The sequence below is a fragment of the Desmodus rotundus genome, chromosome 6, assembly GCF_022682495.2.
Source record: "Desmodus rotundus isolate HL8 chromosome 6, HLdesRot8A.1, whole genome shotgun sequence".
NCBI classification, from domain to species: Eukaryota; Metazoa; Chordata; class Mammalia; order Chiroptera; family Phyllostomidae; genus Desmodus; species Desmodus rotundus.
The window spans coordinates 93,408,715-93,548,134 of NC_071392.1; the positions used below are offsets into that span (position 1 = coordinate 93,408,715).

A 139,420-nucleotide genomic window follows, 5' to 3' on the forward strand; every position below is an offset into this window, starting at 1 on the left:
CCATTTTCTCCTTAATTCCAACCAGCATGTGGAGATTATAAAAATAGAGTCTATTTACAGGGCACAGTGTGCCCCAGTGACACACGAAACAAGGCGAGGACGAAGCACACACACACACACGGACCCGCCTCCCGGACACACAGCTGCACCCGCACCACGGTACCTGCGGCCCTACTGTGGGCCGTGACAGCTGCCGACACACTGGAGGGAGTCAAACACACAAAAGTGAACAATAACATCGGCCAAATATGCCTCAAATGTCCACGTTTTATAAAACGAGTAAGACGTGTCCAGCGAAGAACAAGAAGTATAAAAATAGCGTTGGTGAATGGGGCGAGAGCGCCTTCCAGCACGCGGGGCGGGCTGACACACCAGCGAGCGCCGCGGGCCCAGCGCAGCCTACGTCACCACGTGTGGTCTCATCCCGTCTTCCGTGAGGTCATACCTGAGAGAACGGGGAGAGGAGGGCAGACAGGCGGTCAGGGGGCAGTGTCAGCAAGCAGATGGGGGCTCCCTGCCCAGCGGGTTGTCGCCTGCAGTGGGACACTCACCACTGGGTCCAGCCTTTGGCGAGCTCTTCCGACGCCAGAGCAACCAACACCTGTGGGTCAGAGAGCATCTGTGAGCTCGGGCTGATGGCGCCCCGTTGGGCTCTGCCACTTCACCCGATCTCCCCAGCCCCCTCCTGTCTCCCTCCGGCTGCTCTGTGCAGCTCTCCTTTACTCTCAGCCCCTCATTTTCCAGAGTTCTGCCCTAGGGAGCACCTGTGAACGAGGTGGTCGATCCTGGCCAAGAGGTCCTTCCTGAGCCCGCCTGTCTTAATGTCCAGTCACTGTGAACTGTCAGTGGGGGTCAGGGCTACGGGCTCTCAGGCCACTGAGGGCAGCACAGCTGGTGAGGACTGCCCATAAATGGCACCTGCACCAAGCCTCTCCGCCCCTTCACCTCCACGCGCCTTACCAGAGCACGTACTCGAGTTACATGTGGGTGGGACAAAGACTGAAGGAGTCCAGAGAAAGAAGGCCAATGACGTGACAGGGTAAAGCACAGGTGGTTAGCTGGGGAGGGGCTCCCCTTCGGGTTTTCTTTCATTGCGATACGTGAAAAACTAACCTTTCTTCCACTACAAGTTCATGGTATTAGTATGACCAATATGCCAATACTGAACATGTGAAAACGATGAAGTAACATCTTCACAATGTACGGATGTCAGCTGACACAGTCTTTCACGGTCCGCTGTTTTATCAGTAAGCACTGATCACGGAGTAAGTTCACCCCAAATGCACTCTGGGGACTGTTGAATTTTCACAAAGTGGAGGAACCCACCAAGGATTTTCTCAAACTTACTTTGCCGAGCAGCCCTTTGTCTTTGGACAGGAAGCCGCCACTGTTCTTCACGGCGACGTCCAGTGTTCTCCTCTGCACGTCTGGTAAGGAAACGCTGAAATCAAAGCTGGGGGAGAAACAGGGCCTTCCTCAAATGTCTTCCTCACCTTGCTGCAGTTCATAACTAAACATGACCTTCATACTTATGAGACCACTCCAAATGTTACAATATGTCTGTCACCATAAAACAGGATTCTTGCACTACATTGCTGGGGCCGGGATTTCATGAAATCACAAAGTCAAAGTATTTTCCATTGTTTCAAACATGAGAGAAGATGCTGGACTGTGGCCCCCCCATGTGCGGGGCAGGACAGCTAGCACGTGGGCCGTGGATATTGTATGCAGCTCACCAGGAGTCAGGCTGGTTCCCCCCCGCCCGTCCCCAAGACTGAAGCAGAGCCGTTTCAAAGCCTGGGCAAACTGGTCCACAGCGCTCTGCGATCTGGCTTCACCACGGGAAACCGTCTGCACTGTGCTTTCCAGTGGCTGAGGGCAGATGCCACAGACTGCAGTGCCTTCGGGGAAGCAAGTCCTCGAAGCCTGCTGGTGTGTGGCCCCCGTGCCGCAGGGTCTCTGGCAAACTGGAGGACTGAGGGCCTGCGCCCTGGGGGACACGTGGCTGCGGTGTGGCCGGCCCTCCCAGGGAGCTGCCACAGCTACAGCCCCAAACCTGGGGGCTCAAAGTCTTCAGTGCTGCCACTAAGTAGGAACACTGACAAATACAAGGTGTCCACCCTGGGAATTGGCGCGTGCCTGTCAGTGAGAACACAACAGAGGACTGGCAGCACCTCTAAAGATGAAGTGTAGACGGAATTAGTAGAGATGGAAACCATTTGACTTCATTATTTCCCAAAATGCTGGTGGCTTTTAGGTACAGAGGACTGCAGAGTGAGACACCAGCTTTGCACAGATGGAGGGTCTTTTCGGGGCCTCAGGGGGCCACCACCCCAGACTGGCCCCAGGGGCGGAAAGGGGCCTCTTCGAGGCCGGACCATGAAAGAGGTGCGCAAAAACCTAAGACAATGAAGCCATGCTCTCCACTAATTTTTAAATTGTTTTGGAAAGCACCTATTTTTCATATGAATGTTGTATGTTAAGGTGTTGCAGATTTATTACTTTTAAAAATATATGTTTTAATATCCTCAGTTTTGATTGGTTAATTCCTTTGTTCTTCCCCTCCTACTAGTCTCCCCACCCACATTCACGGCTCCTCACTCCTGCCCACTCCTGCCCGAAACCTGCAGTGTTAACTCATCTCAGACCGCTCGCGCCCCGTCTCGGCTCTGCGCCCTCGGCTCTGCGCTTTAGTCCCTGAGAGGCTCCGACTGGGCCTCTCTAATTCAATCTGACAGTCTGTCAGCTGAGTCCAGTCCATACCTCTGATCGAACACGGGATTCAGTGTTTTCTTTGACACGTGCGTTTTTCTCCTTCCCGACCTCCTCTTGTCCGGCAACAAGTACATGCGGACGTAGGGGTCGGAGCCGTCTTCAGAGAAGGCGATGAGATTCCTTGTAACACAAAGCAGAGCACAGCGTACATCAGAGTCTACAACAGTGGCAATTAGTGTCACATTCGAATGTACTGCAGTCAGTCCTCAAGTAACATCGTTTTGTTATAATAATGTTCACAAGGAAAAAATTCCCAAGGTGGAGCTGTCTGCCTGGACCTCGCACGTCCTCCTGCGTGTGCCCCGGGGACTCTGGCGAGTCCAGACTGTCTGAGGGTACAGTGCAAGCGTGAGGGGCCCCCAGATGGAAGGGTGCCGGGTCCAGGGTGTTCCCACCGTGTGCCCTGAGCTGCCGGGAAAGGCTCTAGTCACTCGTGGACCAAAACTGGAAGAAGTGGGTTAGAAAATTACGATCTCATTTGTTTTTATTCATCTTCCTTAAATGTACGTAGAATTCACATTTATCTCAATGTTCAATACTAGATGTGTTTTGGGTCTTTGTTTTAGGAGTTTGGTGATGTTTTTAAGACCAGAAATATGCCACAGGACCTTAACTGCTGTTTGAATCGATCACATACTACCACTTCGAGTTACTCACTCACTGACCGATCTGGAAACCTAGTCGGGGGACAGTTCAGTTGCAGTTCTCAAAAACAGCCTTCGGTTCCCGTCCCGCAGTGACTCTCTCAGTAGCAAGAACATGTAAGGGGCTCAATCGTATGCGCTGAAATGAACTCTACGTTTATGCAGTCATGTCTCTAAACGTCACTAACTTTACTGTTCTATTTCCAACAGCTTTTTACAAGGTCCACATGCTTACATAAACACACTTACATCACAATCACTATGGAGACAGACAAGTCACATAAAGTAAACCGCTCCAGACCATCATCCTCAGTCAAACACACGAAGCACACTGTCCCCTCATGTCACATTCTCCGAGTCGGAACACAACACGAGAACACCGGCCCTTCCCCACTCGGGGGAGGTCCCAGGGGGCCGCAGGCAGTGGGACGCTCGCTTCCTCAAAAGGCAACAGCCTTGCCTGTTGTGATACATCAATTTCTGGGCCCTCTGAATTTATATAAATTTAGTCTTCAAAATTTAAGCCCCCAAAAACACTGCAATAAAAGAAAAGTATGTGCTCCGGCCAGTGTGGCTCAGCTGGGCATCGTCCCGCAAACCAAAAAGTTGCCTGTTCGACTTCCAGTCAAGGCACAGGCCTGGGGTGCGGGTTTGGTGCCTGGTTGAGGAGCACACAGAAGGCAACCAATCAATGTTTCTCTCTCACATCAATGTTTCTCTCATCTCTTTCTCCCTCCCTTCCCACTCTGGAAATAAAAAAATAAGAATAAAAAAAGCAAAGTGTTTATTATCCAGGTCCACGTAACACCTACAGGGAGTGCTGACAGCAGCTGAGTGGTCATGAAGGGCTATGAACTGACTCAGAGAGTGAAGAGGAGTAAACGCTGAACTCCAGGCTCAGTGTACGATGTAACCGAGAGGCCGCCCCGAGGGAGGCCGGGCTCCGCTCACCTGCAGGCGTGCACGACCACCACCAGCTTGTTTCTCTGCGAGCTGTGCCGGATGGTCAGCTGGATCTGCCCCAGCGGAGACTGTCCCAGTGTCGTCCCGCTGAGGAAAGAGAGCAGGGATCACAGCCGCCCCAGACCTCCCAGGGGCCCTGCGTCCCTGCGGCAGCACAGTACGGTCACGCTCACGTGTGCAGACTGGAGGGGATCAGGTGACCTGGACGCTGGGACACCTTCGAACTTCTGAGCATTAAGCAACCCATCACACTCCCGCTTCAGTGGAGGGTCAGTGCAACTTAATTATTCAAAACTGGCAGCTATCCCATTTAGGGCCGGAAGTGAAACGAGACACAGAGGACTCCTGACTACAAACCGGTTCCGTGGTCTTTGGGCCTGTGGCTGCCCAAACCTACGTATCCTTTCTCAAAACCCGCACCAGTCCCTGGCTCTGTGGTTCACCGACAGGACATCTGATGACAATGCAACATCCCCTTCAATTTCTCTCTCTCAAGGTCAAAGCACAGACTCTAAGACAAGCAGCAACTGCCTGGCTCAGTGTCCCCCAAGACTATCACAGCTGCTCCCCAAAGTCAGCTCTTCAGAAAAAGTGGTTTCTTATTAAAATTCTATTTTCTTCTAGCGCAAGAGAGGAGGAGGGACTGATTTCTTTTTCCCAAAATAGTGGCCGTGAGAAGGTGCGAAAGAGACAAGTATCCTGAGCGTGGTCACAGGAAGGACAGACGTGTGCCTGCACCCTGACACCAGCAGCACACGTTGTCACATCTGCCCCCCCGTTGCTCCTCACGCTCCTCTCAGAACCACAAAGAGAAAGAGCTGTCTCCAGGGCAACTTCCTTCTGCCGAGAGGAAAAGGCTAACATCTGAAGCTTCTGGTCCCTGCTGACTGTTTTGTCCTCTAGGAATCATGGGGTTTTAAGAAATCAACACAAACATCCAAAGATAGACAAGCAGCGGCCGGGGGCAGCAACAAGGCGCTGAGCAAACAGAAAGGGAGAAAAGAAGAGGCTCTGATCCTGCACAACAGACGCCGGTCACCATGGTCAGGGGCAGCAGGTCGGCTCTGGACTCTGCCTCTGGTCTGAGGACAGGCACACGGGAGCGCCAGAGCCTCTGTGTTCATGGGACCCAATTCCCCATCGCGTTCTAACCCTCAAGCAAGCCCAGGCCCTGGGAAATGGCAGGCTTCACTTTGCAAGGGCACCACCCCCAAGCTCCTTTAGCTACGGTAAGCCAGGGCCCCCACAATACGTGGGGCAGGCGGCAATTCGGTGAGAGCAAAGTGTGCGTCTAGTTACTTCTCAAGCTGCCGCAGCCTCTGCCGAAGCTCCTGCGTGGCGATGGGCAGCGATATGTCCGAGGCTATGCTGGGGGTGGGCTCCTTGACAAAGATGTGGCTGGGGGAGCAGGTGGCGCCGACCTGCAGGCTGGAGGAGCTTCGGCCCAGGTCTCGTGGTCCCTGAGGGCTGGCCTCCGCTGGCAGGGCTCTCTCCTCCAGGCCAGGCCTTGCAGTGACCCCGACGACTGGCGTGGATGGGGCTGGGCTGCTGTCACCAGCGCCTGGTGACGTGGACATCTGAGACCGGACAGATACTTTCCTCCCTTCTTTGGAAACTGAGGGTCTCTTTACTCGAGCTGAGTGTTGGTGGTCTGGAGACCTGTCTTGTTTTTCCAGGTGCAGTACCTAGAAGTAGAAAGAAACATAGTTACAATCAGTAACACTGGTAATAGCCTGATGTATTTATTCACAAATGTTTCCTTAAAACTTGGCACAAACCATTATAAAGAATCTGGTCTGTTCAGCTATTCTATTACTAAAGTAATACAATGTTACATAAAGCTTTTAAAAAGAAAAGTTTAAGTAATCAAAGTATCACTTCAGTGATGTGAAAGTCATTTCTGTGTACTCTCTTCAGCCTCTTCCACTGGCAGACACTACTGCACAGCCGTGGCTCATGGTATTGCTGGAAGAGAGCTGCACACCCTGCACAGGCCTAGCCCCTCACCATACACAGGTGGTCTCCTCCACCAGCGATCTTACGGAAGGATGAGAGTCAAGGACACCTCTACCCAGCAAGGTTACCCCAGACGCCCAGCATTGATGGGGGGTTGGGGTGGGCAGCACGTGTCCTCAGCTGTCAGAGTACCTGGATCAATCACTTTGCTAGTCTTTAGTATTTACTTTCAATGTGTACAATGTCCCACTGAGCAGAGTCTGTGCTCCGTAAGCCTATCCTGCACCGAAGTGATGGTGGTGGCCGGAAGTTCTTCCTGCTGTTACCAAATATAGCAGTGGCGAACAGCTTCTTGCTGAGGGCCTCCCCACTTTGTGCACTGTAGCAAAAAGACTTCTGAGTCAGAGAAAGGCCCCTGACCCCAGGGGCTCTCTGAAGTGCCACCTGGAGACACTGTGGGCCTTTTGTAAAGGCTGTGCACAGCCAGGGTCCCAGCCAGAAGCCAGGAGACCATTTCCACTGCCCCTGCCATGCACTAAGTCTGTCTTAATTCTTTAAAAAAGTTCATTCTTCATTTTAATGTGCATTTTTAAAATCAGTGAGTTTCAGCATTCTCTCACGTTTTCTAGTTTTACCGTCAACATTTCCTTAGGTGCTTATAAATGATTGTCTATTTTGGACAAAAACAGTCTTCCTATAATTTCCACCACCTTATAGAGTTTTATTCAATTCTCTCTGCCGAAGGACTGTTAAGGACTTAATCGCAGAAGACTTCATTGAACCAGACAGCAAGTTTCTGGGCCAAAGGATAAAAAAGGGCCAACGGCATTCACGGGAAGGCGTAATGAATTCCACAGGCTGCACAAGCAACCCAGAAACACTGCTCTGTGGGACGACGCTTTCCTGCCAGCCTGGCCCTGCGACAACACCCTGACCACCATCCATCCTGTCCTGAGCCCTGTGGAGCAGTGCCGGGGAGCCTCACCGCTGCAGCCCGTCCCTGCCCACCCTGTGCCTCCGGTGGGAGACTACGCACCCTGAGGGCAATCTTCATTTTCAGGGTGCTGTTGGGCCCTGAATTACTGAGCTGGAATCGCTGGTTAATGGTCATGTCATCACTGGCGAGCAGCCGGCTGAGCGGGATCTTCAGATTCCCCAGTGAACACTGATGCTGCTCATCTCTGACCTGCGGAACACCACAGCACACACTGAGCGCCAGGGGCAAGGCGGAAACCGCAGGAGGTCTGACCCCGTCTTTCACAAGCAAGCGCCAGCCATCTCCTTCCATGGTGAACACAGTGGGAAGCCTCCTCGGGAAGACAGAACACTGTAACCAGTGATGCTACAATGTATCCACATCATGTCTCTGTCACTTCCCCATCACACAGCAAGAAGCACAAAAAAGAACACAACTTTTACAAATCCTTTTTGAACCCAGATGCAAAAACCCATAACAAAACTTAAGCACATTAAACTGAATATGTAGGAATAGGACCTCATGACCGAGTGAGCTTCTCCCTCAATATAGGTGTGCTCGTGAGATTCTCTTATGTCAAACCTTGCAAATCAAATAAAGGCTCGCAAGGTTCAACACCTGAAAATCAACGTGTTTCACCATATTTACAAACTTAGGGAAACCAGTGATCATCTCCCTAGTTGCAGAAAAATCTTTGATAAAATTCCACATCCATTCATGTGCAAACCATCAGCATACTAGTAGCAGGAGAAGGAAATGTCCTCAAACTTCAGGCTTAATGGTGAAGCCCTAAGGCTTCCCCCCTAAGACTGGAAGAGGTCAAAGGTACTTCTGCGAAGCCCCAGGCAGGCAGGGCAGGAAGGCAAGACCCTGGAGTCAGCAGCACTGGCCGCGGGAAACACAGAAGCGGAAGTGTCCTTACTCTTCACAGACAGGCCTGAAGCAGCCACAAAGGAGCTAGCGGAACTAATGCAGTTCAGAGAGGTTGACAAAGGTTGCCAACATACACCCCGGGGAAGTGACAAAATCAACTGAAAGTTTAAAATTAAAAAAAAAAAAAATTTACAGAATCACAGAGCCTGAAATACCGAGGACTAAGTTTGACAGAGATGCACTGATATGGTGCTGGGTCCATAAAAGGTAAACTTCAAATATGAGCAGTTCCTTGTATGCTGATGACATTTCAAGCCGCCTATTAGGATGGCAAACAAAATACCTCGACTTCAAGGTCCTGGCGCTTGGGATTGTGGACGAAGAAAGTGAAGTTCTCTTCCCACACAGGTTCATTGGTTTTGTACCGAATCTGAAAGAAATACCCAAAAATCAGCTCTTTGATATATTCTGTGCTTACTCCTTTATTGTGTTTGAAACCCTGAGATGGCTTTAATTAAATTCCGAGACATACATTTTACTGAGCATGTACTACTATGCATTAACCATGGGACGTGTCCAAAACCCAGAGCCCCAAGCATTCTGAGCCCATGGGCAGGCGGCCGTGGAGTCCCAGTGACGGAGGTTTCGCTGGCGTGGCCTCCTCTGCACCGCCCCGTGCTGTGCAGCGCTGCGCTGCGCTCAGAACAGCTGGGAGAGAACAATGCCCTGGAACTTCAAACCATTCCAGAAATGCTCTCCCATGTGTCCGGGCCTCCCTCCACCCCGACAGAACAGCAGCTATTGAGTTCTATGCGTTTTCAGCGCAGTTGGTTGGTCATCTTTTAAACAAAACATTTATAGAACATTCAAAGAAAACTTTCATCTACCAATGGAGTCAAGCAAAAGCACATTCATGTTAGTTTTAATGTTATTTTTAAAATGAACAGTATCTTTGTTTCCAAATTAAGGAGCTGGTGCTCTGTGAAGCAACTGATTTGAGAAAACGAAAGAGCAACACGGGCACCAGTGGTCCCATGCCCGCCGTGCAAGTGACAGGGACGTCCCAGCACACGGGTCAGCCTCACCTTGCTCTCCTGGGCCTTGTGACCGACCGACATCTGCACCAGAGGGTTGGGGCTGCTGTTCACTTTCTTCCCTGACTGTCCAGAAACAGAAAACAGACCAAGTAAACGAACGAACGTCCTGAAACAGGCCTGTTAAAAATGAAATTATTGGTGCGTGTTAACAGTCACTCCCACTTACTTCCCGCCTTCAGGCACAGGGGCTGAGAGCAACTAACTGGGAAGGGTTGCTAAGCACTCCCCAAGCCGTAACTACATCTCCCATGACACACACTAGGAAAACGTCTATTTATGTGCCAGTTTGAAGGGTTAAGAGCTTTTATTTTTAGAGCAAGCTACTTTGGCAAAATGAAATCTTCTGAATATCTTTAATGTTAATTCCAGCTCTCAAAACTTATTTCAGCAGGACAACAAAATAAAAGTATAATGAATGAACAGAAAATCATGAGCAAGGACAAATGCAGAAGAGTTTATAATTCAGAACAGTCCTTTTGAATAATAAAAATACTATAAAATGTCAGAAATATGTTTTTGCATTTTTAACTTAGTATCTTCTGTTCAAACATGTAGCTACCAAATATCAAATCTCCCTGACCAGCAGCTAAGTAATTTTGACTGGAAGAATAAATGTCAATCTAGAATCACATTAAATTAAGCTGATGTAATAAATATTTTTAAAATGGTAAGAAGCATACTTTAGCACAGAGAGCTAATAAAAGAAAACACAGTAAAACACAACATATACGGGACATGAGGTTTATTTATAACTGAGCCCCACAGAAGATGCAGTTAAATGTTAGTGGAAATTAATTACAAGATCACCATTTTTTTAGTAACAATTTTGAAGTCAATCCTCAACATTGCAGCAATGACAAAAATAAGCACCAAATTCATATGATTATTTGAATAAAATATTACTAGCCCAAACCTACTGCAATAATCTATTTCTGGTTCATCTTTATGACATGAGTGAATTCTGCAAAATGAAATAAATGCTGTTAAAAATTCAGAGGCTGCAGACTATGGTGGCAGAGAATACCATGTTCTCTTTTAAACCCACTCTCTCCTCCTTCTGTGAACAGCGGAACCCTGGGTGTCAGCTGAGCACAAGTCCTCTGTAAATAATGATTCTACTTCCCACCCTCCCTGGCGGTCCCGGTGTGGCGACTGACAGTCTGGCCTTAAAGGGAGGGGCCTCCCCAGGGCCCCCAGGGTGGAGGTATAAGCAGGTCTGAGCCCCAAGCCACACTCTCTGATGCTGCGGGCTAACTCCTGTCTTGCTGACCTTACAACTACTGTCTGAATCTTATTCGGAAGCCGAGAGTGTTTCTTAACTGACACACTTACTTCATCTCTGCAAAAGCAACCACTCATTCCCAGAGACTTCCTATATCTGTCCCTTTTAAGACACACCTTTTCTTTAAACTTTCTGCCATCTTTGAAAACAAGGAAACAGCGGCCAGCTTTGGGACCTGCCTTCAGGAAGGTCGAGGGAGCCGCTCCCTTAACTTGCTGGCTCTGCTCCCAGACCCCTTCTGGCTGTGCGTGTGAGCAACACAACAGACATCTGTTCACCCTACGAGTCCCTGCAGTGTGCGTGAAATAAACACCATCAAGTCAAACCTTAACTGACACGCTTTCTTTCTTTCTTTCTTTCTTTGTGGTACATAAAATAGTGCAGCATCTTAAAACAGATGATGTTTGGGATCCTAAATCACTAAGTCTTCTACCACGATGCCATCTCCAAAAGGCACCGGCGCCACTCGGAGGCCCAGGGCATCAGGCGAGTCTGGACTGTCCCGTACCTACACCTCAGCTCTTCACCACTCGACTGTGGAGGCCCACATCTCATCGAGGCGAACCTCGGTTTTCAAGTCTATAAAACGGGCACAGTACCATTTCCAGAACCTAGTTGTCAGGCCTAAATGCGGAGATGTAGCAACAATTAAAACAGACACATTGGACTGGCTGCACGGGGCCCTTTCCACACATGACCTTATTTAACTCACTCACCAGTCCAGCAAAGAAGACAGCACCTGTCCCCTCTGTGAGTGACTGAGCGGGTTAGGTATCTTGCCACCTGGAGGAGTGACCCTGCCAGGACTCCGGCCCAGGCGGTCTCACAGCCACGCTCCGACCGTGAGGCAGACACGGGAGGGAGGGCTATTGGTGCAGTGCTGTCCAGTGCCTCACTGGACACTGTTACTTCAGCGCCTGCTGGCCCACACGGCATCTCCTCGGCACCGAGTGCAGGGAGGGCTTCGTAAACGCTGCGTCAGAGCAGGCTTGACCAGTCTCCCTCACTTTTGAAATTTAACTCATCCTCCTAGATGCAACTAATTTTAAAACATTCCTGATTCCTTTCTATGGAATTTTCTTAAGACAGTTACATTTAAACCCTCCTCCAAATATTTAACCCTAAAATGTTCAAACAAAGTAAAAAAAAAAATTTGTTAGTCATCAGAAACTTTAAAAGTTTAGCCAGACAAGGCTTGTCCATGGTGTTTGGGGAGTGGAGCTTAGTTTTCAATACACCTCACTGAATGAAGGCAGAGCTTCCGGGAAGGCCTGGCCCCGCCCAGCAGCACAGAGCTCGGAGGCCCCGACCAGAGACGGCCTGACTCAGCATATTGGAAGAGGTGATGCTGAAACAGTCACAGTGCACAGGGGTGCCTTCCAACCACAGTCGGAAGGTTGGTTACGATTTTCAATAGGACTTCCACTTTGCCATTTTCACAATTTCAAATCCAATTAAAATACAGATGATTTAAAACCACCTTACCTATTGCTGCCTCACTCAGGTCAACAGAACAGATGTCTAATTTATCACACTGGAACTTTATAAAATTTAGCTTTGAGGTTGACTTTTGAGGTCTTCTAACTACTAATTTTGGGTAACAAAAGCAGGCGCTCTCCAATGACAGTTCATTACTACTTAGTCATAAACCCACAAGGGTCGAGGCATCATCTCTTTCAATATGTCTTCACAAACTTTTCGAAGGGAAAACCATTGTTTACCTTGAAAGCTTTCTGAGCTGCAGCCTTCTTCAAGACATCGGGGTTAAATTCTAATGGGTTACTCTTTCAAGTCAGAAGAAAATGAATACACCAAGGGTTAATAAAACATGCAGCGAGGAGTTTATGTGTGGTTAATGACATGAACATTATGCAAACAAACGAACGAAATCTTTAAACAAAAACCACCAAGAATTACACAAAAAACAGAAAAAAATCATTTGTAATTTTTTCTTTATGCTCAAGATTTTATCTCAGAATGAATCTTTAATCTATAAATATCAAAAAACATGTCTTTCTCGCCTGCGGTCACTATGCCTCTTATCTTTTGGGTTTCAGCGTCCAGTAGTGATGCTTTAGGAAAGGCTTCTCTTTACGCTCCTTTGTTTGAATAACCCCTAAAATACCTACAATTGCACTGAAATTTTTATCTGAAGTCCCAACAAATGGGCCATACATGTCCAATGACTCTCAAGCCAAATTATACGCTACAGCGGCAGATGCAACTTTTCTTCCTTCTGCAATCTACTTCCTTCGTGCGAAATCTCGGCGGCAATGGGGCCTTCTCCACGGTGTCCGCCATTCTTTGCCAAGCAGGAAGTGATGGGGCTGCTCAGATCACCCAGAGCTTCTCCTGGCTTTAAAGTCCTACTATTATGGGTTGTGTCCTACTTCTGTTGACTGTAAATGCATTACTTTCTGGCCTCAAAAGGGAAAGACTGAGTTGTTCTGCAAGCTCCTTCAAAGGCAGACACGTAAGATGAAAAATTTTACCATTTTAGTTGTAATTGCCTTCAAATGACAAATTGAATTTCATTACTATTTTTTTTTATGAACAGCAGACTTTATAATGAGGAAAGGGACACTCTGCCTCCAGCCTCCCGTGACTGGCCAGCTGGGCAGCTGAGGAAACTGCACATCCAGCCAAGAGGACCGAGTGCCCGTGGGGGCAGCCTCAGCCCGCGCTGCCGCTGCGGCCACCCGCCCAGCTCGGGGGCACTGGGACCCCCAGGTGGGCCGTGTGCTAAATGCACGTGTCATTGCAGCATGCACCAGTGACCACAAAGCGTGCAGGGGGAGGCTGTGCGGGGTAGGATAAAGGGTGCAGGGAGCCGTGTAACATCGTGGAAGCTCCTAAGGCCTGGGGCTGACACGGACCAGATCATCCAGGTGCACTACGTAGGGGCCCTGCGTGAGGCCTCCCACTTGGGCCCCTCACCACTAATGGGGCGGCAATGCCACCTGTACTCCATGGTGAGAAAGCACTGGGTCTCCCTGTCACACGGCTTGCGTTTTCCCATGAAGTGGACCTGTGTGTGAAAACCACCCATCTCCCACAAACCCACCCACAGCATCGTCAACTTAACGTAGCACCTGGGCTGGAGCAGACAGGAGGCTCACGGGTGTGACTCTGGGTCACATGCTGAGTTCAGAGCCAGCTCGGCTACTCATGAGCCTTGACCCTGGATCTCTAATCTCAGCACCTCGAGTGCCACTGGCCCCTTATCTGAGAAGTGACCCTCACAGACTGAGACTAAACGAGCCGTCCACACAGAACCATGGACAGTGCTCCACAAACACAAGTTACCCCAGAAGCCGAAGGTCCAAAGCTGGCCCCCAGGAGGCAGAGAGCCCCCCGCAGCTTTCCTCCGAAATTCTAGCACAGGACTTGATCAGAGACAGCAAGTGCTGAGTTGGCATTGTGAAGAGGCCACTTCCGGTTTGGGGTAAAGTGCGGTGGGGCCACCTCACTGGGGGTAACGCCTGACGGAGTTGAAAATTAAGGGCGTTTTCTGCAGGTGGAGGGCAGGAGCCCATTGGGCTGGCAGCCATCCAGGACCTTTCCTAGAAGTAGAGGAGGGCTCAGGCTTGGGAGGAAATCACTGATCTAACTGATCACTGATCTTAGAAAGCACTGATCCAACTTCACAGTGAAAACCAATGGGGTTTTAAGAAGCAATGACTTTGTTCGAATTATGTTTCTAGAGCATTCTGTTGATGCCAACATTTGACTCACAAAGCAGAGCACATGACCTTGACAATGGAGGAGGACAGGCAGTTTTGACAACCAAGCAATGGCACCAGGATGCACACAGGGCCTCTGGCGAAGGAGGGCGCTGGCACTGCCGCTGGCAGAGCTGGCGTCCTCTAGAAACGCCACCACGGAAAGTCATTTTACAACGGTGGTGCACAACAGACGCCAACATGCGCCCCCGGGGCTCTCACAGGGGCAGATGGGGAGTGGGGAGCCTGCTTCCTGTCGGGGTGGTGGGGCCACGCACCCAACCCTGAGTCCTGGCTCTCCTCCTCTGTCAGCGGGGACGATGTACCTATTCTTTGTGTTCTGCCCACCTCCCTTTTTCCATGTGGAAACAGAATGAGAGCTCTTCCCAAGTGCAAAGCCGCCTCTGTCAGATTCAACTTGAAGAATCTCACTATCGCTGAATTGAATCAGCAATCAGTCGAGGACGGGCCACTCGGACTCACGACTAAGCTGTCGGGGACTCCCTCTCGCCCCAGAGCAAGTGAAGTAACCGTCTGCTACAGTCACCAAGGGCAGTGCAGGGTATCGGGTACAGCAGCCCGGCCCGGGAAACAGAACGTGGGCAAATCAGCTTCCCAGTCCAGATCAGCAATGCACCATTATCCACTCTAGGAAATTCCTTAAGTTCCTTAAAAGAAGCTGAGTGATTACAAACTCAATGATCTTTTTCTCTCTCAGGAGCTCTGGTTAAACAGTGAGGGAGAAGGCAGGTGGATTTCTGTCCTCACTGACCAGTCCCGGGGGCACAGCAGGGACTTTTAAGAGCTATGTTCTAACACTTCTTTTGGGTCAGGAGGAGAAAACAGATTGGAGGGAGTTTTTTGAAAGCTTGCAAAGAAATATTTACATCTCACACTGAGATGAACCACAAGAAAACCAAATGAATCATTATGGCTTCACTTTTTCCACGGGAGGATTTTATTTTTACTTTTTGTGGGCTTCCTCATGACTCACCCGGTGTGTTCATCTCATTATCAGACGTGGTAGCCAGTGTCAGTCACAGCACTTTAACATGTCACAAAACCAGCACACACGGCAACGGAAACCATGCAAGAAAAGCAAGGAGCATGCCATGTAGTTCCATCCGAGGGGATGGTGTTAGAGCTCCAGCACGCATTCTCGCGGCCTCCATGTAAACACAAGGAAGAAAACCCCGGGAACTCACAAACAGCGCTCTATAGACTGAGGCGGTGTTTTCACAAAACACTAGTCCGGACGCACGCCTCTCTTTTAAGTAGCCACACCCAAAGTTTCCCTCGTAGATACTCTTAGGAAGTGGAAATGGGAGGAGAAAGCAGAGAACGGGGGGCTGTGGTCAGTGCACACAAGAAGCACCATAAACAGGAGAGCAAAGGGCAGCCCGAGAACCCACAGAACCCGAGAGCGGCGGCCACACCCCGCAGTGAGCACCAGCAGGGCGGCGCCACGAAGGCCCTCTGCCTCTGGCAGCCAGAGCACACAGTGTGCGCAAGTGCCCTTTAACAGAAGGTCAATAAATTCACCTGGTTTTTATTTTTTCAACTTTTGCTACATGATGTCATTAAAATTTTAACTTATGTGATAAAACACACAGTTCTGAAGCGCAGTCTACTCCTTCTTGCCAGCTCCCCAGTACAGCCCTACTCTGTAGGTCCTTACATGTACCACACGCTCACTCCCACCAGGCACGGTGAGGGGCCTGCTAACAAATGTTACTGTGGTTAAAAACAAGAAGTTCTGCACATGAGAAATTCTGTAGGAATGTTACATAATAATAAATAAATTTTAACAGAAAAAGCCAGACTTCAGTTGGAGGATGGGCCCAAAGGTGAAGGTAGTAACTTCAAGAGAAGTTAAAACATTAAAGGTAGTAAAGAAACTGTCACTAAAAAGTACGGCTGTGGCTGACCCTCGAACTACACCCGTGTCGGTGGGCCTGCACGGCTCAGACCCGCGCTGCTCGTGGTTCCTGTATCTGATGGGGCTGGGAACCTGCATGAGCAGGGAGGGCTGACTGCAGTTACACATGGACTTCAACTGGGGGTTTGCAGCCCTAACGCCCACATTCTTTAAGGATCAACTACATAAATAATTTCATACAAAGAGTTCAAGCACATGTTCCTACTATGAAAAACAACAAATGCTTGATCAGATTTTAACTGTTAAGAACTTCAAATGAAGCGAGTGTACCAATACCAAGTACACTCACTGTGCTGCTGCAAAGCCCAAGGAATGCACAAGACTGAGACCTCGGAAGGAGCTGAGGCGAGGTGTGCGTTTCATGAAATCCAGGGTACACTGCCTCGCCACGGTCAGGTGAGAGCAGACTGGTGGCCCAGGTGACACACTGAGGTGAGCCAAGGGCCGAGTGGCACTCTGCTCCCTGTGTGTGTCCACAGGGACAAGGGACTCGGGGGGCCAGGCACAAATGACCTGGACAAGTGAGCATCTACCAGCGGGGGAGGAAGGCCCTGCAGCTGGGAACAGTCCTCTCTCCTTCCACCAAACGGGTCTTCGCTACATGAAGGAAAGCGAGAAGGACCACGTCCTGATCACGCGCAGGGCACAGGGAACTCATCGAAGCAGAACGCTGCTCACCGGCAGTGGGGATGAACTGTGGTGTGGGGATCCCAGTGGGCCTCATCGGCCTGAGACTGTATAATTTTTCTTCCCCACGGTGCAGTGGTTACTGTCCTTTACAGCTTTTTCTAAGAGTAAAGAAACTCTGACGCAAACGAGGTGCACTGGCTCTGGGCTGCAGAAGCCGTGCGTGGCAGGAGACACGAGGCAGCGTGTCTGCCATGCAGTGTGCCCGCAGCGCCAGAGGCTCCACCCACACGCCGCTCTTCCCCCTGCTGTCCCTCGCCACCCCATCCCCCCCACGGCAGCCAGGATGGGTCTATCCTCAGTGGTGCTTCCATCCATTACCGTGCCAAACAGAGAATACGCAACCAAGTTTTCCTATTTAGTCACTTCCTGCGGAGCATCTTCTTCCCTAACCACGAGGGAACTGCACAGACACCCTCCGAACTGGACATTTCTTCACACAATGTGCCGGAGCAAAGGCAGCTCTGAGCTTCCTGAGTAACAAGGAAGGTGCACTAATGTGAAGCTATACCATCCCTCTCCACGGCTGCTCGGGAGGTGGGGCGAAGGGAAGACGCAGCCACAGGAGCAGGTGGCGGTGTGGAAATCAGCACCCCAGCGAGTTCCCACAGTGCTACCTACCGGAAGGTTCCTCGCTGAATCCAAATACAAGATCAGCAAGGAGGAGGAAAGACCGTCGTTGGCTTGGCCTTTGTCGGCTCGGATGTCTGTGAGCACCTACGAGGAAGGAAAAACACCTCAGCGGGTGAGTTTCCAACGGGGTTAGACTCTTGCTACCTGGCCATGCTCACGAGGATGGGAAGGAGGGAAACCGAACCACCCGATGCGTGCAAGCAGAGACAGGACATGGGAAGGACTGTCCTCACCTCAAAGGAAGCATGCGACAACCTATGGCCCTCCAAATCCCTGCACGGTATCAAGCACAAGGTGTGAGGATCTTGTAAAACAGGTATAAATGACCTGCAAGTCTCTTTTTAAGATTCTGAGACTACTGAAGTGACTTAAGCACAAAAATCCGAAGTACTGCTTTGATTTTTGAACCGAGGTGCAGCACCACTGGAAGAAACTGATGTCAGGGGTCAGGAACACAGTCACGCACCTGGTCCAGGTGGGCAGCATTTGGCATCAGTGTGAGCCACTCCAGTTTCAGGTGCAGCTTCCCTCTGGGGACCTCGTCCAGGGCAAACCACTAGAGACAAAATGTGCAGGTTCAGCCGACATGCTCCTGAGCGCTTGGTCCACACCGATGGAACACGCACAACCCCGCCTGCTGCCCGAGGCTGTCTCAATGCTTCACAAACACTAACGGGTCGACCCCACCAAAGCCCTGTGGCGCAAGTAACTTTCACCCCTAATTTACATGCAAGGATCCAAACGTCTCCCAGCTCCATCAGCGCCAACGTACGGACTTTACTAGAATTTCTGGGACCAGAGATAATAAAATATCGAGCCCAAATGCTGAATCTCAATATCAAACAAGTTAGCACATTTGTTTTTATTCATCACTATATAGCAATAACAAAACAGTCAACAGTTGTTTCAGCTTAAAAAGTCAAAGCGATTCATCAAAGACAGCCCCCAAACTGCAGTGTTGGAAGAGCCAGCCGGGACCGGGGACCTGCAGGGGCTCACCCGCGAGTGCTGACGTGCGCTGCCCTGAAGGCGGCAGGCCGAGACGCTGACTCGGTTCATTAATCACGCTCTGCTTACCCCATGCATACCCACCTTCTCCGAGCCAGCACCCACTCCCCTTCCTCACACCAAAGGCTCTGACAGCAGTGTCCTGCCTGCAGCACTGCCTGCCTGCTGCTCTCACAGACCCCTCACATGGCGATCTCCCAGAGGCCGCACGGCACCCGCTCTGCTTTAAAATGCTCCTCGCCAATCAATTAGTCGGGCAATCAATTGACGGCTCCTCACCACACAGCTGCTCCCAGGCCGCCGCCTGACTCTGGGAAGAGCGCACACCTGCCCAAAAAAAGTCGGCCTGCTCTCAGGTCCTCACGGGCGTGTCTGGCGCTCGATCGGCACCCAGTACGTGCTCCGTGATTTGGCTCTTAAACTCCGTTCCCGCTCTCACTAAAAGGCCCAAGCTCTCCATGTCTGAGAGGCAAACGCCCGTTTCTGGGACACTGTGGGGGGGGGAGGTAGCACTCAGTCCACACACACTGCACGGCACCAGGCGCGCAGAGGACTTACTTCATCCAGAAGACGCTCCTTTTCCACTTCAGTCAGATCGAGCATGAGGCTAGGGACACAGCACACACATGTCAGAGCGCAGAAGCGCACTTCGGATGGCGCAGTAACTCCAGCACGCGTTCCCACCAGCCCCGGGAGCCAACGCGATCCTGCGTCCTGTGGCCGTGCCCACGCCCCTCCCCCACGATCTGTCTCAGGTGAGACCTCACATCTCTTCCCCGGCCCGCTCCCTCCAGTTTCAATCGGGAGAATCTGGCTTATATAGTGTTTTACTAAAATGCAAACAGTCTGTTCACTGAACTCTCTCATGTGCTCCTTGTTAAACCATCTCATGCATGAATTCCGAAGTCACAGCACACAGGCCAGTGCTGATGAGGCCAGACCAGTGCAGTGTCACCTACCCCTGCACCTTTGGTCAGCTGTACTGGCTGTTCGGCTGAAGTAAACAAGTCAGTCTTTATTTTTCTCAATGTAAATTACTACTCCCTTCCACCCCAAACCCCCCAACAAACCGACAATGTTTAAAACCTGTTTCTACATCTAGAGCCACGCTGCCTGCACTGTGGGGTGGCTGGAGGCCGGGCCTGTGGGGCCACAAGCCCCACGGCGCTGCCGAGCACCTCACACAGGCAAGCACAGCTACAGAAGCAAAGTCCAGGTTCCATTCGACCTGAACCCATCCAGTGGCTGCTGTGATGGGCCCAGATCTAGAAGCTTCCTTCTCCTACTTACATGTGCAACTCGCCAGGAATAAAACACGTGCTAGGAAGCCAGAGGTGGGACAAATGTTATATCTGGCAGCCATTTAAAAACGCATACAACACGTACACAGACCTACTTCTGAAGTCACATGGCAGTTTTAAGAGGTGGTTAAAGCAGAGCGTGAGCCTGCGCTGGGCTCAGGCGCAGAGGATTCACCTTCCTAGAAAGTCGTCCTTGTCCGGGTCTTCGTCGAAGAGCTCGATTTCTAACTCCTGTCCAGGGTGTTCATAGACCAAGGCCTGAAAAAGTGGCAACCTGGGGTCACTCACACTGTCACTAGCACCATCATCCACTGAGTGTGACGACTGCAGCAAACGTCACATGTACTTTCCTCCAGCCTGAAGCCCTCGTAAGGCACTTACAGTTTCTGTCAGACCACGCGCCCCCTCATTTAGAAACGTGTGTCTACACAGTAACAGGCTGCTGTGCTTGCTCCCAGTGGGGTTATGTCTCGGGGGCCGAGCTTGGTGGCTCCAGGACAGTACAGCCAACAGCCTGGTGCAGGCTCAGCGCAGACACTACCCTTGGACGACCAGCCACCCCAAGCCCCACTCAGAGACGGGGCAGGGATGGGGCAGAGATGGGGCTGCGAAGCTGGTGGAGCAGGACCTGCACTAGCTCTGGAGGGTGCTCTGCTTTCAAACCCACGTAACCGCTGCTGCAGCAACTCCACTCTGAGCAGCTCTAGGTGGGAAAAGGCGGCCCCGTAAAGAACACATTCACCTTACGCGTGCACCGGCCAGTTACAACGCTGAACCCAAGAGCCGAGATCTCTTTGGGTAAAGAAACGACGGAATCTATTTAGGCAATGGCTGTTATGGATCAGGCCCGTCCACATTTACTGACATGTATGGGTGCCCTGCTGTGTTAGATGATCATTTACAAAACAGTATGTAATCTCATTCCTGCATGCAGTTGTACATGTCGATAACATAAAGCATTCACATTATGAAAAAATGTTGCCAGTTATTTGTTGTGACAGCTTTATGCGCTTAAAGTCTAAAACATTATGCGTCGGCAGGACACATACACCTGTAGGCACAGAAGGTACAGTACTTTTCAGATGGGAAGGTAAAGCAAAGAAAACTTAAGCTGCCATCTGAATTAATGCCGCCCAGGGTAACAGCGGGGAGGTGTGACTTGGGGATGCAGCCTCACCTCATACACCTCGTTCCACCTCGGACTCAGGTTCTCTTTGATGACCTTGCTCTGAAAGATCTGGTTGCCAACTCGGATCACGCCATAGGGGTCTGACTTCCCCTTGACAAGCCCCTTAAGGTAGGTGTCCTTCCCTTGAAGGTCCTGAGCTTCAATAAAGTATATCCTGAGAACACCCTGAAAAGACAAGAGAGCTGGCTGCTCACCGCTTCATCCGCCAAGCAGGAGTGCCAGCTGGGGGCCAACCGTCCGTCCCCGCCCCCAGGAATGCAGTGCACAGGGAAGAGACGTGTGAGCCACTCAGGAAGCCAGGCAGGGGCTATTTGGATGGGAGGCCAGAGGTGGCAGGACGTGGGGTGTGAGTGGCTGGGTCCCCGGGAGACCAGGCAGATGCCCCACAGCGGCCCTGCAGCCGTCACACCAGACCAGCCTTGTGGGGCCCAGAACAACCCTGTTTGGACTCCGCAGTGAGCGACACCACACTGTGGGTGGGTCAGCCCGTTAGGGAGCCTGTGCGGTGCACTGGTCACTCTGCTCGAAGTCCATAGCGACCCTGTGAAATACTGGCATTTACCCTCTTTCACAGAGAGGAAACTGGAACTCTGAAGCACCTGCTACTCTTAGCCTCTAAACACAGTTCTCAGTTCCTAAATGTTGTTTAAGTGATAAATAAAAAACGCTCACTTTTCTTTCCTTCAAGGCAAACAGAGGCAGTAAGGCTACCTTTGGGTAGGGTAGCAGTCTCCCCCACAAACCCTTTTTAAAAAGTCCTGGGCTACGTTCCTGACACAACCAGCGCAGGGAGGTGTGCGTTCTCCCCGTGGCATCACTAGACTCTCAGTCCACGAGAAAGCCTGCGCCCCCTCCGCAGAGACCAGGCTGGGACAACCTGAACGTCCAGAGCTTGGCTTTCTGAGTTGGGCGTCAGGCTCCCCCGCTGCCCTCCGCCAGCTGAGGCCCCGGCTGCAGCCTAGAGGCACCAGCTGGCGCCTGCGGAGTACAGTGGGCAAACCACTAGCTGTGCCATCACGCACACGAGGCCCCAACACCCAGGACGGCTGCCAGCCCTCCACGTCCACCTGTCAGTGGTCACGGAGGCCGGGACGTGCTTACCTTTGGTATCGGAAACCGCAGCTGGGCTATCTGAACCTCGCTCACAAGTGGAACAGTGATTCGATTGGGAAGCACCAGGTAGTTTGATATTATATCCAAAATGATAGTATCTGATAAACCACTGTTGGGTGGGAGACACAAAGAACAAAGAGATCATCAGACTCACCCACCCTGGTCGCCACCGCTAGCAGCGAGCTCAGCACAAGCACGGCGCGTGACCTGCTGACGGGGTGGAGGTGGTCTCCTCTCCAACCCAGGCAGAGACCAGCAGGCAGACGCCCTGGCAGAGATGCTGCCTGTCCTGCAGGCCGTGTTCTCAGAAGAGTCCAGGGTGTCCCAAAGAACATTTCCTGCACAGCTGTATCACTGATTTACCACTGAACAGCTCATACGTGTGTCGCTCAGTTTCTTTTGTAACACGAGATATTTCAAACTTCCTCCTGCCTGTGACAGAGCCGGGAGGACGTCCCCACTCCCAGGAGGGACATGACACTGATGGACCCAGGTGCTCAGGTGGAAAATCTCACAGCTAAGATACTAGATTGCTACACGCAAGCGGAGGGACGACCAGGGATGATGGCGCAGGTACTCGCCCCGCCCCTCGGCTCCCGGGGCCAGTACCACCCTCCCCGGAGGAGTGGCTGCAGCCTGAACAGAACCCAAGAAGGGCTGGTCTTGGAACATATATTTGCTGTTTAAGTCTTCTTTATATTTCTGGGAAACTAATAAAAAACAAATTTTAAAATTAACTCATAGGACAGTGAATGGCTGCCCCTAACCATTCAGAAACATCTAAACTGCAGGGGGAGTTGCCCCGCTGCATCAGCGCCTTTGGGCCCAGCGCCCGGGCAGCACCGGCTGCTGCGAAGGCACAGGCCAGCGCCGAGGGGACAGGCCTACGACGCCACCATCAAGCTGACCACAGCACTCGACTGCATACTCACTTCAGTCCAGGGATATCAAGAAGATTTGTCAGTCCGGTCCAGTTAATTTCCAAAAGCTGTTCAAAAAAAGGGGACACAATGTTGTCCAAGTTATTTCCAATTCTCCAATCGAGTCACCCACGTTTGTTTCTTCACAAACAGAACCCTGTCCTGCAGCTTGTCTCCCACTCGGACAAACACCCAGGCCGTCGTCGGGCTGGTGTGCGCAGAGCCGCCTGCCGTTTCGTTTGGTGACAATGTCGTAGTTTCCCAGTAAAAACGCGTCGAAATTTATATGCCTATCCCCCTTTGATGGGCACTGAGAATACTTATATTTCTCTGTTACCGAGTCAAGATTCAGTGAGTATCTTCTTACACTCATGTTCTGGTATGTGCAGGCATCTGACTTACAGTAAGTAGAAGTTCAGGTCAAAGATACATGCTCACTTGTCATATTGACAGTGCTACCTAATTACCATAAAGAAATATTGTACCGATTTATATTCCCACCAAAAGTGTAAGAAAACGTCCCTTTTCTATATCCTCACCAAAAAGAAATTAAAACGCAGTCCAGTTTGCAGTTAAAAATGGCACTTCACCACTGTTTCAATGTGCACTTCCCTGATTTTAATGGAACGTGTTCCAGTCATTCAATCAACACCTGGGGGTTCTGCTCATTTCTCTAGCGGGCACAGGTCTTAGAATGGCTCCTACGCAGGTGGCTGTGTGGATGTGGGTGGGTGGAGACCATCGATCAGAAACACTGTCGTTCCTATCAAAACGGATACTGCACAAATCAACCGGCTCGTGCTTTCTGTCTGGGGAAGAAATGCTAAGTGACACTGCACGACCGCATCGCCCCCTGAGCTGGAGGAACAAACTCCTGCTCAAACCCCTCCGGGAAGTGGCTGGTTATAAACAAGCCCAAACCAGGAGTCCAGGGTCTCTTGGAAAGACCAGAACTAGAAAGCAACCCATTTTACAGCCCTGAAAGACTGAGATTTTTCAGCCAAAGAGAAATGTGATGTAAACACTGATGGCTACAGCAGTGCGAACGCATGCTCCCCCCAAACCCCCACGAGGACAGCAGGCCTGGAAGCAAGAGCAACCCAAGGTGACCGCCCCACCACCCTGGACATCGTCTCCACAGACATCTGCCACTGAGAGGAACCAGGGGCGTTGAAGGAACAGCAGACGCCAGGCCTGGGCATCTCATCCAATCAGGAAGCTAGAAGAAACACCCCAGGACTGATGAGGGGCCTGTCAAAGGGCAGGTGCCCTGGAAGGGACTTTGGCCAGGGATGACAAACCTGTCGAGTGATGGGGGGCCTGCGCACATGACCCTCATCAAAATGATGAGACACGTGTGTTTAAATGCTGCCCGAGTTCAGAGAAACCACACACCAGGAGGCAGGCGTGGGGTTCATGGAAGGACAGGACCCAGCTGGGTGTGGGAAGAAGACAAATCTGAATGCAAGACAGAGGCCCGGAAGGGGGAGCTGACCTGTCCCTGAGCACAGAGGAAGCTCGGGGACAGAAAGCACCCCGAGTGGATAAAGGAGGGAGCAGTGGACAAGAATGAGTGTGAGAATGTGTGTGACAGAGGTGTGAAAGCTGTCTGGAAAGTCGACAAAGGGACACAGGGAGGGGCCCACGGGGAAGGACGAGTCACTAAAATTAGTGCCCCTGTCCCCCGCATCTAGATGACTCAGATCTGTTTTGGGAAGCCAAAGGCCCAGGGAGTCATGTTTCCAAAGGCAGGAAACCACCTCAGGCTGCTGTGGCTCTTCTGTGAGAGGCAGAACAAGCAGCAAGAGGGTCACGTTTCACCTGGAACAAGACGACTGCACCCATGCATTTCACAGAAACACACGGCCACGCTGGCTCCTCTCCGCTCTCCCACGATGCCCTGACGGCGGACAGAGCAGAATCTGCAGTTCGACAACAGCCACTGTGTATTTCGGCACTTACCATACACCAGGCACCCTGAGTGCATTAATTATTTGGTACAGAACATGAATCACCTAGGAAGTCTGTTAAGACTACAGGCTGGTGGCTCCTACCCTTCTCCGGTGTTTCTGAATTAGTCACTCTGGGCTGGTAGTAAAGGTCAAGAATATTTTTCGCATGCTGTAAAGCTCCCGGGACTGCCAGCCTCCACTGGGGATGCAGAAAACCGGAAACAGCATCACTCCTGAGCGCTGGGGCTGAGGTGACGGGGCCCCCAGCCAGCAACCCTTCCTCAGAGGCAGTGGCCCCACAGGGCGGGAGAGATGACTCCAGCTAGAGTCTGAGTGCTCACGGCAAGTGGGGGTAAGCCAGCGAAACCCACTCAAGTCCACAGACCCAGGGTGCGTGCAGCCCATTCGGTGGGCCAGCAGCATGGGCTAGCTGCAAAGCCTGGGGACCGGGCGACCCCCAGCCGCAGGGGTGAGGCCAGGAGGCAGCAATGCTGCTGGAGGGACACAAGACCCACTTCCCACTGTGATGGACAGAGGCCCCAGGGGGAGGGACTCATGGGTAAGGCCCACTGCAGCTGGGGACAGGGCAAGAAGAGAAGATGCCTGTATGCCTTGGGGAGGGGAGGGCACCATCCCAGGCCCTGACCATCCGAGAGCCCATGTTACTGGATCAGTACGTGCAAACCCACCCGCACAAGACCCACCAAAGACACAGGCCTGAGGAGGGTAGAGTCACTGAAAGAACACCAGCCCTGAGACATGCTCTGGGCCAGTACAACGCGGGGTGCCCGCCCCCACCACTGGCATGCAGCAAGCCTGTCCCTCTGATGAAAGCTATCAGACCACAGATCCAAGAAACTAAGGAACTCTGAGAACACCTGGCAGGACAAATGCCTCCAAAGCTGCTGAAGCCAGAACGTGAGGTGAGGCGTGGGGTGAGACCCTGCTGGTCTGGTGGACCACTGCGGACCTGTCTGCCCAGCCTGCTCTCCCCTTCACTGCTCCTCCTCCGCAGGGCTGTAGGGACAGCTGCGGGGTCCCTCCCTCCAACACTGCACCCTCCCCACTGCTGCGGCCTAGGCCCATACCTGCCCCGCTGGGGCAGGGCAGGGCAGGGCAGGCGGCTCACTGCCTCTGGGGAGCACGGGCAGCTGTGACTCCAGCACGTGGACCATAGGAAGCAGCTTCAGCAAGAGACCCAGCAAGGGTCGAACACACCTGGGGAGACATTCTGTAGGCTGAGCTCACCTGCAGCCCGGCACAGGCTTCCTGAGACAGCAGTACAGGTGACCTTTATTTTCAAGTAAAGACCCTCCTGTGCTTAAGGCACCTCAGCTGCAGATAAGATTCAACCTCTCCTCACAATCCCTGTAAAAGGCCAACTTGCTCCCCCTCACAGAGGAGGAAACAAACCTGTGGGAGCTCCTGGTAGGGTGGACATACCCGCAGCGGCATCTCCCAGACAACCATGCAACAGGTCTCCTGGACTCCCTCTAGTCTCATCAGCACCCTGGGATAGGCCTGGAAAGGACCTGAGCGTTCTGGAACACCAAAGAGAGTGTGTGCCAGAGGGATTCCCACAGCTGTCCAGCCAGCAGGAGTGAGTGGCAGCCAATTCCATGGACACATCCAAGGGCAGAGGCTGGCTTGTTCTGGCTCCCACCAGAACCTTTGTCCAAGCTCCTGTGCTTACCAGCACTTGGGTTCCGGTGTCAGGACCCCACCAGAATGCTGAACCCACGTGGAGGAAAACATTTTGTTTCTTAAAAATCTTAGGCCTTGTACACGCCAGGCACCCGGTTAAGTGTTTTCCATCCACTGACATTTATCTGCTCTTTACATTTAATCCCGTGAGGTGGGTGTTACTGTCACCGCACCCCCTCCCCACCCCGGCTCCCACCCCGTCACAGGCAGGAAAACTGAGGCCGAAGGAAGTTAAATGAGTTGTTCAAGCTCACAGTAGGAAGAGAAAGAACCAGGAGTGGAAAACCAGGCTGTACGACCCTGAGCCTCATTTCCTGGCCACACAACCATGCACGTTACCAAAGCTGATCCAAACCCATCAACAAGCAGAGACACGTGGGAAGGATCCCTGTGGGTCTCTGACACGGAGCTTCTAAATCATCAGGATTAAAAAAAAACAAAAACCCAAGTCTCCCTCGCTGGATTTTTCACTGGGGTGAAAAGAATTACTTGGCAGCCAGCAGTGAATTTTGTTCTCATATTTTCCAGTTGCAAGTAACTGAAAAAACTCCCTCTGTCTGAAGCATGTGGTGGTGACTTTATTCTCCATATAAGGAAATGAAAGATCTGAACTTTTCAGAGCCTCCTCCGTCTTTTCTGAGCACTAGAACTGCGCGTGGAAGTTATGACGTTTTTTGTTTGTTTGTTTGTTTTTTTAAGATTTTACTTATTTTTAGAGAGAGGGGAAGGGAGGGAGAAAGAGAGGGAGAGAAACATCAATGTGTTGTTGCCTCTTGTGCGCCCACTACTGGTGGCCTGGCCTGCAACCCAGCATGTGCCCCGACTGGGAATCAAACTGGTAACCTTTAGGTTCGCAGCCTGGCACTCAATCCACTGAGCCACAGCAGCCAGGGCTGATGTTATTTTTTAAAGTAACTACAGCTAGAAGATCCACTAAGGAAGAGTATTTGGATTCTGAACTTAAATAAAAGGACACTTCATTAAATCATTAAAAATTCATGGTAATTAAAATGTGGCTGGGATAGAGACCCGGCTACGTCACAATACAAGTGAGAGGCCACCCCCAGTGAGCCCCTCTGTACCTCAGGAAGGTGCCGTAGTGGTAAGTGACAGCCACCAAAGACACAGCTGAGTCAGGACGCCAACCAGAGGCTGCGGGAGCCAAGGTGAGGGGGGCCTATATAGGAATGATACCTTTGTTGTCTTGTTATTTTTGTGGGTAATAATAAGTATTGGCCACTTATAAAAAAAGAACTGGAATAACATACATATCTCACCATGTAAAGGAGTAATATGGTTTATCCAAGCACATAGCCCAGTACGGAGAATCTTTACGACTTTTAAAAGCCTACTGTACTGACTACAGTCCACTCACTGTGACAGGCAGGCCATGCGCGGGGCACAGGGGGACGGCAGCCAAGGCCAGGTGGCGCGCGGGCCCCCAGACTGGCTCTGTGATGCGGACAGAGGAGGGGCTCTCTTCTCCGTCAGTGAAAGGAAACCATGTTGCTGTTTCCCTATAGGAATGAGGATTCAGTGAGCAAGTGTCTGTAAGCCCCACCCAGTGGGAGGTGCAGAAATGCTGACTACAAACCTACACTGGAAAAGTGTGTGTTTTCAAATTTTCTGTGACGAACATATTATTTCTATGATCAGGAAAAGTCTCCCTGTCTACCAAAAGAGACAAACTCTCATTAGGGACTAGAGAGGTGTGAACGAGCAGGCTCCCTGCATCAGAGCCAAGGGGAGGCCTGCTTCTCTCTCCACGTCACGTGTCCTTCAACATGTTCACCTTCTTGTCAGTGAGCAGGAAGGTGGGGACGAAAGAAACATCGACTTACTGGCTTCCTGAGGAAAAAGATGGACAAGGCTCCCACTAAGGGCATGTCTCCAATCAGCGGCTCCAGGATCACCCGCATCGTACCGTGGATCTAAGTGCAAACGCAAAGCAAAGCATGTAACAGTGAGCAGGGCACGGCCAGTTACAACGCAGGAAGGCGGCACGCGATAGTTCAGGTAGAACCCGCAGAGAAATTTACCTGCCAACAAATAAAATCTTCACCATTTTCTTTCTGAAGAGAGCACAGAGAATTTTAGAAGACTATAAAATTTGAAAAAACCTTACCTGTATACTTTGCACACCAGCTCTACAAAAATATCTCTTGATCTCCAAGTCAATCTCACAATTTCCTACAAAACTAGCAAAGAAAAGTTCTGTGTTACATTCTCTTCATCGCAACAGACCTGCAAGGTAAATAATCCGAATAAAGTAACAAATAGTGAAGCAGCCGACCCCAGGCTGCAGGCCCAGCTGTAGCCTGCGGCCCAAGTCTGCCTCACAGCTGGGGCTGCAGGCGTCACTGCTCCCGCCGCCCCCCAGACCCGGGGCCGGCTGCAGCCTGGGGTCCTGTGACAAACGTCCCTTCCCAAAGGGAACCCTGGAGCATTGTCGTGATAGAATGTAGTCTTCATTTGTTTTATAAACAACTATGTTTGTTGAAAACAACGAAGTTTAGATGGCATTTGTCCACAAGTAAAGAGGCGCCCAGGCTCCCAGTCCTCAGAAAACCCGAGAGCCCCGGACCCCGGTGCTGGGCTGTGTGAGGCCCCATCTTCCTCACTGAGGAAGACACTGCGATTGTACCTGAACACCCGGCACCTTGTGGGTGGGGTCTGTGTGACCCGACCACACCCTCGGCTCCAGAACGCTTCACCCCGCACGTCTGAAACCCTGTCCCCACGTAACACGCACTCCCAGCCACAGCACCGGCTGTCTTCTGGTCCGTCTGGATAGCTGGCCATCCGGATGGGAGTGAGGTGCTATCGCTTTGCAGTTGATGTGCATTTTCCCGATTTTTCGTAAGGCTGAGCATCTTTCCACACGCCTGCTGTCCATTTGTACGCCATCTTCGGAGAGAGGTCCACTCAAGCCCTTTGGCGTAGTTGAGTCAGGCTACTTGTCTGGTTGGTGGGCTGTGGGGGTGCTCTACAGATTCTGCCCGTTCTGGAAGTCGGTCCCTTACCAGATACGTGCTTGTGCGCACTGGTCCTGTCCACTGCTGTCAGCCTCCCAAACCACGAGCATGGGTGTCTTTCCTGGTGTCTTCTTCGGTTTCTCACGGCAACGTTTTGCAGTGGACACTACACAAGTCTTTCCCCTCCTTGGTTAGACTGACTTCTAAGCATTTTATTCCTTTTGATTCTACTGTAAAAGAATTTCTTTTCTTAATTTCCTTTTGGATTGTACACTGACAGTGTATAGACTGGAACTGATTTTTGTGCTGATTTTGTATCCTGCTACTTTGCTGAACTCATTTATTAGTGCTAAGAGATTTTTTGTGGGATCTTCAGTGTTTTCTACATAAAAGATCATATCACCTATGAACAGAGATACTTTCACTTCTGTCTTTCAAGTTGGATGCCTTTTATTTCTTCCTCTTCCTAACTGCATTTGGTGCTGGGTTACACCGCAGTGGTGAGAGTGGGTATCCTGGCCTTGACCCGACCTTGGAGGAGAAGCTCTCTGTCCTCCACCGAGGAGGGTGTTTGCTCTGTGTCACAGAGGCTTAAAGCAATCAGTTCTTTCCTAGTTGGTGAAACAGTGTTGAACTTTGCCATAGGCTTTTTCTGCATCCACAGAAATGATCACACGATTTTCTTCCTTCCAACCATTAACGGGGTGCACCCCACTGGTGGATTTTCACATCGAACAATCCCTGCATCTCAGGAACGCGCCCCACTTGGTCGTGGTGTGAGATCCGTTCAATACGTTGCTGAATTCAGCTGCCAGGATTTTGTTAAGGAGTTTGGCATCAATGGTTGTAAGGAATTCGATTCATAGTTTTCCTCTAGTGCCTTTAGTTTCTTTTACTTAACGTGCTTTATGAATGGCAATTATCTAGGCTACTAGAAACTCAGAAAGTAGGTAAACTTGGGTCTTCATCAAGCATTTCTACAAACCCCACCAAACACCAGGCAAGAGCTGCGCTCATCCACCCCCCACCACATGGGTGTAGCTCAGTGCCACTACGCGTCATGAGCCACGGCACACACAGGACCCAAACGAAAACTTACCTGACCTGCAGGTCCAGGATAATTTGCCTCTTGTCCACATTTTCAGTGTACACCTTGACTCCGTTGATCCTGAGGGGCTGAACGAGAAGCGACTTATCTTCAAACACAGGGTTGGTAAGAACAGCACCAAAGCCACTGAACCTCAGAGCACGGCACAGAGTGGAAGAGAATGCACCCCAGCATCCGGCGACATGAACAAGGGCCTGCTTTCCCACTGTGCTAGCCCAGCGAGGTGCTTGACCTCTGACCCTCCCACGTGGGGTGACCGTGAGGCCCAGGACACGAGGAACACAGGGTGCTCAGGGTGCTCACTGAGGGCACGCAGCAGCGCTTGTCTCTTCCCACGTACTTCCCGTCTACGCTATCATACCACATTGCGTGAAACCTAACTACCTTTCATCTTTTCATTTCTTATAATTCACTTCGTAAGATTTTCACAAAAACGGGACTTCTGAATGCATCAGAATTACCAGCTGTGGGTACTTTCGACCCCTGACACGTGACGCAGGGTCTCAGTCAAGTGGCCGTGAAAAGCAAACGCAGACCAGCACAGATGCTCCATCCAGAGGCCCACTCACAATGCGTTCAACACCTTTCCTGTCCATCCACCTGAGAGCCTCCTGCTCCATGGAAGAGTTCCAGGCGCTCCTGCTGGCAGAGTGGGGGTCCTTGCCCCTCAGCAAGCCCCAGTGTGAAGCTCTCAGTCTTCACTGAGAGCCCACGCTCCCCACACCCCAGGTCCTGGGCTTCTGCCTGACGACACCAGCTCAGACACGGACAGACGGGTGAATGGCCAGGAGCACAGCTGTCGCGTCGAGTGGACAAGTGAAAGTGAGCATGGGGCTCAGTGCCCACAGTTCGGATGTTTGCCTCAGATAATGTGCCCTCCCTCTGCTCTGACCACAGGTTGGGAGAAGGGGGCCAACCCCAACCCCAACGTCTGAGCATCAGCTAAGGAAGGACAGACACCCGAAGGCCCCGAGGGACTCAGCTCAGCCATGCAGTGCGGACACAGCACGTTGCTTGGGGCTCTGCCTCCATCAGACAGCTGGGTTCTCTGCACTTGTGAGATGCCAGTGTGGCAATGCTGCCGCCTTCACCTATGGGTCAGCCCCACTCTTCCCATTCCTGGTGTTCCCCAGCAACACTCTCACGCAGCTAGAGCAGGCACCTCACAGTGTGAACGTAACTCTTCCTCAAGCCGACCCGGGGGTTGGGGGTGGGGGTTAGAATCCTAAATCTCCACCCACAGGAGCACAGAGCTAGCAGGCGAAGGTTGGCTTCGGCTAAGACTGGTTTTTACATTTTTAAAGGGTTGTAGAAGAAGGGGGACGGAGAAGAACATGCCTCAGAGACTATGTGCCTGTCAAACACTGAAATAGTGTTCTGACTGCTGCTTCACAGTCACACAGCATTCTCACTGGTAACAGCCTGTTGTCACCTTCTAAGGTTGCAGAAGTCAAGTTGGTAGTGAAGGCAAGTGTCCCACGGGCCCCCATGTGGGCGCCTGTGTGCGCCAGCAACAGATGACCACAGCCCGGCTGTACTTGGAGGTCGTGGCACCGCGCACGCGCCTGCACACAAGCCCAGGTCCCACAGAGCTCCAGTGAGCTAGGCCGTCTCCGCACAGAGCAGATCGCCCCTGATGGGGGCAGACGGACTGGGCAGTGTGGGTGGGAACAAGTCTGGGGGCTGGCCAGACACCAGCTGCGTTTATTAAAGCCCCAACGGGCGAAGCAAAGAACCTCATGTCCGGCTCTGCTGCTGGTGCACTGAGTGTGTGCGAACTGTGTGGTGGGCCTCCTGAGATGTGCTACTGAGTTCTCTGGGTTTATTAGGTTACACGAAACAATGTTACCTTAAAACCAAAATAACGTTAAATGCCAATCGCAGCTCAATAAGAAAAGTGACCTTAAACTGTTGCTAATTACTGGACTTAAAAAATAAAAAAAGGAAGCTTATCATGACTAATTGAGTAGTCCTGAGAGTTTCACTAGAAGTGCCACCGGGAATTAGCAGGCTTCCTTTGCACATACAGATACACCTCAGAGATCCTGCGGGCTTGGTTCCAGACCAGCGCCATAAGACGACTGTCAGTGAAGCGAACCCGTAAAAGTTGTGGTACCCCATGCATGTAAGATTTCTGTTTAGCCCTGGCTGGTGTGGCTTAGTGGATTGAGCACCAACCTGAGAACCAGAGGGTCACCGGTTCAATTCCCAGTCAGGGCACATGCCTGGGTTGTGGGCTGGGTCCCCAGCAGGGGGCGTGCAAGAGGAAACCACACACTGATGTTTCTCTCCCTCTCTCTCTCCCTTCCCCTAAGAAATAAATAAAATCTTAAAAAATATGTTCTTTTTATACTATATTGGAGTCTAGGAAGTGTACAATAGCATATATCTGAAAAAAACATGTGCATATGTTCGTTAAAAGACATGCTAACCATCACCTGAGCCTGTTAGAAAAATGGTACCCATGGACTCAAGTCAGGGCTGCCACAAGCCTTCCATCTGAACAAAACCCACAGCACCTGCGAGGCACAGCACAGCAGAGATCCTGGCAGGGAGGTGCGCCGGGAATGCGGTTCCAGCAACAACAGGCACCCGTGCCTTCCCCTGGGCGATTCAGGTGAGGCCCACAGGACCGGCCCTGGAGTCCAGACTTGTTTTAAACAACTTGAGGGTGAACGTCTTAGGCTTGCTGTCAATTACTGGGCCTTCAGATCAAGTTCCCATACAGAACCCCCTTCCACCCGAACAGACTGCCAAAAACTCTACAAAGTTAACTCTGGCAGAACAGTGAGGGTAGAAAGGCCCCCCGCCCACAGTGAGCCTGATCTGACCGGAAGCCCACAGTGGGCTCTGAGCAGCGCTCTCTGGGAAGTGACCTGGAGCACTTAACCGACGGTTTCAGTTTTCACTGCAACCTTAGGTGCGCACACACGAGGACACTTGAGGAGAAGCTGACCGACCTGCTGACCCATGTCGACTCTGGTGAAACTGAAGGTGCTGAGGTGGGTGTTTGCCCCCCGCACAGCCGGCTCTATGGTCTCTCGGAACAACTTCTCTATAAATTGGCAAATAAAAGGCCACATGTGTTTTACAGTCTGCAAAGGAGAGAGAACTCGGGTAAAACAAAATGTTGTGTACACAGTGCACTTACCTCATGATGGAAGTTCACGCCCTTACAGTTCACCAGAACTTTTGAAAATTAAAGGGGGGAGCTTCTTGTTATTCAAAAATCAACATGATTTTAAATTTTAAAGTGTATTACAACAATAAACTACTGATTAACCAATATGTTATTAGTCATTCTGGTAAAGCATTCTATTTAACCATGTCAGCACATTTAACGATTGCTAAAAATCAGTAAATCAGAAAATGCTGTGGTCTCAACTCATCGTTAAAAACCTCCTAAAACCGTGTAGATCTTAATAAACAAACAATGAGTTTTCTTTAATGATGGACTAACTTCTGGAGCCGTGAGGTCTACATTAGTTTTTACTCCACAGCTCTAAGGATATATAAAATATGGAGATAACAGATTTACTTCAAAGTACAGTGACCTAAAAATAGAACCTTTTTTAAAAAAATTAGATAATAGAAATGATCTATTTCTAGGATGATTTCCCTCTTCGTAATGTTTCCAGAATTTTTCCTTATGATTATTATCGAGACCCAAGCAGTAGACAGAAGGTCAAGAAACAGCTGTGAACATCTCACCCATTTTCTCGTATCAAAGGCAGTTCTCACTGTTCAGAGAAGGAAAGCAGCGTGTCGTTTGTGACTGAGCTCTCTGGGAGCAGAAGCCAAGTCCAAGCGAGTTCACATGGTGTCAACATCCCAGCTCCCAAATACGGAAGGATGGCATCCCATCCCCTAACTCCCACTGGCTCCGCGTTCTGCTCTCTTACCTTATTTAGCCATTCTGCTCTTTCTGTGTCTGGGAAGTGAACCTACGAGGAAAACACACACACGTGACTGAGGGACCCCTCCGGGAGGCCAGGTGTTCCCGTTGCAAGCCTGCTGTTTATGAAGCGCTTCTTTAAGCGCCCTGAAGCCCAGAAACGGCTGCCGAGGGGGGAATGAACTGCGAGGCACTCGGCCTTACACTCTCGGAGCACTCTGCGGAAGGAGGCAGGAGAGCCCCGTGTCATCTAAGGCTCCAGGCCCTCCTCCACACCCTGCCGCCCGGATGAGCGTGCACTGCTCTCTGGACCACCCGACAAGGATTCCTCAGGGGTCCCTTTCTAGAGAACCGCTTTTCCCTATGTCAGTGCCAACATGTTCCAGAGACCCAGACGCACAGCCTTCGGAAGCCCACCATCCCTTGGGCAGTCCTCTTTGGCCCAACCCAGCTGCAGACGCACATCCGTCTCCCATGCTCTCCCAACGAGAACTGCACTCGAGCTCTCTGAGAGTCCCACCTGTACACCAGAGAAGACGAGTGTTTGCAGAGGTGGACAGGAACCCGTCTGGAAAAGAGGTGAACAAGTGCTTTCCTTGCTGTTAAACGTAACCATTTGGGAAGGAGGGTGAAGCTGCTCTCCTCGGGAAATGCTGTCCTCCCTCACCCCTCAGAAAAGGGCAGACAGCCACACCCACGTGATCCCGAAAAGCACATTTCTACCCACTTCCAATCGAAGGACGGGCCCAAGGCTGGAGTCCACATGCAGAAATCAGTGTGTCTGCCAACCTGCTTGGAGACCAGACCGTTTCATTCTCACCAAAGGTGAAGATCACAGCACAAGGCGATGGACAAGGCTGAGCTCTCTTCAAGCCTTTCATGTAAAAGGTACAGGAGACAAGGGAAGGCGGAGGCGGACACAGGGCCGAGGAACAGATGATAAACCTCCCCCGAGCCAAGCTTCTGGGAGACTAGCGTGGACAGTGAGTCATCAACCCAACTGTACTTGTGCGGAAGAACAAAAGCGAGACTGTTCACTGAGTGTGCGCTGCACACATGTGCGGGCTCTGTGCTGACCCTTCCCACACACTACTTGAGTGAGCTCCACGACAACCTCCAACTAGGAACTAGTAATATCCTAGGTTTACAGGGTACCTCGGCGGCAGGATGGGGACAAAAGCCCATGGTCACCTGCCCGTGCTGTGGGGACAGACAGTCCGCCGAGCCCACCAGGTCCTCGCGAGGCACATGGCAGTGGGAGAGTGAAGCCTGAAACCCAGAGGCTGCCTTACATTGCACAAAGGGCTGGTAACAGCCAGAAGTAGAAAACTCCACGCTCCGCAGTCACCTCTTCACCTAGACTCTGGAGGTCAGATACAGCGTGAGTCCTGGAACAGCGGACCAAGTCCAGCAAACGGGACAGCCGTTCACAATGAAACGCCACTATCAGACCTAGCATTTCACCCACAACTAAAAAGAGAAGGACTTAAAGACTGGTTTTTACTTAGTATTCGCACTCCTTCCCACGAAAGGGCTAGGGTAACTAAGTAAGAATGTCAGACTCCATGTGCATTCACCCTGGGACCCAGCGATCCCATTTCTGAGACACTATCCTAAAAACAGATACAAAAATACGGAATGACGAGGGTGCAGCGCCACTTGTAACTGCGAAGACTGGAGACAACGAAGGGCCATCAGCAGCAGACTAGCAGAGCCCTCCCATGATGAAGCGTGACACAGCAAGAGAAGGAACGGGGAGCAGCCCCCTGACACTAATTCCCAGGATTATTAGTACCAAAGGATTATTAGTCCTATATAGTACCAAATCCATATGTGCAAATACCATCAAATGAGCTTCTATTTTCTATTAAATTCTTCATAAATTACAAGGAATTACTGTCTATTCATGTAAGACATTGCCAGATTTTCAAATCCACAAAGATTTATTAATAGAGGCCACATATTATTAAAACACAGCATGCATGCTTGTGTATAAACGTATTTTTATGTCACCCGTGTTTACGAACGCAGCAAAGTCGCTAAGAACACACGGAACTTCTGCAACAAGGGGGCGACCAGGCTCCGACGTTTTCCTCTGTCATCCTGTTTGTTTGCATTTTTTTACGAAGCATAAACTACTTCCCTGGTTACTGTTGTAATTTAAGATAGAATTAAGAGTTTTCTGACACAGTACTATTTTTACACAATAAACAACTCCAAAATTACGTGAAAATTGAATGTTCATAAATTAACTCTATTGTAACCACATTGGAAACAAGATTCTCTTACAACCTAAGTGATCTTCTCCAAATCTGACCTGGAAGAAAAACTTCCTGATGCGTTGGTTTCAAAGGCAACGTGTAACTCCGCTGACTGGACCTGGTCCAAGGACATCTGCAGGAAGCGTTCCAAGACGACCACGGCTGCGTCACTAACACAGCGGATCTCTCAGTCGGTGGCGCTGATCCCCACGGCCCCGCCTCCCTGAAAGCCAGAGGGACGCCACACAAGGGCTGTTTCTCTCTCTCACAAAGCACGCCCCAGCCCCGTGACTCACCTGGGGAGTGTAACTGTAGGTGACAGAAAGCCTCTCTGCTCAGCATCACGTAGCATAACAGAAACACAGCTAGGTTGGCGGGACGTCTGACCCTGTCACTGCACTTGGTCGCCGGGCTACTCCTCGGCCTACTGCATGTGTGTGGATTGTTCTTTCTGAGCAACAGGCTGGAGAGCATCTTTCAAGCGGTTATGTGGGTCTGACTCTGTGCCCAGAGCTAGGGATGCAATGCAGACTGGCCGTGCTCCTGTCCTCGGGCAGCTCCTGGCTGGTGGACCGCAGTGGACTGGCCTGGAGAGGTGTGACAGCCAGCCGGATGAGAGAAGTGAGGGGGTGGGGGGAGGGTCTGGCGCTGCCTGGAAAGGACCCCTAAGACTCGGGGAGGAGGCAGTGAGACTGGTGTGAAAGAATCAGCTGGGGTTTGCCATGCAGAGAAAAGAGAACATCCTAAGCAAAAATAATGGGGTTTGCAAATGACTCCGGCTGGATCAGGTGATGGGAGGAATGGGAAGAGGTAAAGCTGAAAGGGCAGGTCAAGACCAGCATGCAAAGGAGTATGATTTCATGCCACAGGCAACGGGTCCCTCCCGGAGCTCCCAGCAGAGAAAGTATGCAGGGTCGGCAGTGGAGGAGGTACTTTGCAGGACCCCCGATCCATTCTGGAACCACCAGAGGAAAGGGGACAGAGGAGCCACCTGCACAAATAAAGCTCCAACATAAGTACACTGGCTCCCACTGTTAAACTGTCACGGAGACAGAGCTGGGAGGTCAAGCCATCTCCTAGTGGTGGAATGGCGAGGCACTCAATAGTTCTGAGGTTTTTAATTTTTAAGAGATTATTAAAAGGTGCCAAAGAAAGACTGTATCAAAATTGAAGAAAGCAAATCTGTTACCAAATTTTAATTCTGTTCACTGAGCTGAAAATCTGCTTCTAATACATATTCATAAACATTTGCTTAGGTTCCACAAAACAGAATTTAAAGTAGGAAAAACATCAGAGAAAGACTGGGAAAGCAGGAAACACGTTTCTAAATCACGCAAGGAACGCATGAACACACATCGTTTGGTTTCAAATCTTAACCTTTCAACCAAAAATAAAAAACAAGCAAAAAACCCCCACTAAATCTCCTTTATAAGTCCAATTATAAAACAAGTTTTCTTATGCATTTATATTGTCTCCACAAACTAGAAATAATCATTGTTTGATTGCCCAAGTTTTGATTATTTTTAAGAGTTGACACTACCCAAGGAATCTCTTTTAACCTTATCTTTAAAAAGAACAAAGGCCTATCTGGGGTTCTAGGATGTTGACATTACTGCAGTTGCTTTGTTTAGAAGAACAGCTAAACCAAATGTACAAAGACAGAGCATTCGCTGTAGGCCAGGCGCTCTGCACACCCCTTTGTGTCTCACCCTCCCAGCAACCCTCGGGACAGTGAACGGCTCCACGTGACTGGGAACGAACACACTTGTTCAAAGTCATGGGAAGTAAGGGGACCGGACCCGGAGGCCCCTAAAGTCGTCCCCCCCCACCCCCCCCCGTCACACCTCGCCGAGTATAAAGGAGGGAACAAATTTATATGGAGCTGAAATTTCTAATTAAGTCGTGTTTCCCATTTCTAAACATTAAAAAAACAATAACATAAAACTTAACATTAAAGACAGGAGCTGTCTTCACCCAGCACCCCCTTGAAGACAGGGTCCGAGGCACCGAGCCCCACAGCTGCCAGGGGACGAGGACGGCGGGCCTGCTACAGGCTGTGTGGGAGCTGCAGTGAAACACACCAGGTAACTGCCCACACATTCCCCTCCCAGCTAATCTAGAATGAGGGAATCAATGTCTGGGAAATACCAAGAAAGATACATATCTTTACATCTGAGCATTAACAACTTAGTACCTTTAAGTAAAATTCAAAAGACAAGTAGGTAAAGTGATCACTGTAGAAACCAAATAGCATTAAACCTCAAATAGTAAACTGGTCTATCAAGTTCATTTGTTCACATGCTTCCTCATTCCAAGAAGGATTTGAGCTTTGCTCATTTCTGCATAGTTCTCTAGGCATTTATCTCAAGGAAGAAAGAAAGAAAGGAGGGAGGGAAGGAAGACCAAACTCTTACTTGAAGCAATGACTGGCTCCCTGGACGAGTTCTTCCACTGTCTTAGAAGGAGGGAAGAAAGAATTCAATTCACTCAGTACAGCAATTCTGAGTGCACCCTCTGAACAAGAGCGGGCGGGGGAGCGTCTCCAACCAGCACAGCCCTGCCTGTCAGCAGCCCCGAGGCGCCCCTGGGCCCCCCTGAGGCCCAGCCTCAGCAAGCTCACCAGCCACCTGAGGGAAGGTTACCCCCCATCAATCCCAAACACCAGCCTTCCCGCACCACACAAGGAGTCCACGTGAGGGCACAACTGAGAAGATCCAGGCAGGAGTGATGGGGCCTTGTCAAAAACTAACAAAGACCAGATGAGGCAAGACCAGGACAACGGCAGCACGGGCTCTAAGGACACTGGAGCCGCCCGCACTGTGTTACAGAGAAACTTTGTTTCAGGAAAGCTTGAACAATGAACACACACCTGTGCGTGGAAGTGGGCTGCAGGTTCACTGCAAAGACCTGACCCAATCTTCAAATGCGGGCAGCAGGGGGCTGTCAGCAGCAGGAGATGCCGAAGGAGCACCAGCCATGGGGGGCATCACTCCCGCTCCCACTCCCCCATCCCAGGCCCGGCTCCAGCGTCAGCTTGTCCCTGGGTCTCTCCCCATTCCTGCCTCAGAAGCTCACCACTGGCAGGCTCGTTTCAGTGCCCACCTAGTGAGAAGGAAACGAAGGTTCTAAGAGGTGTGGCCGACCCTGGGGAAGACACGGAGTCAGGGAGGGGGTCTCAGGCAGGAGCCTGCACAGACCAGACACCCAGCCTGCTTCTCCAGTGTGCGCCTGCGAAGCAATGCCCTCCCGTGGGAGGCTGCCGCCAGGAGGAGCCCACTCGAGTGCCAGGTGCTGACCCTGGCCACACAGCCAGGGACCTGCACATCAGTGACAGTCCTGGGAGCCTTCTCGGCAATCGGCAAAGTAGCCGCCACGACACTGCGCTACTTCAGTGTACAATATTCCTCCTGCCGATAAACTCTGACATCCCAACTCAGCAGCCCAGCACAGAGGAGGAAAAGCCATTTTAAGCTGTGAGTCCATGTGGGAGGAACGCTTTCCTTCTGAAGTTAATTCACATGCGAGGAGATCTGGATAAAGGCACCCTGAATTTCAACCCCACACCATTCAAGACAAACAGTGCTCTCCAGAGCTAGACCTTTGCTTAAAATGATCACGCTACTCATGAGTCCAAAAATAGTTCATATATCCTGCACAGATCTGATAAACAGCTCAAGCAAATAACCTTTCATAAGTTGAAAAGAGCAGAAAGCTAAATATCGCAACTGTAGTTCTTCCTTTTCACAGCACGTACTCCCTTGCAATCTCGTGCTTGGAATTTGCCCCTCAGACATCGCTGCAATAAGGCACGGCCTCCCGTAAGGTGGCCAACGTTGCAGTAGCCAAAGTCATATTTCTGAAGAGGAATGACAATGTCCACCACGTAATGCTTAATGAAGGTGGGCATAACACACGCACACTGAACGTTCAGGAAACCACCAACGTGCTCACAACAGTCACCACTGGTCAGCAGGGTTGCAGGGACTCGGCCCCTCTGTACCGTTCCCCAAAGCGTGAAATGTTCTGCAACGAGTGCAGTCTCCTCGTACCAGAAAAGGCATGTTTTTAGAAGCTGTGTAGGTGTAACACAAGAAATAAAGAAAGACCCACTTGCACGTTCACTGCAAGCAGAAAGGGGAACCTCACTGAGTGAACAAACAGAAGAACTTAAGGTCAGCTCCTATGACAGTTTCACACACACACACACAAAAAAAGCGCAAAGGACCCTGTGCTTCAGCGTCTGCCCCCGGTGTGGTTGTCACCCACTCGGGACTGGCCCCCAGGCACGAAAGCAGAGCTCTCTTCCAGAGCAGCGTGCCGCAGCTGGCACACAGGCGCCCGCCCTCAGGATGTGCCGGTGCTGTGGCCCGTTACAAACGCACCAGGTAAGAGCGGGCCTCAGAGGGTCCACCGGGAGCGTCCTACACGTGCCCATCAGGACGCAGGCAGAGAGGGCAAAGCGTGCACTCGCTCGTTTAGCCACAGCTAGATCTGCAAGCCCTACAAGAGTGTTAATCCTCATCAGTAAAAATCTTTGCTTTAAAATAGATTGGTTTGAAGAGTTGAGCTATTGTAAGTATACAAAATGCTCCCGATCACACCACTGCATCGCCGGGAAGGCCTAAGGAAGGCCTTCCGTTCCCATATGTAGTTACGAGTCTAGAAAAGAGCTGCCTTTCCTGTTCCCATATGTAGTTACAAGTCTTGAAAAGTTTTCATCCTAAACCATATGTTCCTGAGCAAATGGTTGGCCTGGATTAAAAAGAATAAGCATTTTTAAACACTTCATGGTATATGATGACTAAAATGAGTACTATAAATAGGTTTGTGTCATTACCAGCTAGCAAATTCTTGAGTTGAAGACCTTGTTTTGCTCACGTTGGCGTCTCTGGCACCTGTCACACCTGGAACATGGCGAGCGGCTAAGACATGCTGGCTGAGCGAAGAGGTGAATCAACAGAGGCTGGCTTTTAATCCCTACACATCATAAGTGGCGCTACTTCCTTAAAATGCTCCACTCTAGGAAAAATTCACCAAAGTAAATGGTTTTCTTTAAAAAAACTTACAAGATTTTTGTGACAACAAAGAAAAATAAATGAAGGAAGAAAAATCAATGCCGGAGAGAAAGACGAGAAAACTTACAGATAAAACATGTTAGGCAGAAAAACATTTCCATGACAGAGACAACTATGAACACTGTTTATGTAAGAACTGTGCCCCACCCGACTCCAGAACAGGAGGTGACTCAGTGCTTAAGGCACAGCATGGATCTTACGAGCAGAAAAGAACAGAGTGTTGGCCGAAGGTGGACGGTACTCCAGCTACCTCAATGGTACACAGCACCGCAATCCAGCAGCAGCCTTGGCTGCAAAGTTTTTGGCAACTGAAGGGAGGTGACAGCTCTCCTGCGCAGCACAGGAGGTTCCATCACCTCATTTCACATGTTTAAGGCTGAACACGTCACAACCGCTCCCTCCTCCGCTGCCCAAGCACCCCACACCTCAAGAGTAGTTTCTGTGCTCAGGCCGAGTGAGTGGGGGGTGGGGAGGCCGCCCTAAGAATACAGGCCCCAGTCTGAGCACGGCCACTCACCCCTGGTCCAAAGTGTGTCTGGGCCTTGTGCAACCTTCCATCCCTCTCCTATAGCTCCCTCTCCGGGGCAGGGAGACGGGCACTCCTGCCCTACTGGGCTCTAAGCTTCCGCCTGGGACCTGCCCCCAATTTCTCAATCCTGGGCTTTTGTCCACTGTTCCCACTGAATAGTGTCATGTCCTTCTCTTCTTACTGTCCCCAAATGAGTCTCTGCGCACCCTGTCAGACTAACCGCCTCCCATCCTCTCTCTGATCCACCAGGGCCCTGGGGGCAGGGGGCAGCACACCCTGCCCCTACCCACCTGCAAGAGAGCACACAAGTGAGGGTAGGGTGACCCCTCGCACCCCCTAGATCTGCAGACGCAGGAAGAAAATTCATCTGAGGCAGCATACCACATTTTGCCGCATATAGTGCGCATTTCTTGCCCAAATTTTTGAGGGAGAAATAAGGGTGCACATTATACGCGGGTATAATGATTACACATCATGGGCATAATAATGGGTACAATAAGCCTGTGTATAACGTGCACAAAAACACAGGTGCACATTATACATGGCAAAATACGGTAGTTGTGGGAACTAAAAAAGATAACGTGGAAACAAAACATAATACAATGCAAAACCACAAACAGCACGTTCTAAAGTCATGCTTTATTAGAATGTATCTAATATAAAACAAACCAATCTGCAAGCTAAATTTCTCAAACAGACATACGTATGTACTGATAACCTAGAATCAAAGGTAAGAGTTTAGAGTAACTCACAGAACACACACATTTCGGCTGTTTATATCTACATCGCATGATTTCTATTGCTTTTTGATTAGAATTTGTTTTGTTAGCCTATATAATAATAGTGTTTAAAGCAACAGCAGTGAGGTAAAAATATTTACTTAGTTATTTACTTTTGGCATTCATAAGCCCACCCCTTTCATTAAATATTCTTTAAAATGTACATGTCTCCAAATTTAAGTTGGAACAATAATTTTTAAAAGATGTAACAGTTTTAGCTGGAATTCTATTAGCAAAGAGGTACATATGACTGACCTTGTACTTTAACTGGTCACCCTTCCTACTTTATTTTTTATTTTTTTTAATTTTAGACTGAGGAGAAGGGAGGGAGAAAGTGAGAAAAACATCAATGTGTGGTTGCCTCTCGTGTGCACCCTACTGGGGACCTGGACGGCAGCCCAGACCTGTGCCCTGACTGGGAATCGAACCTGGGACCCTTTGGTTCACAGGCCGGCGCTCAGTCCACTGAGCGGCACCAGCCAGGGCTCCACTTCTTTATTTTCAAAAGAAATCCAATGTCTATAATATTTTTAATGGTGCTATTGAGATATAATTAAAATATTATACAATTCACTCATTTAAAGTATACAGTTCAACGGTGTTAGTATATTCACAACATCTGTAATATTATTCAAAGTTAAATGTTGCAAACAATGTAGAAACCATAAAAACTTACAAAAAAATAGGAGGTTCACGAGGCCTAGCAAGAACACTAACTTACTAGTTGGTTTTTCATAGTAGGGCCTTCACAGGATTGGTATCTAGATTTTACACATTTCCTGTAACATGTTAATTTAAATGTTACACATATTTTCAATCCATATATTCACTTAAATTATTTGTATCTCAGTCCGAGCTTTATATTCTCCCATGTTGAAATGTAGAGGGAGGCTAACAGTCAGAGGAAACCCGTGCACACAGCATACCCCCTACTAGAAGAGATTCAGATCTCTTTCTAGTTTAAACTAAAAACCAGGGACGCACTGCTGTATGTCTAGCGACTTCGGGCTGCTCTCTTCTGACTGAATGCTGAACCCCAGCAGCAGCGAGCGAGTGCATGAGCGAGAAATCCAAAGAGTACCCACCCTGCCCTGACCAGGGCAGCTCTGCTGCTTGGGCGCGGTCCCACCCGGCAAAGGCTGGCGGGTGGAGTTCTCATCAGGGCACCCGCCTGGGTTATGGGTTCAGCCCCCGGTGGGTGGGGGCACGTCTGAGAGGCAGCCTTCTGTCTCACATCCATGTGTCTCTCCCTCTCTCGCCATCCCTTCCCCACTCTCTAAAAATAAATAAAATCTTAAAAACAAAGAGCATCCATATCCCTTCCCAGTCATAGGACTCTAACCTTCCACAAAGCACATAATCTCGCTGGGATCTAAGTGCTAAAGTTGCAACCACGGTTTAAAATAGCTGAGCTGTGCTTCCTGATTTAGCTACACCAACTATGTTGTCACAAGTCCTCACAAAATTTCCATAAAGTGTAAGTCAATGATTAACACCGAGAACAAAAGCAAACATTTGCCGTTCGTTTACATGAGGCCGAAGTGTATTCATTTCCTTTGTTCATTTGGTTCTTAAGAGTATACATTAAATTTTGGCTACAGTTAAATTCTCCTTAACTTCCCAGAACCAGGATAAGAAGAAAGCTCTCCCCAAAGAAAAACTTGTACACAATAGTATCAACAGCATTAAATCTCAATCATTAAAGGATTAGAGTAACAAAAGACCAACTGTCAAAACAGCTGAGTAACATGAATATTGTATAGGACAGGTTTGGGTCTCTATTTATTTGCAGCCACAGAAGTAGCATTTACTGGCAGCCGAGAAACCAGAAAAGGGGAAAGACTTCATCCTACTGAGTTCTAATTTTTCAAATAAATGAAAATACCAATAGAAAATTGTTCTTATATATCTCTTCAAAAACTCAAGAATATTCTTCACCTGTAGTCTTAAGTTTGCAGGGCCCAGTTAAGTAGACACTGGTCCAACAAAAAAGGCCAGTCCTCAGTCCATCACCCCAAACCTGCCATGCCTTTTCCATTTGTGAAAAGAAAAAAAAAAAAAGAGCGAAGAATGAATAATAACGCAGTTTACATTAAAGCTGTAGGACCAAAGTCTTACAGAATTATCACGTTAAGTGAAAGGTATTTCTCATATGCCAGTAGCATTAACTCAAAACCATATATATTTCTCTCAAAGTACTAATATTCTTTAATATCTCATTTTTCATATCCACTGTAAACTTTTACTTGACTAAGTAAAAATTAAAAACACTGTAAGTGAACGTACCGAAAAGTGGGGTTGGAAGTGGGTCCCTGAGTTCAACTTTCCCTCTGCTCCCAGCCCTGCTCTCACTCACGGCTGTGAAACACACGATGCAAATGTGTGCAAACACGAGGTCTGCACGGAAGGGGCCCAGTCATTGTTACTGTAGCAAGAACGGTTTGCGCGGCATGGGTGTGACCTGGCAGCCAAAGAACGTGGACTGGAATGTGCATATGTCAACGATGACAACTTCACTGTACTAGTCAGTGGGGACAGTAGACGCTGTGGCCGTCATTCAAAATGAGCAAGTGGAGCAACGAGTCTGCATCAAATTTTCCATTAAGCTTGAACATTCCCCCATGGAAACTATTCAGATAATTCAGAAGGCCACAGCTAGGGCAACAGGAGACCGGCAGCTTCCTCACGACAACAAGCCTGCTCATGCATCACATCTCGTGCAGGGTGTTTTGGAGAAACATCAAATCACGGAGGTGACTCAGCCCCCTACATCCCAGATCGGGTGCCCTGTGACTTTTGGCTTTTCCCCAAACTAAAATCACCAGTGAAGGGGAAGAGATTTCAGACTATCGATGAGATTCAGGAAAATATGACGGGGCAGCTGATGGCAGTTGGCAGAATTGTGAGAGGTCCCAAGGTGCCCACTTTGAAAAGGCATCATTGTCCTATGTACAATGTTTCTTGTATCTTGTATCTTCTTTAACAAATGTCTATTTTTCATATTACATGGCTGGATACTTCCTGGACAGACCTCGTGTATCCCATTCAAAGACCACCACCAGCCCAAAGTTCAGAACCCTGTGAGCCGGGTATGTACTGTAAGAATCAAAAAGCTAGTAGAGAAGTCGTAACTTTTCTTACGGGTGGCTTCTTCTACTGTTGCTTTGCTCCCTGGCCGAAGCGAAACAGCAGACACTCTTCTGGACAGTGTAGTCCACTGGTTTTATCACGACAATAACACATGGGTATGATAACCTAACCAAGCATAAAAACTGTGTCAACCTCGATTAAAAATAAAATTTGTAAAAAGGGATAAAAGCATCCCCCCCAAACCCCAGACTGCTAGTGCTTTCCTCGGATGTGACCGCTGTCCCGCTGCACGTGAATCCGTCCGGAAGCTTTGTAAGCGATGCAGGCACCTGTAAGTACCTGTACGTTCGGCGTCAGTGCAGAGAGAAGTTACGAATAAACACGTGGGAAACTCGGGAGGAAATATAAATTCCTCGCTCCGTGGGACGAACACCATGGTTCATCGGTGTAAATCACACAGAAGAGAAGCCCCAGGAGGAGAATCTCCGGCTAATCTCCCTTTTCTTCTGTTAAAGAAAAACGTCCTGCCTTCGGGTCCGGCAGGAGCAACGGCGTCCGTCCCTTCTGCGCGCGCGCAGCGCGCCTTCCGCAAGGGCTGTTACTGGCCGGTTCACACCAGAGCCCGACACCGATGCAGGCGCCTGGGTTCCTGGGGACCTCGGCCCCAACCGCGCGGCAGGCTCCGCGACTTGCCCGCTCTCCGAATTTGGCCACGTCCTGGCAGCGCTGAACTTGGAGGGACGCCCCCGAAGGTCCTCCCGGCTCCTGGACATTCGATTCTCGACCCCGTGCCCCGCCCGCCCACCCCCGCGCAGCGTCGTCCCCGGGGAGCTGGCGAGGAGCGTCTCCGCCGAGGGCTGCGGTTTCCCACCTGCCCCGCCCAGGCCGTCTGCGCCCGGGCTCCTCCCGGGCAGGCGGCCCCTTCCACACCCAGCCTCCGGGAGGGCGCGGTGCTCACCTCGACAGCCTACTCCCCGTCACCCGGAGCCGGCCGCACAGAGCCCGCCGAGGCCGAGGACGCAGGAGGGAACGCGAGCAGGCGGCGCAGCAGCGGCCGAGCCCAGCCGTCCCCTCCAGCCGAGGGAGGGACGCAGAGAACCGGCAAGAACAGCGCGGTGGACACGGTCGGTCGACGCCCCCGTCTGCGCAGCTGCCCCCAAACTTCCTCCGCGTCCCGCTCACCCGCAACCCAGGTGCAGCCTGGCGGCGGCGCTCGCACGGCGCCGGATTTTCCACGGTCGTCCCAGCAGCAACTTCGGGGCGCTGGGCGGTGCGGGGACCCTCGCGGCTTTTCGGGGGCGTCCGGACAACCCAGTCTCCGGGCACGGAGAGGAGTCGGCCTCCCCTCCCCGGCCGGGGCAGCAGCCGAGGGGCGGCGACGCGGCGGGAGCCGGGGAAAGGAGAGGGAAGGCGCCCGGTGCGGGGGCTGCCGGCGCGACCCGGACCGGCGGGCAAGGGAGGGGCCGGGCGGGGCGGACTCCCGAGCCGCGCGGAGTCGGGTCTGTCGCGCAGCCAGCTGCACGCCAGGCCCGACAGGTAGGCGTGCGGGGCACAGGGCGGTGCGCACAGTGGCTCGGCAGGTACGCGGGGCACGGGGCTGGGGCCGGGGCGGGGCCCGCGCCCGCACTCACCCAGGCGGGCAGGTCGCAGGCGCGCACCCCCAGGCGCACCGCGCGCTCCTCGTCCTCCAGCAGCGCCAGGGCGCGGCACAGGCGGGTGGCCTTGAGGCCGCGGCTCCGCCGGCACCACACCAGCAGCGCGAGCGCCAGCAGCACCCAGCTGAAACTCAGGCCCAGGTAGCCGAGCGCGTACACCGGCAACAGCAGCGCGAAGCTGCGCGCAAGCTGCGCCAGCAGCCCCGCCACGTCCACGCTCAGCGCCGCGCCGGCCGGTTCGGCCCGCGCAGCGCCGGCTTCAGGTCCCGGGGCCCCGGCGTCGCTCATCGCCAGCCGCCCAGCCGCGCTGCAAGCGCGTCCCGTTCCGCCGAGACGCCTCAGCCCGCGCTCCAGCGCCCGTCTGTGGGGCCGGCGCCGCCGCTAGAGCCCGCCCGCGCTTCCGCCCGCGGGCGGCGTACGACGTCAGTGCGCAGGGCGGGCGGGGCGGGGCCGCGGGCCGGAGCTGTCTCCGCACTGCCAGGATTTTGGGTGGGCGGTGGCATCGGTGTGACGTCATCGAGCGGGTGGGCGGGGCGCAGGCTACGCCAGGAGTGGGCGTGGGTGGAGTGACGTCATTGCGCGGAGCTGGGTGGGTGCTCAGGCAGCAACCCCGCGCTGTCCTAGACTCGGGACTCGTCGCTCCTAGGGGTGGGCGGGGGGTTGTGTGATGTCATCGCCTCGGTGGGCGGGGTCGGCTTGGACCTCTTTAAGCTGGGCGGGGTGGACGCTCCGGGAGCTGCCGGGCGTGGTCCTCGGCTCTGGGCACCTACTTCCGCAGGGCGGGCGGGGCTGGCCTGCTCGGTCCTCCTGGGGTGGGTGGGCCAGCCTCCGCGCGCTGGGTCGTTGGGCGGCGGCCCGCCGGGCGTGAGGCCGGGTAGGGCTAGTGGTGTGGCAGCGGCCTGTTCGGTCTCAGCTGCGGAGCGGTGCCGGCCGTTGGGGCAGCTCTTTCGCTTGCCTGTGGGCATCGGAGCAACGGGTGGGTCCGGCCGGAGGCGCAGCTCCCGGAGGGCTGGTGTGGGACGATAAGTGCGCGCTCCTGCGTGCTGCAAACACTTGCCGAGTTTGGGAAGTTGCTGTTTAATATACTTTTAACATGTTAAAGCCCCAAAACCAAACCAAACACGTTTCTGAGTGGGTGATATTGCAGCGCCATAAAGTTCTCGTCGTGCCGATGATGCCACTGCGTGAAGATGTGTTTCGTTTTGGAAATCGCGGCTATCCACGAGATGAAATAAACACAACTGGATGAGTGCCCTTTACGTGTATGTAAAATGCAGGAATTTCGGCTCAGAAAACGTGTCCGCGGTGACTCAGGGCAGGATGTGCTCCTCTGAAAGGTGTTCACTGCCTGGCCAGTCCTGGCCCACTCGATGCTGGGAGGACTCGCTTAGATCTTGTTTGTGATTTCTGAGAAGCACAACAGCCGTGGTCACTTTATTTTCCAGGAAACTCAATCAGTAATTTCCAGTTAAGTTTTTTTCAGCATGTTCAATGACTTCCAAGGGAATTTTAATTAATATCCATAGGCCTAGTTTCCACCCCTCCCCTCCCCCCCTGCCCCACTCTTCAAATTTTGTTACCAGTAGCCTTGAATTACCACCTTTAGGAAGAAGGGTAGGGACTATAGAAGCGAAATAAAGCATGCTTATGTTTTTAAGGTCTTAGTTGACATATTGCAGTAGCTGCAGGGAGAAAGCCTGGCGTCTTTGGGATAAAACCAATGTTCACACACCATTTGCTGTGTGAGGTGAAGAGGACTGCCATCTAAAGACTAAGCTGCCATCAGCTGCTAGGCTGGAGGAATCAGACTTAACTCACCTGGACCTTGGGGAAATGTTTGGTAACTTTGCGAAACTCTCTAATAATTCCACTGGGCTTTTAAGTTCCTTGAGTGTAAGAATCGCATTATGTTTACCAGCACATCCTCAGGCTGGCACTGTGCCTGGCACAGCAGGTGCTGAATGAATACACTCTCTCCTCCCCTCATCTGTGAGCCTGTATGTGATTATGTATGCATATGTGTATGTTGCTATGGAGACATAAGTATGTATCTCAAAACCCTTGCTCTTAGGGTTTAGAACAGTCACCTTAGGTGGAGGACACTAAATCTCAAAAAGGAAGTGGTTTTGTGTTGTTCTTTACCAAATTATGTTATGTAAGCTCTAAATATGGGGCTTGGGCAAAAGTGGGTTTACACTTTTGAGTACATGTAACAGTTCGTTCTTCTATTAGTAGTTATTAATTATTATTTTCCATATGAACAACTGTAGACCTCCTTTTGCCCACCCCTGTGATATGGTGTCAACCCTCTTCCTGCAACAGCTTACTGCTCAGATGCCACCCTCCACTCATGGCTAAGTTATGATCTCACAACAAGTAACTGCTTGTTAACACAGGAAGGAGTATGAGTCTTGTCCTGAAGGGCTGTAGAATCACATCCTAGATAAAGACTGTGAACACAAGCCACATAAGAAATCCTGCATGTCTGCGATAAAGTATTTGACCTGCGGGCTTAGGGATGTCACATACATGGGAGAGAAGTGTCCATGCTGTACACCAATCAGCCTCCCGGCCCCAGCTGCCCTTGTGAGCCCACTTCCCTGTATTTAATCACACCAGCAAGGTAGAACATCTCTCTGCGCTGAGTCTAATAACAGGCCCAACTCAGTTCTTCGGTTCTCACTGGTGTTTTATTCCTTATCCTCCTCACTCTCCTGTGACCTCTTCTTGTTACCTCTTTTCTTCCCTTCTGTGCAGACAATTCTCCAATGAAAGGCTCTGCTTTGTCAGACGAAAGAAGAGCATCATTGTGGCTGTTCTAGAACAAAGCCAAACTTGCAGCCTCTGCTCTCATCCTTTCCGGCTTCAGAGAAAAGTGCTGCCTTCTGTTTAAGTTCAATCCCTTCCGCTTTGTTTCAGATCCCTTCCTGCCTAAGTCTGGACCTTATCAACCATCCCCGCCACCTCTTCCACCCCTCCCTGACCCAGCTGCATCCCCAATACCTCTACAGAGGATTCACTGTATAGGTGGGAGTCACTCTGCCTCTCATTCCAGTTATTTAATAGTTGTCTGCATATTTCTTTCTCTTAGCAAGTATAGACTGTGTTTTAGCTTTCTATCTCTAGCACTCTATAGTTCCTATGACCTCAAATTAACCACTGTCATTCTGTCAGCTGAGAAGACAGCTGACCCTGACAGTCATCAGCAGGCACACTGCACGAATGACCCTTCTCCAACACCTCAGTAAGTCATCTAAATGAGAAATAACATTTCAAGAGAAAATGTAATTCATTGGCAAAGGAGTTATTTACAAAATAATCATTTTAAGAAGTCTAAGGAGAGATTGTTTTTAGCTTCTTCTATAGTCATCTATTTGGTAAGTAAGGGTGGGGGGTGGATAGTGAGAAAGAGGAAACATTTGCCAAGCCTGTGACTATGGTGCATTTGGGCGACTCTAGATTACTGTTTGGCGATGAAAGAGATATAAGAAGAGAGTGACATTAGATTCACGTGCTAGATGACTGGCTGCCATGCAGGATGGATTGGTAGGGGCTGGAATGAAAAACTATAAACAAGACATAATTATCTCGACAGGAGTTAGTGATCACACTTGGGAGGCAAGGGAGAAGGGTCATTCATGCAGTGTGCCTGCCTAGGACCGTCGGGATCAGCTGTTTTCTCAGTTGACAGGATGACGCTGGTTAAGAGAATGACTTGGCATCAGATCATCCACAGCCCTGTGTGACCTCAGGCAAGCGAGTTAACCTTTCTGGCCCTCAGTCTTCTAATCTGAAAAACTGTAACATGCCTTCCTCCCGTGGGATGCTGCGAGAACTAAGTATTACCAAATGGAGTTTTAGTTCGGTGCTTCATTTGGAGCAGTCCCTAAATAAATCATAGCTATCAGTGATAATGCCTTCCCTACTTTCCTTTTATGTTCGTCCTAAGTGCTGATAAGTGGAAATGAAAAGGGTAGGAGTGATATGTTCAAAACCAGCGTATAATTAAATGTAAAAGGCTTACTGGATCTATTAATTTCTCTAAGACAAGGAGCTGAATAAATGGCCTTTGTATCTGGAACTGGTAGATGGATCCATAAAACTGTAAACTGGTTCATAATAGTTTGTAACTCAAAAATACGATGTCAGAAAAACAAACTTTGTGTCTGCAGAAAAACCTTATCAAAAGCGCAGACTATCAGTGACATGCTCGTTGATGCATTGTAACATGATTAAAGAGTTTACTCTTTCTTGTGGGTGTATGAAAACATTTAGTGTAATCTTTTCTAAGTATCATTTACATATTAATGAAATGCAAAACAGTCTTTGGAAACAGCTGAGTGAGTTACAAGGCGCCTCACTGGAATGGGACAGGCAAGGCTCCATCCTGCATGAGATAAAATATACTTGAGATGCAGAACATTTTGTCTTCACAATTCAACTCTTGTTTCTAGTGTTACGGAAAAAGTCATCCTTCCAACGACTACTTTTTCAAATGCATTGATTCCTACCATTCTTAGAGGTTGTGTTTTATCAAGTGACAACATACGGGAAATGATCTGTAAAGTGCAAAGTCTCATCCAGATGAATAGCCCTTTCCATCACCGACGGTGAATCTGCGAGGTCTGGACACGCCACCTTCCTAACGAGTCAGGTTCAGGTGCCACCAGGCTAAGTGGAGCCAGTTAAGCGGCAGATGTGCCTCACTTTCCTCTTTTAGCTCCTCTCTTGCCGGCCCCACAGCCAGGTCAGCCCAGCTTCTTTCCGCACGGAGGGCTGCACCACTGGGAACCCGACAGGGCGGGAGACTCCGGCGTCGCCCATTTCCGTCTGTGCCCGCTCCCTTTCCGACCCGGGAGTCCTAGGCCAGCAATCGCTCGGCCCTCCGCTGCGCTTGCCTGCCGGTTGCTAGGAGTCGGCACCGCGCAGACGCGCTGTGGGTGCCTGCGGTGTGCCAGGCCAGCGGTAGCTCGGCTCACTGACGCTCGTGCCTGCGGGTTGCTGGGAGCCGGGGATACGCAGGCGCTCTGGGGAAGGCCGAGGGGCATGCCGGGCCAGCCGTAGTTCCGCTCGCCGCTGCGCGAGCCTGCTGGTTGCTAAGAGTCAGCGACGCCTGCCGCGCGGTGGATTCAACGACGCGGGCCTGTCCTACCCGGGCCGCGCCTGTAGCGCGCAGTCGTCCTGGGCCTGAGAACGGCGATGGAGCCAGGGAAGGTGGGTGCACACGGGCTGCGCGTCCTCCCGGGTGGGGGGTGGAATCTCTGGGAAGTCTGCGTAACTTGGATAATTGGTCCAGACCCCCTGTGTCCAGTCACCTGGCGGGCCTGAGCCCCGAACGGACTCCCGTCCGGGACGCGCGCAGATCAGAGGTCGGAGGTCGAGGCCTCCCGTTACTCCTGAGCCCCCGGGACTTGGACGGGCAGGCGTCCTTTGTGCGGTGTCAAAGCCCGTGCACCGTTACCGCCTCCGTCTACCCTGCACTTACCGTCCACAAACGCCCTGACCTGTCTGTCGTCTTCGATCCCTTTCCGTCCGGGTTCGGTTCCTAAGTGATCGTGTAGCCTAAGTTTCCCGTGGTTTGCTGGCAGGTTGCGTTTTAAAACTGAAAACCAAGCACTGTACTATGATCTCATGAGCAGTGTTCGCCGCAGACCCAAGCAGTGAGACCGGGTGGGGATGTTATTATTGACATTTGATCCTCGCTTTCAAAAAGGAGCGCGGGTCTATCTTCACTTCGGGGACATTTTCTATTTGTGTGTGTGTGTGTTTACTTTCAACATTCTCTCTTTCTGGAACTCTGGTTCAGTCTCTGGTCAGCTGTTGGACTGGCGGCTTACATTTTCCATCTCTTTTTCTTTCTTTTAATGTGTATATATTCTGGGGGATTTCTCCAGCTTTATGGTTAGCTTCATCTACTTAAACGTTTTACTTTGCTAATTTTAATATTAAGAATTCTTATTTTCATACTGCTCATTTTTGTAGCATATGTTTGAACTTGTGCTTATAATATTTTTAAGATCTTTCCAATGATATAACTTTAATGATATTTTAAAAATAAGGATTTCTTTTTATTTTCTTGGGTAATTTTCCTATTTTGTTTATCTTGATTCTTTCTTGTGTTGGTTTTTCCCAAATGCTTGACTGACCTGTCATTTTTATGAAGAAAGCACCTGATTAATCAAAGCAAGTTTTCTGAGTGCCAGGTGACGGCACTGACAGGTAGCAGAGTGACGTGGGGAAGGTGTGGGCTGTGTGCTCTATGCTCAGCCTGAGCTCTGAAGCAACGTGGACATTTATGTTGTGAAGGAGCCAAAGGAACACATTCTGCAATCATTTACATGTAATTTTAGACTAGTGAATAATTTTTAAGAATCTGTATTTCTATTACCTTTTATTCTGGTAGACAGTAATTTCTCATGTAGGAAGGACTAATTGTCATTGGTTAAAATGGCCTCGTGAAAAGCAGCTTTTTAGGGCTTGCAAAATTGGTTATTTTAAACTTGGAAAATGCTAACTTTATACTTTTCTTTCTAGAGAAGAACCAAAGATGATACATGGAAAGCAGATGACCTCAGAAGACACCTTTGGGTAATGTATTTCAAAGATCTGAGCCTGGGTCCAATTGGGTTGGAAGGTTTTTCCTGGCTCGACTTTGCTTCCATGTGGTTCATTTCAGGGGCGTTTTTGACTCAGAGGTCAAGCCATGTAGTCAATAGCTCTGGGTCTGTGGTGGGAGAGGGTTTCCTAGCCCAGCCAGCATCTCACCAGCCCTCCAGTTCCAGTCGTGGTTCAGCACCCAGGCCGCATGTGTGTGTTAAACTCCTGCCCTTTCTGTTTGGGGGGTGGGGGGGATGTAGTGGCAGCCAGTGGCTTTTAAGGCCCTTTACTGAGCATTCAGAAACCCCTCCCTTTCTGTTGTTTTAGGCTGCACAGTCAGGGACACCCAGGGAGGAGAGGAAGCACAAGGAGAAGTTACATAAGGACTCGGACACGGACGCCCCGGAGTTCAAGGAGCAGAAGCCCAGGGACCCAGACCGGGAGGCCAAGCGCCAGGAGAGGGTGGCAGACAGAGATGGCCACAGCTCCAGAGGCCATCCCCATGGGGACAGAGACAGGGAGAAACCAAGGGAGAGGAGAAGGGATGCCCAGGACGGGGACAGAGAGAGGCTGAGGGACAAGGCCCGAGAGCAGGACGTGGAGAAGCACCAGAGCCGAGGCAAAGACCTGGAGAGGGAAAGGGACCGGGAGCGTGACCGAGAGCTCCACGCGCGGTGGGAGGAGCCCAGGCTGGCCACCACACACCACAACCTGCTGGGCCTGGACACGCGCAGGCTGCCCCCCGACCTACCCAAGCATAGGATGCGGTCAGGTGCGTGTCTGGGGCTGTGTGGTTCCTGTCCCACAGCCTGTCACATGGGGCATGCCCCTCTGAAGCGCTTACTCCCCGCCGTCCTCTCCCTGGGTTTTCAGGTGGCTCAGCTTTGCAGCGAGTTGTGCGCTGGCAGAACTGTGCGTGTTGCACAGTGGTTTCCTCTTCCGTATTTAAAACTCATCTAAGCAAGTGATAAGAGTAACAATTTTCTCATCATCTGCTGGAGTTTTACTATTGAAACATATTTCAGATTAATTATCCCCATAAATCTCAATCCACATCATAGATAAACAAAAATTATGCTTTTTGATAAAAGATTTCCTCTGAAGTATCCATTTTACTTTAAGCAATATTTAACTATTTATCTGGATTCCTAGGAATTCTAAAGTAAAGGTGCCTCCCTCCTCCCCACTCGGAGTATCCTTACTATTTTTTACGATACAAATAGAACATGCTTCTTGTAAAAATGCAACTGGCCGACATAAGCATAAAAGGAAGACATAGGAGGATGTGTAGTTGCTCTTAGAACCATCTGGAAGGCTGAGGGCCCGGCTGTGGATGTGGGCTATCCCCTATGCCGAGGGCCCTGCAGCTGCCTGTGCACCTGCCCCGTCAGGTGAAGCTCCGGGAATGTCTGCTGTGTCTCTACTGGGTGTGGTACAGTCAGGGGCAGCCTCGTGGGTCTGCCAGGGGACAGCATCTAGTCTCATGGTTGAAATACCATAGTGTGTTGGGGAACTGATTTCCCAGTTCCACTCCCCAGCTGGGCCTCATCCTGAACGGCAGGCCTGTGTATCCTCCTGTACCTGATGTCTGATACACGCGGCAGGCATCACATGCCCTGAACTGAACTTCCAACAGCCCCAGGCTCCCTGTCCCTGGCCCACGGGCGCCTGCACTCTTGGTGCTTAGGCCAGAGCACGTGGGACTCACCCCAACCCCAGTCTTTCTCCTGCTGTCTGTGGGAACCTGCCCACCTCACCCTCCTCTCCGGCTCCCCCACAGGGTGCCTCTGGGGAGCCCTCTCCCCTTGTTTTGATCTCTTGGACCTCAGGGTCCTAGGTAAGTGGTCAGTGCTCAGCGAATGCTGTTTGAAGGAATGACCTTTGTTTCGATGGTCTCTGGGTGCTTAACTCAGTCCTCATCTTGTAAAATGTCGGTTCTTTTCATTTTAAGACTAAGGACTTTTGCCCGTGCAGATTCAAACGTGAACATCTTGTCTTCGCTCTTGGATGGGGCTATGTGTACCCTCAGCGATTGTGAGGGGCCCTGCTGGTCCCTGTGGCCTCTCGCCCTGGTGGCCGGTGCAGGGGGTGGTGGCTGCGATGGCTGCTGGTGGCATCCTTGTCACTGGGCCTCCTGCCTCCGCAGTGCCTTCAAGCAGTAGGGTCCCCCGCTCACCCCAAGGTGGCATTGACTCCCTTGCTGCTGAGCACTTGGCAGAGACATCTGCCCGACGGGCCCGTGTTTCTGGACCCGCTGTGCTGCCGTGAGCGCCCGTCGGGGACACGGGGACCCTGAGGTGCGTGCGTTTGGCTGGTGCCTCCAAGCGTCCAGCCGTTAGTTTTACTTTTGCCTGGTTGCCTCAGTGGCAGTTGCCCCTGTCGTGTCCTTTATCCCACTTTCAGCTCAGATCTTCGGCCCTAGATCCTCTAGACCCATTCCTGAGGCTGCGGAGTGTGTTGCAACTGCAGAGCACGTGTCCCTGTGTTAATACGTGGTCTTGGAGTGTAGCGTGTGCTGTGCAGACTGCGGCAATGAGTCAGGAGGCTGTTTCGATGTCTGAAGTTTGGGAATGTGAAAAGTGTGTTTTCTTTTTGTAGTAAGTAAAGTAAGGGCTGACGAGAAGGAGAGGAGAGAGGAGGACTCGGAGAGAGACAAAGAGAGAGAAAGAAGATACCGGGAAAGGAAGGTAGGTGGACCAGGCCCAGGCGCCGCAGGGCAGATGCCTTGTTGTTACTGGAGGCGCTGTGGAAGTCTTGTAGTGGAGGCTCCGGGCCTGAGAAGACACCGGGGGTGAACCCTGCATTCACCTCCTTAGGGTCCCTTCCGGAAGGGAGCACGCTAGATCCGAATAAATGTAGCCGTCCCCCCTTTGCCTCACTTGAAGGCTGGAGTTATTTATGTCCTCGGGGTGCCACCCAGTGTCTCAGCAGCCGTACCCCAGCACAGTGTGACTCAGGGAGGACGGTGGGGTGGTGTCCGCAGGTATGTGGCGGGCTCACCTCCCTGTTCTTGGGGGCCTGACGCACACGGCGACGCCTTCCCTGCCGGCGTGCGCTTGCACCCTCTCTGACGGTCTTTCATTTAAGGGCGCTGCAGAGATGAGCTCTGCTCCTCATGTGTCACTGCGTTGCTTTAAGATTTTGTCTGTCTGTTTTTACAAAGAGGGGAAGGCAGGGAGAAACATCGATGTGAGACAGAAGCATCGATCAGTTGCCTCTTGTACATGCCCTGACTGGGAATCGAACCCGCAACCCAGGCATGTACCCTGACCGGTAATCGAACCAGCGACCTTGCGTTTTGTGGGACAGTGACCAACCTGCTGAGTCACACTGGTCAGGGCATCTCTGTGTGTTTTGAATTTTACTTGTGGGATCTCTACATTTTTCAGTTTAAAATTATGAAGCAGTTGAGGTATAGAGCCCCTTCACATCAGTGTTTAGTCACTTCTGTTTTGTTCTGGGTCCTTAACCGTCTTTTTTAGGACTTAATCTTTCATCCCCATTGAATTTATTCTGGGGCAGGCAAGCAGTAGACTGAACCGAGGAGTTTGGTCAGGGGCTCGTCGGCATGTTTTCTTGGGAAGAGTATCCTGCAGAGATGAGCAAGGTGGGGGCATGAGGACATCGGGGTCCATGGGAAGAGAGGAGTACGGGGGATGGAGTTGGGGGGGCTGGGCTGTACGGTCAGAACTCTCAGCTGGGGAACAAGTGACCCGAGAGCACTGCTGGCATGCGGGGAGGTTCGGTTTGGGGTTCTGTGGGAAGTGTTGATGATGCTCCCCAAGCCGGGAGTTTGAGCCCAAATGCCACACAGGGCAGCCTGACCTGCACCCCAGCAGCCACCACCTCGAGATGGTGATCACGTTGTCACTGAGCATCCATGGTGGTCTGGGTGCAGGGATGCCTAAACCAGGGCGCCTGGTCTTAAGAGTGTCCTTGTGTGTGGGGTGCAGACGTGTGAACTGCCATGGAGACTGCCCGAGGGGCACCTGTGGAGAGTGCCACGGGAGGGCCTGAGTGTAGGTGCAGCCCGGGACACCTAGGTGTTGGGGGGAGGGTGACCAGAGCGACAAGGACAGGCTGTGAGGGAGGGTGGACTGTGCAGGGCGAGGGCGGTGGGCTGCAGGGTTATGCTGTCCTGTGCGGGGGCGGGTGGCTGGCGGAGCGGCAGACTTTTCCTCTGGAGTGTGTGTGTAGGAAGGTCCCTACAGTGGGAGAGGGGCTGGGGGTGCGGGGTGGGGGAGCACAGCGGCAGTGGTGGCCGGCCCGCCCCACCTTTGTTGTAGTGTGCAAGGAAGACGAGTGCGCACTCTACACGCTCACGCACCCCCACTGTGCCCCTCGCAGTTGCAGTACGGTGACAGCAAGGACAACCCCCTCAAGTACTGGCTTTACAAAGAGGAGGAGGGCAGAAGACACAGGAAGCACAGAGAGCCCGATCGGGGAAAGAAGCACCAAGAAAAAAGCAGCACCAGGGAGAAAAGGGAGAGGCACTCAAAAGAAAAGGGCAGCTCGCTCTCCGAAAGGGAAGGGGATGCAGGGCACAAAGAGAAACACCACGAAGAAGGCCTTCACTTCCGTGACGAGAGGCACCGCAGCCGTGTGGACAGAGGAGAGAGGTTGTCGAAAGAAGAGCGCAGGAAAAGGGAGCCCAAGGTGGGTGTCTGTGCACCTCACCCCGAGGCTGCCCCAAGCCGCCCTAGCGCAGGAGGTGCATCTGAACGCAGCGGGGGCGAGCCTGGTGGGCTGAGGGTCCCACGTCCCCTCATAAGACGTGGTCACACCCGTGTTGTGTGGTCAGTAGAGATTCCTGACCTCGGACGTGGGGGCACATATTCTAACACATGTTCAGAAATCTATCGTAAAAGTTTGAAATGTAATATTGGAGAGGAAGCTGGTATTTTTTAAAGGGGAAATTAAGTGAATAATTTAGAAAGTGTTTCAGCCAGAGATGGTATCTCCGTCTGCCAGCAGATCAGAACAGAGTGTGCACAGACGCATCGATCACAGAGGGCGCGGGTCTCCCTCCCGTGTGGTAGAACGGCTGCTGTGCCTGCTTCCTGCGTCCTGCTTCCCTTTGTGTGTTCTGTTGCACGTCCGTGCTCCGGCTGCGTGGCTCGTCCAGACTCCAAGGCGGGTGCAATTCCGTGCTCCCTCCGAGACGACGCAGAGTGTCCCCAGGGTCGGGGCAAGGGCCTCAGGGTGCCCTGCTCGTCCACTGACCTTCCTCTGCAAACAGGCGCACCCGTTCGTCCTGGGAAAGTCTTCTGATGGCTCACAAACCCCCTCGTTTAGACCTTGTTCATAGTTACGAGCGGTCACTGTTGCAGACGCTGAAGACACAGCTGTGAGCCAAATAGAAGGTTTAATTTCCATGGTGCTTCTGGTTTTTTTGGCCACTCCCATCACATTAGAGGGATGAACCAAGGAGTAGGTAACGTCACATCAGGAGCGGTTAGCGAGAATCACATAGTGAACGTTTTTCTTCACGTTGACTTCCAGGTACTGAAATACACTTTGCAGCTTAGTTAGTGAGCTAGCCTGGTGGCTGACAGATTTGTCACTGAGGGGACTGTGGTGTCCAGGGTGCCTCCTACCGGGGCTGCAGGTGTGGAGCAGGGCTGCGCCTTGCTCCCCACAGGGCTTGGACTGTGTGTCCCCTGTCTGCCTCCTCCGGTCCCCGGTGAGAGAGCGAGGTGTCAGCAGAGTCTCTGATGGCGGCGACCTGAAGAGACGGCCTTGGCAGAGGCATCAGTGACCTCCTGCCTCTGCTGAGTGTGGGGTCCTGCTCCCCTCTGCTCCAGGGGTGGCAGTGGCCCTGTCACTTGTCTCTGTGAGCCTCTCATGTCCGGCCCTCATGTCCTGGAAGCAGGGCCCTGAGCACAGGCGCCAGCTCCCCACATACCTGGAGTTGGGTGTGGAGGGGCACTGTGTCATCGCCAGCCCTTGCCGCACACGTCCCTGTGCAGCGCCCCGGGGCCTAGGCGCCTCCAGTACACGGGCTGCACAGCCAGGGCCATCCCTTCTCCTGCCAGCGCTGCTGAGTCCATTCTCGGGCTACTCCCATCACTTTTATAGACCAAGGCCAGACTGTTCCTCCCGTTACTGTGACCCCGACTCCAAAACGACCCCTGGAGGCGCGTGTGCTCAGGCTCGCAGCCCCTCTGGTCCGTAGGTGGCCTCTCTGGAGGGCGGCCTCGGAGCCAGGCTGTTGTTTTCTTTGGATTCTGGGAACTGCTTTTTAACGCAGGCACGTTTCACAGGCAGCTGGTGGTCTGTCGTGTGGTCCTGACCTTGGTTCCTTCCTAAGTAACCAAGTGTTGAACGTGCAGTCACTGCCTTTTTGGGATGTTAGAAATTATTCTCTGATGACCACAGAAAATCTTAACGCAAGTCTTCGATTGTTTTCTAGAAGTAACTTCCTGGAAGTAAACTTCCAGGCCAGAGAAAGTGTCTGGGCACTGGTAGCTTGTGGCCGGGCTTTGGGGGCACGTTGTGCGTGGCCCCTAGACCGGCAGTTCAGTCCCCGTTCGCTCTTCACTGTTCCTGGTGAATCCCAGGCCTGTGCTCCTCCTGTGCCACGTGGGGGCGGTGCCCTCTCGGGTCTCTCTCCGCAGCTGGTCTTGCGTCCCCCACAGGGCACTCCCTGCCAGCATCTCCTCAGCCCATGTGTACGTGTCCACTGACACATTCTAATGCTTTCTATTTAAAAAAATTGATTAGTGTAAGCGAAGGTTAACTTTTTCCTGCAGGTGCATAGATCTGTGAAACAGCCACATTCCAAATGCTTGGAAGTTTGATTTTAAGCAGTGTAAGGAACTAGCCCCGCTTCCCTCAGAAGAACGGGAAGTTGATCAGTACCACTTCTCCTTACTGAGCTAATCCATGGTCACCTGCATTCACCCACTCTGTAATCACCTACTTCACTACAAACACCAATACCAACAGTTAAGCGACGCCTGTGGAGTAGTTTCTTGTTCAGTGTGGAGCCCATGCTTATTTTACAGAGTTTATTAATTACGGTTCAGTCATTATGATCCACTGACTAGTGGTTATGGGATTTTTTCTCTTGCAGAATGGTGAACACAGAAACCGAGGTGCAAGCTCAAAGAGAGACGGGACTGGTGGCCAGTAAGGGATACACGTTCTTCGGTTGATTATTACATGTCACACACAGAATACTTTAAGCCGGTTTTTTATTGGGCCTCATTATGGCCGGTAAATGGCAGGGAGTGGTAACTGGACTTCACTGACGCTCCACACAGCCCTGCAGGCCGGATCTCAAGTGCACCAGAGGGCCTTGGAGCTTGTAACAGAGTACCGGTCCGTTTTATATTTGCTCATACAAAATTAGAAAGTCAGAACTCACTTTGGGGGAATGCTCATTTGGAAGACGGCCCCTCCATAAGATGGACCAGCCTGGGAGCGTGGAGTGTCTGCAGGGGATATGGGTCCACGTGTGTGCTAAATGCGTGCTTGCCCGCAAGCCCCCCAGGCCTGTGGGAGCATTGAGGCCTCCGCCTGCAGAGAGGGCCTGTCTGCCTTTCTCTGGGAAGTTGGGGGGCCCTTCAGGGCCTGTTCTTCACCAAAAAATACCTCCTTTGTGTGGGGTGTGTGAAGGTTACAGAGTAGAGTTTGTGTATAAACCATCTTGTATATAAGCCCTGGATTTTAATTTGTTCTTTATGGCAGCCATATTTGGTCATTCTTTTTTACAGGTTAGGAAAACTCGGGCTAAATGCCTTGCCTGAATTCTTACAACTTTGAGCAAAGGTAGCACTTAACCCGGGGGTGGGGTGGGGACATCCCCCCAGCCTTTGCACACTGCCGATGTGTCAGAATGCGTGAGAAGCGTGCTCGGCTCTGTGTCTTAGACCATGGGCTGCACTGGATGGCCATGAGTGAGCTTCCAGCAATGGAGACTCAGCTGGAAATTTCGAAAGCCTTAGTTATAGGTCCCAACCAACACAGAGCATATGAGTAAAAAATATATAATATTTTAAGATAAATCTTTTTTTTGGACATGCAAATGTTATACTAAACATAAAATAACATTTGGGATTGATAATAAAGTTAAAGGAATTTTCTAGCTCTTACAAAGATGCAGATTCGTACACACGTTTGTGAAAACACAGGCTCTTCTCCCCACTGGAGGCCTTGGTCGCTGAGACCGTAAAGCGTGAGGAAGGCCTGCGTGCGTGTGCACAGTTTGCCGAGAGCACACTGGGAATCTGCCCCTCCCAGCAGCTCTCAATCTTGCCGAACATGATGAGTCTGCACTGATGTGGGAAGTGTTTTGTTTCTTAAGGCTTTATTTAACGTTAACTTTGGCTTTGACCTTATTTTCTTTCCAGGCATGCGGAGAGCATAGTGAGGAGTAGTGGGAGAGAGAGAGACACGAGAAGGAAGGTAAGAGCTTCACGTTGCTCTCCCTGGCTGGGCCCTCCATTCGCCTGGGACAGGCCTCGTTTGCAGACAGCTTGGCTGGGGGCTGGGGTTCCAGGAGGCACAGAGGAGACCCTCTGGACTCAGAGAGACTGAGAGTCGGAAGATGGACGAAAAGCCATCAGACAGCAACTGTCCCCGAGCTCGAGCGGCTGTGCTAGTGGGACGTTGCCTGATGTTGCGAGCGGTCATTCATGGGAAGGGGTGACAGCTGTAAATGAACGCGTCCCTGGAAAAGGAGCCCCGAGATGCAGGAAGCAGGACCGACAGCAGGAGCGGGAGGAAGGGGACGCAGTGTGAGTGGAGGCTTCAGCACCCTCTGCCCCTCAGGGAGCGCTTCGCTGTGCCCCAGGCAGCTCAGGTGAAAGGGGCAGTCCGGGAAGGTGTGAATTGCTGGAGCAGCCTCAGGCAGAAATGGAGAGTCTGAGCAGGCCTGTGGTGAGGGAGGAATGGCGTCAGAGTTGGAAACCTTCCTGGAGAGAAGCCCAGGCCCGGCGACCTCATGGCAGGGGCCGGGAGGTCGAGAAGTGGTCGTGTGACAGCTGGTGTCAGCACAGAGGCTCGCAGTGAGGAACAGGAGAGCCGCGCCGTCCCCAGGTCCCCAGGCCTCGAGTTGGTAGCAGCTCCCGCTTGTCACTGGAGTGGTCTTCGCCGTGACTACCTGGAACCATGCAGCGGCACGCTGGGGTCTTGTCACCGAACCTTTTCTGGTTTTGCTGTGTTATAAGTAATGTGGTGGATTTCGGCCTCTGTTCTATCTGAAGGAGAATTTTTCTCCTTGATAGTTCTCTGAATCCATGGCCCTGGAACATTTGTGCCGTCTTTTTACGTGTGTCATTTCGCACACCTACACACACACACGGTTTTACATAATTTAGTTCATACAGTGTGTGGCTTGGTGTGCACACGTCTTATGTGATCGCTTTGGGGTGGTCGGGCCACTCACTGTCCAGCTGTAGCCACACTGCCAGGGAGAATTGGCCGCGCCCGTTCCTTCCTGTGTACCCTTCTCCTCGCACACTGGCGTGTGTGTGGGCATTGGGACGCCTTTCTCTCTTTCTCCCCTGCACCCGTGCCACAGACGGTCCCCTCAGTCATCATGGGAACCCCCGTTTCTAACGACGCAGACACCTCCTCCCACTTTCTGGGGGTGGAGTTGCTGACGTGGGGTCATGGGGTAGAAACACATGGTTTTTAATGTTTTCCTCATGCCTCCGGATTTCCTGTAAGCCCTAGATTAGCGTTGTTCCCTGGGGGGTGAGCCGCACTTGTCATATGACATTTTTTGGCAGTCACGTTAAAAACTAAAAAGGAAACAAAGATAATTTTAACGACACATTAGACGACCCACCATTTCTTCAGTATCATCCTTTCAACATCGAGTCACCAGAAGACATTATCAGTGAGACATTTTACAAGAATTTTTTTAACCGAAGGAGCAAAATAAAGTGACCGGCGTGGCTTGGGGCCATCGGACCCCTCGCCCCGGCCCCCAGTTAGGCAGCAGGTTCCACAGCAGCAGCACTGAGCCCTCTTGGGTCAGTTATTCGTATGTGCAGAGCCCGCAGCAGGCCGGCAGGGCTTTCTGGCCGTGGAAAGCTCTGCGTCTCCCTCGTGGTGACACGCCGCGCTGTCCCCAGCCTTACACGGTGACATTGCAGAGTGTGTCTTCCTTGCACCAGCGGCCGCAGCAGGGGCCGGCCGCCAGCTGCTCCCGTGCGGGGGCCGTGTTGTGGTGTCCTCACTGGCCCTAGGCAGGGGTGCCATCGTGTCCCCGTTTCCAAGTGGACAGGCCCCTGCCCCTGCCTGCCAAGGGCAGCCCCTCCCAGGGAGGAGGGCAGTGTGGGGTGGGCTGTGGGTGCCCTGCAGACCCCTGCAGCTGCTGACCTGGCCATGCTCTGTCCCCAGCACAGCAGTGACGAGGGCCCCTTCGCGTGGATGCAGGCTGCGAGGCTGGGAAGTGAAGACACCAGGGTAAGGGTCCATCCTGTGCAGACACGCCCCATGCGTGTTTGCTTGCCATGGCTCCGTCCCAGCCTGGCAGACTGAAGGGGATGGGTCATACGTGACATCTGTGCTCACACTGGGCTGAGCCCTTAACCGCGTGGCTGGTGACCTCGGGCTCAGGGCTGGAAGGGAGACCAGCTGCCCGAGCCCGGGACCTTCCTCTGCGCCAACGAGGCGGGGCGGGGTGCTCCGCGTGGTTTTGCAGGCTGAGTGAGTAGCCAGGTTACTCCTCCTTGTTCTGCACTTAAATTAAAAAGTTTGGAGAGAGTGGGAGAAACAACACAGACGTTAGAAAAGACAGGACTCGAGCCACTGTCAGGGAGACACGTTCCAGGTCCCAGACCATTTGGGGAACGTGGATGACCCCAGGGATTGAGGCCATGGCCTGACTGTTCTTTCCAGAACTGAGGGGAAGCGCAAGGCGTCTGTTCGCGGCCACCCCGGCGGCTGGCCGAGCACCGGCGATGGCTCCGTTGTGTCGCATGCCAGCCTGCCCTCGCTCCAGTCTCCTCCGGTGGAGAGCCCGGCACGCTGTGGGGCACCGTGCGTGTTTGCTGAGGGGACTGGCCGGTGGGCGTGGAGCAGTCACTGGGGCCACAGTGAGCTCACATGCGGTTCAGCAGGGCTGTGCTGAGACCCTGCACAGCAGGGTGGCTCTGCTTTCTGCCAGCAGTCAGCAGGCGTCAGACGTGCGTCTGCAACCAACGCAGGGAGGACCTTCCTGTGGGGTGGTTTTCCCAAGAAAGGGTTCGCTCGCTCGGAATAACTCTCCCCAACCCCCAGGCGACCCCTTGTTCATCCTTGACACCCAGACCGGTGGCCTTAGGGTGACCTGTGCAGCCCCCCAGGCCTCCAGAGCACCTCCCGCCACAGGACTTGGGGGTCCCTGGTGCATCCCCAGATTGCAGGCGGCAGCGGGGGAGTGGAGGCCACCTGGCGTGCCCTGATGGGACTGGCGCGTGCCTGCCCCGGCCGTGCGGACACGGGGCGCTCATGGGTGCGTCACTGACTAGGGAGAGGCAGCGCCAGAGTGTGGAACTCACGCGTGGAACCGTTTTTCTCTGTAGCCATCAGAATCAGAGCAGTTTCTCAGAAAGGGCATGTTTATTAAACTGTTTCCTCTTTTCGGTCACACTTATAAATCAACAAACTCTTAAAGAATGTGAAGGCAGGTTGTCAGTTTTGTAAATACTTACAATTTTAAGTTAGTAACTTATTATGAATCTTAGGAAATATGTTTTCCCCAAGTATTTGCAAGATTCAAATTTGTGATTGAACTTTTTTGTTCTGTGTTTGATTTTTACCGCTAGGAAATTGAAAAGGAAGACATCGACTTAGAAAATGTTGCAACTGGTGTCTACACGGCCAATTTTGAAGATGATTTTGAAGTATGTGTAAACATTCAAATTTTTCTTGACTTAAAATACTTTGTTCTTAAACTCAGCTTAAGTATAGTAATGTATAGCTTTTCTCTTTTTATTGCTCTTAAGACTCCATATCCGCTTGGTCTCGGTCTGTTACCTAAAAGTTTGCTGTGCACCCGCCAGTGCTCACCTGTGTGGTGTGATGAGCGATACTGTGATCGGACCTGCTGAACTCACGTAACAGCTAACTGCCATTAGGTGCACGGCAGTCAAACATGTATGTGCAAGCGTGTCTGTGCGAGAAAGGCTGCACGTGACGGTTCACGGGGCATCCGTGTTGTGCCTCTGTGTGGTGTGGTGTGTCTGCAGAGAAACAGATGCAGTGCTTCACGCAGACCCGGGGCTCAGCAACTCTGCGGTCAGCGGCCTGCACCAGTCCTCTGGGCTGTAACGAGGGCTGTCTAGGCTGCTTATTTTTGTTTTCACATTTAAACATTTGTCAGAGCAGTTTGTTGAGGTAACACTGGTCAACAACATTATATAAATTTCAGGGGACAAGGCTATACTTTGACATCTGTGTGTCTGCCTCGTGCTCACCACCGAAGTCCAGCCCCCCGTCCCCACGCTCTTGCCCCTGTGCCCAGCTTGCCCCCAGCCCCGCCCCGCCCCTGCAGTGGACACCGTTCTGTTGTCTGGTCTGGGAGTGTGTTTCTGTGTGCATGTTAAGTCACTGTGCCTTTCTCGTTTTATAGTCACCACGCGAGTGACAGATGTGGTCCGTGTCCTTCGGGCCGGGCTCAGCTCACTGCACACAACACTGTCCAGAGCTGTTGGTGCTGTTGCGAACAGGAACATCCCACCTTCCCGGCTCAGCGGTACCCGCGCTGTGTGTGCTCTGCACCTTCTCCCTGCACCCGCTGGCGGGCGGGCTGCTTCCGTGACTTGGCTATTGTGCGGAACGCCGCAGCGAGCGCAGGGCACCTGCACGTTCATGCAGGTGTTCTCCTGTTGTTTGGATACGTAGCCAGAAGTGGAATTGCTGGGTCCTGTAGTAACTCTGTTCTCAATTTTTTGAGGGACCTGCACACTGTTTTCCGCAGCGGCTGTCCCAGTTTACATTCCCACCGACGGCGCACGGGGTTCCCCTTTCTCCCTGTCCTCACCAGCGCCTGTTGTCTGTTGTTTTTCTGACAACGGCCATTCTGACTGGTGTGAGGCAGTGGCTCCCTGTGGTCTCGATTAGCAGGTCTCTGGTGACTAGTGACGCTGAGCATCCTCTCCTGTGACTGTTGGCCATCTGTGTGTCTCCGCTGGACACACGTCCGTTTAGGTCCCCTGCCCGTTTTCTTAAGCAGATTGTGTTGTTGTTGCCGAGTCACGTGAGTTCTGCGTGTGTTTGGGATGTTAGCCCCGTGTTGGAAGTGCCCTTTGTAAACACCGTCGGTGCATCTCTGTTGACAAATGCTGTGTCCTGGGTGGATCGTTCCCTTTCTCAGTGAAAAACGTCTGTCTGTCCTTTGTTCTCGTTTCTGTCCTGAATCTGTGTTATCTGGTGTAAGTGCGGCTGCACCTGCTCTCTCTGGGTACCACTTGCTCGGAGTGTCCTCCTCCGGCCCTCCTCTTGGGGCCACGTCTATCTTTGGGGCTCAGATGGGTCTCTCGAAGGCTGCATGTAGCTGGTCCTGGGTTTCGGTCTGTGAGCTCAGCTGTTACGTGAGGGGGCCACTGGCACATGGGACGTTCAGCTGTTTACATGTAGGGGTCACTGGCGCATGGGATGCGCTGCGGCCGTTCTGTCTTGTTCTCAGGTCACTCCGTGTCTCCTCGCTTCTTTCCTCTCTCGTTTCTATCTGCTGTTTCAGGTTGGTGGTTTCCTATGAAGCTTTTCTTCGTTTCCTCTTTTTTAACGTTTGGGTCCCAGCTCTGGGTGTTTGTTTTGTGGTTACCGTGGGGCTAGTATGAAACGTCTCGTAGATGAAGTGGTCCCTAGTCTTCTGAGAGTGTCTTCCTTCTCTTGAATGAGCTCAGTCCTTTCCCTCCCCTTCTTTACGCTTTATGGTGTGTTCGTTATCAAATTGCAGGGGCCATAGTTATTCTTAATGCTTTTCCTCCTTAACCTTTATGTTTAATCAATGAATACCCTATTCTGAAACAGGTTGTGATTTCTTGCTTTGTCTACTCGTCTTACTCAGAGCTCTGTGTCTCTTCACCTCTCTGCCCAGGTGGGAGGGCCCCTTGAGCATTTCCTGGGATGTGCGTCTTCCGGTGCTGCTGCCCCACCCCTCGTGCGTCCGGGAGGCCTTTATTTCTCCGTCACAGCAAGAGGATTCATCACTTCCGGCCGCCGGCTTCTCTCTCTCAGCATTTTGAGTATATCGTTCCACTGTCCTCCCGCCTGTAGTGTCTCCACTGAGAAATTCGGTGACAACTGACGGGGTTCCTTGTGGGCTGCTGTCTTTTTCCCTGGCTGCCTTGAGGATTCTTTGTCATTAACTTTTGACAGTTTTAATACAAGGTATTTTGGAGAAGGTCTTTGCCTTGCGATGTTTAGGTGTTCTGTTAGCTCCTGTACTCGAATGTCCACTTGCTTTGCTGGGTTTCAGGAGTCTCTCTGCTCCCTGCCGCCCCCATGCTCCTGGGACACACACTGCCCTTTCTGATGGGGTCAGACAGCTCTGGTGGGTTCTCACGTTTCCTCTCGGCTCTCTCCTGTCACCTGAATCTGCTCTAGGTTTCTCTCTTCCACGTGGCCTGCTCTCTCTGCGGTCTTCCTCTCGTGTACTGAGTTCTTCAGCTCCAGGGTCGTTTGCTTCTTTGTGATACTTTTCGTCTCTGTGGCCGGCCCAGCACTCCTTTGGTGTGTCCCTGCCGTGCCCGAGCTGCCTCAGCTTGCTCTCCGAGTTCTCTTGCCCCTCATCGAGGCTCTTCCTGACAGTCATCCTGGATTCCACCACTGAAATCACAGGCTTCCGTGGCGTTCAGCGAGTTCTGCAGACATGTCGGTGCCTGTCTGCCTTGGCTGTTGCTCTGCACTTAAGTCATAGCTCCCTAGTGAGTGGTGGTTAGAGGACTTTCTTTTGTTCTCCACTAGGTGGTGCTGTAGCACACTTTGTGGTTTTCTCTCACCTGTGTACCTGCACCTCCCAGTGTGTGTGGTGGGGGGGTCACTGTGGCCGTGAAAATTAACACCGGGTGACTAGGGCAGTGGGTGTCCTTGCTGTGCCCAGATTGCCTCGGTCTCGGGGCAGTGCTGCTGTGGTGGGGGGATGTGGAGCGTTGGGGTTTGCCCGCCCCTGTACTCTTCCCTGGTTCCCTATGGCTGCCGCCGTGGCCAAGGCCTTTGGTGAGTCTCCACTGCAGTGGGTGGGGGGTGGAGGGGAAGCTGGATGAAGGGGCAGTGACCCTGCTTCTGCCCCTCTTACTGCACCCCGACCCTCCCCTGCTGGCGCAGAAACCAGGGCCACAACGGCCAACACACCGCACCTGTGGACACTGCCCCGTCCGTCCCCGGCCCACCTGCCCTGCGCATTCTGGGGGCCCGCCTGCAGGTCAAGGGTGCTCGGCTCTCTGAGGGGTGTTTGCAAGGAGAGCAGGGGCCTTGGCTGGATCGTAGGTGTCCAGCTTATAATTGTGGGGGAGAGGCAGGGGAAGAGACGGGGGTCTTCTTACTCCACCACGATGCTGATGACAATGGTCTATTTTCTCTAAAGTCAGTTCTTTTTAAAAAAAAAAAAACAAAACTTCATTTATTTATTTTTAGACAGAGGGGGAGGGAGGAAGGGAAAGAAACATCAGTGTGTGGTTGCCTCTCATGCACCCCCTACTGGGGACCTGACCCACAACCCAGTCATGAGCCCTGACTGGGAATCGAACCGGCAACCCTTCGGTTTACAGTCTGGTGCTCAGTCCGCTGAGCTGCACCATCCAGGGCCACAGTCAGTTCACCTGGAAGTCCCCAGAAACCTCATCCTTGTCTGCAGGACTATGAAGACGACTTCGAGGTTTGTGACGGAGACGACGACGATGACGATGGTGGGACTGACGGGCCAGAGTCCAGAGAGAAGGCAGAGGAACCTCCTCCGGCCAGAAGGAAGGAAATCCAGGACCTCCAGGACGCCATCGACGCAGAAAACGAGCGGGTTGGGGAGCTGGCTTCGAAGCTGAAGCACGACCGAGTGGAGCCTGAGAGGGACCCAGAGACGGGTACGTGGACGCGGGGGCCCTGCTGTCAGGAGACCGCTCACTGGCGTGTGAGGGTCGCCTTTCTGCACCAGGCTGCAGCTGAGGGTGGCTGTAAGTGACGGCCTTGGCAGGCGTGTCTTCCCGGTGCTGTTAGCCTGCCCGTCGGCAGCACGGCTCTTGTTTTCATTGTTGTTGTTGATTGTTTTTTTAATTTATTGATTTTAAAGAGAGAGAGAGAGGAGCATCGATTTGTTGTTCCACTTATTCTTGTGTTCCTCGGTTGACTCTTGTGTGTGCCCTGACTGGGGACGGACCCCGCTACCTGGGCCAAGCGGGTGATGCTCTGACCAGTGGAGCTCCCTGTGCGGGGCCACCTGCTCTTGTTTCCTTCGACGGCCTTGCCCTTGAGTCTCCACAAAGGAGGTCAGAAGCGCTGGCAGAACCCAGGGCCAGCGCGGCAGGGGAAAGGCTCAGGAACAGGGATTTTCTTGATGAAGTTAGAAATGTGTCTCGCTCAGAAGTTCTTGGCATCTGGTTATGACAATGTTACTTATAAGAGCAGGAGTAAATATTTTTAAGTCACACAAAGGGAAAAACTATGATTCTGACGTAAAAAATAGAACAAGGTGTCCACTAGGAGAGTATGAAAACTACTGTTGGATAATATGCTGCTTCCGGTTGTGCAGTGAAGTAGGTCGTGATCAATACAGCCGATCGTGACCAGCAGTTACCGCGCTGTGGCAGCCTGGTGAGGGTCCGGCAGAAGGCTGGTGCCTGTGCCTCCGCAGGGGGGCGGGGCCGAGCCGCAGCGTGTCAGGACACAGCACCGTCTCTGGACGTGTAGCTGAAGCACGTCCTTGCAGCCTGGAGTGGCAGTCCTGGTGGCGGTGGTGTCCAGCAGGGTCCCTTCCGTGATCCCTCGCTGTGGAGCTGGGGGTGGGGCGGGGGACGCGTTCCCGCCCTGCTGAGCAGACCTCCGAACATCCTTTTTATGTCTCACGTCCTACACTGTTTTGGGCGTCGCAGCCTTCCGTAGCCTGACGTACAAGAATGGGGGACCCGCGCTAAGGCGTGATTTTCTGGGATGTTCTCATTTGAGGGACTTGCTCGCTCTGGCCACTGTGCTGCCCGGGCGATGTTGGAGCCACCCTCCAGCGGCGCGTCTGGTGGAGCCAGCCTTGCTGGGTGGAGCAGTTGCGGCTGCTGCAGGGGCGCAGCGGCCTTGGTGGTCCTGGCTCTGTCACGTGCTGGCTGGGTGGCCTTCCCACAAAACCAGGGCAAGGCGTGCTTCAGGGCTGTGGTGAGGGTTGAGTAAATAAGCCGACACTCGTGAAGTGCCTCGAAGAGTGTCGGGCACGCACGGAGCGCAGCGAGTGTGAGCATCGGGCTGTGGTCTGTGTCCTCACCCTCGGCGAGTGGTGGGGGAGGGCCGTTTCCTGGGTCATGCTGTCTGGCCCTGGCCCTCACAGTGCCGTTTATGCCGCATCCTGTGCTGACTGCCCTATTTGCTTGTCAGCTGCACAGCTGATCCTTTTCCAGGGCACTGGGAAACCATTTGATAAGTAACGTTTTCCAGGGTGCTAGGCTATGCCAAGGAATTCGAGAGTCCCTGCACCTCCCACAGGTCAGCCGTACTCGGTGGGTGAGCAAGCCTTTCCTCAGCCTCCACTGGCATCTGCGAGCCTGCTGCAGGGGCATCTCCACTCAAGTCTTCGTCCTGGGACGGTGAACGTCCGGTTTCCTCACTCTCCAGGCTGGCACAGTATTTAATGGCTTGTCTCCTGGCATCTGTATGGCTCACTCTTCTTACCACACATGCTGCTTGCACGCTTCTGCGGGGCTCTGTTGCATGGTCGACGGGCCAGCTGGCACATGAGGAGAGGGCAGCGGCCCGTGCCCGCCCACATGACCGGCAACAGGTGGGCAGAGCTGGGCCCCAGGGATTTGATAAAACAGCAATAAGGCATGAGATACAATTGTAATAAACATGTAAACAAACAAATGTGTGGATAAGTCCACCCAGGAAACCACGGAAATCCTCAGAGGGCCAAGGTGAGCTGAGGACCTACTGTTCACAGGATGGCGGGGGGCAGAGCGGTCAGCCCGTCTGTCCGATTGCTGGCCCTCGGTCTGAGCCCTGCGGAGACGCCCCCCGATAAAGGAGGACCCACAGTGACCTGCATGTGCTTCTGCGTTTCCGCCGTCTGTGTGTTCGTGCCCCAGTCCCCGCAGTCGAGCTCCCGCTGCGGCTGGGGGCACAGGACAGCACCCCGTGTGAGCTCTGCAGTGTTTCTGAAACACGCCATAGCGTGGTCGGTACACACAGGCAGCTCCACTGTGTCCCAGAACTGTGGGTGTGGCCGGCGGAGGCAGCCTTGGCAGCGCCTGTGGGCGACGTTTGTCGTTGCCGCCGTTCACAATGGGCTGCCCTCGCCAAACACGCTCTGACTGCGTTACTCTTGACTTTTACTTTTTGTTGGAAAGAAGTATTTCAGTTTCACAAAAATGTTTTTTTCCTGTACAGATGCAGACGGTTCATCTTCCAGAGCCCCCGTTTGTGGAATATTTGTGGATTTTGCAACTGCTTCGCACCGTCAGAAGAGTCGGACTCAGGCCCTTAAGCAAAAGTAGGTGTCCTGGGAAATTTGTGGAAGGTTTATGAAGTTTTAATGTATTTTCCTTCAACTTACTTTTTAAAATAGACTTCGCTTGTTTCACCACTGACTGCACGTTCTTTAATTTGTACCGCGTTTCTCTGCATTGGCTGTCCAGTTAACAGAGCGGGGGGTGCTGCTCAGTACCCAGGTCCGCTAGAGTTTGGACTCGCCCTGGCTTGGCTGAGGCAGAATCCCATGGCCCAAGGTGGCTGTGCGTGCAGCCCGAGGTGTGCAGCTCAGAGCCCCGGGGCTGTGCTCCCACATGTGACTTACTTCGTTAGGTCCTCTGGGCCTGTCCTGTGGGCGGGAGTGGCTTCCGGTCATATCCCTGGGCTTTTGAGCTCAGGGCTGCGGACGTCGAAGTCCGAGCTCCTGATGACCAGTCTGGAGAGCTGTGCGATCTGGGTGTCTATGAAAGTCAGAGGACGTGGTCTGGAGTCCGGGTCCCACAGCATTACACCCAAACGTGCTGTAGGAGTCGGCGGACAAAGTGTGTGTGTCCTGAGTGGGCTCAAAACCCAGCCTGTTGTCCAGCTCGGCACGCGGCCTCAGTGAGCGCTCAGTGAATTTTGCTAAATGGACAGGTAAATCACTGGTCATAAAGTTAATAATGCTTGATGATAAAAATAAGTTTCCACAGCATGATTGTTATCCTTCTGTTTTGGGCTGCTTGTTGGGATAGTAAAACCAGTTTCTGCCATTACGGCTAGATTTTTGTTGTTACTTGTTTTTTACCTAATTCCAGCTTAGAAACTAAACTTGGTTTGACCCAGTTTTCGCGAGCAGTCAGAGGGTGCTGCTCGGGCGACGCAGACGCGAGGCGCACCCGTGCTCACGGAGCAAGAAGGTGAAGGCCGCGGCTCCCGGCGGGCTCCCAGTCTCAGGGCCTTAGAGCTGTGTTACCACGGGTGACGTGTGCCCATTATCACAGGAATTATTTGGGATCAGAAATGCTATTAAATGTTTAAGAAGAAAACTTAAAGTCAAAGGCTGAAACACAGTGGGTTGATGATACAGAAAAACGTCGGCACACCTTATCCATCTGTGGGTGGGTTGTGGCGCTCGCGTCTTTGCATTTTGGGGACAGAGGGGGGCAGTGCAAGCCGCAGGGCACTGATGCTGCCAGGCGTGATTTAGTGATTGCCCAGAGTTGGGGTGGGGGGTGGAGACCCGCGCTGTAGTGTGTCCAGACCAGTGCCACATGCAGCGAAGAGCACAGGTGACGTAAGTGACTTTCTCAGTGACGGGAAAGAGTTCCTGAGACTAAAAGCAGAAATAAATTTCTGTAAGGTGCTCGACTTCTCCATACACTTGACAGAATTTAAAGGCAATCGGCCAATTGGGAAAATATGCTTGCGGAATTGTAGAGGTTTGCAATTCCTAACGCATCAGCTGATTTTATAATTCAGTCAGCACAGCTAAGTGTCACTAGAGAAACACGGGCAGAGGGCAATTCCAGCTGGAGTCCCAGGTGGGACAGCAGGCCGTGCGAGCGCTGAAAGCAGGGGTGATGCAGAGGTAATGCAGGGGTGACACAGGGGTGACGCAGGGGTGACCGCACGGTGCTGGGAGGCTGCAGAGCTCAGCGGGGCAGGGAAGCCACGTGCGCACTCCCACCTGCTGCCCCAGCCTCCACCTGAGGGCCGGGGCAGTCAGCGAGGGCGGGGAAATAGGAGTCTTCATGTGGTCAGGGAAATGAGTGTTCCAACAACAGTGAGAAGAGTTTTTTTCTCTAGGGACAGGTGAAGTTTTAAACACTGATAACACTTAAGTGTTGATGGGGGTGCAGAGAAAGAGCTTGCCCATGATGTACAGGCTCGGCCAGGAAACAGTGGTGAAGCCCGGTCAGTGTGTGGCGAGGCGGAGCTAACTCGGCCATGTGTGGGATGGAGGTGTTTGTGGGACTGGACGACCTGCCACTCATGCCAAGGGCCAGGGCGGGGAGCGGCAAGAGCGAACGGTGGCGCGGTCCTGGCAGGAAAAGTGCTGACTCAAGGTGGGTGTTAACGGGCCGGGAATGTCTGGTGACCCGTCTAGGGTAACCACCAGGACAGAACACAAAAATCTTGGACAGACAAGCCAGGCATAGAAGAGTTCATGGAATAATAATTTCTACAAACATGGTCAGTCAGACGGGCCAGGAGAGGAGAGACGGGAGCGAAGGTGTGGAGCACAGAAAACCACAAGAAGACGGGGGCCAAGCCGGAACCTGCCAGGCTCCTCAGCACCTGCTAGCCTGCGCGCAGCGCGTCCTCACCGAGCCCGCCGACAGCCCCTGCAGCCGGAGTGCAACGCCTCAAGAGGAAGCCAGCCTGTCCGGGAGAGAAGAGCCAGGTGCTGCGGAGCCTCGTCACGGCGTGCTGGGCGCTGTGGAACAGGACCTGCTGTGCGTGTTACTTTCAGGAGACCTTCCACATCAGGGCCCAGAAAGGCTGAAAAAAGTGAGAAATATTCCAGCCAAACACTAACAAAAATAATGCCGACGTCAGTAATTATTTTTTTCACCAAAGAACACCAGGAAGCAAGAAGCTTACGAAAAAGTCACTTCCTAACAATACAAGGGTCAGTCCAGCAGAGGAGTCCAGCAGCGGGGCCCTGCGTACCCCCCCCCCGCTGGGGCCACGGAAGAGCTGAGGCGACACCTCACGGCCCCGGGGCGGGGGTTGGTAGCAGGGCACTCTCAGGAGTCGACAGACGTTTGAAAACGTGAGTTTGAACAGTGCGGTTAACCAACTACACCCGACTTACGTACCCAGGGACTGGGAGCTACAACCGCAGCAGTTTCTGTTGTTGTGAAGAACTCAGACGGTTTCTCGGAAAGATCGTGCGCCCTGGACGTGGAACTAAAAAGGCACGGAGGGCACTTTCTGACCAGAGTGGACTTAGGCTAGAAATCAGTAATTGAAACATAACTAGGAGATACCCAACGCTTTGAGAAATAAGTAGCGTACTTCTAAAACAAGCTTGGGCCCGAGAAGACGCCGGGTGGCAATTAGAGCCCTCTCTCGATGGTGGGCATGGAAACTGGCCTTGGCGACTGGCAGGCTCAGCGAGAGCCCTTCTGAGACCTTTGGGAAGTCAAGGCTGCACCGTGTCTGTCTCGGGCCCGGGAAGAAACAGGAAGGAAGGAGAAGGCTCAAGATAGGAGATAAGGGCACAATTCCATAAAATTGAAAGCAGCCAAATTCAGCAAAGCCCAAATGAACTCTGAAAACTTTCATAAAATGTGTACCCCCGGGAATTCTGGCAAAAGGGAGAAAAGACAGCCAGACCTGAGTACTCAACAGCAAGGGTGGGAAGGGGACGTTACCACAGGCCTACAAACACCGGAAAGGTGGGGGATGGTGCCACGCACAACTCGAGTCCTCAAGAATGCCTGTGGCACAGTGGCCGGCTCACCTGCTGTGCGTGCCGTGTGGTGCAAGGCACACACGGGGCGGGGGGGGGGGGTGGAGGCCGTGGGTGAAGGCCTGGCGCGAGTGGGGAAGGATGCCTGCTGACTGAGCCCCGAGGGCATGGAAGTCCCAGTGCATGACCACTGAAGCTGCCAGGGCACAGCTCACCTGGCAGCGGGTGACAATGAGCACCAGCCCGCCAGCGCTGGGGTGTCTGGGAGCGGAGGAGAGCGGCCCAGGCGGCTGGACGGGACGTCCATGTGCAGAGGAGAAGCCAGCACATGCTGGGTTTGGGAGCCTGTTTGGGGGAGGGCGATTTGCTCCTCAGACTCTGCAACGTCAAGTCCTGCGGGACACAGGTCTCCTGCACCTCGAGGATGGTGGGCACACACACCCGACACGTGCTCAGGCCCCAGCGCAGGTGACGTCATAGACAGGTAATGCTGGTCTGGGCACAGCCGTGCAGTGAAGCTAATTGCTTCCCGTGAAGTCCCGGAACATGCGTCCTGACTTCATTGCGTGTTATCTCGGGTGCGCTGCATGAGAACCACGGGGCACATGGGCCATGACGTGCTCGCACCGCTGGTCCCCACGAGACCCCAGAACCTCAGCGAACTCCAGCTCCATCAGACCCGAAGGGTCCTCACACTCTCCTGCGCTCCCTTCTGGGTCTTAGTCAATTTAACTGTCTCCTTTGCAATTTGTTTTGAAGGATGCGCAGCACAAAGCTGCTTCGGCTCATCGACCTGGATTTTTCATTCACGTTCTCTCTCTTGGATCTGCCACCAGTAAATGAGTATGACAAGTATATCAGAAACTTTGGGAAAAAAAATACCAAGCAGGTTAGTACTGCAGGTGTTGACTAAGGGACAAAACTTCAGGTAAAGCACGAGGCAGGTTCGTGCTGTCCCCTGCCTTGTTCTGCATGGAGGGGACTCGGGAATGTGTGGGGGACATGGGCGGAGGGTAGAAGGGACCCCCATCCCAAGCGGGTGTGGTCCTGGACAGGGCATGCCACGTGCAGCGGACGCCCCCCACACTCCGAGTGCAGTGGTGTGGAAAGCCCGCTGTCAGCTTCGGTTCCCTTGTGCTTGGGGTCCCAGTGAGGGTGTGACTGTCACCACGCAGGGTCTCCATGCCATGCACTCGGGGATCCCGAGCTCCCCGGGTGTGATCCAGCCTCGTCCCGTCATCTCTGTCCCATTGCACCTCTCCCCGCGTGCCCAGCCTTTGTCACCTACCCGGGTGTTCCTCAGTGAATGCTCCCCTAATGACTCACACTGCACTCTGGCTCGTACCCCAAAGCCCCCCCAGTGCATCCCACCTGGCGCTGGACTCCCCATAGTGCTGCTTTCTAGCCGTTAACTTCATGATCGTTCAACTTCCCAAAGTCCGAAGCCAGGGACCATCTCTTCACTGTCCCTTACCTCCCTGTCAGTACCATCAGGTGACATGCTGGAGGGTCCCCTCCGTCAGCAAGATGCTCAGTGGGGGAGGTGGCCCCTCCCGCCAACTCCCTCTGCCCCTTTGCCTCCCTCCCTCCCCGCACGTGGTCACACACTCTCTTCCCTGAAGCAGGCGCCTCGTGAAGCAAGGGGTCGCCTTGGTTTGGCAAAGTCAGTGTGTTCCTAGGAAACTGGCTGTCGGTGGACCACTTGGCCATTCCTTAGCCCAAAGCCGAGTTGTGTTCGGGGCTTTTTAAGAACACAGGAAGATGGGACCTGTTGCACGTGGCGGATGTTTGCGTGACAGCTATTTATGCCAAAAGCAGGAAGACTGCTGGGAATAACTTTCAGTCTTTAGTGTGTCTTTTCTGTAGTGAGACCTTGCCCTGAAGCTGGGGCCCCGTGCTAACTCGGGCACCTCTGTCTTCAAGGCGTACGTTCAGTGTAACGAGGACAGGGTCGACCGCGACCTGCAGACGGAGGAGACGGAGACCCGGGCAGTGTGGACACAGCACCCAGGGGAAGGCTCGGCCGTGTCTGGGGGTAAACAGCTCTGCTTCTGAGCATTGGGAGTTGAATTTCTTCCTGCTGTGTTTGGCGTTGGGTTCCTGCATTTCTGTTCTTTCTCCTTGCTCTTGCGGGTGGTGGTCGGTGCCTGACGAGGGAGCACCAGGTGCGCTGAGCAGGCGGCCGGACAGGTGGCCTCCACGTGGACAGCTGGTGCCAGAGTTGTGTTCTGCGCACACGCAGTTCCCTGTTCCGTGTGCGCTGAAGGCCACCTTCCTGACGACTGTGGACTCTGAGGGAGGGCCCTGGTGTCCCTCTTCCCCCCGGGCGGCCCCGCTCTGAGAAACCCCATGCCCACGCGCAGCCCCCACAGGCCGACTGGTGCTCTGACCACAGTGGCGGGAGATGCAGGCTCAGTTGTGAGTGCGCGAAGCAGAGCATGCTCCTCTGTTATCGTCGGTGACGGTGTCCGTGGCGTTGCAGCTGGGACCCCGGTCGTGCCTGCCCCTGTACTTTACTGGATGCCTTTAGGATCCTGTTTAGACTCTACGAAACAAGATGCAAGCAGCTGTTTATGTCAGATTGCTTGGGGCAGTGTGAGTTAGTGAGACTATAGAGTTTCAGGTGTGCTCACCCCATGTCCTTCCATCAGGATGCAGCCGTGCTTGAAAAAGTCACTGGTGGGCCCAGGGATCAACGTGGGGTTTGCTGAGTCCTCCCTCCCAGCTCCCGGGGCCCATCCCCTCTGACTCAAGTGAGGTGTGGCTGGCCGAGAGCCCACCTGGCTCGTCTTCTGCAACCTTTTTTAGGGAGCGAGAGCAGAGGCCCCTGTGCTGCGGAAGTGCTGAAGATCGACACGCCGCGCCTGTCCAGCTTCCTCCGGGCAGCCTGCCAGGTAGGCCCCGCGCCGGGACCATCAGGTTCCTCCAGCACCGCTGGCCGCGCGCCTGAGTTCGGGCCGGCACAGCAACTGCGTCATCCTGAAGGGAACGCAGACCGGAAAGCACACGAAGCTGGCAAGGCAGACAGGGTCCATCAGGGTGTTGGAACTACTAACCCGAGGGCTTTTTAAACCGATCATGGGAAGTCCTCGAACTGCACACAGAGATGAGGGAGCGGCCTGGGGCACGCCCTGTGCGTCCACAGTCGTCCACTCCCACCCAGCTCCTCCTCAGAGCCCCACTGACCCACCTCCCGCCCTCACACCCAGACCGCACCGTGAATGCTTCCTCCTGCCTCTGGGGAAAAGAACCCACGCCGGCAACATTTCTAGCGCCATCAAGTGGAGAGTCGGGGTCCCTAGCCCCACACTTGTCGCAGCCAGTGTGTAAGCTGCAAGGTCCTGCTCGCGTGCACACCAGGGGTGGCCTCTCCTCTGGGAAGCTCCTGCGGGCCACAGGGCGGACCTGGACAGACGGCGGGGGCAGGGGGACAGGACTGTCAGTGCTGCGGGGATGTTGCCCCGAGTCTGCAGTGTCCTGGTTGGCCCTGAGACAGTGGCAGCTGCGGCACACTGCCTGTCCTTGGCCCCCGTGAGGCCGAGCGTGGCCCCAGCTTGGCGCTTCTCTGCACCCTGGCCAGCTGATTGCCTCATCCTGTCAGTTCAGCAGATTCTCTGCTGTGAGAAGTGACTTGTGCCACTAACACCGGCTCTCCAGAGGCGTTTGTTTCAGGGGAGGACGCCCGCGGCTTCTCCTGCGGGGCCGGCGGACAGTGTGGTCCCATCCTGCCAGCATCCGTCCATGGTGTCCGGGAGTCAAGCGGCTGCCGTGATGCGGCTGAAATGAATGGGCCATAACTGGTGTCTCTGTTTCTCGTGAAGGGTGGTGGTGGAGGGCTGGCTAAGGGCTGCTCCCTGTCTTTGGAAGGTGGTAGCGGCTTTGCTGGAAGAGGACCGTGTGGCGGCGGCCCCCGGCCGGGACCCCGGCACGCAGGACAGCACCCTGCCCCTCAGTGCCAGCTCCTCTCCGCTGAACACCAGCCTGCCCTTCCTGCAGCGTAAGAGCCGACAAGCGTGCTTAGACCTGACACCAAATGTGGCACCACTCAGCGGTGGACAGACAGACAGAAATGCTGTGGGCCACACAGAGTATGAACTGGCCGAACAAGGAGTGTGCGCAGTGGGTCGGACAGGGCGAGTTCTCAGGAGGAAAAGAGTGGGGGCCGAGGAGGGAGCACGGTGGCAGGAGGTTACCATCCCTGACGGAGGGGCCCCGTGGTGTGAGAACTAAGGGCCCACGTCAGTGGCCTGGCTCCAGGCCAAGTTGTATCAAGTTTGAAGGATCCCTTTTTACCAAAACCATGAGGCAAGGTGGACCGTTTCCTGGCAGAGCTGTGGCTGTTTGTCCCCCCAGGTCCAGGCCTGCGGAGCCTGGAAAAGACTGTTCCCCCTCCCACTGGGCTGAGGCTCATGTGTGCATCCTCCCGTGGGCCACTGCAACACGGGTCGGCAGGTCACCGAGATGCAGAAACACCTTCCTTATCTGTCCACAGATCGGAACGTGTCCTGCTTGCACGCCTCTCGGGTTCAGAGGCAGACGGTGGTGTCTGTACACGGTCTGCCCAGAAAGGCCCTCGCCCCACCGCTGGACAGCAGATACGTGCTCTGCGTGTGGGACATCCGGCAGCCCTCGGAGCCTCAGAAGGTCCTGGTCTGTGAGTCGCAGGTATGACTTGGGAGAGCTGTGGGATTAACAGGGGACGGGCAGGCGGTGTGGGGCACAGGGACGCGGGAGGACAGGAACCGACAAGGTCCTTTCTCTGTCCTGCTGGCCTCCCTCCGCTCTGTCTGTGCAGGTGTGTCTGTCTTGACTCTGGAATTCGCTGGTTCAAAGGACCAGCTCACCAGGAAGCCGGGTCTGCACTGGGGGTTGAGTGCGCGCGTGGCCCCAGGCTGAGCGCAGGCGCTGCCCCAAGCACGGAGGTGCGCTCTGCTGAGCCATGTGGGGTCCTGGACGGGTTAGAGGCCTCTCGGCGGCCTGAGCCTTCAGTCCACAGGCGAGTGCGTGTCCTGGCCCCTGGCTCACAGGCTTCGGTCTGGGGACCACACCGGTCCCCCTACTGATATGCTCCTTGACCTCAGAGTCCTCGATTTACACCAGAACACAGAGAACAGTAACTTGGCGGATGTCAATTTGGGGGCTCGGAAATAACGTTTGGTGATGTAGGTTGTAAACAGAGAGGCAGAGGCGGCTTTGCTGACAGGGCTGCATGGGGCTGTGGAGCACACGTGTGCCCGGCTGCGTGCGACGCAGCCCGCTTTCCCTGCGAGGAGGCCGACACTCAGACCCGACCACTCAGCCTCCCCGGCAGGAGGGCACAGGGACGCACCGGAACGGAGAGCTGCCCGTGTGTCTCCCCAGGTTACCTGCTGCTGTCTGAGCCCCTCCAAGGCCTTCCTGCTGTTTGCGGGGACCGAACACGGCTCGGTTGTCGTGTGGGACCTCCGAGAGGACTCACGGATGCACCGCTACGTCAGGCTGAGCGACTGCTGCTGGACCTTCAGGACAGCGACCTTTTCCACGGGTCAGTGAGGCCTGCAGCCTCTCTGGACAAGCTGTGGCATGTGCGAGCGGTGCCGGAAATGCCTTGGCCTTTATCGTCCAGGTTACAAGCTAGAGGGTGGGGTCCGACCTCTAGTGCCGGAAGAGCGGGAATGCCTGCAGATGGTGTTGCAGGTGGCGTTGCAGGTGGTGTTGCAGGTAGCGTTGCAGGTGGTGCTGCAGGCAGCCGCTCTTCCTGTTAAACTTGTGGGTTCTGACTCCTCGGTGAAGTGACAGTTTTAAGTGAGCTCAAGGCATGTTGACACATGCGTCCTGTCTTAGTTAACTCCACCGAGGGGACGAGAAGAACCAGAACAACTGGACTGGCCGGGATCCTTGGTTAGACCCATCAACACTTCACTCCAGGTGGCCGCAGCTGCAGCCACAGCCTTCTGCTCACAGCAGCAGCCAGCCCCCCACCACTTAGCAGGAGCTCTTGTTCCGGGGCTTTCTCTCAGTGCTTCCGAGGCATCGTTTGTTAATGCCCATCCCACCCTCCTTCCCAGCTGCTCAGGGACACAAAGGGCCTGGCCACTCCCACCGACCTCCGCTGTCGTCTTTCTGTCCTCAGAGGAGCCCTCAGCCCCACCCCCACATGGTTTTGCATCTCCACTTTCCCACAGCTGCTGGTCAGTCCCCTGTCTCCGAATTTTACTTTTCCCAGATGTCAGGTACCGGGAGTCACAGGGAACGTAGACCTTGGGGTCCGGTGTCCTCCCTCAGGGGGTGCCTTTGTGCCTCACAGTCCGTCCCCCTCTGCTGAGCGGTCTTTTTGTTCCAGAAACCACCTGGGTGGTTTGTCCTCCCGCCGGCTGGTGGACGCCTGGTTAATCCCAGCTGATGGACTGTGAGCCCGTGACGACGTGCCCGCCCCATTCTGTGCTCCCGTGAGGCGTGAGCTCTGGGAGCCTGCGCCCCGGGTGGCATGTGGTCCCGCCAGCGTGGCGGCACCCCCCTGCAGCGCCCATCTGCAGTGCCCCAGTGACACGGGGCGCGTGCGGGCAGCTCGTGTGCTCGGCGTGTCTTTGGTGGCCGGCCTGCTCAGGTCCTTTACACACTTGGAGTCGGTGTCTTGCTTTCTCGTTGTTGAGTTTTGAGGGCCCTGTGTGTGTTCTGGGTGCCAGTCCTTCACCAGATGTGTGCACACAAGTCTTTTCTCCAGGCTGTGCTGTCTCCTCGCTCTCCTAAACTCTCTTCCTGACCAGCCCAGTGTGAAACTCTGCCACCACGCACACTCGGCACGTCTCCCTGTCTGGGCGTGCGAGTCTCACACGTGGAAGGGAGCAGCTGTTCTGGTTGGTTCTGTCTCCCAGCAACAGTTCTTGCCCCTTGGCGAGCAACACCACCCCGTTTGGGACTGTGAGTGCGCAGGAGTCTGCGGGTCGATGCCATTGGGGAAGATGCTCCACCCGCGTCACCAATTCACCCCGCGCTCAACGCCGCACCCCGTCGCTGGAACCCGTCCAGCGTCCAGGCTCCCGGGAATGGGGGGGCCATGTGCTGCCTGTCGGGCGCTAAACCTGTCCTTCACGCTTCGCTTCCAAGACGGGTCGTCCTTTTCTCAGCTGCTCTCCTCAGCTTAGCCCCAACTCTCACTTTGTTTCTTGCTGTTTTGGTTTTTTTTTTTTTTTATTTTGTTGTGTGCTTCTGATTCCAGGAGTTTCTGTGTGTTTGCTTTTTGAGGCGCTGAGACGCAGGGTGGAGGTGGAGTTTGGATTTTCTGTTCTGTGCCTGTTTTTAGGGGGAGTTTTCCTCAGCGGGAACGCTGTGATTGGCATCTCACAGGAGCTGTGTGTAGGCCTTGTTCGACTGTCCCTCCCAGGCTTCCTGTGGCGGGGGTCACAGGCCACCTGTGTAGTCGAGTTTTCAGGTGTCTGACAGGTGGGGGCGAGTCCGCTCTGACTCCCCGCCTGCCCTGGGGGCTGAATCGTCTCTCCGGCCCTCTGTCTTCACGGCCCCTCCTGCCTGCAGACAGGCCGGCCTGTCTCCCTCCTCTGGGCGGTTTGGGGCCTGTGGTCTCTGTCTCTCGGTGATGCTGAAAGTGATGGTCATGTGTCACCGCCGTGTGGTCCTTCCTGGGGGATCCCGGCAGCACGCGTGTGTCCCTGCATGGCGTGTGCTGTGTTTCTGTGACGTGCCCCTCACGGCGGGCTGTATGCCTCCCCAGACGGCCTCCTCTCCTCCGTGAGCCACCACAGCCCCCTGCGCGCCGTGGAGCCTGTCTCAGCGTCCGGCTGCAAGAAGCAGAGTTTTGTCCTCTCGCCCTTCTCTGCCCAAGAAGGTACGTGATCCTCCTGTGCTGCACACCCTTACCTCAGCGTGTGACACGCGTTCCTAGCTGACCAGTCACCACTTCTCTCCCTGTGTTAGAAATGTCGGGCTTGTCGTTCCATATCGCATCCTTGGACGAGAGTGGGGTTCTCCACGTGTGGGTGAGTGGGGCGCACAGGCACGGACCCCGCACGCCCGGGCTCTGGGAGCGGAGCACATGGCCGGCCCACCGAGACCGTGCTGGCTGGCAGCAGTGGGGGGACGGGGCTGACAGGGACATCGGGATAGGTGGGTGTCGAAGAGCCGCAGGGCCCTGTGGGGACCGGGAGGCAGGCGCACCACTGGCAGGCGGCAGGGACTGAGGAGGTCACAGCCCAGGGTGGCTCGGGGTGCTGGCCGCCGACCAGTCAACTGACTGAGGGACCGGGAGGGGCAGGGGAGGGGAGTCCCGGCCTGCAAGACGCTGGTTCTGAGGGGAGTGGCCATTCTTCTCGGTGGAGCAGCACCGCTTGGAGCACCTACACAGACGGCTGCCTTCGTCGACCGGCGCTTCGCTTCGCTTCGCTTGTTCCGCAGGCGTGAAAGGGTTAACGTTTGTTCAATCTTCTGTTTTTAGGTGGTGGTTGAATTACCAAAGGTGGATGTGGCAGGTTCAGTAAGTGATTTAGGTAACTATTAAGTGAAAAGACTAATTTCAGTCAATGCTACAGTGAATGAAGATACCATTAACCACTTTGAAAAATAAGTAGTTAGCTACCTGAAAAACGGATGTCAAATTCCACATTCTGTACCTTGCCAGCTGCTGAGTGGCCCCTCCGTGACGGGCGCTGGAGGGTGTCCGGGCTGCGTGCTGTCAGGGAGGCTTGCGAGTCCTGTGTGCGTGTGTGCGTCGCCTTGTCTCCTGAGGTGCACACTGGGGACGCCTGGGGCCTCCGGGCTCTGCCTTAGCTGGGGAACTCGCCTTGGGGTTGGGACCGAGTGCTCACTGGGGCGTTTTCTCTGAGCAGCCCAGCCCTGTCCCAGGTGCCAGGAAACAAGGGCGAGTGGATAGGGAGTGAGGTCTTCAGGGACACACCACCCTGAGGTCAGAAGGGGTGCTCGTCAAGGGCACGGGCCCCAGTTGGGGGCGGCTTCCCAAGGGGCAGCGATGGGAAGGGGCAGGGCCACTCCCCACCTGTGATGGCCGCAGGGATGCTCCTCGACTACAGCCACCTGTCCAACTGAGTGTTGAGTTTGTTTATGTTGTGGTTTTAAGGAAGTGCCTTGCCTGGAACTTGGGTTTCAAGATACATAAATTTCTAGTTCCCCCTTTCAGAAATTACCAAACGGGAGGATGGTATTGGGAATAGACAGAGGAAGCCAAGTCTGAATGGCCAGGGGCCAGAGGGAAGCGGTGGGAAGGCGTGGAATCTGCTGAGGTCAGGAGAAGGGCAGAGATGGGGTGGGGTTGGGGGGAGGGCCTGGTCTTCCACCAGAGCCCAGCAGGTGCCTGCTCACAGGTGTGCTTCTGCGAGGAGCCCAAGGTGTGTTAAAATTCTGTTTGTTTTTGCCTGGTGTGCTGCACTAACTTTGTTTTACTGAGTCTGAAACTTAAGGGCTTCTTGACCCCCACCAGCCCCTCCCCAGAGGCCGCAGGGTCTTCCTCTGCAGATCAGGGCGGTGCGGTGGGGCTCTCCCCTTCCCCACGTGGGGGCAAGACAGGGTTAGGGTTAGGCGGCTGTGGTGGACCTGGGCATGGCTTGTGTTAACATGCTCTTTCCTTCTTCTTTCCTTCGTTTTCAGGGTTACTGCCTGGAGGGAGGATAAAGTTGGTGCACAGCACTGCGTCTCACCTGAGTGACAGGTAGGACCACCCCTCCCGGAGCAGGACCAGCCCTCTCTCCCTGCCCTGGGTCCCCCAGACTGAGGTGGCGGCCGACACTGGCGATTAATGAGTCTGTGGGCAGCCAGCCACTTGTCCTTGATTAAAGCGTCCATCTCACGAAGTGGCACAGTTCGCCTGTTTGTCCTCCAGTGTCAACTGTGCAGGACGGTGGAACCAGAAACAGGGACGTGCAAGTTTCTTCGAGAAGTTCAGATTTCTGCGTGTAGTCTTGTAACATGACGGGACGTGAACGTTCTTATGAAACAGGCAGGTTCTGCTTGCAGTGTCCGCGCCCCATGTTAGTTTGTTTCTTGAAGAAGTCCGCTCTGTCCTGTGCTTCGGGCAGGGGCTCCTAGCGATTTGCCCGGGAGAAACAGCGATCAGCCGCGCCCTCGCCCTCGCCACCAGACAGGGCTGCCCCGGAGCTGCAGGTGGGACAGGCACCACCTGCAGCCGAAGGCAGTGCAGCTAACACCGGAGTCCGTTACGTTTACGGGAGTTGGCTGACATGTGAAGAGCCCACCAGAAGGGACCCTGGTACACACGGGAGCCCTGGGCCCCTGTAAGGGTGCAGACTGGTGGGCGTCCTGTGTGTGTGAAGGGTCTTCATGGTGGTCCCTTGGGACCTGTGCCTAGAAAGGGGAAGAGGTGCAGACGCTCTGTGAGGAGCTGCTGACACACACGGGCCGCAGACCAGCCTGCCCCAGCGCTCTGCCGCACGGCTACGGCTCTCCAGAGTGTCCTCGCCAGGCTGGCCTGGGCCGGCCTCTGCCGGCAGTGCACTGTGCACGCACGAGGCTCTCGCGTGAACCGCTCTGTTGGGACCTGCGTGGGGTGCAGGGTCTCAGATGCCCATCCGTGGGGGACGAGTGAATGACGACTTCTCAGGGAGGTGACCAAGAGTGAGCTCTGGTCAGAGGGGGCAGTGCCGGACAGTCTGCTGTCGAGAGAGAAGGGGGCGTCTGTGGCCAGACCCGAACAGTGTTTGCTGTGCGGAGGGTCTCCACAGCGCTCGTGCCGGCGACACGACACCGTTCACGCCTGAGCCTGGAAAGCAGGTGCGGAGGGAGGGCCAGGAGGTGGTTGTAGGGCCCAGTGTGGTCCCAGCCAGGGCAGCAGGCGTGAGGGAGCAAGCCTTCCAGCCCGAGGGAGAGCTGGACGAGTGAGCCGAAGGTTGCTGAGAGGGGCGACCTGCTCCCGCCCAGGCATCTGGCTCCATTGCCGCATCCCGCACACAGATGAGGAATGGGGGGAGGAGGGTGGGGCAGGACCTGGGCCTCCTGGGGGGGTTCAGTTGCGCCCCTGGGGGGCAGGAGGCTGTCCTTAGCCACAAGTGGCATTTGCAGTCCTGAGCAGGGGCGGACAGGGCAGAGTTCTGGTTCTGACTCAGGGGCACGGCCTCCCCTGTTACAAACATGTGCGCTGGCTGTGGAGAAAGACAGCAAACTCAGCAGGGACCTCAGACGAGAGGACTCCGGGAAGGTCCAGATCAAGGAGGGAATTGAAGCCGACGGGCAGCTTCTGTGTGTATGGAGGTCCCCCTCGGAGCCGGTGCTCGGGCCCCACCGGGCTGGGCCGTGGTGCATGCAGGACAGCCCACGGGGCTCACCCGAGCAGGGAGCTGGGCCTGAGGCCCTGCACAGGACTCCGAGGTGCGATGTGCCTGCAGTGGGAGAGGAACCCGCTCTTGCCCACCGGGACTGCAGGCCGAGAAGCCAGCACCACAGTCCCAGACCCATGCCGGCCCCTCGCTGGGCTCCCGAGGCTCCACAGGAAGCAAGCAACAGGGAAATCGCAGGCACTCCCCACGAGGAGGAGCCGCGTGCCGGGACCAAGAGACAGCCATGCCGCCTGAAAGGCAGGGCGGGAGAGGACGGCTGCCTGGGAACAGGTCACGTAGGGCTGGGAGCAGCTGAGGGGCAGCTCAGATGCAGCAGAAGAAATTCCCTAAAGTGCAGGGATGGAAGCGGGGTCAGCGTTCAGAGCCTGGGCCGGTGAATCAGCCCTTCATTCCCCCCGAGGTGTGGCCTCAGCCAGTGCTCTGTGCTGCCTCTTCCCTCGTGGTTCAGAGCCCCGCCTGTGGGTCTCTGCTGTGTTTTCCAGCCTTTCCTGCAGAGGCGATGGATGCTGGGGGGCCCCCCAGACGCTGAGCATCAAATTCCTGCCTACAGACCCTGGTCGCTTTGTCGTCGGCACAAACCTGGTGAGGAGTGTTCTGGCCTCCCTCCTGGAGCACGCTCTTCTTTCCCGGGGCTGCCTGACAGACACCATCATGAGAGCTGAGTTTGCTGCGTGCTTGTGTGACGCTGATCTCGCTGGCCCGGGAGGGCCAAGCCCTGTGCCCCGGTGACTGTTGTCCTTCCTGCCAGGGTGTCATAGGCCACGGTGCCAGGCAGGGTCTGAGGATGCCCCCCAAGTGCTTCCAGCCCCGGGAGCGAGGCCCAAGGCCGGTCAGCGTGAGCGCGATCGACTTCTCACCATTTGGAGAGCCGCTGTTCTTGGTAAGCAGTCGGGGCCGTGAAGCAGTCGGTGGGTCCTGTGTGGGTGACACTTGCAGGGACAGGTGGGGACTTCTGAGCAGGTCACTTACTGGTGCCCCGGGCCCCATGGGCAGGCGCGGGCCATGTTTGTGCGTCTCACTGCTGGGTCTTCTGCAGGTCCCGCCCACAGGGGCTGTGATGTGGCTATTGGGGATCTGCTTAAAGCTTTGTATCCCAACATTATTTAAGTCCTGGAAAGAAGTTCCAGGAACAGCGGAGAGAGTCCCTGCATGCCGCACGCTTGCTGCCACGTCTGCATGTGCTCCCTCTGTGTGGACGCTCGTCCTGTGGCTGGCTGGGCAGTTGCAGGCGTGATGCCCGTCCTGCGTGGCCGAGTGCGGGTTTCTCCTGCAGCCGCAGCCGCACCGTTGTCACCAGGAAGTTAGTGCAGGGGCAGCCCGCCACCTGACCTGTAGCTGTGATGGAAGTGTCCCAGTCGTCCCAGTAATGTCCTCTATAAGCAAAATGACCTCCCAGGGCGCGCCTCTCATCAGTTGTCGCATCTCTTCAATCTCAGATAGATCCTCAGTCTCTCGTGACCTTGACAGCTTGGAAGGGCATAGACCGCTCCTCAGTCTGAGTTTGGGGGAAGCTTCCTCGTGGTCAGATTGAGGTTTGCGTCCTTGCCCATCTGTGGGCTCCCTGCGTGAGGAGAAACTACCTCTGAGGGGCCATCGTCCTCCCTTTCTGATGAATGGGCACCCTGTGGGGGGACAAGGGTCCTGCCGCCCCTCACATGCTCACCTGCATCCAGGTGTGGTCCTTGCCAGCATCTGTTGTCAGGGTCATTGCAGGTGGTGGCTTTCCCTTCGCCGTGAATTCCACATTTGCTGGTTGGCTGCCTTCTGTATGTAGGTATGCGTGTCAGGTGTGTATGTTAGGCATGTAGGAGGCATGTATGTCAGTGCAGACACATGGCTCCTTACTCTCCTCGGTGGCTCATAGTCTTGTGCTGCCTCTGTGCTCTGCTCAGCCTGGCCCTGGGGGTGTCCTTGCAGCTGGTTCTCCTGTCCGTCTGACGTCATTCTGCAACACTTGTTTTGGTGCAATAAACCCCGGAGCCGCCTTTTCTCCAGGGAGCCCTGGCTCCTGTGCAGAAGACGTAGTGGGAAGCCCAGACGGGGCAGGCAGAGTGCTCGGTGCTCAGGACACACCCGCCCCCAGGCCGCGCCTGCCCCCAACCCCCGACGGACCCACGCAGGCCCTGAGGGAGCCCAGCTCCTGTCGCCTGGGTGTGCCGGTCCCTGGTGCGGTCCTTGGGCCCAGAGCCCTCCTGGCCGCCGGCTCGCGCCTCGGTTGCATTCGTGTGTGACAGGCTGGATACGTGGAGTGAAAAGCACTTAAAAGCTTTTTTTAGCTAAAAATTTGGTCTGTCAGTAAATCCATCCTAACGCCCTGCGCTTGAGTTGGCGAGACTCCACTTTGCTAAAAACGAGCACCTCTTCCTACGTCCACACGATTCACTGCCTGGCAGCCGTTTGGGGAAGGGGGCAGGTACAAAACGTACCTGGCCCTCCGAGGCGGGTGCTCATCTTGGTGGTTTGCCAGGACAGAATTAATGGTAGAGTTTTGTGTGTTGAAAACAAGAACTACATCAATTTATTTTTTGCTGTACGAACTGAAAAAAGCTAATGCTCTGAAAACTGTCCCTGGCTGCTGGGATTGGGTGAAAAAGGAAAAAAACCTCAGACACAGTGTCCCACCCCACCCCCGCCCTGCAGGCCGGCTGCAGCGACGGAAGCATCCGGCTTCACCAGCTGGCTTCCGAGCAGCCGCTCCTGCAGTGGGACCACAGCACTGAGGGCCACGCCGTCTGGGGCCTGCAGTGGTCCCCCACCAGGCCCGCGGCGTTTTTCGTCTGGGATGAGGCTTCCTGCCTTTACATCTGGGACCTCCTAGAGAGCGACCTGGGCCCGGTGGCCAAGCACCTCATCTCCCCAGACAGGTGAGCCCTGCGAGACCTGGGACCCCGCCCCATCCTTCTGCCGTTGCCACCGAGTTCCCAGTTTGTGGCCGTGAGGCTTTGCCTGCATTTACTCTGTAACTGAACAGCAGTGTGGAAGGGCCCAGCGGGTGGTGAAAATTCTCACAACTTGTAATTTTCTAAGATCTGCCTGTCTGTGGTCTCACGAGGGCTCAACTCTCACCTGTCTCCCCGCAGTGGGGCTATGGGTTCCCGAGCCAGGGCCCAGGTGGTAGGACTAGAACGCCTCGGGCCCAACAGGGAGCGGGGACGGTGGCAGGGAGCTGGGACTCTGCAGGGTGCTCGCTGGGCAGGTCTGGCCCGAGGGCTCTGGACCGGCCTTGGACGCAGGTGTGCGCATGGGCCTGTCTGGGACGCTCGTCCTTGGTCCTACCAGGATGGTCACAAGCAGTCAGTCCAGTAGGCCTCTAATTCAGAAATACGTTTTTAAGCCGTTTGTATAGACTTCTCTGTTTATTTCTGTCCTCACCTTTCGTTGACTCAGTGAGGTGTTTAGAGTTTCGCTGCCTGCTCACGCTCCCCTGGAAGACTCCTGGTCCCACGGTCTGTGCTTCTCGCTTCCAGGCTGGTGACCTTGACCGTCATGGGTGAGCCCGAGAAAACCAGCGGCAACTTCCTGGCCCTGGTGCTGGCCAGAGCCTCAGGCCGCGTGGACGTGCAGTATGTGAAGAGCGAGTGGGCGGCCCCGGCGGCAGACGAGCAAAGGAGGCTGCAGCAGCTTCTACAGGAAGCGCTTTAGGGGGGCGGACAGCGGGGCATCATCCCCGATGGGGCGTCACGCATGGGCTTGTATATTGTATACATACAAAACATGTTCTGTACAGATTCCTTTTACGGAATGTCAACATTCCCAGGAAATAAATCACTATTTTTGAGTGGAAACATTTTTAGTGTATTCTGAACTCAAAGGAAATACAGTCTCATCCAGGATGCTCTTTTTCTGAGAATATTTCTACTTGTTTTTAGAACAGCCTTAAAATAGCCTCCCGTGCATTAGTAGACCGTAAACAGTCCACCGTGAAAATGTGTTTTCATGAACAGTTCTCTCAGTCATGAGTGAAGTGGCGTGTTGACGGGCCCCTTTAGGACAGAGGGTCTCCCGCCCGTTGGCCGCTGCTCCAGGGGCCCCTGCCACAGAGGCTGGTCCCCAGGACATGCTCCGGTGGTGTTAGTCAGACGGTGGCAGGGACGGGCTCACATCCAGCACCTGCCAGGCCTGTGAACAGGTGCGGTGGGCGTGCAAACTGCCGACACCGGTGCCCTGTGGACCATCCCGCTGAGAACCCAGCCAGGCAGGCAGGCGCTGGTGCCAGTCATGGCGTTTTCTCCCAGGAGGATCTGGCAAGGGCTGAGCAGGCAGGTCTGCACAGGAACCGGACTGGACACTGTCCTTTGTGGCAACAGCACCCGGGCCCCGGACCAAGAGGGTGGCCCCTGAGGCTTCACTGATCCTAGGCCACAGGTGGCAAACACGAAGCCTGCAGGCTGAATCCGGCCCTCCCCCTTGTTTCATCCAGCCCGGCCCCTTGTTTCTACCGGGCGGCAGCGCCGGGCTCCTTGCCCCCAGTTAAGGAGTCGTTACATTTGTACAGTCCTAAAACCACACTCGGCCCTTTGAAGGCAACCTCGAGGCTGATGCGGCCCCCGTGAAGATGAGTCTGACGCCCCTGCTCTAGACTCTGACAGAGTCCCCAACGGGCGGCTCAGCCGCTGGAGACCTTGCAGTTTCTTTGTCAACGACATTTCTTGAGGAACCCTCCATGTCAAATTGCTTCCCCCACAGAAGGTGTTGTGGGGTGGTGACGCCACACCCTCCCCGCCCTGCCTGGGACTGGGGAGCAGGATGGGGCTGGGGGCGGAGCGGCAGAGCTGGTGCCCGAAGTGGACTCAGGTTGCGGATTGCTGAACCAAGCCGGGTTTTGGGGCTCTGCTCGTGGTCACTCGTGAAGTCGCCACAGTCAGGGCCCGATCTTCATCCGTTGTGACCTAACTCTCCACCACCTAAAATGTGTTTTCCTGTGGTTTTCTTATTGGGAAACTCACTTGTTGGGCATTTTATGAGTCACCTTCATGGCTTTTTTGTGCCCCACTCAGGCATCTGAAAAGTGAGATTCCGGATGGGTGTCCCCAAAGCCCGAAGGACCTGCTGGCAGGCACTGGCAGTCACAGCCCTGGGGCCCCTGACTCAGTGGCCAGAGGGCAGGACGGCCGGCATCGGTCACCCTCACTCTCGCCAGGAGGCCCTTGTTGGGCCTGGTGGGCTGAGTGTACGTCACACTTACTAGGACTAGACGGGGTGTCATCTTTTGCTTCCAGAAACATCCATGAGACACGTCAGCCCTGGAACTGTCGTGAGGAACGGGCCGTTTTACCGAAACCTTTGTCCCCTACCAGGTGAGGCCCCGCCTTGCTGAGAGGGGTGGGCACACCTGAGCTGCGGTCCTCACGGTCCTCCTGGTCCTCCGGAGGGAGAGGGAGGTGCGGGGACAGGTGTGGCCCAGGTCAGGCATCCCACCCCAAAACGAAGCCCTTGGACCCAGTGCCTGCTGCTCAGTGGAGCCGAATTCTCTCTCTGCTTCCATTCATCCAGCTGCCCCTGGGGCGACGCCTGGGGGGCAGTTCCCTGCTGAGGCGACCTGGCTGGGCGCACTCAGCGGGTTGCCCGCCTGCCCTCTCTGAGCCTTGGTTTCTCCGTCTGTTGAATGGGCTGACGCCAATACCTTCTGGGGCTGCAGGGTGGTGGGAGGAGAGGCGGCCTCGGCGCACTTCCCAGTGTGTGGCCACCCTCGTGAGTGTGACCTGCCATCATGGGCACTTGTCACCGTGGAACGTGGGGCTGGGCAACGATGTACGTGGCTCCTGTCTGCCCGCAGTGCGTCAGATGGCCCAGCCCCTGTTCACCTCCCCGCTCACCAGATAGGACACACAGGGGCGGCAGCTGCCCAGTGTTTTAAATGATTCTCATCGCTACTTTGTAGACTCCGGGTCTTATGTACATTTACATCTAATTGTAAAAGCACACTTTAATTATTTAGATTATCTCCATTTGCACCCACATGGTCATGGCAGGGTTTTGGGGTTTGTTTTTAATACCACTACTTCCTTGGAATTCCGTATGTTCTGCATTTGTCGAACTGGTGGCCGCCCTGCGGGCCACCGGTGTCTCCCTCCCCAGGGGCCAGGGCTCTCTTCTTCCCCCTGCTTGAGCTCCCCCCACACCAGGACCCTGCCTGGCCAGCAGAGGGCGCACACGCATCAGCTGAAAGAAAGAAGGTGTATGGGGAGACAGGGTCCCCCAGGAAGAACCAGTTTAACTTTTTCTGTATTTGTTTCCAGTTTTTTAGTGCACTTTTGTGAACAGAGGATTCTATATTCAATGTAAGTGCTTTTTAAAAATGTCACTTCCTCAGCATTATCTTTCACCACTAAAAATCCACCGACGTCCTCGGTCCGATGGCAGGGATAGCTTGGAGAACGGGCGTGCTGAGAGCTGCTTGAGTATGGTGCTCTCAGTCCCGGCACCCGGCAGACAGACAGACAGACGCTTCCAACGGTTGTTTGCTGGGAACAGAGCCTGACACCGCAAAGCTCTCTCGTCAGATCCGCACACGTCTGTGACGCCGCCCCTGTGTGTGCCCGGGGCCCCCCCATCCGTGTCCTGTGACACAGGCCTCCCGAATTGAGCGCCACGTGCTTGTTCTGACACAGGACTGTACGTATTGGGAAATAAAAGTGAAAAGGCGTCCCTGTACCTACCTGCAAGGTCGAACGGTTTTCACGCATTTATTAGGCATTTTGTTCGTTCTTTTGGGGTTTGGCTTCTTGTGTAAATCGCCTTCTTCCCTGTGGGGTCTTGGGTGTTTCCTTAGTGACCAAACCTCAGGAATACTGTCTCTTTTTCTTAGTTCTTGCAAATGTTCTTCTATATTATTTGCCCTTTGATGTAGTTTATGGGCTTTATTGGTGTGCAGACCATTGAAAAGTTTGTGTGGTAAAACGTAGCAGTGTCTTTGAGCTTAGGAAGACTGCGCTCAGCTCGCGATGGAAGAACTCACCTTTATGTTCCTCTAATATGTTTCGGTTTTGATGTTTAGCCTGTTTCAACTCTAATCCCTCTGAGATTGATATGTATCTGTAATGTGAAGTAATAGCATATGTTTCTTTTTTTCTTTTTTGGTTTAAGAATGAAATTTTTAGCCACCCCCCCGCCAAAAAAAAGGAGCCTCCAGCCCCTCTGGTTCTGGGAGGATCGCTGTCACTGGGGAGTGCGGGGTGGGGGCGTTGCGGCTGGTGAGGAGCCACCTGAAGGCGTGGGCTGCTGGGAGACATCAGTTCCCTCCTCAGGCCCGGAGCTCCGACTCCTGGGGCAGCTGGTGGGCTGGGAGTTGGAGTTTGCTGTGAAAACCCCGAGTGAGGGAGGCGTCTGACCTGATGGGATTGGGCCTGGGAGTCTCAGGCGCACGCAGCCCTGACCCTGGGCGGCGGGGGCGGCAGCAGCAGCGCACCCTCCCACCCTGAGCAGCTCCTCGCCGGAGGCAAACATTGGGGTGGCCTGCGTGGCAGGAAGTTTTGCTGCTTTGACATTGGTGCCAAACCAGACCCGTCTGCCCCTTGAGAACAGAGTCCTCTTTAACGAGCAGATCCCACCCAAACAAAACCAGACGTCGTTCTCTGAGGACGAGCTCTGAAATCTCTGGAGCGGTTGTTCCTCGTCCCAGCTGGTTGCTGTGGCAGTCGCACCTCCTGCGAAGGTGGAGGGAAGACGCTGAAGTGACCTGCTTAAAAAGATGAGTCACTTTATTTTAAATCGGTTTTTTTTTCCCTCACAGAATTAAATATTTTCAAGAAAAAGCCCCAAGGCATGACAGTCCTGGCCTACGGGCCGCCCCCGTGAGTGGATGGGTTGTGGCCGAGCCACACGCGGTCCCCTGTTCCATTGTCGGCACCAATAAATGGAAATCTTGACCCCCTCAGAGCCCCCCCTTTCCCCTGAAGGGCACGGGCAAATGTCGGTACGCCTGTGGTAGTCGTGAGTCAGTGCCGCTGCCAGAGGGCACACCCCCCTTCCTGCGGCTCACTGGCCCGTTGACCGAGGACGGACATGTCCTGCGCAAACCCTAGTGCAGTGGTCAGTGTGCCCGCAGCGCTGCCCCCGCCCCGCAAACGCTCCCCCTCACCTGCTCTGCACCCGCGGTTCCCACTTGCGTGGCCACCGCCGCTCATGCCAAGTGTGGGCCCTCCACACTGGCTTTGCCTGTAAGTCCCACTGGTCCCCTCGAACCCGGGCCAGGGCCTGGCTTCTCCTCATAGCCCCTCTCTCCTGGCCGAGCCCAATGTGGTCTTCTTTAAGGTCACATGCGGCCCCAAGGTCAGATGGACAGATGGACAGGCGAGGACCCAGACTGCGAACCCGGTGTGCTTGGCAGATGTGTGCCCGTCGACCCGTCATCCACCGTTTCATGCCCAGGCCCCGTTGCCTGCGATCCAAACCGCCAAGTCCACGCATTGGGAGTGACTCGAGTCCCAGCTGGGTTTCTCAGTGGGTTGAAGTGTCACCCCCATACACTAAAAGGCTATGGATTCATTTCCTGGTTGGGGCACATGTAGGAGGCAACCGATCGAAGTTCCTCTCTCACATCCATGTTTCTCTCTCTTTCCCTTCCTCTTTCTATAAAGATCAATGGAAACATAACCTCAGGTGAGGATTGAGAAAAAAAGTAATTCCAAGTCACTCAAGTCTTTCATGCATGTTTCCTACGCGTGCGAGGCGACAGGCTGGTGCCGTGTGTGAAGTTGCCCCATCACCCCCGCCCCCCAGAGAAAGGCCTCCTCCAGTCATCTCCTCCTTTGGGGTCTCTGAGCCCTGGAGTGGAAGGAGGACTTGGGGTGGAGGGGAGAGAAAGGTGGGGGAGTGGAGAGCAGCCCAAATCCATCAGAGGCCCGCGTGAGAGCCGCCTGCACGTGGGCAGGGGTGGTGCCTCCAGGTCCGCAGCCTCCCCGGAGCTGAGGACACGGGTCCGCGAGTTTCCACGGCGGGCTGACCGATGAGGGAGGACGCACTCCATGAACGTCTGCAGAACTGTGAGTCCCTTTGTGGCAGGACGTCAGAGCTGCGTGTTTCTATGGGGAGAGGATTGTAACCATTTGTGTCATTCTGGAACCTAATCACTGCAGCCTTCAGCACGGGCCGGGCGAAACCCTGAATCTCAGAGAGAGACTGGCCTCGTTGGTCCCACGGTTTTCTGTAATAGTAACTGTAATAGTTCGCTTTCACTGTTGTTTGTCCACCTCCGGGGCTGGATGTGAGGCAGAGAAGGTCCCAGTAATTGCAGGGGTGTCAGCATCCACACAGAGGCCTGCTGGGCGGGCTCTGTGTCCCCGGGCGGCCGAGCTGGGGCTATTTTCATGAGCAAGGCGCCCACCCACCGACCACCTCCACCCGCTCCACGGCCCTTACTGAGCCTTTAGAGAAGATAAAGGAGGCAAGAGTCCTTTTCTTTCCATCTTCCAAAGGACACTCTTCAGCATAAAAGGTGCCCTAAATCCTTCCACGGCCTCTGCTGAGCTGCGTCCCCGTTTCCCAGGAGCAGGGAGTAATTGTGAGACTGCCTTCAGGTGGCGCTCAGCTGGAGCCAGAGGAAAGAAAAGGCCTCTGGGTGGGGGGTGCCGCTCGCCGCCCCCCAGGGTTGGGACCGCAGCCTGTGTGGGGGAGGGGCTGTGGTGTCGGAGGGTGGGGACCACAGTGGCCACACCTGTCCAGAGCTCAGCCTTGGCGCCCGGACCGACGTGTCCCCTTCTGGGGATGTGCTCTGTGGGGACACCCGGGCCAAGGCAAAGCCCTCGTGGACGACTTGCACGTTCATCAGTGGGGGGGCGGGCGAGAGCAAGTCCCGCTGAGGGCCATTCATAGCCGTCACAAACGGGGCAGCCTGTGTGACCCGCACAGGGACCTGCACCACCGTCCTCGGTGAGACAGCACGAGCAGGAACCTCGATACAGCAGGACCGGGTCCGTGAGGAAGAGGAAGGACAAAGGGAGGGCCGTTGGAGGGGCATAGACCCAGGGGGATGCACTCCTAGTGTTTGCCTCCAGAGGGGAGACGGGCAGACAGAGGGGGGACCTCAGAGCCTTTCCCGCCCAGGTGAGATTCGCCTGTCACATCTGAGGTGTGAGAACCCCTCTGTAACCGAAACAGAGCCCTGTGAAACCGGCCGTTCTAGCTGAGAAGGGGTGTGCAGCTGTTTCTGCGGTGGGAGGAGGCACCGGCTTCGGAGCCCCTGGCACCTCAGCCCCCCTGCCAGCTCCCTCCGTGGGCCCCACTGGCCCGGCGCTGACCACCGGGAGCTGGGACGGTGTTAGATCCAGCCCTCTCCCACCTGCCTGACTCTTCGCTCTTAGGAAAAGCACCCTCGGCTGGTCTGTCTGCTCATGCCTGAGTTCGTCCTCTTGACAATTTGAATCTCAGCCGTGGGCTCTGGTCCTCTTGAAAGAAGCATTTTGGTGGAGCGTGGAGCTTATTAGAAATAGGTTTTAGCTGCTGGTGGCACGAATGAGGCCGGGGTTACAGCAAGGTGTTTGCACACGCAAACACAGGCACACGGGCACACACGTGTTTGCCTGCCCCCGGTGAGCAGGCTGCTGGGTTCTGTGGAGCTGGGTGGCCAAGTGCGGGTCCCACCCTGGGACGGGGGGAGCCCGTGGGCACTGCTGACCTGCCACTCTAAGGAAGGTGTCCTGTCCTGTGCCCAAGTGCCTGGGGGGGCGTGGCCATTTCCAGTGGCCATGGAGGTGCCATGTGCCTGCCCCCGTCCTCACCGTCCTTGCCCAGGTGCCGCCTTAGGTGGGAGGGGTTCCCTCGGGATGTGGCCGAGAAGCGTGGCTTGGTCCTAAGTCTGAGACCCTGGGCCCTCGGAGTGACTTCCGACTCGGCGTACGGATGCCAAACCACGCGGCGGCGTGCACCCCCACAACACTGTAAATCACCCGCTGGCTCTGGCGCCCGCTCCCGATAACCACCAATGAAGAGTCGCCCCCAGCTCCCTGTCCCTTGCCCCGAGCGGACGCCCAGTCCTGGCTCCTCCGGCCTCGGCGCCCTCCTGCTGAGGGGATGCCAACCCCTGTACACCTGACACCCGGACCTTCCCCCCAGGCTGCGACAGTGAGGGGCCCCGCAGCCAGCACTGCACAGGGGTGTCAGTCCATTTTATTTTGTGCCACGATAATTCTCCATTGAAACAGAAATGACTGAAAGATTATTTTCTTCAAGGAGAGAATGGGTTTGCTCCCACCAGATCAAACTCCCTGTTTCCAGGGGTGCCCTGGTGACCGGAGTCTGTTGGGTGGAGGGGCCTGAAGTGACTCTAAAGGTCCATCCCATGGTCGAAGGGCCTCCCGAAAGCAAGGACCCCTTGAGGGGTGACACGCTGCCCCCTGCTGCTGTGGCCTTTGAGGAAGGAGGGGGGCACCTTGGCCTGCAGGAGCAATTTCAGGGGAGCCCCCCTCCGGCTTCTGTGTCATGCAGACAAGCAGTAGCCCTGGTGAGACTCAGTGGGGGGTTAGGGATGGGAGCCATGCAGAAGGGGTGACCCTCTCCCTCCGGGGGGCCATGCTCCCAGCCGAGGACAGACATTGAGTTCTGAAACCCCTCGAATTCCTTGCGCAGCCATTGGACCCGAGTCTGGGCCAGCATGTCTTGTTTCGGGGGTCACCCGGTCTCCCCCGTTCTCTTTGGAAATGGGTCCGTCTGCACAGCGACACGTAACACACAAAATCACCTACATGTGGAATTTAACGATAACTAGATTTCAGTCCCCGTCTGTCCCGCAGTAACCCAGGTCCTGGGACGGGGCGAGTGAAGGCCTGGCCTCCCAAGCTGGCGCTGACTGACCCGGGCCCCGGGGTGGCTGTGTCACTCTGGGGCCGGGCTGGCCGGCACTAGATGACCGAGGTCTCCGTCTGCAGGAAGGAGGGCGTGCGGGAGCCTCGGGGGAAGTGCAGGGTGCTCTCCGAGCCGTTCCTCGAAATGGACAGGCTGTGGAGCCTGTCGCCGCGGCTGGAAGGCCGGCTGGGGCACAGACTTTGCCACTTTCTTCTCAGCTCGTTCTGTACCTGGGGGTTGGGGCACAGCAAGGGGAGCGGGGTTGGGAGGGGAAGCGTGGGCCTTGAACTCCTCCCTCCTGCCCTTCCTGCTCTCACCCCTCCATCGTGTCCCGTCAGACGGAGGGGAATGGGCTTGGGAAGAGGGAGGACCGGGAGAGAGAGGCATTGTTGTCAGAGCTGGCAGGAGGGACCCAGCTGGTGCATGGCCCTGGCCCTTTGGACTGAGAAACCACAGACGCTGGCTGTGGGTCGCACCCAACAGAAGATGGGGCTCTGGGTGCAGGACGTCCCCACAGCCCGCGCACCTGCACGAGGGCCCGAGGGGTGGGAGGGCTTACCTCGCTGTTGAGGAAGCAGTAAAGCACGGCCACCACCAGGCCCTGTGGACGAGGGGCTGTGTCAGGGGCTCAGCACACGGAGGGCAGGGGGCAGGACGGGGGCCCCCCACCACACGCACCTGGAAGGACCCCGCGCACAACTCAAACAGGATCTGGTATTTGGAGGAGATGCCAATGGGAAACACGGCAAACACCATGTAGTGGACGCCAAACAGAGGGATGAGCAGCAGGGTGGACTTGGTCAGCCTCCTGGCAGAGAGAGGGAGCCTGAGCAGGTGCGGCAGGGCTGGGAGGCACCGAAGCATCAGCTCCTGTCTCTCCAGGTTGGAAGGAGACAGGTGAGGGGGGCCCGCCCCGGGTCACAGAGCTCTCAGCCCCTGCGATTCCAGCCTGCAGCTCCAAGCAGCTGGGCCGGCCGCTGCCCATTACACTGGGGGTTGCTTCAGACTCAAGTTTAGGGCTTTAGTTTTCCTTCTACGCTCCCGATGGAAATGTATAGAATCATCTCTGTTACTGAGTACGAGACCCGGCATCAGTGCCAGCACAGACTGTGGTCCAAGGGGGCAGGAAGAATGAGACAGATTCAAAGGAAGTGGGCGAGGAGGGGAGTCAGCTGGCACAGCAGGGCTCCCTGCGGACAACACGCTGCGGTGCAGCGGGGGCGGCACCTGGACCGTCGCCCCGCCTGCCTCAGGCAGGACGCTGTGCACAGGTCCCTGTAAGGCACCCCTAAAAGCAGTTCTCAGGCCACGTGCTGGGCACCAGACGCAGGACTCCAGCCCCCGGAGCCCCTTCTCTCTGCTCCCCACACACTTGCTTCGTCCCCCGGCTCTCGGTGTGCAGGCTGTGAGGGCGGCTCGGCCGCGTGGGTGCAACACTCACTTATACTGGGACTGCTCGCTGCCGCCAACGTCTGGGGACAGGAGCTTCTGCAGCAGAATCCGAATGATGCTGACGAAAAGGACGAAATTGACCTGCAGAAAAGAGACACACATTTGTTCCCCATCCCCTGGCGCCGGAGGCGGGTGTGGCTGGGGCGTCTGAGGCTCAGCCCCTGAGTTGGCTCCTTCTCCCTGGGACCGTCCCAGGCCCTGCATTTACAAAGGGCCGGAGCCCTGCCCAGCCTGCCTCTGCCCCGTCCCCTCCACCAAGTCCGGCTGGACATCGGCTGCCAGCTGCACCATGTAGTGTGGCCCCCCCAGCGGCAGTGTGCACGCAAGAATTTTGAGATGTGAAAAGGACAAGCGGAAATCCTGCTCGGCCCTCACATGTCCTAACAGGTCAGCCTAACTGTGACTCCCCAGAGGCACCTCCCCCCCCACTAGGGGGACGCACAAGCTCCCTCACTGCTCTGTCCCATCGTCCCGCCTGTGAGGTTCTGCTCTCAGACTGAGGGGACGGGCCTTGGCATTCAATCTGGGACAACGCTCACTCTCCCCCAGGTGTGCGCCCGCCTGATGGGCAACTCAGGCTCCCCGCAGCCGTCACTTACTACAATGGAAATTAAAATCGGTGCCCGAATCACCCACCAGGGGCCGCTGTGCTCGTTGGTATCCCAGCAACTGCAGGAGAGAGACAAGGAAAATCGGTCACCACCCACTGCCTACAGGCCTGTGGGCTCCCCTCCCCCGCCAACACCCCCAACACCTCTTCCCTGGTCGGTCCCCCGCAGCCACATGCCCAGGTGAAAGGCACAATGACCGTGCACCTAGAGACCTTGCCGCCTTCCGTCCCTATGCAGAGATTTTGTTTTCTTTCGTTCTTTCCCACTGACCGTCTGCGAGCAGGAGGGAGGGGACTCCACAGGGAAACCCAGCAGCGGGGAGAGGGGCAGGTGAGGGCCCAGGGAAATCCCGTAGCTCGTGGGTCTAACTTGGGGCGGGTGCAGCCCAGACTGCACGAGGCGAGGGGTGGGGATCACTCCATCTCGGGTGGAAGGTGCGGCACTCACCCCGTGTCTTCTAAAGAGAGCCTGGCCACAGTCCACGCGCCCGTGCACACGGTGGGGATGCCTGCGGAGACACGCCTGGTCACCCACGACCCCGTGGGCGTCCCTCCCCACCACCGAGGACGAGGGCTTTTGAACGTCGAAAAGGTGACGTGGGAACTCTTCCCCAAACACACAAGGTCAGGCCCGCGACTGAGTACGTGTCTGATCGAGGACCCTTCACGGGCCTGACCGCGCACATCCTGGTGAGTGCTGTTCCCAGAGTGTGGAGGGGACAGGTCCACAGACTGGTGGACGGCAGCCCTGGCTGTGGCGGGGTGTCACACAGCACGGCCCCCTTCCCGGGCCCGGCTAACGCCAGGCTTTGCTAGTGGGCGCCCCTCCTCCCGGGCCTTTTTCCTGACTTTCCCATGTGAGCTTTGCTCCGTGGCCGTGGGGCTCAGAGCAGTTTCCGCCCCCGTTCCTGGTTCCCAGGAGTGTGGGGTGTCAGCTGCAGGAGTCTCCAGTTGTCCTAGAAAAGCTCTTCCTGATGTGACCTGAAGGGCACCCCAGGGGCAGCCCAGTGCCTTCTGAGGGGACAGGAGCCAGGAAGCCGGGTGGCTCGCGGGGTGGCCGACGGGGTGTGGAGCGCACGGGCACACGGAGGGCAGCAGGGGCTTGCATCCTTACCCCACCCGATCAGGAGATAGGCCGGGAAGCGGCGGCTGGGGGAGAAAATGGCCACCAGGAGGGTGTGCAGGTACAGCCCCTCCACCAGCAGCCAGTAGAAGTTGGCCATGATGCAGTATTGGAAGAACACCAGGCTCAGCTTGCAGCCTACCTGGAACGTCACAGAGCGAGGGACAGCAGCTCAGAGCAGGCACGGCCACCCCGGACACAGCGCAGCCCGCCTGCGTGAGGAGCCGGGACACCCTGCACAGAAGCGCTGACCGCAGGTGTCAGGGAGAGGCCCTTGGACGATGTGCTGGAGGGTGAGCGTCAGGAGTGCCCCCAGGCCCCTCGGGCCTGTGACGGTGAGCTGCAGCACACGCGGCCTCAGCCCCCGCCTGACCTCTGCCCTCGTCCCCACCCTCCAGGCACCCCCTTCTCTCTCCCTGTTCTCTCTCACTGTCCGCTCTCCGCAGGAGATGAAAAAGGGGAAAACAAGAGAGACCAGCAAATGAGCTATTCCCCTAGGAGTGCTGAAGGCTTATCCCCTCCGTGGAGGACTCTTCCGCAGGGACAGCCTTACCCAGGAGGACGGCCGGTCGGGGCAGTGCAGGGTGCCAGAGCTGGAGTACAGGACGTCGTCCTTGACCAGCACCGAGAGGGCTCGCAGGATGAAGGAGAGGAACAGGTTCAGGTGGATGTAGTTCCGGGTGCAGTGCAGCCGCCTGGGGGGGGGGGGGCATGGGGGGGCGGAAAAGCAAATGCTTGTTCTGTGAGTTCGCACAGTATAGAATTCCTGAGCAAATTTATTTAGCAAGGCTGCTGAAGCGAGTTAATGTACAGAAATGAACCCCTTCCTAGAGACGATTAGAAATGGAATTGGCAGTCTTTCAGTAGGTTACGGCCTCGTCCTGATGCCCCAGGGCCGTGGGTTTGAACCGAGGTCAGGAAGCAACCAATGATACATCGGTACATGGAACAACAAACCAATGTTTCTCTCTCTCTATGTCATTAAATTTAAAAAATTAAAGAAGGAAGGAGAAGTGGAGTTTAACACAATATATAACAGCATAAGTACCTAGAAATGACCGTGGAAAGATGCTCAAGCCTTTACCCCAAACCACAAAACACTGTTGAAAGAAACTACGGAAAACCTAAATGGACAAGAGCAAGCGTCTAGTGTTATCACAGGTTTGAATGATTCAGAATTATAAAGCTCCTGCTCTCCGCGGGTTGGAGCGTGGTCCTATGCACCAAAAGGCTGCAGGTTCGATTCCAGATCAGGGCGCGCGCCTGGGTTGCGGGTTCAATTCCCCGTCGCGGTGCGTACAGGAGGTAACCAAGCTGTGTTTCTCTCTCATATCAATGTTTCTCTCTGTGTCTCCCTCTCGCTCTAAAAATCAGTAAACACATCTTTGGGTGAGGATTAGAAAAACATAAGTGGCAGATGGACCATACACCTAAACAGGAAAAGTGAAAGTAATAAAATATCTAGATGACAAGAGAAGATTATGCCAAAAATTTCATAAACAGGACTGAGGAAGCACTGGCCATAGGAAAAAAATGATAAATGACTTCATTAAAATCAACACTTTTCTTGATCAGAAGACCCACTGAGAGAGCATGGAGTCAAATCACTGGGCTGGAGATCGTTTCCAATGCCTCTGTCTGAGGAGATTCTAGTATGTGACCCCTAAATATCACTTTAGAAAAACAGACACAACAGAATGGAAAAATCAGCAAACACTGGAAACGGTGCTTAAAAAAAAAATTCCAAACACGTGATCTCATTATCATCCACCAGAGAAATGCAAACAAAACCCACAATTCTACAGTAATATTATTGTCTCCCCGCTGGGTGGCTAAATATTAAACACCGACAATAATAAGTAGTGACAGGGATGCGGAGTGACTAGAAGTCCCACACACCGTGCCGTCGCTTTGGAAAAGTCGCCGGTAGTGTCTAGAAAACCAGCCTGTGGACAGCCTATGGCCAGTAAATATGGTATTGCTGTAAATGTGTGCACGTGTAAACACATGCGTGTGTAAAGAAGCGTGTGCCTATGTACAAGGGAGAGTGCATAAGGCATATTCACAGCTCTGGGGTAACAGGTCCCCACCGGAGGCCACCACGTACCCACAGGCGGTCAGAGAGACAACCAAACCGAGTTCTCTCCGCGCGGCAGTGAGAGGACAGGACACCAAGCCCATGCCACTGTGCGGACGGGTTTCCCCGCAAAACTCTGAACCACAGCGCCGAGACAGGAGTTCCCTTGGTGGGATTCTGGGCGGCCACGAGGTCGGCTGCCGGTGCGAGCCGGGCCCTACTTCCTGACCTGGGCGTTGGGAGACACGCAGCAAGCTGCCCCTGGAAGTCTTGGCCGCCCCACTCGATGTGTTTCCGCACCGCCACCGAGCCTCAGCCCGTGAAGATGTTCAATGTGCCGTGAGTTTTCGTCGCTGCCTTGGCAGTAATTCTGCAGCTGCTGCGACTCCTCCTCTGGGGTCCAAGCCGCTGGGGGACCCCCCGGCTCCTGAGTGTGGGTGCTGTGCCTCACGGCCAAGGCTGCTGCGTTTCCTGCGGCTTCTCGGCTGGGCTGCACTGGTTTCTCCAAATCGCCTCTTCTTTCTCTTCTCCTTCCCTCCTGTCTCCTTTCTGCTCTCTCTCACCCACGTCTTCCCACCGAGTGGATGTGGGGTTCGCTGCCATCAGACACAAGTGCACTGAGCTGCCCTGTGGTCTTCGTCGCTCATGGACGCTGGATGCAACTTCCAGACAAGCTGGGCTGCCCCCTGCTTTTCCACAACGCTGGGAATGGACCTTGGAGACCCGCCTGCTCCTGAAGGCAGATGGGCTGGGCACCGGGACCAGGGGCCTCCTCGTCTAACTGGGAACACTGGGCACCGGCAGCACTCACCGGGTGGGAGGCTAGGAGGACTAAATTAGAAATGCTTGGTATGACCTGTGTGGGCGATGGCCGCTGTGACTCCTGCGCCTGGAGGGTCAGAGCTGCCCAGCCAAGTGCCTGGGCCACGGGAAGCAGCTGCCAGGACCGCCCAGTGACACCTGGGCCATGCACTGGCCGACCAAGCCCACACTGCCCGCTTTCTCTGTGCCTAAAATAAGGACTCGGTTGCTTAACGCCTGTGGGCCTTATGGGGCTGCGGTGGGGGATACCTGCTGGGAGACCACCCACAAGGAACTCTCCTCCTGGGTGCGGCCACGGGGCCATGGAGCCCATCGTTTCTACAGAGAGGATTTTAGAACTCGTCACCCGCACAGCTGTCTGGGGAAGTGGCACAGGATAACCCAACAGGTGGGGGCAGGAGAGACGGGGCGTCTCTGGGGCTGAGGGCGGAGCACGGGCTCTGGGAGCCGCTTCTGGCAGCCGTGACCCACAGAACCAGCAGCAGAATGAAGGACCTCCAAGGCAGCCGAGTCCTTTCTAACTAAGAGTCTCACCAGCAGGTGGCTGACGAGGCCCACACTCGGACGGCTGTGTTTCGTACTCACAACCTTCCGAGGCTCCCATACAGGGTCACGTCCGTATTTTCAATAATTCCCGAATACCACCAGGCTGGCTACTTAAATCCGTCACACGGGGCGAATCCAAGGAAACCGCCCACGACAAGAAGGTGGATGGTTCAGCTCTTTCTTCAGAAATAAGCGGAAATGTTTCCAGTTCACATTACCCGGTGCCAGCTTACCCACCTGAATTTTTCCTTTCCTTTTCGTCTCGGAAAACCCGAAGATTTAAAAATCCGGAGTAAAACACGGAAGATCGTACAACAAACATTAACTCTGTATCAGTGCTTTTCTTAAAGAACTGGACTACGATAGATGTTGCCCACGTGTTTTAAAGGACCCTCTGGGTTGAAGGAACTGGCTTATTCTTCCTGAGACTCACCAGCCACCTGATACAGGTGAGCTGCCTGGAAAAGGACAAGTGTAATAATTTAATCACATTTGTTGGATTTCTCAGCTATATTTTTCACGAGTCTTTGCTCATTTTCTTTCCTTTCAAGTATGAATCTGCTTAGGGGCTATTTGCTAGGTTCCAAAGACATTCCGGCTGTTATGCTGCTGATGTTATCTCGATCTCAGGCAGCATTTGAGCTATATCTTAGCAAAGAGAAGTAAGACATGGTGGTCAAAACTCTGTTCAAATTGGGCGCACAGTGTCCGATCACTCCGTGCTAAATGAGGCCAAAGACATGGATTTAATCCTAACTGCTTATCTGCGTGTCCCAGACGGAAACGTCTGCTTGGGGACTGAGGCCCCTCCCACCTCCCCTGACAAACGACTTCTGTCATCAGTTACCAGAGAAGGCAGCTAACAGTCCAGGGGGGCGGCGGGGACTCGAATGTCACTACCATGGGAAACAGGCAAAATGTAGAGGGCTCACCTCATGCCCTGGGGGTTCCACTGGCAGATGCACAGAGAGGCTAAGTCACTTGTCCAAGGCCACACAGCTACCACCAGGCTGACCCAGGGCCTGCACCTGGGCAGTCGGATCCCCGCTCCTCCCCTCGAGCACTTCCCAGCGTCTCTCAGCAGAGCGCCGAAGCGCCAAACGCGCGTGTTGCTTCCGTAATCTCACCGCGTTTGCATGGTGGCTGTATTTGCAGAGTAATGGCTGGACTGAATTCCTACCCAAGGTCAGTATTCTCTCTTCACACAAGGAGTGCGGAATGTTGAAATGAAAACGTGGACACTGGCACCTCAGTGGCAGCCCCCACCCCCCGGCGCCGTGCAGGCTCAGCTCAGCGTGGGCTGCGGCCGCGATTCTCTCTCCTCCTCCCGTGGGCTCTGGTGCAAGTGAGCGGACCACAATCTCCCCGTGCCAAATTCCTGGCAGAATCGCTCATTTGTGCCACTTACCTGAAGAGGCAAAGAACGATGCTTCCCGTTGTCAGGGAGATCAGGGAGGCGCTGTAGCCTAGGGTGTAAACGGCCTTCACCAGGGCGTAGAACGTGATCTGCAGGGAAGGACAAGGCCGCTGTGAGCTGCGGTGGCCAGCCCGGGATCGAGGGCCGCTTCCTGGGCCGAGGATGCCTCTGCCTTCAGGAACAGCTCTGGCTGCTGGTGGCCTGGAAACCCGGGCAGGCCCTTGCGCCGTTCAGTGCTAATTTCCTCTCAAACCCAGAACCTTTTCCCTCAGATTCACTGTGCGTGACTGTGGATGGTCTCCGTAAGGCAGGTTTGTGCGGAGGGAAGGGGACCTGCCACCATCAGGGACCCTGGCCGCTCCCCAGGGGACCCCCGCACCCACACTGGGACCAGTGGCTGACCCCGTGTACCCCAGTGTCCAGACCTGGGGCAGTACCGACCACACTTTCCACGTCTCATTCACCAAGAAAACGCTCGGCTCCACGTGGACAGTTCAAACCTCAGGAATGGACAAGCGCTCGGATGACCCTGGGACACCGAAGACACCACGATTCCCACCAAAGAAAGAGGGAAACCCAGCAGTTGCAGGAGGGGTTGAGGCCCTGGCAGGTGTGGCTCTGTGGATTGAATGCTGGCCTGTGAACCAAAGGGTCGCTGGTTTGACTCCCCAACAAGGCACATGCCTGGGTTGCGGGCCAGGTCCCCAGTAGGAGGCACGTGAGAAGCAACCACACACTGATGTTTCCCTCCCTCTCTGTCTCCCTCCCTCCCTCCATCTCTCCAAAAATAAATAAATAAAACCTTTATTAAAAAGGAGGGGTCGAGGGACACAGCTAAACCCCACATTCTTCCCCAAGCTGTCCTCCAAAGGCAACAACCCCGGTTTCCAGTAAGAAACAAAGGAGGTCCCTGTAGGGAGAACGGGCCCCATGTGTGTGCAGGTTCTCTCCTCTCCTCTAATTTCTGGGGCCACCGGAGGGACTGGGGCGAAGAAAGGGCTATGACACCTGCCCTGGGGCGACTTCCTTCCAGGTCTGACAAGTCGGGGGTCTGGGAAAGTGCACCCTCTTTCCAGCTCCCAGGCTGCAGGGCTCCCCAGGAAGCTCTGTTTCCAGGAGAACGCAGATGACCGGAGAGGGTTTGGAAGATGTCCTCAGAAACTGTGATGGTAGGTTTTTGTCCATTTTCTGTTTTCTTGTCTGAATGAGGGGCCGCTGTCCAGCGCTTCACATTATGAAAGAGTTCAGTTGGAAATGAAATATTCCAATCCTTTCAAAAGCACAGAAGTGGAGTACAAGCAGCAGACACGCCGCGAGATGCCAAAACTGCAGTGAATGCGGCCGCGGGCCGGTGGCGGGGGTGGGGGGTAGCCCCGGTCTCCACCTCCCCAGGCTCCATCCACCTCCTGCCCTTTCCGCCGTGTGTCCGTGTTGAGTTGCACACACAGCTATGTCCTTTAGCTTTGTCTGCAGGTGGCCCTCACATCACTAGTGTCGCCTCCCTCAGAGCCTGTGTCTTCACACCTGTCGTCCCAGGTCAAGTGGTCGTCAAACTCAGGTGGAGTTGGGAGGGCAGGTGTGAGGGTCCCGGCCCTTCTCCTGTAAGACAGAGACCGCAGCGACGCGGCTCCCTTCTTCTGGATTCCTGACCGTGAGTCTTGACCAGGGAAGCCCTGAGGTTTCTCAGAGTCTGGGGAGTGTGTCAGGCAAAGAGAGAAAACACGTGAAAAACCGCGAGCGGGTGAGCGTGCTCGAGCCCCAGTGTACGGGCCTGCCGCCTCCATCCCCAGCGTGGCCGCTGTTCCCGTGCCCAGGGACAGTGTCGGCCTCTGAGTCGTGTCTGGTTCTTGCACGTCCTCCAGGCTTTCCCGAGACGCACGGCTGCTCTCTGCAGACACCCGCAGCCACCGTGGGAGCGGGAAGGCAGGGCGGCACTTCCGCTTGTGGAGGAGACGCTACAGTCCAAGGACACAGCCTCCGGGTTCCAAAGCTCCATGATCGCGAAACAAGGTGAAACGTAAGAGCCCAGCCAGGCAGACGGCGTGGCCATGGGGGCTGATCGCACGGCTTAACCTGCTCCGTTTCCCCTCTGAGAGCAGGTGCAACGTGTCCTCCTCTCCGAAACCGTGACCCGACCAGCGGCACGAATTCTGGAGGCAAAGGCAACCCTGGAGAAAGCAGCCGTCTGAGCAGAGCAAGGACCCCAAGCCGGGGACCTGATGTGGATTAGCGACTAGAACTGACGAGGGAAGAGCCCGGGCCCCTGGCTCACGGCCCCTGGGACACCGAGGGCTGTGCCGAGGAGGAGGAGGGTGAAGAGGGCTGCAGTGCTTGGTGCTCCAGGTGGCAGCTCCTCCTGACGTTTGACGCGAAGACGCCGCCCGCAGGCCTTGTTCCAAAGCTGAATTAGATCGGCAACCATCAGAGAGCATCGTGGGTCCCAGGGCACTGAGCGTGCACCTTGGAGACGGGCCTCACCATCCTCAGAGCCCTGTCCCCACCCGCCCTGCGGGCAGGCTGCTCAGGCAGAGCGGGCTCCAAGGGCCCTGTGGGAGTGGAGCGGCTGAAGCACAACTGACACGGAGTGAGCGCCGAGGGTGAGTGATCTCTGCTGTCGGGGGGACGGGTGTGTGCAGACATGAGGGGGAGCAGGAAAGAGTTACAGCCAGGCCTGAAAGCTGAGAGGCGAGAGCAGACGTATTTTTAGGAATATGGCATAATATGGAAGAAATGTGTCCACTTGATGCATGAAACGGCTGAAATGCCAAACAGTTCTCTCGGCTAAATTTAGCAGCGTGTTCTTTATTTAAGAGCCGATGTCAGCTAATACATAATACAGGAGGCATCCCTCAGAGGTGCCCACGTGTCCTGGCACTGCTGTCTGTCTGTCCTTCAGCAAGACGGCCCGGCAGCACTGAGGGCAGAATCATGCGTGGGGCCGAGAGGTAGCCGAGAGGGTGGGTTCAGCCCTGGTCCTTCTAGATTCATCTGGAAGATTCCAGACACTCAGGAGGAAGGGATTTCACCCTGAGGCCCACAGAGACCATGCTGGTGCTAAATCTCTAGTTGTTTCCATTTTCAGCGGCTCTCACCATCCCTGGGAGACCACACACGGGGACATTGGGCCACAGGTGGGAACCAAGGTAGGGGTGTGGCCTGAGGGAGCTGAAGACAGCCTGCGATGCAGGAGGAGGGTCAGGAAGCTGGGGCAGGAGAGCCCAGGGCTTGAGAGGGGCCGAGCGGGCTGATGACACCAGGTGGAGGGACCTGGGCTGAGAATGCAGTTGCGGATGACCTCCTCAGCTCCCATGTCAGGGGTTGGGTCCATCAGAGGGTCTCTTGGTCCCTCCTGTCCTGCTTCCCCGCAGCGTCCAGCAGGTGACCATGAACAGGGGAGAAGAGCTGTGGTGTGGCACCCTGGGGACCTGGGGGGCTAGGGTTAGAGTGAGGGGGTGAAATCCTCTTAATGGGAGTAAACACTATGTCCACGATCGAAGCTGGAAATGCTCCGTACACAAGACAAGGGCCTGAAGGTTGGTCTGGTGGGAGGGGACACAGAGGAGGGAAACCTGGCCTGTGGAAGGCGGGGCGCTGGGATGGGTGCTCCTGAGACAGGCAGGAGATCCGGTCCCCTCACAGGCCCCTGACCTCCACTGCTGGGGGCCTTGGCCGGCACCGTGAGGGCGCCTGTCCTGCTCAGGACCGTCCTGGCCCTCAGGCATGTCCGCACCTCTCAGTTTTCATCTTTGGAAGAACTCCCTAAACAACTGAGCACCCAGAGTATTCACGGAGGCTGCAATCAGGAAGAACGATGGATCACTTTCTTCACTTTCGAGCCTTAAAATATTTTGACTTTTAATCAGTTAGCACGGCCCATGCATTCACGACATCAGGAGAATGTATGAAATGTTTAATTCAGAAGAAAAATAGCTCCTCGACCTGGGTGGAAAAGCGTCGGAATTTACAGCTGCTCGGTGCTTCACACAGGCGGAACCCAGTGACCCCGGGGGCGGGGGGGGGGGGTTTCCAAACAGCGTTGCCGAGAATGCTGCCCACGGTGTGACCCGGGGAGCTGAGGACAACGCTGGAGACACCGATGTGGCTTCGAATGGCAGCCAGCTCCCAGCCCCCCACACCCAACGTGCCTTGCAACCTCATCGGGTTCTTATCCCCGACGACAGAGTCAGAACACAGGGGAATGAACAGGCAAGAAGCAGCCCACCCTCCACGGGGACCTGGGACAGGCTGAGCACGCTGGTGGTGGAGGTCTCCCACTCTCTGCGCCTCAGGCCACACGTCCAGCGGTGTGACCGCTGGGCTGAAGCAGACGGCGCCTGCCAGGTGGGACAGGGGAGTCGAAGGGCATGAAATGGCTGCTACTCACACTCCCTGCCCACAGGAGGGTCAAAGCTGTAGTGGGGCCAGCCAGGCCGAGTGCCCTGGTGCCACCTCAGTGAAGGACACCCTGAGCTATGCGCAAACCAGGGAGGATCGCACCCCAACAGGTGGATCGCATTGCAGCAGGATGCGGAGATGACGGAAAGGACAGCTGACGGGGACGGGGAGAGGGAGGGCGACCCCCTGCACTGAGCCCCGAGTGCCTTTCACTTCAGTGGGCCCCGAGTCTGATCTCTGGTTGGGAGCCTAGCCGAGGGTGGGGGCCCCTCCTCGTGCCTTTGGGGTGAGCGGGGTGGCTTTCAGCAGCACGAACCCCCTTGCTGGTCCCGATCCTCAAAGGGGCCCTTCTGCTGGCTGAAGGGACTGCAGGTGCCACCGAGGGACTGAGGGGAGCGTGAAATACAAGTGACACAGGGAACCTCACTTCGGTGGTCATGCAAAAGGGTTCCAACCGCCCCGGATGAGACTTTCCAGACCTCCCAGGCTTAGCCACCCCCATCCCCCCAATCCTACCGGGGCCACCGTGACATCACACAGAAGCACCACGTCTCACCCACCCCCCGGCTGTGGGGGGACATGAGCCAGCCCAGGGGAGGACAGTGATCAGTTTTTCCGGGGATAAAGCAGAATAAAGCCACACTGGCCCTTGGCCCCTGCTGAGGTAGAGAAGGTTGGAGGGCAGGCCCAGGGCGGAGCCGAGCCCACGGTTCCCTGAACGTCCCGGGAGAAAGGGCTCACCTTGCTTAACCCTCCTCATCTCCTGGTACCTCATGGGTGCACGGTGCCCCGCTGCGGGAACACCCCCAGCATGGCCCAGCCTGGGACACAAAGGACAAGTCACCTGCAGCCAGCTGGCCGCAGACCTGCTATGGGACAGACTCCGCCTCCCAGTTTGCAGAGACTCTGCAGCATCTGGCCGGCACCAGTGCTGGCTTGGGGCCAAGGAAACTTCCCTGCGGCTTCTCTAGCGCCAGCCCACAGCCCACAGCCCGAGAACATCCATGGGGGTGGAGAGGCCCCAGAGGCAGAAAGGAGGATCCTGAGGACTCCTTTCAGGCAGGGAGGGCTTTCCAGACACTGGCTGCAGGTGAGGAGGACCCGCCTCTCCTGCCCCCAAAATCCCAGGCCAGCAGGTAATGCCCTGCCTGCAGCAGCGACAAACCAGGACGACTCTGCTCTGTGTGACCAACCAGCCGCAGCACTATCACTTCGGGGAGGCAGGGCTGTCCCTGTCAGGGTGCTTCCGAGACTGACCAGGGAGGAGGGAGCCTGGGGGCCTTACCTTGCCCTCGTCCTCGGGGTCACCGTAGCCACACGCGTCCATGATATCCGGGAAGATCTCCGACCAGCCGTCGCCCGTGCAGTTCTTGCTTATGTTTCCTGGAAGATCAATTCCGATGTTGGCACGTGCAGGCCCCAGGGAGGGAACACAGCCCGTCCTTCCTGCATCTCCCTTTCCCCACCCCAATCTCGACTGCAAAGATTGGGACATCCCAGCTGCCCTGTGACACCTGCGTCCCGCCCTCCTGAACACCAGGCGTGTCTGCCCTTTTCGGTTCTTGCAGACGGATCTCTTCACGCTGCCACAGTCTGGACTGTTTACAACAAAGCAAAACAAGGCCACGTTCCGGGGACCCAGCCCAGAACCCGGGAAGAGGAGGCCCCAGCCCCCATCAGCAGGCCTCAGTTTCCGGAAACTCAGAGAGACAGCAGGCGTCTGTGTCCCAGGGGCCTACTCGGAAGGTGGGGCTGAGGAGTCAGCCTACGGAGGACAGATAGAGCTGGCCTTGTCCCCGTCCCCAGCCTCAGGCTCCTGTGGCGGGCCCTCTCTGGGGTCTAGGAGGCTGTGTATTCACTCCGTGCTGAGCCCGTGGCCCCTCATTTGCACGGTCCCTCACATCCACCTCAGCGCTCAGGCCCCCTGTCTACATATCTGGCCCATGCACGGGGCTCTCGCTCACTCGGCAGCCTCTCCCTGAGGCCTGCTCTGCCCCGCAGCCTGCCTGAGGCGGGTGACCCAGTGGGACGCCTTTTGTCCTCTGCTCCCCAAAACCAGCCCGACACACAGCTGCTCCCTGACCTGTCCAGCGAAGGGAAGGGACACCCTCCATGGGGAAGCCACCCTCCATGGGGAAGCCACCCCCCAGATGCAGACCCGCCGCAGAAGCTCAGAGACACACGCCCAAGCACCTGGTCTACTGTGAGGGCTGCTGAACATCGCGGGGCAGGGCACCGTCACGGTCTCGCCGACGTCCGCCGGGTGCCAGCACGTGAGGTTGTCCCAGACGCCGCTGCAAGCTGCAGGGGGACAGAAGGAGGCAGGGGGACCCAGGTGTAGGGTCTGTGTGGGTGCTTCGCGAACAGAAAGCCTGTTCCTTAGACAATTATCTTGCAGATTATTTTTCTGTGAGAGAAACGTGCGCCAACAACATTACTGAGAATACTCGTAGCTGCATATCCATTTGGATCGGCTTTGAAAGTCACCAGCCTGTGGTGGAAAGTTTCGGAGTGACCCAGCACGCATGGCGCACTTCTCAGTGGTGACAGAATTATGAAAACTGTCCTGCTGGTGTGAGAACGCGGCACCTCCACGTCTGTCTTGAGGGCCTCGGACCCCCAGGACTCCCGTTTCTGGCACTAAGGTGTCAGGCCAGAGACGGCTGGCAATGCCCCTCCCTCCACATTTAAGAGCAAAGAGCATCAGCAACTCCCCATTCAAAACCTGATGTTTGGCCCTGGCTGGTGTGGCTCAGTGGCTTGAGCGCCAGCCTGCAAACCAAAGGGTCGCCGGTTCAATTCCCAGTCAGGGAACAGGCCTGAGTTGCAGGCCAGGTCCCCATTGGGGGGCACATGAGAGGCAACCACACACTGATGTTTCTCTCCCTCCCTTCCCATTTCTTAAAAAAAAAAAAAAAAAGGCTAGTAAATTGAACTGGTGCCGCAGCCCACAGGCTCCCTGGAACCTGACCATGCACATTCTGGAGGCCTCATGGAACCAAAACGATAGAGGGGACAGTGTGGGACATAACAGGTCACCAGCACTGTGTGCGGTGGGAACAGACAGTGAGGACTCATCCTTCCTAAGAAGACTCCACCCAAACCGCAGAGAGGTGGCCCCAGCCTCCCCGGGAGGGACGGGCAAGCTGGCCATGGAGGCCACGAGCCAAGGGCACAGAGGAGAGGGAGGCCAGGCCAGCTCAGAGGCGCGGAGAGGCCTCCAAAGTTGTCCCTCCCTTCGGCCTCAGGAGCTCACACACTTGCTCTCCGCGTCCTCATAGGAAAACACTGAACCACACAGAAACTGGAACAGCAGCCAAGCAGAGCTGGTGTCCCACGGGCAGGTCTGCGGGCTGCCTGTGTCCTGCGTCTCTCCCATCATGACGAAACCGGAGGATCCTGTGCGGGCTCAGCTTTGCCCGCTCCGGGGCCGTGCCGAGCGAGGAGATGCCTACCATCCTCCGAACTTGAAAGGGCTGATCCAAGTTGAATCCTTTGACCCGTCTCCTACTCCCAGCCCCCCGAGTCCACCACCAATGTGAAGGACTGAAAGCCAAATGCAATGACTCACCCATGGAGCTGGGAAAAAATCCCTTTTAAAAATGGCTTTGTCCTTCTCCATGAACCCAGCCATTTGCAGGAGGCTGAATCACAGCCAGGCAGGCGCCTGCTGCGGCCTCAGAGCCGGTCTGAGGGCTGCACTGCAGGCCAGCTCCCTGGGGAGGGCGCTGTCTTTGCTGCAGCGTCCTCTTCTGCATGTGCTCACAGCAGGTGAGCACCCAGGCCTGTGGACTAGTGCCCCTGGGGTGGGGGGGTGGGAACCCTCTGTGAACAGCCTTTCCTCCCTGCAGATGCCCCAGACTAGTGGTCCGAAGACATTGTCAACTATCACCCGCCCTCTGACCTCTCCCCGCCCAGGAGCCCACCACGTCCCGAGCCGCTGTCCCACCTCAGGGCCTCAGGTCCCTACGAAACTCATCCTGTGGCCTGCAGCCCAAACCAGGCTACTCATGGTTTCCCCCGCAGCCCCCTCTCTGCTGAGGGCCTGCTGGTGCATTCAACTCCCTTCACACACCCCCTTTCCTGTACCCTGAAGCCGTCAGTCCCAGGAAGGACTCAAGGCCCTGCTTCCTGAGCTCAGGGAGCGGGGGCTGAGATGGAGAGCCCGCCCCGGCGGCTGCCAGGAGTGGTGCCGCAGGTCACACAGCGGCTCCAGCAGCTTCATCCCAGGGCTCTGCGCCAGCCTTTCCTGTACTCGAGTCTTCACGGAAGTGACCACATCGTGGCGGGGCCCAGGGGGCGTGAGCAGGCCAGCGTGAGCCCTGGGGACGGTGGGCTCCGCGACTGTCAACCGCGCACTTCCCTTGGGGGGCCGTCCTCTCTGGCATCTCTGCAGCCTGCGCAGGTGGCCGATGGCAGGTGCCCAGGGACTTTTGGTCCCACTGAACCCCAGCAGATCTACAACTTACAGCAGGGACCAAATTCCTCTGCAGCCTCCTGCTTTCTGCTGTCCAAAGGGTGTACTTTACACCATTGTCCTTAAAACATTGGCCACAGAGAAATAAGGGAGGCACATCCTAGATCGCTCGGCTGGGTGCTGCTCGGAGAGGCTGTGGTCAGTGACGGAGACCAGAGACCAGGCCTGGCAGGCCCGAGTGCATCGCAGAGCAGCGACAGGAAGGGGAGACTCAGGGCACTGCCGTGGGCAGCTGACAATCTTAGGGCACAGCTCAGGGTGTCACTGTGACCTAACTGCCCCTGGGGACAGAAAGGAGATGGGACGAAGTCCAATCAATAAGCTGCATTCTTCCACTGTCAGGTAGCCCTTGGAGGAGCTGCCACCGTGTCCACCTGACATCTGCGGTGACAGCGATTCCTCTCTCCACACGAGTCATGGCACGTCCACAGCGCCCGGGCCGACCACCAGGGTCTCGAGCCCCAACGTGAGGCTCGTGGCTCTCATGGGGCCTCGGCGTGGGGACAGCGCACAGGCGAGCATGCAGGTCACGCCTTCAGCCCCCAGAGAAGCACCAGCCAGGCCCGGGTTCCCGGACACCTGCAGCTGATACCCGGATGTCACATGGGCGGAAACCTGGCCCCACAGCCCAGCCAACACTCCAAAAGCATTCAGATGCTGCAAGGGCTGTTTCACAGGGCACCTGCCGCGCAGACAACTCCGGGTCACCACAGTACCCTGCCGAATTAGGGGGCTGTGAGAGCCCCCCCCCCACTCGCCTGGACGTGAACTGCCAGGTACAGCCGGGACACCGTGTGCTGGGATGTGGCCGCCGGGCGGTGCTTTGGAATCGGATCACGTCCGAGTTGGGAATCTGTACGTAGCGAGGTTTTATTTTGGGGACTCGCACTCACACGAAACCAACACTCGAAACCCAGAACTGACCAAAGCCGTTCCGCACAGAAGAGGATCTTTCACGGGAGCCCCGACCACACCTCTGTGTTTGGAAAAGGTGCCGCATGCAATGAACCCAGAACATCGGACGAGCCCGGTGCCCGTCGTGGGGATCCGGGAGGACGGCGCCGAGGACAGGCAGACGTGGCGAAAGCAGGGGACCGTTTTCATGCCGCTCCCGCCTCCAGCAGCCACACAACAGGCGTCCTCGGGAACCCGTGTGCGGCCTGTGTGCGGCCGGAACCGGCCTCCATGCTGGAAAACTGAGAACACGCCTGCACTGCGGTGTTTGCTGTTGCTGACCTTTTGTAAACGGTCAGTGTTTCTGCCCAGGCCGGTCGCTCATTGGGTTCAAGCGTCGTCCTGTGCACCAAAAGGTTGTGGGTTCGATCCCCAGGGGACATTTCTCTCTCTCTTCCCCCTTCATCTCTAAAATCAGTAAGTCCTTGGGTGAGGATTTAAAAAAACAGTCAGTGTTTCCTAACAACACATTAAAAATCCCCAAGACCTTCCCCACAACGTCTGCTGACCGGGGACCTCTTGGTGCCAAACGACCTTTGGCAGCGGCACGGATTCGGCCGCGCAGAGGGGACTCGGAGCCCGAGTGGCCTCCGTGTTCTTCCAGGAAAACGTTCTGCAGATTTATGCTCAGGACTTGGGCGACTTCCCGGGATCAGCCCAGCACACCCATCCGTCAGTGTTATGATGGCCGAGACATACCTCCCTCCCACAGCACAGCCGAGCAACCCCGCCCCGTGTGGAGACGCCCGGCCCTGCCCCCCACGCCCGGCAGGGACCGTCACAGCGCCCGAGAGCCACCCCGTGGGCCACCCACAGTGCCGCCCTGTCGACCTCCCACGGCCCCAGCCCCCTGCCTGCTGATGACCCACCCTTGGCCCTGCTGTTCTCCCCTCTTTCTTGAGCTCTGGAAGAGCACCACTGACCCCCGGGGACCCACTCTGTCATCATCTCCAGCCCTCCGGCGTCTACCCCACCCACCTGGGGAAGGGGCTCTGGCGCAGCGAGGCCACAGGCTGGGACGCTGTTCATGAAGGCGTGTTTGCAGGCGTTGGTGGCCCAGAGGTGTTACATGAATCCCGGCCGGTGCAGCGAGTCTCAGTGAGGAGTCGATATCAGGTCACAAAGCCGTAAACTTTCCCACAAACTGAATCCTCTTCAGGAATGAAAGGGGTTTTTGTCTGGACTTCTGGGTTAGTTTTGTGTTTGTGTTTGGTTTCGACTCCCTGTCAGACATGCAAACCGCCTCGCACGCGGCGTTGTGCAGGACACACGCTTGGACCCGGCTTCCGTGGGGCTGAGCCACTTCGTCCCAGCAGACCACGAGCAAGACGTGGCACCAGGACCGTGTCTGCTACAGAATCTCAGTGCTTCGCGGCTGGGAGGGGCCCTGGGCCCGAGGCCTCACCGTCAGTGGAGGAAGTGGACTGGCGGGGCGCTCAGTCCAGAGCGGCGCTGTGCAGCACAGGAGCCGTGTGGCAGGTCTGATTGGGACGCGCTAGGTTTCTACGACTTAGTACACACATCGGTATTCTACATTAATTGCTAGTTGAAATGATAATGATTGGGGTGTATTTAGATACATAAAATGTATTGTTAAAACTAATCTCCCGTGTTTCTTTTTACTTGTGTTTTTTTAAAGATTTTATTTATTTACTCTTAGAGAGAGGGGAAGAGAGGGAGAAAGAGAAACATCAATGTGTGGTTGCCTCTCATGCGCCCCCTACTGGGGACTTGGCCCACAACGCAGGCTTGTGCCTTGACTGGGAATCGAACCAGCGACCTTTCGGTTTACAGGATGATGCTCCAACCAAGCCACACCAGTCAGAGCTGCTTTCACGTGGCTCCTAGAAAATTCAAAGTTAACTGATGGCCTCCCGTTCTGTTTCTACTGGTCAGTGCGGGTCTCTCACAAAGCCCACGTCTGGGGCTCTGGGCCGAGGTCCTCCCAGCACACCATGCCGTGCCAACACAAAACCTCGGCTTGACTTGAGTTTTCCCTTGAAGAGCATACATTAAGGGCACAGGACAGGAAAAGGCAGCTGAAGGACAAAAGGTTTTGCTCCTGTGTACACTCTGGGTGTTACCGCAGGACCTTCGGAGTTTATACAATGAATGTGTGCAAGCCGGGAGCATCTCTCCTTTGGCCCGAAGAAAACAAAACCAGCAAGTTCACTATAGTCGCACTAGGTCTGCCTTCAGGAGAAGAAAAATCTCATTTTCCTGTTCGATTCCTGACACGTTTCCGCTGTTCTTAACTGGACCAAAACCTTCTGTGATGTTACTAAGAATTGAAAATGGAAGAAACCAGATAAAACTGATAGGAAACAGAATTGCTTTTGCAAACCACGACAATGCCCATGAATTTATTTTAGTAACAGTTGCTACTGTCTCTAAGCATGGAAACTGGGGTTTTTGTTACGAATTAAAGCTTTCTTTGTGAAGGTTTATGTGAAGGACCTTCCCTTCCATATGAGATTTACCAGAAGTGTGTTGGAAAGCGGTGGAAATGGAACTTTTGTTGGTGGGGGGAGGGTGAAGACGACCGTTCAACACCTGTTTGCCGAGCGAGGTATTAAGCTATGTGCTTGTCGGCTTGTCCATCTCGGGCGGCAGCCATGCTCACCAAGCCCTCCGCTTACCTTTGGGCGGTTCGGCCTGGGCTCTCAGGAGCGTCGCACATTTGGTTTCTTCCTCCTGTATTTCCAGATGCAATCGGCATTCCGGGTGAATGCCCTTCACCTGGTCAAGGTTTTGAAAAAAATAGAAATAGCGGAAAATTCCCTTGTAGGAAGACAGTGGGGCAAAAGCTCTATACAAAAACCAAACAAACAAAACCCCTGCAAACCAGAGTCTTAAACTGCTTCTGAACTAACACTCAACTAAAGGCGACCACCTTCCTACTTCCAGCACGGTCATTTAAAAAACTTCACGATTTCCTGTGTGAGGGAATTATAAGACAGATATAAAACCTAATAGAAGGAGGACACGTTCACAAACGCAGCACACTGCATGTTCTCTGTGTCCTGACGTGGACACTCTCTGCAGGCTAACAGCCTTTCCGTTCTCCAGTCCCTGTTTCACCGCCTCTGACGTGATCACCGTGGACACGGATTTACTCATAAGACCACCTGTAGGGGCGCAGGGGTGCCAGGCCCCTTGGGCTTTGGCTACGGAACCCCCCCCTCCATCCCCACCCTGGGAAGAGCCCAGGTAGGAGAACTTTGTTCTTAGGGCCTTTGGGCCACGCCAGAAACTCAGCCGTAGCATTCGGGTGAAGGAGCTTTTCAAAAAGATTGGAGGGGAGGTGGGGAGAGGGAGGGGACAGCCACACCCTTTCTCCGAGCCAAAGACAAGCCCAGGGCTCTCCGTCCTACAAGGCAATATTCTGCTCTGTTTTTGCGAAGGTCAGGTGTTCTCTTTCTTTACCGCCCCCCGCCCCCCACAAGTGCTCACGGCCCTGGCTGGACCCCCGCCGCGTCTGAACAAAGTTCTGCTTTCACTACAGAAAACCATCCTCTCTGGCACCCTGCTGGTGGTGACACTGCTGAAAGAGGTCCCTTAGGGTTCCAACAAGGAACAAAATTTCCTAAGATGATTAAGAAAAGAAACTTAATGCTGGACCCTTTTGCCACATGTATCCTCATTTTTTTAAAAACCCTGAAGCTTGTTTTCCCCTCGCTTATGGCTGGACACCCCCCAACAGCAGAACCCCGCTTCCGGCAGGCTGCCTTTTCCTTATAGGAACAGGAGGAGGTGTACATGTCGGGATTAGGGAATAGAATTCTATTGACTTAAAAGGAAAAATAATTTTTTGTTCAGGTATTAAAAGACATGGTAATGCCTTGCAACGCAGAGCGATCACTGATTCTGGGACATCTGAGAAATTAAAGCAGCATCAACCACAGTAATTCCGGGTACTTTTAACCAACCAGCGTTTTCAACGCGTGGAACCGGGCAGCGCGTCTACCAGCTTGGGGTGGGGGGCAGGTTCACAGCCCCTGAACCCCCGGCCTCGGCGACCCGACCACCTCCGCCCTCCGCCTCGCAGCCGGAGGCCGGGGGTGAATCACTAGGGGCGCGATTCTGGCTGCGACACGCACCCAGCAGTAAGCACGGTGCGCAACCTTTTCTTTCCTTTCTTAAAGGTTTTCAAAGAGAAGAAAGAGTTTTTGAGAAGAATCTAATGCTCTCAGTGAACAAACTTCTGTTCAGCGCACCATTTCCTCCGGTGCTCTTACATAATGATTAAAAAAACAAACAAAAAACCATCAAAACAGAGTGTTTCCAAAAGGGAAGTTTCCTGGGCCACAGCGCGCCTCGCTCTGACGCGCAAACAGGTGCCAGGGGCGACCCACCCGCGTTCCGCTCTGAGAGGCCAGGCGCGTGCAGGCGAGCCGCGCCTGGGGGACGCGCCGCGGGGAAACGGGGTCCCGCTCCCAGCAAGTCCAGAAAGCGGCGAGGGGTCGGGAACGGGGTCGGAGCGGGGCCGGAGCCGGGCGCACTCACCGGGCCGAGCAGCCAGCTGCAGCAGGTCAGTAGCGCGGGCGGCAGCAACACGGACGCCCTCATCCCGGCTCCGCGGCGCCAGCTTGGGGCGCGCGGCGCGCGGCTCCCGGGACCGCAGTCCAGGCTCCGAGCCCCGAGCGCTGCGCGCCCAGCAGCTGCCGACCGGCAGCTCCAACGCCGGGTGCCCGCCCGCCCGCGGGACCGCCCGCTGCTCCGTGCGCCCGCGCTCCGCCCCGTGGCCTCCCTCCCCCGGCCCCCGCACCGCGCTCCCCCCGCGGCCGCCGCCGCCTCCGCAGCCAGAGGAGCCTGGGAGGGATGCGCACAGGTGAACCGAACGCGCGCGGCGCCGAGGTCGGCGAGACCGCGGCTGGGAGCACCCCACCCACCCTTGGACACCCCGGCCCGGGCTGCGGGCGTGAGCCGCGGTGCGTGTGAGCCTGATCGTGCCTCCTCGTTAAACAGCAACCTGAAGCCGCCCAGGAAACCCGGTTGGGGCGGGTGGGCGGCCTGCAAAGCCAGAGGGGCTCTGCTGGGGCCACTGAGGGTTGGAGAACTGGATGCGCTGGGGCAGACGGAGCCTGGTGGCAGGTCCCCGGTGGTGGCTGTCTGGCCCCTTTAAAGATCCGGGAGGATTAGTGTAGCTTAGGAGCTCGTTGTTTTCCATCAAACGGAACAGCGCCAGAAATGAAAACCAAAACAGGTCTTTTCTGTTATGGTTTTAACTTCTTATTTCAAAATAATTTCAAACTTACACAAGAGTTAGAATGAGAATAGTTCAAAGAATAGCCCTTTACCTTTATTTAGATTCAGCCCTTAAACTTGACCTCATTGTTGTATCATTCGTGTTCTCTGTGACCACCTTCCCCCCCAGTCTGCCAATCTTACCCCCTGTCCGTTCTGTCTGTCTCTCTGGTGGGAACAGTGTTTGGGGCAAAGACCTGAACGCCGGCCATGCAGCTGGGGACCCGGAAGCTTATTGACTCTGGATTCAATGAGACAAACATTTCTTTTACACACTCTTCCACCCTGGACGAGCCAGCACACTCCCCTGGGCTAGTGTCCACTTGTAAATGTGATAATGAACCCCCACCCGACCCCCACCTCGGAGAGCTTGGCCAGCCGCCTGCCCTAAACATCACACACGGGTGAGCTCTGCCCGCGGATGGGGCCCGATGGGGAGAAGCAAGTGTGGCAGCATACAGGGAACGGGCGTGGGTGCTTGTGGGTGCCCGAAGAACAGAGAAGAGGGAGAGGTCCAGGCTGGCGTGGAAGTGCCCGTGGGGCCCTGGACAGGAGCTCCAAGGACCAAGGACCCTGCCGAGAGCACCGGAGAAATCAGGACACGACCAGTCCCACAGGCCCGAGAACAGAAGGGTGGTCTCGACCTGTCCGAGAGCAAAGCCAGCACCGCACCGAAGCGGCGTTTCACACACGGCAGGTTGGAGGGCACGACCAGAAGTCCCACCGACGCTGCCTCCCGACAGATGCTCATTCTTCCAGGAGTTTCCCCGCCTCGCCTGGAAGGGGGCCCTGCGTCCTCCTGTGTATAGGGTGCTGGTGTGGCCCTGGCCCGGTAAGGTGCTGCGCTGGAGGGCGGGGAGGGGGGCCCTTGGAAGCCTTGGTCTCCGCCGGGGCTCTGGTCACGGGCCCCTCTGGGCCTCCAGCTCCCCACTCCTCTCTGGCTACCTGCCCCTGTGTGTTCCGAGGCGGCCGGGAGGGGGCGCCCGCGCAGCCCACGGTTCCGGGCGTTCCCACACCTGCGCCGAGCTCTGAGTGGAGACACTCGCACCTGACGCTGGACGTGAGCCACCTCCTGGCGCCGTCCCCACAAACTGGAGTGCGGGCGCCTGCGGATCCAGCAAGCAGAAGTCGGGGGGCTCCTGGCTGGAAGACAGCGAGGTGGAGTCGGGAAGAAATGCTGGCACGCGGCCCTTTTCAAAGGTCAGTTTCACCTGCTCTAGACCCTGGAAGGTCCTCCCGGTCCCTCTGCGCCGCCTAGATGGGCCCTGCTGGGGACCACGTCTGCTTGGGCGGAGGGGACGTGGCTGCAACCCACAAGGGCACTTACAACTTGGTTTTTCCTGTAAAGGAACCTGACACCTGCCTGCGTTCTTCTTTGTGTTTTTAAGAAGCTAGATGGCAGCCTGGCCAGGCAGCTCAGTGGGTCAGAGCCTCGTCCCCAAACGCCAAGCTTGCGGTTGGATCCCCAGTCAGCCCGCACGGGGATCAACCAGTGGTGCGGATAAGTGGAACAGCAGATCAGAGCTTCTCTCCCTCTCACCCCTCCTCCCTCTATCTAAAATCTGTAATAAATGAACAAAAGGCTGGATACCACACTTCAACATAAACTTTACTCCCTCCTCCCCATGAGAAGCCTGGGGTATTTGAGTCCTTGGCCCACTCACTGCTATGCCAGGGGACAGGGTTACAGAGAGGGAGGGTGTCAGCAGGTGGTCTGGGGAACACCCTTTGGAGCATGCCCCGCTCCCCGCCTTGGCAGCAAACTTGGGGCAGGCCTTCTGTGTGCTCCCAGTTCCCTCGAGCGCACGGCATCCTCGCCCCGTGGTGCCCCCCACTCTCGTGGGTGTGCCGTGCACAGAGCCCACGACTGGCCACCAGGACCACACGGGTCCCCAGGCTGTGGAGTCCCCAGCACGCGCGTGGTCTGCTGCCCGAGATGGTCCTGCAGGGGAGGCAGCGTGCCAGCGTCGAAAGCGTTCCCAGAGATTTGCTGACGTAGACCGATGGGAAGTGCTGCCCCAGGATGCGGCCTCCTGCTCTGTGCTGGGTGGACACAGACACTGCCTGATCCCCGGCCTCAGCGGTCAGTGATGTCCGTCTGCCCACAGGCTTCCAGCCCCTCCTGACCTCGGCTGACCGCAACCGCCACTGGGCAGAACCCCACATCCCTGTGTGAGGCCTGAACCTGGCCGGGAGCCGTGCACAGCGCTGGGCATGGGGTCTCTGCCACCTTCACCTCTGGGGTCGGGGTGGGGGGGTCAGAAAGCCCCACTTACTGGCACAGGGCACAGGGTGGGGAGCTGCTTTTGTGAGTTCTCACACCTCCCCTCCCCCACACAGCACTGCTGGGGACCTTCAGCTGCAGCCCCATCCACCCCGGGGGTGCCTCTCAGGGTCCCGCCTGTTGGGATCCTCCCCTCTCCAGATGGTCCTCTTGGGAGAAACACTGTCAGGCCGGAGCTGACGGCTGTGTAAGGAGAATAAACCCCACCCTTGGCTTTGCCAAGCTGGGCAGATGCGCTGGGAGCTCAGCTCCTCCCCCCCGGCTGCTTTTCAGGTGGGAGCTGAAGCCTGCCCTGCCTCCCCAGGAGCACACCGGCACCGCTCCCCAAACAGGTCTGGAGGCGCTGCCCTTGGTGTGAGAGAGGAGACCTCAGCACAGTGAGGACCCCCACCCAGGGCCTCCCCGGTGGCTCTGCGCTGACTCCCCCGAGTGGGGCTCTGGGCTGAGGCCGCAGACATTTGGGGTCCCTCTCATTGGAAATCCCCTGTGGGTCAGCTAGCACCGGACTTAGAAATGTGGGCAACTTGACCAGAACCGCGCTGGCCCTTGGGCATAAATGCTGACCTCAGTGGCCCCGTAGCCTTTGATGTTCTGCTTGGTGACTTCACCCTGGCCCAGAAGCTTCAGAACCTGCAGAGACCTGGGCCTCCGGGTCCCTTGGAGGAGGAGGTGGTGGGGAAGACTCCCCGGGAAGCTGTGGCTTTGTACAGAGAGCTTACTTGTCACAGCAGTTACACGCTCACGGTGAAATGGAGTGGAAAGTTAAGTTCCCAGCCCCCACCCACACACACAGTTGCCCCTTACTCCCTCTTTGCATGGTTACACCCAATGAGCCAAGGTTGCTACTAAGTAACGTCTGTGGTTTACTGTCTTCACGTTGTTGCCTGTCCCACAATGTCCCAGGGTTGGAATCCTTCAGCGTGTAGCCTTTTCAGATGGGCTTCTGTCACTTAGTAACATGAAGTCAAGGTTCCTCCCAGTCTTTTCATGGCTTCACAGCTCCTTTCTTTTCAGTGCTGAGTAATATTCTGTTGTCTGGATGGACCACAGTTTATTTATCCATCACCTACTAACGGGCATCCTGGTTGCTTGCAAGTCTTAGCAGGCAGGAATGAAGCTGCTGTAAACTTTTGTGAGCCAAACCGTCTCCCACAGCGGCTGCACTGTGTGGCTTCCCCATCAGCTGTGAGTGGTGTTCCCGCTGCTCCACCTCCTTGCCTGCACTTAGTGTGGTCAGAGCCTGCACTTGGCTACCCTACCCTGTGTGCAGTGGTATCTCGTTGTTTTAATTCGCATTTCCCTGATGACATAGGATGTGGAGCATCTTCTCATGCTTGCTCGCCGTCTGTATTTCTTCTTTGGCACAGTATCTGTTCAGATCCTTGACCAGTTTTTTAAATTTTTATTGTTCATTTTCTGGTTACTGAGTTCCAAGAATTTTTTTTCTGCCCTGGCCAGGTAGCTCAGTGGGTTAGAGCGTCATCCCCAAACGCCAAGGTTGCAGGTTTGATCCCCGGTCAGGGCGTGAACAAGAAGAAAGCAGTGAGTCCATAGATGGGGGGGGGGGGCAGATCTCTCTCTCTCCCCTTCCTCTTTCTCTGTCAAATCAATAAATAAAAAATGAAGGAAAAAATTTTAAAGATCTTGAGTTGTAATCCTTTATCAAATCCTGCAACTATTTTTCTCCCAGTCTGCGGCTTGTCTTCTTGTTTTCTAACAGTGCCTTTCACAGAGCAGACGTTTTTAGTTTTAATGAAGTCCCACTCCCCAGGTGTTTTTTGGATTGTGCTTTTGGTGTTGTTTCTAAAAAGCCGTCACCAAAACACCCAGAACACCTGGATTTTCTAGGGCGTCGTCTTGCAGGAGCTGCCCCGTTCTGCACGCTGCCCTGAGGTCTGTGATCAGCCGGAGTGGCCTGGGGGGACAGGTGGGAGGGCTGTGTCTGGATCCACTTCCCGTCTCCCCGTTTCTCGCCGTTTGCTGAGAAGACCCTCCTTCCTTCACGAGTCACTCTGGCTCCTTTGTCGAACATCAGCCGACTTCATTTGTGGGGGTCCGTTTCTGGGCTCCCTGCTCTGCTCCACGGATTCTGTTCCTCTGTGCTCCCCAGCTGGAAAGTGGGGGCAGGGGACAGGGATTCTGGGGATAAATGTGTCAACTTCAGAATTTTGTTGCAACTGTAACCTGAGCTTGATTTCGGGTTAACCAGTTTTGTACACCGAGTCGCAGAATTCTGACCTGGTCTTTTACCTTCTTCTTCTATTTCCCTGTATTTTTCCTAAGTTTATATACAATTATTTAAAAAAATAAGAGTTATTTCTGACGTTTTTAATGGAATAATGTATACTTACAGAAGCGCACAGTCTGTGGTTTAACTTTTCCCCATAGTTTGTACTTATTTTTAGTTTAACAAATATTTGTACATTTGTTGGTACATCTACCCAGCCAGGTATGAGGAAGGATGGACAGCCAAGGCCTCTCCCTCCCTCCGGGTTCGCAGAACGTCGGGGAGAGACGCACACCCACACACAACACCTTCCATGGAGAGGATGGGCACGTTCACGCCTCATTTTCATGCCGCGATTCTCAGAAGACTCTGGGACATCTCCTGTCCAGCGGACGTGCGCTCTTCAGCATCGTTCTGGAAACGGCAGGGACTGGACGCTGTCCCTGGACGAGGGTCAGAGAAGAGCCCCCAGAGTGTCACAGGCAGAACTCACCTCCCAAATATGTAGTTACTCCATCAGCGACCACTTCTGAGTTTAAAATGCCAGATGGGAAATTTCTGGGAGGTGCCTGGGATAAACCAACACGAACTCTGCAGGGAGGGCGGGCATTTCCAGAATCGCCTGTCTCTCTACCTGTCTCCTCCTCCAGCCCACGGCGGTCCTGCCAGGTGCCAGACGAGGCTCTTGTGTGGGAGAAATACCTGCATCCAGGTGCAACTACATGGTGCTCGTGGCTGTATTTTAAAAATGCCTTTTCCTTCTTTCCTTCTAAAAAAATCGAAGCCTACGTCACACAGAGCCAAGGGCACGACGTTTGAGTGTCCGGCAGACGAGTGTGACGTAGGGGGGCTCCGTGACGCCCTCTGCATCGGTTCCCATCCCACCGCCGGTGGGGCTGTGTCGGGGCGACCAGGAGCGACAATGAGGACAGCGTTAGGACCTTCTCTGAGTGACCGTCCAGTGCAGGGACGGTGGCCAGAGCTGGTGTCTCAAATCTGGATGTTTAATCACATGCCGATCGTCGTACCTGTCCGGTTGCGTGACGTCCCACCTCTCAGCTGAGGTGCCCCGCTGCCTTGTCTCACGGCCCCATTTGCTTCACTTGTAGCGTGTGACCAGTGGCCAGCCTGTCTTCAGAGGACCGCGCAACCTAGAAAACCTCACGCCCCCCGGTCCTTCACCAGGCAGCAAGCCCTTGTTAGCACCCAGCGTGCGCCCAGCACCTGATGGACAGCTGAGAAAAACATCGCGGAGAACCAGAGTGGTGCTTCAGGTGCCCAGGAAGGACAGACGGCCGCGGGAAAAACCACGATGTCAGCAGGGCTTGGTCGTAGTAAACGCAGCTAGGTTGACTGATCTCACGGGAAACACACGCTGAACTTGAACCCAAACGCTAAAGACAGCAGCCCGGGCACGTGGTACCTGCGGGAAACAGAGACCCGCTGATGCACGCTTCTCCTGGCGAATGTTCCTCAGTACAGTCGAGAGCACTTTAGCTGATTGCTTTAAATTGTTTCGTTCCACATCCTGGCTTAATTTTCTTTATGTGGTGTTCTCTCCTTCCAGCTTGTAAATCATGTTTTTGAGCAAGGATTAAAAATAGAACGGGGAGTTAGAAGAGGAAAGTGAAAAGCAAATTGCAGACGGAACGATTAAGTTACCCCGGGCCCTTCTCCCGGCGTGTCCGCAGGAGGCAGATTTTCGGGAAGGTGGTTAATGTGGCCGCCCGGACGGTGCTGTGTGAGTGCGGCAGTGATTGGATGACCCACCTCAGGGTGTCGTTGCGTTTGCGCCGCTCTGACGGTGGAGCACGGTGGCCGGAGCACACACCCGAGTTTCTCCCACTACTTGTCCGGGCCTGTGCGGCATCTCACACACGTTCGTCAGCGTGTAGGAGGCAGCAGAGTGAAGGTGATAAAAATAACGTCTCTACTCAGCAGAGGTACCTTCCCCATAACCCATGTCATCCTTGAACTTAGCCGTGTGGTAAGGTTCACGTTTGCTGGGAGGAAGCCCATCCATCGATTCCCACGGAGTCGTCGATTCCTGGAGCCCAGGACACATCAGGTTCTGAAATGAATCTTACAGCAAATGTCCTAAAACGAAGGTGAATTTGCTGCGGAGCTCTTCCCATGTGTCTGGATAATGAGGTCTGTGTGCCGTACATGATCCCGTCTGCAGCACACGTGTGCCACACGGGGGCTTGTGGACTGAGGACCCGGTGGCAAGCTCTGTGCGCGTCACTCACACCGACGTCCGAGGACTGGGCCCTGCACGGCGCGGTGAGAGGCCTGGGAGCTCCCTACAGCAGCTGAAGGCTGTGCCCTCGGAAACACACACAGAAGACTCTGTGCACTTGTGTGTTTAATTTTTACAGACTGTTGCACAAAGATTTATTTTTATTTTTTTCCTCGTCAGAGGACATGATCATTGATTTTAGAGAGAGGAAAGGGACGGGGAGAGAGAGAGAAACATCGATGGGTTGCTTGGCATACGTGCCCCAATCGGGAATCGAACCCGAAACATTTTGGTTTGCAGGATGATGCTCCAACCAACTGGGCCACACCAGCCAGAGAACAAGATACAGTTTTAAATAGTGATAAAATAGAAATAAGCACTTTAAAAAGTAATTTTACTTCACTTTATAAACAGTGTAAACATACTTAGCTCTCCCACAATAATAACTTTGGTGAAAGCCATGGGACCAAATACATTGTATTATGCTTTTAAAGACTTGCCTCATAATCGATACATCGATTCTTAGGCATGGTTCCACACAGAGTTTATTTCATTGCTTGTGGAAAAACTGTCACAGCCGCTGAGGCAGCTGACAGGCAGATCCAGTGTGAGACATGCATACCTGCTACTTTTATGGAATTAGGAGAAGGTGTATTTCTAGAGCGGTGGGAATTCTGGAATGAGAGAATAAGGAGTTCAGAGGACTCTTTCCCCAGCAAAACAACAATTTCCCTGGTGAAAATGGTAAAGAACAAGCCATTAAAAACCTCTGGAGCCCCAGCTGCTGTGGCTCGGTGGATTGAGTGCTGGCCTACAAACAAAAGGGTCACCGGTTCGATTCCCAGTCAGGGCACCTGTCTGGGTTGTGGGCCAGGTCCCCAATAGGGGGCATGAGAGAGGCAACCACACATTGATGTTTCCCTTCCTCTCTTTCTCCCTCCCTTCCCCTCTCTCTGAAAATAAATAAAATCGTTTTTTAAAAAAACCCTCTGGGCCTTTTTTTCATAAAAGGAAATGGAGAATCATGCATTCAGGGAAATCCACTAAATCTTGGTAAGAACAGTGAGTCTGAGGCATTAAAGCCACGATGGCCCAGTGGTTCCCGGTGGTAGAGGCTCCACCCTGGACACGTGCACCCAGAAGTGTGGGAGCCCCCTCACCCCAGCTCTGCTGTGGCTATGGCTCCTCCCCCTCCTCCCAGCCTGGAGCCCTGTGGTAGGAGGGGAGCAGGCTGACCGAGCTGGGAGGGCACCTCTCCCATCCCTGCACCCACGGGCTGGGCAAGAGCAGGGCACGGTTCTGGGAGGAAAGGCAGGAAGCCCTGTGGAAGAACTCCGCGTTCTCTCTGAGGAGCATGACATCACCTGGAACAGCAGGGGGGAGGACGCCATGCTGAAGGTCGTGAAGGTCATTGTCAAAACCAGTAGTGATCATGGTAGAGAAAATAAGTTGAGGGCTGTTGGCACCATGAGAGAAGCCACGTGGCTGAGCAGCCAGAGTGTAATGGAGAGAAGCAGAGAGAGATGGCCAAGGAGCCTGCTGGGGTCGCGGTCAGCTCTGGGTGTTGGCCAGGCCGTGCACAGGGGCCCGACAGAAATAACCACCATCTCACTGAGGAAACAACGGAATGGAGAGCGATGTGATCCACTGGCTGGGCTGGGACTCCCGGCCTCATCGCCCTGCGTGTTTTCTTCACGACCCAATGAAACGTGCTGAGTGGTGACCTCGCTTGTTCATTCTGTGCTGAAATGTCAGTGCCCCCGGGGACCCGCTGGTCCCTGGCCTGGCTCGAGGCAGGTGGAGGACTGCAGGGTGAGCCTGTCCCCCGCCAGCACGCCACATCTGGCTGTCCCCCACTTCCCGGAGCGAGGGAGGCAAGGCCCAGGCTTGCACGGCGCAGCTGCCTCGCAGACCAGCAATGCACCCGCGGCCGCCATTTCGCACAGCTCATGGGACCCGGTGTGGACGCACAGGGCGAGGGGAAGGAGAAGGCAGCTGTGGGCCGAAGGGTGAGGATGGAAATGGGTCGATGAGTGACTAAGAGATGGCGTTAAGAGCGAAACAAGATTTCCCAACACCGACTTGGAGAAGCATTGGAGGAAAACGGGCGTTCCTCTGTGAAGCTGCTCTGCGTTGTGCTTGATGGCCTGGCCCCCAAGACCTTCTAGAAGCCCCTTCATGGAGACTTAGCCTTCCCTCGAGCCATCGCTGTGCACAGGAAGAGGAGCCATGAGCTCTGCTGAGTGATAACACAGACGATGGGCGTACTTACCGAGCACTGAACTGAGCTGGGTGCTGCAGACGCCTGTTCTGCAGCACCTGTCTCATTAGTAATGACAGGTAGCGTTTCTGGCTCGCCCGACTCCCAAGCTCAAGGTTTTCTCTCTACTTTTGTGCTTCTCAGTGTGTGGGTGGCTGGGAGCAAGGGATGACTCTCAGGGGCTGTGCTCCGGGGCCAGTGCTTCTGCCTGAAAGAGCAAATCTCCCTGAGGATTCGGCAGAAAGGTTTTGAATTTTTGAGGTCTTAAGTTGTGTGAAACAGTACAAGCCAAATCACACACACAAAAAATCTTGCGTTTACATGTTGCTCAATCACATTTTTATCTGGTAAGACTGGCGGAGGTGAAAATTTATGTGCAGCCATTATACAATTGGCTGTTTTCTTCTCGGTCAACTCAGCGGTGCCAGGAATGTGCTCTGGGGCCAGCAGGGTCAGCCCCGGCAACAAACGAGCATAAGCAAAGCCCTTGGCAAGTCCGACCAGAACCAAGCGCCTGTTTTATGGATGCACTGCGTTCATTCTCTTGCAGACAAGTGGGATTTTCTCCTTTTATTAAACGTTGGCTCCTCACTAGGACACAATCTTCCTGCAGACAAGACTTTTGCATGTGATGTTTCATTGTTCTGTCCTCAGCACGTTTCCCAGCATGTAACAGGCGCTTAACAGATACACATTGCACCAGCAGAATAAACTGACATTACTCAAATGTAGCAGCTCTGCTTCCTGCCACAGCTGTGTTCCACCAAACGCTTCGTTTATAAACAATCGATTGTGCCTCTTCGAGTTTCTCTTTGCCAGGAGTTTCCCAGTAATAAGAGACTAAAAATATTGGGGATGGGGGGAACTGTGCTGCGATTCTCTGTTTACCTTTCCTAGTTGCACTTTTAACCTGACAAAATAGATCAGTGTTTGAAGGCAGGAAGTTTGAATGTGAACTTGAAGTTGATAAAAGCACACAGTGTAACGAGAGGCATCCAGAAGACCCCAGCAGCCCAGGGAGTGAAGATACAAGTTGACGTCATCCCTGCAACGTTGCACAGCGGACGGGACGGCCCGCGACGGCCCGGCGACAGCTCGTGCCCACGGTAAGGAGCAGCAGCAGTCAATCTAAGACTCGTGGGACACCAACCCAGGAGGACGTAGAAATTATTAGTTTTGAAACATGAGCTGTTCAGCCGGGTGCCAAGACCATTCAGCAGGGAAGGACATTGTTTTCAACAAATGGGGTTGGGAAGACTCGATCTCCACGTGCAGAAAACGGAAGTTGGATCGCTTCCTGACACATGTAAAAAATTAACTCAGACAGTAAGATACACAGAGGGTGTGTTACGGAACCGTACACCTGAAACCGTCATAACTTCATTAACCGATGCCACCCCAACAAATTCAACAGAAAATAAAAGTAAGCGAGTAATGGAATAGAACTCACACTCAAGAAAATGCTTGGGATGGCACATCAGGCCCCAAAAAATGACCTCAGAATGGACCGTAAGAGCTAAGATGACAGACAGAAGTCTTAGAAAACACAGGGGGACAGATTCGTGACAGTGAACTTGAAAACGATTTCTTGGACACCAAAGACACAGGTAACTAAAGAAAAAAAAATGGGACCTCATCACAATTTAAAACTTTCATACATGAAAGAACACGACCAACAGAATGGGCAAAAGTATTTGCAATTTGTTTTTGTAAAAAGGGATTGATATTCGGAATATATATAAGAATTCTTATAACTCAACAACAAAAACACACACAACCGATTAAAAAGTAGGCAGAAAATTGGAATAAAAACATGTCCAAAGAAGATAAACAAACGGCCAATATGCATGAAGGGACGCTCGTCACCAGCCTGTAAGGAAACGCAGACGAAAACCGCAGGGCGATGCCGCCCCCTGGCATCGGAGGGACATGTCTTCATGTTTCCCGCCAGAGGACAACAGATGTCAGGAACAGCACCTGCAAGTGTTGGCAGGAGGCAGAGAAACTCAAACTCTGGTGCGTCCGGCGGGGGAGCGAAGCAGTGGTGCTGCCACGGGAAACAGCACGTCCGTTCCCCAGGAAAGTAGCCGCAGAATCGCCTCAGGGTCCTGCGATGGCGCCTCGGCGGCACCGCGGGGCCGGTTGCGTAAAGAAGGGAAAGTGCGGACTTGAACTGGCGCTTGTTCACAGCAGCCGGGAGGTGGAAGCAGCTCACAAGTTTGTCGGATGATGGACGGGGAAGCCGCACGTGGGACAGACACACACATGCTTTCGAGAGGAAGCACATTCTGACACGTGGCCGACCCTGCAGCCGTGATGCGAAGTGGACAAGCCGGTCACGGGAGAGCAGTCACTGCGGGATCCGCGTGTGTAAGGTTCCGAGGGCCGTCAGACACCCGGAGCAGGAGTCAGCTGCTCACAAAGGCGCTTGTTTCTTAGCGGTGCCTGCAGACGGAGGGACGTGTTTTCACGGCAAGAGCTGGCCGTGAGGGGAGCTCCAGCCGGACGGGAGGGTCACAGCCAGGCCGTGTTGGCTTAGAACAGACGGGAGTCCCAGGGAGGGTCCAGAATTAGACCCACATATGAGGTCAATTTGTTTTCAAGAAAGTCCCAAGGAAATTGAGCAGGTGAAGGCAGTCTTCTCGGGAAACAGCGCTGGAATAACCTGCCACCCGACCCCGCTCCACAGCCGCCTGCTGAGCTGCCGTGGTCTCTCCGGAGCCACAGGCATCCTCTGCATTCGGCAGCCGGCCAGGCTCCCCCTGCACGCCGTACCACCTCCCCAGCCTGGCCCAGCCCGGCGGTGTTTGGCGTGGGGCACGGTTTTCTTTCTTCTGTCTGCTGGCTCTGACCGGCAGGTTCCCCCGGCTGCTGAAGACAACATCCCTCATTCCTGTCGAACTCTAAGTTTTCAACTGCCTTCCAGTGTTCTTTTCAAGTCTAATTTACCTGGAAGAACCTGTTAAGTTGTCCCGTGCCACCTCGCACTCTCCAACAGAAGACGGTACTAAGAGCCAAATTCGAGGGTGGGTGGACTGTTCTGGAAAGAAGGTGAGACCCCCTGAAACTGTGAGAGCCGGTCCACTTCCCGAGCCAGAGGCTGCTGCCCCTGGCCTTGGAGAACCTGACAAACCTGAGGCCTTCCTTACTTGACTCCAAGCTGAGCCGACTGTTCGCTGCAAGTTTGCTTGGACCTCACCTGGTGAGGGCAGCCTTGGCCCCCGTCCTGCCCCGACCCCGACGCAATCAAAGCGGATCTCTGCCTTTGACCTGGGCCTCTGGCCACCTCTCTTCTGTCCCCATCACTCGCTGATAGCACCCCCCTGGGACCAACAACGGCTGGTCCCGTCTTGGCAGGAGCGTCTGACCCTGGTTTCCTCACTTCAAACTCGGCTGCAGTTCGTGAGTTTACAAGACAACCAGGCTCTAAGCATCTGCCGATCCTGGCGCGGTGGGTCGGGCAGCCCAAGCGCCGTCCTGTACACCCAAAGGTTCCGGGTTCGAGCCCCAGTTGGGGCGCATGCACGTGTCAACCAATCGATGTTTCTCTCTCTCTCAAATCGATAAACATATTCTCAGGTGAGTATTTTTAAAAAATTTGTGCGAGACCCTTCTCCAGCTGGGGCAGGAACTGTCTGAAGAGAGCAGCCGGGTGGCCTTTGTCCGTGTGAGCTGAACGGACGTCAGGGTGTCCGCCTGGGAGCTCTGCCTGGTGCTCAGACGTCATCGGTGCCCCGCCCACGTAGGGACAAGTCCATCTCTGTGTGTGCTTGTGAGAGCACGTCGGCAGCCCAGTCACCGGCAGTTGGAAGTGGTTTAGGATTTTACACCCTAAGTGTTTAGGGTCACAGGGTACAGAATCGTGGTTTGTGACCGAGCACATTAGGGACCTTTGGTGAGAACCTTTGGGAGACGCAGAAGCTCCCAGAGAGGGAGCGCCAGGCTCTTTGCTCTGGGCCCTCAGGCTCCCTCTCCACTTCCTATGGGGGGTCCGGCAGGAGGAGCAGATCCAGGACTAGAGGGCAAGTCCGGGGCTTTGGGGGCCAGTGGCTAACACAGTCACAATCACAGGATCCCCAGTCCCTTGTCCCCTCCCGCCGTGCTCACCCCCTCCCACACACGGCCTTGTGAGTGGAACACAGAGGGCACCAGGGCCACCGTCTCCATCCGGCCAATGGTGTCACTGGGAGGCCGCTGTGGCTCGTGGTAGCTGCCCCCCCCCCCCAGGAGGGCACTCCAGGAGGGAGACCTCCCGCGAAGGCCATCCCAGGCCCCAATGTGCAGCCTGAGATGTGGAAGTGACAGGCGTCCCCTGAGAACCGGGGCTCAGCCCCTTTCTGGGGGAAGCGGCTGCTGGTCCTGGGGGTGGCCCTGTGTTTGGGGACTGAGCTGGAGGTGGCGGCAGGACATTTTGATGACCACCCAGGGATGTCTGATGGGCTCCTTGGACAAGGTCCCTGGGGCTCAGGGGCTTGGCCTGACCGCGTGGCCCCTCGGGCCCCACACCAGCCTCGGAATGTAGCCCCCAAATGTGGCTTGTTTGACCAATCAAAATGTTTCCAAAATGTGTCTGTATGTTCCAAAAATAGATGATCTCAGACAAAACAGCAAATGAAGAAACCGCTGGATGTCACTTGGACGTCACTCACTCCTGGAATTTCTATGGGAGGCAGGCAAGGCGAGGAGGGGCTTTATTTCCCAGGAGTTTGCGCCCAATTCGGGGTCAGCCATCTGTGTTTCAGAGGGGGAGCGGGGTGGACGGGAGCCCCTGAACTTGCCCGCCTCCCTCGGGCCGTGAGGTCTATGGCTCCTTGTTCACATTCCCGGCCCCTCAAACTCTGCCCACGTGTGGGTCCATTAATCAGAGGATGACTAGCCAGCCCCATGGCTGCCGCACCGGAGTGAGCATTAGGAATGTGTGCGAGACCTTTCTGTGTTTTCGTTTGGAGGAGCAAGTGCCGGGAGGAGGGAAGGCCAGGGACCCCACGCAACTTTGTGAGGTTTCGAGAAGAGCTGAGCACCTCTCGCTCAGCAGCCGAATTCAGCGGCCGTTTCTCAGGCTGCGTGCGACAGGGGATGCTTCACAGATTATAATCGAATTTGGAAAGATGCTAATTTTAGAGAAATAAATCTGCTCCTTCAGAAACTTGAGCTCTGGCTGTGGAGGCTGCCTTGACCCCGTCTCTGTTTAGCTCAGGCCCTAGGACTTCTGGCTCCGGCACTTTCGTGAGGAGACATGGGTGCTGGGGGCACATCTGTGCTCAGTCCCAATGGGATGTCCTGTGGCAGGGACAGCCGCCTTGTGTTAGGACAAAGCACCGTATTTGGGGGCCGGGGCCTGGCGATTAGGTGTCACTCAACAGGAGGGCAGTGGCAACAGCGTCTTTACGAAGTTCCACAGATGTTGGCAATTGGCCACACAGGTCCCCCGGCCTCTGCCTTCATGTGACAGGGTGGCCTTTGGCAAGGTCGTGCCCCTGGGCAAGGGCCTGGTTCTCCTCAGAACCACCGCGGCCCTGACAGAGACCTGGGCACAGCTGTGGCTGGTGGTTTTTCTCCACTTTTTATTTCTGCAAGTAGTGACGAATCATTTATGCCTCCTTACATTTCTGCAAGCTTTATGTTTTGTGAAACATGCCATTGATGTTCCACATTAATGTTCCTGTAAGTAGTAAACTGGCCGTGTTCTTTAAATGCTTCTGCTCGGTGAAGACCGCGTCCTCCCGCTGCCCTGGGCTCGCCACCGCTGGGATGGGGGGACGGGACTCTCTGGGGCTCGGGGCTCCCTGCCCTGCGTCCTGGCCTCCGGTCGCCTGTGGATCACACCTGGTGTTTATGCTGTTTGATTCCACCAAGGACTTTATGCTGATCTGTTTAAGATGTGTTACAACCGACCGTGAGCAGCGACAGGCCCTTCGCGCGGCTAAAAGCTGGTGGACCAGACGAGGGCCTCGGGTTTCTGATGTCAGACTTTGGGTCCTCGCGTCAGACGGCTCACGGCGTGTGACAGGCGCTATCAGCAGCCACTCCCTGTGTCGAGAGAATCCACTTCGCGTTCTGCGGTGGCGGTGGCTGCATGGATCCACATGCGTGATAGAACGGTGTGGAGTTCCGCACGCGTGTTGTGCCGTATGGGACTCGGTTTTTCTGGTTTCGATATTTACTGCAACGCACAGCGCCTCTCTTTGCTCTTGCAACTTGGGGTGAATATGTAGTTATTTCAACACTTTAAAAAATCAGTAAGTCAGAAAATTTTAGGAAGAAGAAATAGGAAACAATTCTTTAAAAATCCCTTGCCATTCTGCAACCCCTGACATCTTTGAAAATCCCACTCATGGTTTTTTCTTTCTTTATTTTTACTGTTGACAATATTGCAAATGTCTGCCTCCCACCCGTGTCCTCAGTTTTACTGAAATTTATGAAATCCGAAAGCATTTCCATTCGCAGGAAACCATCAGTTACTCACTGTTTTTTTTTTCAAGATGGTCAACTTATTTAAAAATAATTGCAGATACATGTATCTGCCTTCTATCTGATTTAAATTCAATTAGCTTGTTCAAGATTTGGCTGCTCTTTCTTCCCAAGAAAATGGTCAACTTTGAACTCGCCTTAAAGTAGACGAACAGACCTTAAGTGGCCTCGGAGCATTTTGTTCAACAAATTCCAGGAATCGAGGCCTTCCTGCTGCCAGACAGGGATAAATTGGAAGCTGCACATAATCCTATAATTCCGTCAGCTTCTCGGGGAATAGAAATGGAAAACTTTCAGCAGCCAACCCAAAGACTCCGAGAGGCTGGCTGCTGGACCCACGTCCTTGGCCGTTTGTTCCTGCCACCGGAGAGAACAGCTGGCTGCACAAGGGAGGTTCCCACACAGGACTTCAGCCAGCTGCGCCCGTGAACTTGAGACAAGACCCCGTTTTCCCAAGAGATTCAGCGTCTACCTTGTCGCGTGTTTGCTGCATCACACTCCTGACCACACCGCAGGACATCCAGGCCTTGCACACTCACGGGTTATCTGGGTGGCAGATTTGGGGGAACCTAGAGTGGGGGGCTTGGTATACGCTCCACACTTACTGATTTGTGGGAAAAAGAAGAAGCAAAGCCAGCTAATGTTCACAACAGGGAAGAACCTTGGAAAAGCCTTCTCAATGGCCAGTCTACAAATGTCTTCACTGTTGTTTTCACTTTGATCAGAAGAATTAGCACCTAGATGTTAGCTGAGCCTCACTTCTGTATAAAAACCAGATTTAGGAAGTTCAAATTATATTTTAATTTGCCAAAGACAGAATTTTAGTTAGGCAGATGATTGGGTTTGGCAATAAAAATGTAACGACAACAATGATTAATTTTTGCCCTGACCGGTGTGTCTCCGTGGGCTGGGTGTCATCCCACTCAGCGTGAGTGGCCAGTTTGGTTCCCGGTCAGGGCCCAGGCCTGGGTCGCGGTTTCCATCTCTGGTTGGGGTGTGCGTGGGAGGCGAGCAGTCAATGTTTCTCTCCCTCTCTCTGT

General features: G+C 54.6%; 3 protein-coding genes and 1 long non-coding RNA gene across 11 annotated transcripts; 2 read left to right on the forward strand and 2 right to left on the reverse strand.

The window, feature by feature from the left end:
- Positions 1 to 247: 247 nt before the first annotated feature.
- Positions 248 to 48,479, reverse strand: ESYT2 (extended synaptotagmin 2). Of its 3 annotated transcripts, none has more exons than XM_053926242.1 (23): positions 48,078 to 48,479; positions 34,720 to 34,761; positions 33,778 to 33,912; positions 30,809 to 30,885; positions 28,860 to 28,932; positions 28,576 to 28,665; positions 23,091 to 23,146; positions 22,147 to 22,267; positions 21,034 to 21,210; positions 20,032 to 20,114; positions 19,114 to 19,162; positions 18,014 to 18,103; positions 17,536 to 17,631; positions 12,288 to 12,350; positions 9,273 to 9,347; positions 8,531 to 8,617; positions 7,375 to 7,524; positions 5,682 to 6,067; positions 4,371 to 4,469; positions 2,764 to 2,895; positions 1,348 to 1,453; positions 552 to 601; positions 248 to 445 (listed from the first exon to the last, which is right to left on the reverse strand). In XM_053926242.1, the coding sequence occupies exons 1-23, from the start codon at positions 48,387 to 48,389 to the stop codon at positions 400 to 402; spliced, it is 2,595 nt and encodes an 864-aa protein (XP_053782217.1). In that variant the 5' UTR covers positions 48,390 to 48,479; the 3' UTR covers positions 248 to 399. The 3 variants fall into 3 exon arrangements, with proteins under 3 accessions (XP_053782217.1, XP_045054678.2, XP_053782219.1); XM_045198743.3 differs by lacking the exon at positions 48,078 to 48,479 and adding an exon at positions 37,030 to 38,745; XM_053926244.1 differs by lacking the exon at positions 12,288 to 12,350.
- A 4,599-nt stretch (positions 48,480 to 53,078) lies between these two features.
- DYNC2I1 (dynein 2 intermediate chain 1) lies at positions 53,079 to 91,819 on the forward strand. 5 transcript variants are annotated; one of them, XM_045198740.3, is made up of 25 exons: positions 53,079 to 53,315; positions 54,636 to 54,689; positions 55,026 to 55,470; positions 57,297 to 57,385; positions 59,046 to 59,354; positions 61,774 to 61,829; positions 63,053 to 63,107; positions 65,052 to 65,117; positions 66,461 to 66,538; positions 70,495 to 70,717; positions 73,221 to 73,323; positions 77,461 to 77,590; positions 78,625 to 78,736; positions 79,510 to 79,595; positions 80,569 to 80,698; positions 81,194 to 81,366; positions 82,063 to 82,225; positions 84,410 to 84,523; positions 84,613 to 84,674; positions 85,130 to 85,181; positions 86,296 to 86,356; positions 88,481 to 88,580; positions 88,747 to 88,878; positions 90,639 to 90,862; positions 91,386 to 91,605. In XM_045198740.3, exons 1-25 carry the CDS (start codon positions 53,301 to 53,303, stop codon positions 91,471 to 91,473), a joined length of 3,120 nt encoding a protein of 1,039 aa, XP_045054675.2. In that variant the 5' UTR covers positions 53,079 to 53,300; the 3' UTR covers positions 91,474 to 91,605. The 5 variants fall into 5 exon arrangements, with proteins under 5 accessions (XP_045054675.2, XP_045054674.2, XP_045054673.2 ...); XM_045198738.3 differs by having other exon boundaries at positions 53,084 to 53,315; positions 91,466 to 91,811; XM_045198739.3 differs by lacking the exon at positions 65,052 to 65,117 and having other exon boundaries at positions 91,466 to 91,813.
- Positions 91,820 to 99,094: 7,275 nt separating this feature from the next.
- VIPR2 (vasoactive intestinal peptide receptor 2) lies at positions 99,095 to 122,343 on the reverse strand. The gene is made up of 13 exons (XM_053926245.1): positions 122,159 to 122,343; positions 120,292 to 120,391; positions 114,415 to 114,522; positions 113,507 to 113,604; positions 107,818 to 107,915; positions 103,518 to 103,659; positions 102,956 to 103,106; positions 102,290 to 102,350; positions 101,831 to 101,900; positions 101,221 to 101,312; positions 100,458 to 100,587; positions 100,339 to 100,380; positions 99,095 to 100,009 (listed from the first exon to the last, which is right to left on the reverse strand). Exons 1-13 carry the CDS (start codon positions 122,219 to 122,221, stop codon positions 99,836 to 99,838), a joined length of 1,329 nt encoding a protein of 442 aa, XP_053782220.1. The 5' UTR covers positions 122,222 to 122,343; the 3' UTR covers positions 99,095 to 99,835.
- A 103-nt stretch (positions 122,344 to 122,446) lies between these two features.
- On the forward strand, positions 122,447 to 130,577 carry LOC123480177 (uncharacterized). 2 transcript variants are annotated; one of them, XR_011651355.1, is made up of 3 exons: positions 122,447 to 122,583; positions 123,081 to 124,099; positions 127,629 to 130,577. It is a non-coding gene; the product is annotated as an uncharacterized lncRNA (long non-coding RNA). The 2 variants fall into 2 exon arrangements; XR_011651354.1 differs by lacking the exon at positions 127,629 to 130,577 and adding an exon at positions 124,248 to 124,643.
- Positions 130,578 to 139,420: the final 8,843 nt, after the last annotated feature.

What these genes read in the sequence shown, in the direction of transcription:
- DYNC2I1 (XM_045198738.3), top strand. An exon ending in TCCTCCGGGCAGCCTGCCAG is followed by an intron (nt 79,596 to 80,568) that starts GTAGGCCCCGCG and finishes TGTCTTTGGAAG; the next exon opens with GTGGTAGCGGCTTTGCTGGA. An exon ending in GTGGGGTTCTCCACGTGTGG is followed by an intron (nt 84,675 to 85,129) that starts GTGAGTGGGGCG and finishes TTCTGTTTTTAG; the next exon opens with GTGGTGGTTGAATTACCAAA.
- ESYT2 (XM_053926242.1), bottom strand. Translation starts at nt 48,389, where the DNA reads ATGAGCGACGCCGGGGCCCCGGGACCTGAAGCCGGCGCTGCGCGGGCC. An exon ending in AGGAGCGTCTTCTGGATGAA is followed by an intron (nt 18,104 to 19,113) that starts GTAAGTCCTCTG and finishes TTTTGTCTCTAG; the next exon opens with TGGTTTGCCCTGGACGAGGT. An exon ending in ACAAAGGGCTGCTCGGCAAA is followed by an intron (nt 602 to 1,347) that starts GTAAGTTTGAGA and finishes TCTGACCCACAG; the next exon opens with GTGTTGGTTGCTCTGGCGTC.
- VIPR2 (XM_053926245.1), bottom strand. Translation starts at nt 122,221, where the DNA reads ATGAGGGCGTCCGTGTTGCTGCCGCCCGCGCTACTGACCTGCTGCAGC. An exon ending in CCAGGCCGAACCGCCCAAAG is followed by an intron (nt 114,523 to 120,291) that starts GTAAGCGGAGGG and finishes GTCCCCCTGCAG; the next exon opens with CTTGCAGCGGCGTCTGGGAC. An exon ending in CCGACCGGCCGTCCTCCTGG is followed by an intron (nt 103,107 to 103,517) that starts GTAAGGCTGTCC and finishes GTGACGTTCCAG; the next exon opens with GTAGGCTGCAAGCTGAGCCT.